This window comes from Bombina bombina, chromosome 2 (genome assembly GCF_027579735.1).
Source record: "Bombina bombina isolate aBomBom1 chromosome 2, aBomBom1.pri, whole genome shotgun sequence".
Lineage (NCBI taxonomy): Eukaryota > Metazoa > Chordata > Amphibia > Anura > Bombinatoridae > Bombina > Bombina bombina.
In genome coordinates, this window is record NC_069500.1 from 652,663,860 (window position 1) to 652,801,359 (window position 137,500).

The 137,500-nt window shown below is 38.3% G+C and overlaps 2 protein-coding genes and 1 long non-coding RNA gene across 3 annotated transcripts in view; all 3 read left to right on the forward strand.

Moving 5' to 3' along the window:
* Positions 1-256, forward strand: part of PLAA (phospholipase A2 activating protein) — a 73,336-nt gene extending 73,080 nt beyond the window's left edge. The window contains 1 exon segment of the mRNA XM_053702595.1: positions 1-256. This exon segment is cut by the window's left edge and continues 474 nt beyond it. Within this exon segment, the coding sequence (XP_053558570.1) occupies positions 1-92 (92 nt within the window). The 3' untranslated portion in view covers positions 93-256.
* A 58,053-nt stretch (positions 257-58,309) lies between these two features.
* CAAP1 (caspase activity and apoptosis inhibitor 1) lies at positions 58,310-115,060 on the forward strand. The gene is made up of 6 exons (XM_053702596.1): positions 58,310-58,655; positions 59,417-59,620; positions 62,950-63,034; positions 69,055-69,133; positions 105,841-105,914; positions 113,851-115,060. Exons 1-6 carry the CDS (start codon positions 58,542-58,544, stop codon positions 114,186-114,188), a joined length of 894 nt encoding a protein of 297 aa, XP_053558571.1. The 5' UTR covers positions 58,310-58,541; the 3' UTR covers positions 114,189-115,060.
* LOC128649367 (uncharacterized) lies at positions 105,926-113,832 on the forward strand. Its single transcript, XR_008400668.1, has 2 exons — positions 105,926-106,389; positions 113,477-113,832. It is a non-coding gene; the product is annotated as an uncharacterized LOC128649367 (long non-coding RNA).
* Positions 115,061-137,500: the final 22,440 nt, after the last annotated feature.

The following is a 137,500-nucleotide window of genomic DNA, read 5'->3' on the forward strand; positions in this document are numbered from 1 at the left end:
TGGGTGTTGATGCTCAGATCAAAAAATACATGTCAATCACAGAACCGGCCAAAGTTAAGGAGTGTTGTAGTCTGCTTTTAAATTTGATATAAAACTTTTTTTTTCTATCACTAAAGAAAAATCCCAGAGACTTGTGGTGTTTTCTTAATACACTATACTACGCTGAAGGTGACATGCTATGGATTGAATGCTGAATTTGGAAAGTATGTCTTGTCGTAAACATTTAATTGGCATCATTAAATTTTTTTGCACTGATTGTATATTGTGTGATTATTCTCACTTTTGCTGTTCTGAAGACTACACTAAATTTAAAAAAAGACATTGCATGTGTTTTCACATACAAAGAGCTGAATAGAAGATTCATTTTTGTTTACTCTATTAAAATGAGTCATTTTCTTTTATCATTGTTTCATGTTAAAATGTTTGCCAAGCATTCATCATCTGACTAAAAGAAATAAATGTGTCCAACATGAATTGCTTCACAAAACACCTCTATTGCATTGTTCCACTTACCTCTATTACATTGTTCCACTTACCTCTATTACATTGTTCCACTTACCTCTATTACATTGTTCCACTTACCTCTATTACATTGTTCCACTTACCTCTATTACATTGTTCCACTTACCTCTATTACATTGTTCCACTTACCTCAATTACATTGTTCCACTTATCTCTATTGCATTGTTCCACTTATCTTTATTGCATTGTTCCACTTATCTCTATTACATTGTTCCACTTATCTCTATTACATTGTTCTACTTACCTCTATTACATTGTTCCACTTACCTCTATTACATTGTTCCACTTATCTCTATTGCATTGTTCTACTTACCTTTATTACATTGTTCCACTTATCTCTATTACATTGTTCCACTTATCTCTATTGCATTGTTCTACTTACCTTTATTACATTGTTCCACTTATCTCTATTACATTGTTCCACTTACCTCTATTACATTGTTCCACTTACCTCTATTGCATTGTTCCACTTACCTCTATTGCATTGTTCCACTTACCTCTATTGCATTGTTCCACTTACCTCTATTGCATTGTTCCACTTACCTCTATTGCATTGTTCCACTTACCTCTATTACATTGTTCCACTTACCTCTATTACATTGTTCCACTTATCTCTATTGCATTGTTCTACTTACCTCTATTACATTGTTCCACTTATCTCTATTACATTGTTCCACTTACCTCTATTACATTGTTCCACTTACCTCTATTACATTGTTCCACTTACCTCTATTGCATTGTTCCACTTACCTCTATTGCATTGTTCCACTTACCTCTATTGCATTGTTCCACTTACCTCTATTGCATTGTTCCACTTACCTCTATTGCATTGTTCCACTTATCTCTATTACATTGTTCCACTTATCTTTATTACATTGTTCCACTTATCTCTATTGCATTGTTCCACTTATCTCTATTGCATTGTTCCACTTATCTTTATTACATTGTTCCACTTATCTCTATTACATTGTTCCACTTATCTCTATTACATTGTTCTACTTACCTCTATTACATTGTTCCACTTACCTCTATTGCATTGTTCCACTTATCTCTATTGCATTGTTCCACTTATCTTTATTGCATTGTTCCACTTATCTCTATTACATTGTTCCACTTACCTCTATTACATTGTTCCACTTACCTCTATTACATTGTTCCACTTTACCTCTATTACATTGTTCCACTTATCTCTATTGCATTGTTCCACTTATCTCTATTACATTGTTCCACTTACCTCTATTACATTGTTCCACTTATCTCTATTACATTGTTTCACTTACCTCTATTACATTGTTCCACTTACCTCTATTACATTGTTCCACTTATCTTTATTACATTGTTCCACTTACCTCTATTACATTGTTCCACTTACCTCTATTACATTGTTCCACTTACCTCTATTACATTGTTCCACTTACCTCTATTACATTGTTCCACTTACCTCTATTACATTGTTCCACTTTACCTCTATTACATTGTTCCACTTACCTCTATTACATTGTTCCACTTACCTCTATTACATTGTTCCACTTATCTTTATTACATTGTTCCACTTATCTCTATTACATTGTTCCACTTATCTCTATTACATTGTTCCACTTTACCTCTATTACATTGTTCCTCTTACCTCTATTACATTGTTCCACTTATCTTTATTACATTGTTCCACTTATCTCTATTACATTGTTCCACTTACCTCTATTACATTGTTCCACTTATCTTTATTACATTGTTCCACTTATCTCTATTACATTGTTCCACTTATCTCTATTACATTGTTCCACTTTACCTCTATTACATTGTTCCTCTTACCTCTATTACGTTGTTTCACTTACCTCTATTACATTGTTCCACTTTCATCAGGTAAAATTGTGCAGCATTTCAATAGAAGAATATACTAAGTGTAGCATTCTAAAAAGGGAATAACAAATATTAAGAAAATAAGAACATGATGAAACGGTACATTCGTTAATACATAAAAAGGGATCCGTTGTCATGGACTTTAAAGACAGCATTTTATATATGCAATGTATATGTAAGTGATGACTTAAAAAAACATTGGAAGCTGCAAGAGACTAGCTTTTATGTCTCCTGGATCAGAAGGAACCCTGCTAAACAATCACAACCCTGTACATGCATATGGTGGGTGAACATGTATTGTTGTTCACGCATGTGCAGTAGGAGAGAGAGGGAATCCCCCTCCTTGTGTTTTCCTATTAAGTGACTTATCACTAGTTAATAAATGATAATGTATTCATCTTAAATCTTGTAAATGAATGTGCAAGCACCTACACCATCTAGTATTTTCAGTGTTATTGCAAATATTTATTTGGCTTGTCATAATCTACAATGATATTGACAATCCACATTAAAAGCATACATGGCTGGGGAGACTGTGGAAAGTAAATGCTAGATGATGAGAAAAAGTATTTAACGTAAAACACCAATTTTTTTTTTCAAGATTCATATAGAGCATACAATTTTTTTTTTAAAAAAAAGGTTTCCACTTCTATTGTCAAATTTGCTTCACTCTCATGATATCCTTTGTTAAAGAGCATACCTAAGTAGGTATTGTGCATGTCTGAAGCACTAGATGCAAGACAACACTGTTGCCATTTAGTACTTTTGCAAATGTATAGCATTGTTAAAAGCATTCTGCTGCCATATAGTGATCAAGACACGTTCACGCTCCTGAGCATAGCTGCCTGTTTTTTAAACAAAGAATACAAAAAGAACAAAGTAAATTTGATAATAGCAATACATTTACAGTTTTACACTCTGTAAATCGTGGAAGAAAAATATTGGGTTTCATCTTTTTAAAGAGACATGAAACCTAAAATATTTATTTCATGATTTAGATAGAGCATACAATTTTAAGCAAGTTTCCAATTTACTTCGGTTTTGTAATTTGCTTTGTTCTCTTGATATCCTTTATTGAAAATAATATCTAGGTAGGCTCAGGAGCAGGAATGCACAACTGGGAGCTAGCTGCTGATTTGTGGCTGCACCATATATGCTTCTTGTCATTGGTTCATGTAATGTCTTCCGCTATCTTCTTGTAGTGCAGTGCTGCTCATTCGACACAGAACACCAAAGGAATGCAGCAAATTTGCGAATTGAAGTAAATTAGAAAGTTGTTTAAAATTGTATGTTCTATCTGAACCAGGATTTTTTGTGTGTGTGTGGGGGGGTCCATTTAAACAACCCCTATATAATATGTATAAGGGTCAGGTAATTTGGAATTATCAGATGTATTCTGCAGCAACAGCTGGCAAGATAAATAATTACATGTATATCACAATATATAAATTAATGTATTGTGGATTACATTTTTTGAACTAGAGGTTAATTTATTGGGGAAAAAGTCTTCATCTTCACACAATCCATATTTTGTATCCATACATATTATATACAGGCAAAGATGATTGGAGTTGACAGTTTTTATTCGAGAGATCATACATTTATTTTACTATTTTGTGCTTATTCCTTTAAGCACAAAAATACTATACTTCTAATCTATTATCAATGAGTGAATGCACCAAAGATTTATTTCATTCTCAAATAAGTTTAAAATCAGCCCTTCATATGGTACGTGTCCTTAATTTCACAAGAATGCCAGAAATTTCAAGAAGGTACCACAAATTTAAGGGCCATTATAGTGGGAAAAAAATCCATGCTCTAATTAATTAGAACTTGTGATTTTAACGCTAGCGGCCTTACAATTCTTTTCTCTGTAAAGGGGTTTAACACACAGTTAAAGTACCACTTGAGAGCCGCAGAAAACTGCTAGTCCTGAGATGAAACTGCTGCTGACCTAGTTGCACAACCCAGCTGCTTATATTCAAGATATTCTGGTTTTGTCTCTCCCTTTTAGGATGCAAGTTTTTGTTTTAATGGAACATGGTTTTTAAGTCTGTTAAACTCATTGGTACTAAACAATATTGTTTGCAAGGATTATAAAATAAGCATTGCCATTAAAGGGACAGTCAAGTCTAAAATAAACTTTCATGATTCAAACAGGGCATGTAATTATGAAAATCTTTCCAATTTACGTTTATCACAAATTTTGCTTTGTTCTCTTGGTATTCTTATTTGAAAGCTAAACCTAGGAGGTTTATATGCTAATTTCTTAGACATTGAAGGCATCCTCTAATCTGACAGTTTTTCACCACTAGAGGACATTAGTTCATGTGTTTCATATAGATAACATTGGGCTCATGCACGCAAAGTTACCTAGGAGTGAGCACTGATTGGCTAAAATGCAAGTCTGTCAAAAGAACTGAAATAAGAGGGCAGTTTGCAGAGGCATAGATGCAAGGTAATTACAGAAGTAAAATGTGTATTATTATAACTGTTGGTTATGCAAAACTGGGGAATGGGTAATAAAGGGATTATCTATATTTTTAAACAACAAAAATTCTGGTGTTAACTGTCCCTTGAAATAAAGTGTGTCCCTACTTGTTCAGGGGGAGAGTCACTTTATCTCATTTGGATTAGATGTGCGTGGCTGAACAGTCATTAACCTTGTGTAATTGAAGCAAAAATTACCCCGTAGAAATGTCATAACAGCATGTTTAACTGCGCATCTAAATGGCCGCTTTAATAAAAAATTTGAGGAGTAATTTAGTCCTCCCTCGATTAGATTTGCTACCTCAATCTGTTCATGCTTCTAATTACGCAATCGCATTCCACAAATTCTTTTCAAACATGTGGAGTGCATTTACGTAATTGTGCACATGGGGACACATCCAGGTAGCAAATCTCGACGAGGGAGCAAAATTCAGCGGAACACTAGGATGGGAGGGCACAGTGTGTAGTTGGCTGTTAGATTCTTTTGTTGCGAGAGGGGGTGGTGGTGTGTGAATTTGGAGAGGGCCATGCATTGGATGAGGAACGGTGTTCTAAGTGCGCATGCTCTGTATGACGTAATTGCACTCCACATAATTAGGAATGTGTGGAATGCAATTATGTCAATCAGCAACATGCACACTCAGAGAGAGCAGATCTGACAAGGAACTTGTGTCAGATCTTTCTGCCGCTTCGAGATGCGCGCATGCGCTGTTGAAATGCAATACTGTAAAAAAATTAAAAGTGTGTGTATATATATATATATATATATATATATAGGACACAGTTCAATGACTTGTCATGGTGATGAAAAATACGACAATGAAAGCACATCGTCGCATTTTTCATTACCGTGAGAAGTGATTGAACTTTTCCATGTGTGTGTGTGTGTGTATATATATATATATATATATATATATACACACACACACACACGCCTCTCAATGCGAATCTGCCCTCTGTGAGTCAACCACCTGAAGGTTCTGTGAAATAGACAATCTTCAGCAAAAACAGGAACCAGACAGGATTTCTTCAAAAACAGGGGTCAAGTTTATTGACGTTTCGGGGAGTAAACCTCCCCTTCCTCAGAACATAAACACTGCACCTTAAATAAGCAAACTAATACACAAACACCTCCCACATCCTGTTCAGAAAAGGCGCCAACATTACATCGTTTCCGGTGTCTCATACGTGACCCGGAAGTACTCAAACCGGTTACTTCCGGTGTGTGCTTACATACTAGTGCAAAAAATACTATTTATTTAGAAACCCACACATTATCTTATTGTGTCAATTCTGAGTGCTAGTACATTGTGTCCCCAACAATTATACTCATTATCCAATTCATACACCAATATGGTATAGCATCGTCATTGTGATGTTAAAACCAAACTCCGGAAGTTATACAACCACTTCCAGTACATTGTAGTGAACATAAAGTGTATCGCCAATACAATTACTATCTTAATACCATTTAGTGCCATATTATAACTTACTGCAAGTGTTATACAATCATACTCCTTATTAATAACCACTCAGTAGATGCCCAATCATAACATCGTGATTTCTTATGCGTGCGTATCCTGAGGCCGGCACCGGAAGTTACATCACTTACGGTTTCGGTTACTATACGTCACACGTGTTTAGCACCGTACATGCTGAATAATGTCGATCTACTTCATCCTAGCCTGAATAGGTATTTGAAACACACCACTCATAAGAACTAATTAGATATTTGTGCTCCTACTACAGCTACAGTGATCAAGGAAATAAAAAATAACAAATAACCAATTAAAAATAGTTGAACTTATATCAGCACATATATATAAAGTAGATATACAAATCTACACTACTTCACATCTTCGTGTGCCTCTATAACACAATGTGTATATTTATCATATTCATCATATTGCACAATAATACTGGTTAGTACATGTTATTACATACATTTTGAGTAATTCGTGGACCATGTGGTTCTTGTAACTGAACACCAATGCAATTCAGGGTTGCTAAATATGAGAATACCAAGGCTGTCCCCGTGTGCCAAGTGAATGACCGACATCCAACCCACAGGTCTCAGGCAGAGATCCAAGGGAATGGCATGAACCAGAATATGATCCAGGTCACCCCCCAAAATCTCCACTAACCACATTAGCACACAGCCCCACCTACCGGTAGGAGTGTGTACATGGTGGTCCCCATCCACAACCTACTGGTGACAGCCACCACCGGCACAAATGGAGAACCACAGCCCTCTCATCTCCTATAACCACTTTGCATTATAACGAGCACCATAGTCCGGTGGTTAGTGGAGATTTTGGGGGGTGACCTGGATCATATTCTGGTTCATGCCATTCCCTTGGATCTCTGCCTGAGACCTGCGGGTTGGATGTCGGTCATTCACTTGGCACACAGGGACAGCCTTGGTATTCTCATCTTTAGCAACCCTGAATTGCATTGGTGTTAAGTTACAAGAACCACAGGGTCCACGAATTACTCAAAATGTATGTAATAACATGTACTAACCAGTATTATTGTGCAATATGATGAATATGATAGATAAATATACACATTGTGTTATAGAGGCACACGAAGATGTGAAGTAGTGTAGATTTGTATATCTACTTTATAGATATGTGCTGATATAAGTTCAAATATTTTTAATTGGTTATTTTTTATTTCCTTGATCACTGTGGCTGTAGTAGGAGCACAAAGTTCTAATTAGTTCTTATGAGTGATGTGTTTCAAATACCTATTCAGGCTAGGATGAAGTAGATCGACATTATTCAGCATGTACGGTGCTAAACACGTGTTACGTATAGTAACCGAAACCGTAAGTGACTTAACTTCCGGTGCCGGCCTCAGGATACGCACGCATAAGAAATCACGATGTTATGATTGGGCATCTTCTGAGTGGTTATTAATAAGGAGTATGATTGTATAACACTTGCAATAAGTAAGTTATAATATGGCACTAAATGGTATTAAGATAGTAATTGTATTGGCGATACACTTTATGTTCACTACAATATACCAGAAGTGGTTGTATAACTTCCGGAGTTTGGTTTTAACATCACAATGACGATGCTATACCATATTGGTGTATGAATTGGATAATGAGTATAATTGTTGGGGACACAATGTAGTAGCACTCAGAATTGACACAATAAGATAATGTGTGGGTTTCTAAATAAATAGTATTGTTTGCACTAGTATGTAAGCACACACCGGAAGTAACCGGTTTGAGTACTTCCGGGTCACGTATGAGACACCGGAAGTGATGTAATGTTGGCGCCTTTTCTGAACAGAATGTGGGAGGTGTTTGTGTATTAGTTTGCTTATTTAACCCTTTAAGGACACAGCTTTCAGTTTGCTCAATTGTTTTATGACGGAAAAATTCTGTCATATGTCCTTAAGAGGTTAAGGTGCAGTGTTTATGTACACTTTATGTTCTGAGGAAGGGGAGGTTTACTCCCCGAAACGTCAACAAACTTGACCCCTGTTTTTGAAGAAATCTTGTCTGGTTCCTGTTTTTGCAGAAGATTTTATATATATATATATATATATATATATATATATATATATATATATATATATATATATATATATATATATATATATATATATATATATATACACAGGGAGTGCAGAATTATTAGGCAAGTTGTATTTTTGAGGATTAATTTTATTATTGAACAACAACCATGTTCTCAATGAACCCAAAAAACTCATTAATATCAAAGCTGAATAGTTTTGGAAGTAGTTTTTAGTTTGTTTTTAGTTATAGCTATTTTAGGGGGATATCTGTGTGTGCAGGTGACTATTACTGTGCATAATTATTAGGCAACTTAACAAAAAACAAATATATACCCATTTCAATTATTTATTTTTACCAGTGAAACCAATATAACATCTCAACATTCACAAATATACATTTCTGACATTCAAAAACAAAACAAAAACAAATCATTGACCAATATAGCCACCTTTCTTTGCAAGGACACTCAAAAGCCTGCCATCCATGGATTCTGTCAGTGTTTTGATCTGTTCACCATCAACATTGCGTGCAGCAGCAACCACAGCCTCCCAGACACTGTTCAGAGAGGTGTACTGTTTTCCCTCCTTGTAAATCTCACATTTGATGATGGACCACAGGTTCTCAATGGGGTTCAGATCAGGTGAACAAGGAGGCCATGTCATTAGATTTTCTTCTTTTATACCCTTTCTTGCCAGCCACGCTGTGGAGTACTTGGACGCGTGTGATGGAGCATTGTCCTGCATGAAAATCATGTTTTTCTTGAAGGATGCAGACTTCTTCCTGTACCACTGCTTGATGAAGGTTTCTTCCAGAAACTGGCAGTAGGACTGGGAGTTGAGCTTGACTCCATCCTCAACCCGAAAAGGCCCCACAAGCTCATCTTTGATGATACCAGCCCAAACCAGTACCCCACCTTGCTGGCGTCTGAGTCGGACTGGAGCTCTCTGCCCTTTACCAATCCAGCCCATCCATATGGCCCATCAAGACTAACTCTCATTTCATCAGTCCATAAAACCTTAGAAAAATCAGTCTTGAGATATTTCTTGGCCCAGTCTTGACGTTTCAGCTTGTGTGTCTTGTTCAGTGGTGGTCGTCTTTCAGCCTTTCTTACCTTGGCCATGTCTCTGAGTATTGAACACCTTGTGCTTTTGGGAACTCCAGTGATGTTGCAGCTCTGAAATATGGCCAAACTGGTGGCAAGTGGCATCTTGGCAGCTGCACGCTTGACTTTTCTCAGTTCATGGGCAGTTATTTTGCGCCTTGGTTTTTCCACACGCTTCTTGCGACCCTGTTTACTATTTTGAATGAAACGCTTGATTGTTCGATGATCACGCTTCAGAAGCTTTTTTAAGAGTGCTGCATCCCTCTGCAAGATATCTCACTATTTTTGACTTTTCTGAGCCTGTCAAGTCCTTCTTTTGACCCATTTTGCCAAAGGAAAGGAAGTTGCCTAATAATTATGCACAACTGATATAGGGTGTTGATGTCATTAGACCACACCCCTTCTCATTACAGAGATGCACATCACTTAATATGCTTAATTGGTAGTAGGCTTTCGAGCCTATACAGCTTGGAGTAAGACAACATGCATAAAGAGGATGATGTGGTCAAAATACTAATTTGCCTAATAATTCTGCACTCCCTGTATATATATATATATATATATATATATATATATATATATATATATATATATATATATATATATATATAGTGTGTGTATATATGTGTATGTATATATATGTATATATATATGTATGTATATATGTATATGTATGTATATATATATATATATATATATATATATATATATATATATATGTGTGTGTGTATGTGTAAGGGATGCACCGAAATTTCGTCCACAGATTCGTTTTGTCCGAAAATAGAATTTTTGGCTATTTTGTTTTTTGGTTTTTTTGCCTGTTATTTTTGGTTAAATTATTGTGTAGCATATTTCAAATTTGATGCTAGCCTAGAGCTGCTGTTTGAGTTCATTTCTTGACTTTTGACTGTTTTGCATATAATAATAATTTTCTAGGACTTAATTTGGATAATTGATAAAAAAGAAACTGTTAAATCTGATTCTGTTACACAGAACTAAATAAAGAATACAGTATATTGATATTTAATATTGTTTTAAGTAGGGATGCACTGAAACTTTGGTCGCGGAAACATTTTGTGCCGAAAATGGCATTATCGTTTTTTGCCTGTTTTTTTTTTCTTCTTGGTAAAATTATTGTGTAGCATATTATTGTTTTAAGATTTTTTTTGTCCAATTTTAGTGTGTTACTTTTAATAAAAGTGTGGTTATTTTATTTTATTAGCTTGCAGGCTTTCAATTCAGATTCATTCATTAAATAGTCTATTTATGCAAAAAAAAAAAAAAAAAAAAATTCGGTTTCGTTTTCCGGCCAAGTGCATCCTGGATTTTCGGTTTCGGTCCAGAATTTCCATGTCGGTGCATCACTAATACAGTGTATGTGTGTGTGTGTGTGTGTGTGTATATATATATATATAATGCACTTTAATTTGTTTGACAGTATTACATTTTAAACAGCACATGCGCACTTCTCGAAGATCCGACACAACTTCTTTGTCAGAATATGCTCCCTCTGAGTGCACATGTTGCTGATTTACATAATCGCATTCCACACATTCCTAATCAACATATGTGTAGTGCAATTATTTCATACAGAGCATGCACACTCAGAGGGAGCAGATTCTGACAAAGGAGCAGAATCTGATAGAACAACGGCACTGCTGTCATATTTTATGTATTAAATCCAGGCCACAGTTGCAGAGCGGTGGGGTCAAAAGCATTGGTAGATTGTGTGGTGATGGTGGTGGTGTCCGAGGAGCAGCACTGCTGTCATATTGTATTAGATCAGGGCTAAAGTTGCAGAGTAATTGTTGATTACAATCTAGTTGTAGGACACACAGGAATGCAGGCAAGACTTACAGGACTATAGACTTTCACATAAAAAATATAAAATGCTGGTGGGCGGAGCCTGGCCGTGCCGGAACATGGCCGTCTTGTGAAAGAGCTCCGAGCTAGGCAACACTTCACCTCCTAATAGTGCTGGATATACACCTCACGGAGTGCTACAAATGGTCACCGGGTGATCAGGGAGATAGCAGGAGTTTGCGGAGAGAGAGATGGCGTGACATCTGGACTTTAATTTAAGATAAGCTTTCTGGCGCACATCAGGGACCGCCGCCATATTGCCATAACATTCAGTCCGGCCAACAAGGAGGCAGCCTATGTCCTGGCAGTTATAACGCTGCAGGGATAGAGGCATTTAGCTGTGCTTACACACTGAATCTGGGCCGGTCCAGATAAAGACATCCCAGCAAGATCCTTGCACACGGAGTGCAGAAAACTACGCAGTAGCAAAACTTTTGTTGTGGAGAGGAATAACCACGCTTGCAGCAGCAGAGGAAGGGTGAGACTTTTATTATTACAAATATGGCAGCTACATGCTTATCTGACCCAACTCCTCCGTGAAGCTAACTTAAACCCCAACATGCTTGACATCAAGCCCCCATATAAACCATAGTGTGCCACATGGCTGTTAAGATGAAAACACATATCTTGTAGTCTCTGAAACCTCAGCTTTTACAGGCATCAACCCCAGCAACTATCAAGGGATCCTCTCCCTTTCTTCCAGATATCCTAAAAGCCTAAAACCCACTCCTTAAAGGGTCATTTACTATTTAATATAACTAGTGGGTCGTTATACAGAGCACATTTAGTGAAGTGGCGTTTTGTGAGCTTAAAATGGCGTCTAAAAAAGGCGCTAAATTGGACAAAAATACTAAACAAGCCGCACTACCTATGTCGGTGTGTAACTTTTTGGGACCCAAGACACCACCACTCAGGAACTAAATGATGGCGGGGGCAACTCACAACACATGCCGGATGCAGTGCAACAACAAACTGCTCCGGTAGAGCTTATGACACAATTAAAAGCAGACATAGCCAACCTCCCATCTAAATCTGACTTTGACTCACTGAAAAACTTAATAAAATCTGAGCTCACAACGATAAGGAAAGAAATCTCAGAAATTGTATATAGAGTCGAGGACTTGGAGGACACACAAGAAACTTTGAACTCAATAACAGACACGATTATAACACAAGCCAACGTACAAGAGACCAAGATATCAGTCCTCCAAGATAAGATTGACAATTTAGACAACAGAAATCGCAGAAACAATCTAAGAATTCGAGGCATTCAAGAAAAAAATCACTAATACTGACCTAGAAGCATATGTCCAGGATTTGTTTTGCCACTTGAAGAAAGACTAACAAGCTACAAAGGGGGAACTCGACAGGGTACACAGGGCCCTTAGGCCTCCGCCTCCAGACAAAGCCCCACCAAGGGATGTAATTCTGAGATTCCTCAGATATAAAGATAAGGAAGAAATTTGGACGCTGGCCCGCCAATTGAGGGACATAAGTTACCTTGACCATCACCTTCAAATCTTCATGGACTTGAGCCCAAACACATTACAAAGAAGAAGGGAGATTGCCTTTATAACAAGAGTGCTCAGGGACAAAAAGATAAGATACAGATGGGGATATCCCTTTAGCCTAGTGGTCACACATAACGGAAGTGTATTCACCTATAAAGAACCTCAAGACCTGGAAGCGCTCTCTAAGGGTTTGAATATTTCTTTTAATATCCCGCCGAGTTTGACTCTCATGGGAATAAGGAAGCGGGAGAAAATTCAGTTTCCAGACCATCGCAGGGAAAACACAGCTGGCAGGTGGTAAACACCAGTAAGCGCAGAAAGGACAAAAATAAACCTTCCTCCTTGGAAGATACAATGGTTTCTATGGCACAAGAGACATGAAGCTGCACATAGATGGGTGAGATTGTACCATGCTTGAACACATTACTGTCTTGCAAAAATTGTTGGGGAAAGTTAAATACAATAACATAATCACTTGTTTGGGAATTGTTTGCATTTTTTCGCACTCGAGTAGAGGTTAAATTCATTTAATTTAGAGGAGGTGATGATGTTGTTTCGCATCCCTCCTAACCTATGGCCTTGAGCCATCTCTTTGTTTTTATTGTTGTTAAATGGTTAAAGTATGTTAATGTTTGTTTTGTAAAACTGCTGCAGCTGAAATGTCATCTTTTCATATACCAGATTATGGGGGAGCACACGACACACCTTAGGGTCTTAGCCACACACAATAGTCCCGAGGGGTTAACCCGCCACCAGCCCTGCAACATATATTACATATGGAATCTATAGATAAAACAAAGGATATTACCCTCCTCACAGTTAATGCAAAAGGCCTTAATAGCCCATATAAAAGGAGCACAGCCATGAGGGATTTCAATGAAAGAAAAGGCGATGTAATTTTTTTACAGGAGACACACTTCTTGCAGAACAGAGAACCGCACACGTTTAGACATAAATTCGGGGCCTCTTTTTATGCCTCTAACACGGCTAAAAAAGGAGGAGTGGGGATATTGTTTAGAAAGGGAATTTAATTCCAGGTCAAAAAGTGTATAAAAGACAAACTGGGTAGATTCCTCATATTAGTGGGCACCTTGTTCCATAAACAAGTGACGCTAGTCAGCGCATATGCTCCAAACATTGGGCAGGATGTTTTCTTCAGCACTCTGACCAACGCAATCCTAGAAGTAGTAAAGGGCTCCCTGATACTGTGCGTTGACCTTAACTGTACTTTAGACCCCACAATGGATAACTCCTCAGGGAAAACATCTACGTCACACACAATCATCCATAAGCTTAAAAAACACTTAAGGGAACTGACACTACATGACGTTTGGAGGATATTAAACAAGAAAGTGAAAGACTACACATTTTACTCTCACCCGCATGTTCGATACTCGAGGATAGATTACATTTTAGCGGACGTCTCTAGCTTGGCCTGGGTAAAGTCCTGCAAGATACTCCCCACAACATGGACAGATCACTCTTTGGTTAGTTGTCATATGCGTTGGGATACGAGAGATGGTACTAATTATGTGTGGAGATTAGAGGACAGACTGTTAGACGACCCCTTATTCACTGAAAAGATAGAGAAGGCTTTGCAAGACTTCTTCCAGTTTAACTCAGACACTGAGGTGGACGCTAGATACCGGTGGGGCGCTCACAAAGCTGTCATTAGGGGGGAATTAATGAGCATGAAAGCACACCAACTGAAGCAACAAAGAGCTCATCTAAATATGGTGTTAAACAAAGTAGAAGAATTAGAGCAAGCCCACAAACAGGACCCTAGACACACACAAACATTAGATTTCTTAACAGAATACAGGGGCAAGCTAAACATGATTTTCGATAAGGAATGTAAAATCACAGCACTTAAAATAAAACAACAGCATTATGAGGGACACAATAAATGTAGCAAACTATTTGCCAGGAAGCTGAAACGCAAAATAAACAAAACTTACATACTAGGAATTAAAGACTCCAATGGTAAGGAGAAAACCTCATCTGCACATATTGCGGAAGCATTTCGCGCATACTATGAAAAACTTTATAACCTCCAAGAATCCCCCCAGAAAATATAGATACATTCTTGAAACGGCTAGAATTACCAGATATAGGGGAGAAAGAAAGAGCTCGTCTCAACAAACTTTTCACCCTTAATGAAATAAAGAGTATAATTAGGGATTTGCCTAATGAAAAAGCCCCCGGCCCAGACGGCTTCACAACCTACTATATTAAACAATATATAGATATCCTTTCTCCCCACCTGCTAGGGCTATTTTAAAATATATCAGAAGGGAGTCCCTTCTTGGTAGATTCCTTGACAGCACATATTGTTGTACTCCCTAAGCCAGGAAAGAATGCAGACAGAGTAGAAAACCTCAGGCCCATATCACTACTTAATAATGACATCAAAATGTACGCCAAACTCCTGGCCAACAGGTTGAATCCCGTCATTCCACAGATAATTGATAAAGACCAAGTGGGTTTCTTAATTGGTAGGGAGGCAAGGGACAACACAGTGAGAGCCATTAACCTGATAGAATATGCAACATCACGGGATGTTCCTTTGGTTCTGATCTCCACGGACGCGGAAAAAGCTTTTGACTGCGTCCGATGGAGATTTTTGAAGATGGTATTGGAAAAATTTGGCATAGGGACCTCATTCATTGCGAAAATTATGTCATTATATAATTCCCCCACGGCACAGGTAAGGGTGAACAACTTGCTATCTCAACCTTTTCAAATCAACAATGGTACGAGGCAGGGGTGCCCCTTGTCCCCTCTGCTGTTCGTCTGCGCGATAGAAGCCCTGGCGGTAACAATTAGGAACGACACAAAAATTAAGGGTGTTAAGATTAGAGATAGGGATCATAAAATTATGTTATATGCAGATGACATCTTGTTTACTCTCACGGACCCACTCACATCCATACCACACGTACTACAACACTTGCAAAGTTTTCAACTCGCATCAAATTTTATGATTAACAAAACAAAATCAGAAATACTAAATATCTCCCTGACACAAGGACTCCTTCCCCAACTAAAAGAGATGTGCCCATTTAAATGGCAGGAACATTTTTTAAAATATTTAGGGGTCTTGCTTACGAGAAACCCGCATGACTTATTTCAGATTAACTACATCCCTCTGCAAAGACGAATAATAGCTGACCTCTCCTCCTGGAGATCCTTACAGACTTCTTGGGTGGGGAGAATAAACATTTTTAAAATGAATTTTCTACCCCGTATACTGTACGTCTTGTAGGCCCTTCCTATCCATCTGCCCCCTAGCTTCCTCCCGTCCTTACAATCTAAAATTTTAGAGTTCATTTGGGAGAAAAAAAAATGCCCGAATAAATAAACATATCATGTGTACACCACTGCTGAGTGGCGGACTTGGCGTGCCTAACTTGATAAAATACAGACATGCAACTCATTTACAAAGAATATAGGATTGGTTCTATAATTTTCAAAACAAAGCTTGGGTACAACTAGAACATGAGATGTCAGATATTAAACATTTAGGTGCCCAATGCTGGAGTAGACTGGGTTATGCTGACAGGGAGGATAATCTCAACAGATTACGCTCTGAAACTCTCAGAGTTTGGAACAATATCCTGATAAAGTTTCCACATATATCCTCCAGACACTCTCCCTTAACTCCTTTATTTGAAAATGCAGACTTTATTGCGGGCTCACGCTACTCACTCTACACTTCCAACACTTTAATAGAACTTTACAAGTATATCAATTGGGAAATTAATATGCCCTTTCGTACACAAGGGGAACTAGTAGAGGAGGGACTCTTAATGTTTAAGGATTGTTTTTTTTTATCATCAATGTGTTTCCTTTATCTTCAAGCACTGTGATAGGAAAAACCTAATTAGACCTTTGACCCAATTTGAGAACATGTGCATCTCCCCAAAACCAATAGGTCACTCATTATCCTTACTATATAAATTTTTTTAGTTACAACCCCCAGGACATGTCCCATACTACATAGAAAGATGGAACGATGAACTAGGAATAGATATCAATCACAGTGAGGCAAAAAAGGTTTTTTACAATATCGCAAAATCATCAGTCTCAGCCAACATGACCGAATTAAATCTCAAAATCCTTCATAGATAGTACATGACGCCAGTTAGGATACATAAACTTTTTCACACACAATCTAATGCTTGCTGGAGGTGCGGCATAGAGAAAGCACAATGTCCCACGTCTGGTGGAACTGTAATAGCATTGTCCCCTTTTGGGATTGTATAGCGGCAGAATCCTCTAAGGTCCTGGGTAGCCCTGTGTCATCTGATCCAAAAATCTGGCTATTTTTAGATTACTCTAGAAAATTCACGACTGTACAAAAAAAAATGCTGTGTATCTTCAGTAATAGTGCGAAAAATCTTTTAGCCCAAAATTGGAAATCAAAAAACATACCAGACGTGACACATTGGATACCATTACAAGTGTAATGATTTACTTAAGATGGAGGAATATCACTACATGAGGGTTAGAGGCACAGACTTATACGCACAGTTGTCGCTGATGTGGGAACTTATATTGCACACAGATTTGTGAACCAGGCCCAAATAGGTGACGACAATCATTAGAAAGACCCAAATAAGAAAAAGAGGTTATATGTGTGTTGAGTCGATATTTCATAGGAGATGTGGGTTAACAGATCATGTTCCTTCCCCAGAGAAAACTCAGTCTGGCTGGCAGCTTGTTATTAAAATGTAGTTATGTTAAATATATTTATTTTTATAAAACGATATCCATTCTATGTAACATCGTAGTCTTCATGAATGTAAACTTTGTACACACACTATGCAGGAGATCTATTTGTGTTGACTGCTGTTTATATATGTGATTTTTGTTTCTCTTATTATGGATGTCTAATAAAAAAATTATTAAAAAAATATATATATATAAAATGCTATTTAATATTTTACATTTATTTTATTGCCTTTTGTACCAGTTTAACATTATTAGCTATATAATGTATGTACACTGGCCCTTGCTAAACAATTTAACTCCTTGGCTACCAGAAAAGACTGCAGTGTATTCCGATGCAGTGTACTTTAGCCCTTTATGGCAGCCATGTGGTTAAATTTTGCTCCACAAATAATGTTCTAGGCATACTGTGGAGGTGAAATAACCAGCGGATTAGTAAACATGGTTATTTTACCTGCTCTCATCCAATTTAATCCTGAAAATCTGGCCTGCTGGGGAGGCCTGAGGACAGGTTTTTAAACCAGTGCAATAGAGCAGTGTTTCTCAACCATGGTCTTCAAGTACCCCCAACAGGCCAGGTTTTCATTATAGCTGAACCAGTGCACACGTAAAGTAATCAGCTGATCAGTAACCATGGTTGCTAACCTGCTCTCACCCATAATGAAAACCTGGCCTTGGGGTACTTGAAGACCACAGTTGAGAAACAATGAGACAGAGCATACCATTTTAAGCAACTTTTCAATTTACTTCTATTATCAAATTGTCTTAGTTTTCTTATCCTTTGTTGAAAAGCAGGAAGACAAGTTCAGGAGTGTGCACATGGCTGCAGATCTATATGGCAGCAGTATTGCAACAATGTTATTTATTAGCAAGAGCACTATTTCCTTTCATGTAGTGCACACAAGTCAAGTCAAGTCAAGAATACTTTATTAGCATGGCATTATTACATGTGTTGCCAAAGTAATATGTTACAATAAAACAGATCAATAACAATTTATAAAGTAGGAGTATAGTGGGTAAATATGATAGTTCATATAATCTGATTAGGGTTCTGGTCATGTGACAGTCTGCTACATATTTTGCTACTATCCTTGTAGCTTTGTTTTTTTCTCCTACGAGTACACATAGTCTTTCTTGTTCAGACATCTGTGGGAAGTCTGTTATTTCTTTAATTATTTTTGGGAAGTATTTATCCCTTAAGAGTTTGTATCTTGTACAGTACAAGAGGAAGTGCGCTTCAGTCTCTATGTCCCCACTGTGCACATTGTCTGGCTGCCCTGGGTCTCCATTTTGTCTGATATCTGCCAGTCTCTATTTCAAGCTGGTGGTCAGAGATTCTGTATTTAGTGAGTATCTGTCTGTGCTTTGGGTTGGTGACACTTGTGAGATACTCAGCTAGTTTGTACTCTCTTTGTAGAGACCTGTAACACTCCAGCTTGTTCTGTTGCCCTATCTGTTCCTCCCAGTGCCCAGTGTACCTTTCCTTCAGAGATGTTTGTAAGGTGTTTGGTGACACTCTCTAATGGGTTGTGCTTTTGCTGATGTGATTTTGCAGGTCTGATGTATATTCTCTAAATGCTTTTGATGCTGAGTCACAGAGTGCTTGGTGGTAAAGTGTACTTGTGTCACTATTTGTGTGGTGACACCAGAATTTGTACACCCGTTTTTGCATTGGTAGCAACAATGGGAATCTTCCCAGCTCTGCTCTGCACCCATTGTTAGGGGCACTTCTGTGTACCCGCAGTGCATATTTACAGAATTGGAGATGTGCAATTTCTGTGAGAGCTTTGTCCCATTCTCTGTAGTTCTGGGTCAGTGTTGGGCCCCAGATCTCACAGCCATACAGCAGGATTGGTACAATGGTTCTTTCAAATACCTTAAAGTGGATGTAAAGTCACTGATAGTAGACAATCCGAACTGCTGTATCACTCAAAATTAGCAAAAGTTTAAGTCATCGTTTTTTTTTTAAAACTCTATAGATGTATATACTTAGTTCGAATCGTCTTGCTCTCTCCCTCCGCCTGCCATTTTGGTCCGCGTTTATTACTTTGATTGACACATCAATAAACTAATGATCAGTCTTACCCCGTGGCGTCCAGCCCCTTTTTCAAAACGTCATCATGACTTTATGCGCATGCGTCTTTTGTATGCGCATGCGTAAACAAACTGCTGTGGTATTTCGAAGCGCTGCGCGCACACGTTGTAAGCATGCGCACAAAAAGCCCGCAGCCATAAACCTGGGAACAGCAAATTCGGAAGTTGATTTGAAACGCATGCGCACAAAAACGGGAGATTGTGAACGCGCTTTGGTAATACGTCATAGAGCGGGTAGGACCGCTCTAGACGTTATACGAAGATGCGAAGGAAAGAAAAGAAGTAATGGATGGGAGGAGCTCCAACTGAAAACGGAGCTAAGTTGAAAAGTAAAATATCATGTTATATTTTGCATATTTTAATATAACAACAATGCGGTATCAATAATATAGTTAATAAGAATCGATATTTATTTGGAATAAGTGTAACATTTACATTCACTTTAAGTAACAGTTCTGTAGGAGGATTTAGATTGGCTAGCAGCTTATTTATTGCATGGAAGGCTCTAAGGGCTTTTTCTTGCAGTGTTTTGATGGCCAGTTTAAAGCTTCCTGATGCACTTAGTGTAAGCCCAAGATAGTTATAATTTAATGAGTGCTCTACCTCTTTAGAGAACAATAGGAATTTGTGTTTTTGCTGGAGATTTTTGGGCTTTTTCTGGAAAATCATGACTTTCGTTTTTTCCATATTTACTTCCATTGCCCATGACTTACAGTATGTCTAGTTTTTCTTGCAAACCCACTGCTGTGGGGGACAGGATGAGCAGGTCATCTGCATATAAGAGACAATTCAGGGATATACCTGGTGCTGTGCATTTCTCTAGTATTGTGGGCAGATCATTAATGTACAGGTTGAATAATGTGGGGCTGAGGCTGCATCCTTGTCTGACGCCTCTCTTTTGTTCAAAACTCTTTGTTTGTAGTTTGTTTATTTTTACTTTACATTTGAGAGGTGAATACATGGTCTTTATTCTGTCGTATGTCTTCCCACCAATTCCACTTTGCAGCAGTTTCATGTATAGGCCAGGGTGCCAGATTGAGTCAAAAGCTTTTTTGAAGTCCACAAAACATGCAAACACCTTCCCTGATGGTGAACTTTTCACATACTTGTTAGTGATAGCTTGTAATGTGAAGATGTGGTCTGTGCACACACTTCCTATCTAGATATCTCTTCAACAAAGAATATAAAGACAACAAAGCAAATTTGATAATAGAAGTAAATTGGAAACTTTTTTTAAAATGATATTCTCTATCTGAATCATGATTCATGAAAGGAGAAAATGTCGTCTTTATGATGATGCTGAAGTTAGCTACTTATTCGGCCAGCTTCTTATTCGAATGCTGAAGTTAGCTACTTATTCGGCCAGCTTCTTATTCGGCCAGCTTCTTATTAGAAGATTCAAGTTAGCTTACTATTCAGCCAGCATCCTATTCTAGTTAGCTTCTTATTAATGAAATAAATTATTTATTAAACAACAATTAGCAAAGTTAATATGATATTAATCATTAAATTTGGCACCAAAGGTGGCACCATAATTTTCATTAATTTCAATAGGGAAATTCTGAATAAGATACCAAGCTTTTAATCTTGACTCACTCACATTTTACTTGTTTTATGCTAATTGGGCATCTCTCTATCTAAAAATAATCAATCTAGCCTGAGCCAAATTATATTGATCATGTAATATGGCACCAAACCTGGTACCCTCATTTCAATGCATTTCAATGTAGATTTTGAATAAGTAACCAAGCTTTTAATCTATGAAAACCATTTTGGCTCACTCACATTTGTCCTGTTTTATACTAATTGGGCATCCCTCTATATAAAAAACATTCAATGTAGCCTGATCTAAATGATATTGATCATATAATATGGCATCAAAGCTGGCACCCTAGCATCCATGTATTTCAATGGGAAATTGTGAATAAGTAACCAAGCATTTGCTCTATTAAAACCATCTTGGCTCACTCACATTTTACTTATTTTATACTAATTGGGCATCCCTCTATCTAAAAATAATCAATCTAGCCTGAGCCAAATTATATCGATCTTATAATATGGCACCAAACCTGGTACCCTAATTTCAATGCATTTCAATGGGAGATTTTGAATAAGTAACTAAGCTTTTAATCTATAATAACCATCTTGGCTCACTCACATTTGGCTTGTTTTATGCTAATTGGGCATCTCTCTATCTCAAAAGAATCAATCTAGCCTGAGCCAAATGATATTGATCATGTAATATGGCACCAAACCTGGTACCCTCAATTTAATGCATTTCAATGGGAGTTTCTGAATAAGTAACTAAGATTTTAATCTATGAAAAACTTCTTGGCTCACTCACATTTGGCTTGTTTTATACTAATTGGGCATCCCTCTATATAAAAAGAATCAATCTAGCCTGAGCCAAATGATATTGATCATGTAATATGGCACCAAACCTGGTACTCTCATTTCAATGCATTTCAATGGGAGATTTTGATTAAGTAACCAAGCATTTCCTCTATTAAAACCATCTTGGCTCACTTACATTTTACTTGTTTTATACTAATTGGGCATACCTCTATATAAAAAAAATCAATCTAGCCTGAGCCAAATGATATTGATCATGTAATATGGCACAAAACCTTGTACCCTTATTCCAATGCATTTCAAAGGGCAATTCTGAATAAGTAACTAAGCTTTTAATCTATGAAAATCATTTTGGCTCACTCACATTTGGCTCGTTTTATACTAATTGTGCATCCTTCTATCTAAAAAGAATCAATCTAGCCTGAGCCATATGATATTGATCATGTAATAAGGCACCAAACCTGGTACCCTCATTTCAATGCATTTCAATGTAGATTTTGAATAAGTAACCAAGCTTTTAATCTATGAAAACCATCTTGGCTCACTCACATTTGGCTTGTTTTATAGTAATTGGGCATCCCTCTATATAAAAAGAATCAATCTAGTCCGAGCCAATTGATATTGATCATGTAATATGGCACCAAACCTGGTACCCTAATTTCAATGCATTTCAATGGGAGATTTTGAATAAGTAACTAAGCATTTACTCTATGAAAACCATCTTGGCTCACTCACATTTGGCTTGTTTTATACTAATTGGGCATCCCTCTATATAAAAAGAATCAATCTAGCCTGAGCCAAATGATATTGACCGTGAAATATGGCACCAAACCTGGTACCCTAATTTCAATTCATTTCAATGGGAGATTTTGAATAAGTAACCAAGGATTAACTCTATTAAAACCATCTTGGATCACTCAAATTTTACTTGTTTTATACTAATTGTGCATCCCTCTATATAAAAAGAATCAATCTAGCCCGAGTCAAATGATATTGATTATGAAATAAGGCACCAAACCTGGTACCCTCATTTCAATGTAGATTTTGAATAAGTAACCAAGCTCTTAATCTTTGAAAATCATATTGGCTCACTTACATTTGGCTTGTTTTATGCTAATTTGGCATCCCTCTATATAAAAAAATTAAATGTAGCCTGATCTAAATGATATTGATCATATAATATGGCATCAAAGCTGGCACCCTAGCATCCATGCATTTCAAAGGGAAATTGTGAATAAGTAACCAAGCATTTACTCTATTAAAACCATCTTGGCTCACTTACATTTGGCCTGTTTTATGCTAATTGGATATCCCTCTATCTAAAAAGAATCAATCTAGCCTGAGCCAAATGATATTGATCATGTAATATGGCACCAAACCTGGTACCCTAATTTCAATGCATTTCAATGGGAGATTTTGAATCAGTAACCAAGCATTTACTCTATGAAAACCACCTTGGCTCACTCACATTTGGCTTGTTTTATACTAATTGGACATCCCTCTATCTAAAAAGAATCAATCTAGCCTGAGCCAAATGATATTGTTCATGTAATATGGCACCAAACCTGGTATCCTAATTTCAATGCATTTCAATTGGAGATTTTGAATAAGTAAACAAGCTTTTAATGTATGAAAACCATCTTGGCTCACACAGATTTGGCTTGTTTTATACTAATTGGGCATTCCTCTATATAAAAAGATTGAATCTAGCCTGAGCCAAATGATATTGATCATGTAATATGGCACTAAACCTGGTACCCTAATTCCAATGCATTTAAATGGGCAATTCTGAATAAGTAACCAAGCTTTTAATCTATGAAAACCATCTTGGCTCACTCACATTTGGCCTGTTTTATAATAATTGGGCATCCCTCTATATCAAAAGAATCAATCTAGCCTAAGCCAAATTATATTGATCAGGTAATATGGCACCAAACCTTGTACCCTAATCTCAATGCATTTCAATGGGAGATTTTGAATCAGTAACCAAGCATTTACTCTATGAAAACCATCTTGGCTCACTCACATTTGGCTTGTTTTATGCTAATTGGACATCCCTCTAACTAAAAAGAATCAATCTAGTCTGAGACAAATAATATTGTTCATGTAATATGGCACCAAACCTGGTATCCTAATTTCAATCCATTTCAATTGGAGATTTTGAATAAGTAACCAAGCTTTTAATCTATAAAACCATCTTGGCTCACTCACATTTGGCTTGTTTTATACTAATTGGGCATTCCTCTATATAAAAAGATTGAATCTAGCCTGAGCCAAATGATATTGATCATGTAATATGGCACCAAACCTGGTAGCCTAATTCCTATGCATTTCAATGGGCAATTCTGAATAAGTAACCAAGCTTTTAATCTATGAAAACCATCTTGGCTCACTTACATTTTACTTGTTTTATACTAATTGGGCATCCCTCTATATAAAAAGAATCAATCAAGACTGAGCCAAATGATATTGATCATGTAATATGGCACCAAACCTGGTACTCTCATTTCAATGGGAGATTTTGATTAAGTAACCAAGCATTTCCTCTATTAAAACCATCTTGGCTCATTTACATTTCACTTGTTTTATACTAATTGGGCATACCTCTATATAAAAATAATCAATCTTGCCTGAGCCAAATGATATTGATCATGTAATATGGCACCAAACCTTGTACCCTTATTCCAATGCATTTCAAAGGGCAATTCTGAATAAGTAACTAAGCTTTTAATCTATGAAAAACATCTTGGCTAACTCAAATTTGGCTTGTTTTATGTTAATTGGACATCCCTCTATCTAAAAAGAATCAATCTAGCCTGAGCCAAATGATATTGACCGTGTAATATGGCACCAAACCTGGTACCCTAATTTCAATGCATTTCAATTGGATATTTTGAATAAGTAACCAAGCTTTTAATCTATGAAAATCATTTTGGCTCACTCACATTTGGCTTGTTTTATACTAATTGTGCATCCCTCTATCTAAAAAGAATCAATCTAGCCTGAGCCAAATGATATTGATCATGTAATAAGGCACCAAACCTGGTACCCTCATTTCAATGCATTTCAATGTAGATTTTGAATAAGTAACCAAGCTTTTAATCTATGAAAACCATCTTGGCTCACTCACATTTTGCTTGTTTTATACTAATTGGGCATCCCTCTATATAAAAAGAATCAATCTAGCCTGAGCCAAATGATATTGACCGTGTAATATGGCACCAAACCTGGTACCCTAATTTCAATGCATTTCAATAAGATATTTTGAATAAGTAACCAAGCTTTTAATCTATGAAAATCATTTTGGCTCACTCACATTTGGCTTGTTTTATACTAATTGTGCATCCCTCTATATGAAAAGAATCAATCTAGCCTGAGCCAAATTATATTGATCATGTAATATGGAACCAAACCTAGTACCCTCATTTCAATGCATTTCAATGGGAGATTTTGAATAAGTAACCAAGCTTTTAATCTATAAAACCATCTTGGCTCACTCACATTTGGCTTGTTTTATACTAATTGGGCATTCCTCTATATAAAAAGATTGAATCTAGCCTGAGCCAAATGATATTGATCATGTAATATGGCACCAAACCTGGTAGCCTAATTCCTATGCATTTCAATGGGCAATTCTGAATAAGTAACCAAGCTTTTAATCTATGAAAACCATCTTGGCTCACTTACATTTTACTTGTTTTATACTAATTGGGCATCCCTCTATATAAAAAGAATCAATCAAGACTGAGCCAAATGATATTGATCATGTAATATGGCACCAAACCTGGTACTCTCATTTCAATGGGAGATTTTGATTAAGTAACCAAGCATTTCCTCTATTAAAACCATCTTGGCTCATTTACATTTCACTTGTTTTATACTAATTGGGCATACCTCTATATAAAAATAATCAATCTTGCCTGAGCCAAATGATATTGATCATGTAATATGGCACCAAACCTTGTACCCTTATTCCAATGCATTTCAAAGGGCAATTCTGAATAAGTAACTAAGCTTTTAATCTATGAAAAACATCTTGGCTAACTCAAATTTGGCTTGTTTTATGTTAATTGGACATCGCTCTATCTAAAAAGAATCAATCTAGCCTGAGCCAAATGATATTGATCAAGTAATAAGGCACCAAACCTGGTACCCTCATTTCAATGCATTTCAAAGTAGATTTTGAATAAGTAACCAAGCTTTTAATCTATGAAAACCATCTTGGCTCACTCACATTTTGCTTGTTTTATACTAATTGGGCATCCCTCTATATAAAAAGAATCAATCTAGTCCGAGCCAATTGATATTGATCATGTAATATGGCACCAAACCTGGTACCCTAATTTCAATGCATTTCAATGGGAGATTTTGAATAAGTAACTAAGCATTTACTCTATGAAAACCATCTTGGCTCACTCACATTTGGCTTGTTTTATACTAATTGGGCATCCCTCTATCTAAAAAGAATCAATCTAGCCTGAGCCAAATGATATTGACCGTGAAATATGGCACCAAACCTGGTACCCTAATTTCAATGCATTTCAATGGGAGATTTTGAATAAGTAACCAAGCATTTACTCTATTAAAACCATCTTGGATCACTCAAATTTTACTTGTTTTATACTAATTGGGCATCCCTCTATATAAAAAGAATCAATCTAGCCTGAGCCAAATGATATTGATCATGTAATATGGCACCAAACCTGGAACCCTCATTTCAATGTAGATTTTGAATAAGTAACCAAGCTTTTAATCTTTGAAAATCATATTGGCTCACTTACATTTGGCTTGTTTTATACTAATTGGGCATCCATCTATATAAAAAGAATCAATCTAGCCTAAGCCAAATGATATTGATCATGTAATATGGCGTCAAAGCTGGCACCCTAGCATCCATGCATTTCAAAGGGAAATTGTGAATAAGTAACCAAGCATTTACTCTATTAATAACATCTTGGCTCACTCACATTTTACTTGTTTTATGCTAATTGGATATCCCTCTATCTAAAAAGAATCAATCTAGCCTGTGCCAAATGATATTGATCCAGTAATATGGCACCAAACCTGGTACTCTTATTTCAATGGGAGATTTTGAATAAGTAGCCAAGCTTTTAATCTATGAAAAACATCTTGGCTCACTCACATTTGTCCTGTTTTATACTAATTGGGCATCCCTCTATATAAAAATAATCAATCTAGCCTGAGCCAAATTATATTGATCATGTAATATGGCTCCAAACCTGGTACCCTAATTCCAATGCATTTCAATGGGAGATTTTGAATAAGTAACCAAGCTTTTAATCTATGAAAAACATCTTGGCTCACTCAAATTTGGTTTGTTTTATACTAATTGGGCATCCCTCTATATAAAAAGAATCAATCTAGCCTGAGCCAAATGATATTGATCATGTAATATGGCACCAAACCTGATACCCTCATTCCAATGCATTTCAATGGGAGATTTTGAATAAGTAACCAAGCTTCTAATCTATGAAAACCATCTTGGCTCACTCACATTTGGCTTGTTTCATACTAATTGGCATCCCTCTATCTAAAAAGAATCAATCTAGCCTGAGCCAAATGATATTGATCGTGAAATATGGCACCAAACCTGGTACCCTAATTTCAATGCATTTCAATGGGAGATTTTGAATAAGTAACCAAGCATTTACTCTATTAAAACCATCTTGGATCACTCAAATTTTACTTGTTTTATACTAATTGGGCATCCCTCTATATAAAAAGAATCAATCAAGACTGAGCCAAATGATATTGATCATGTAATATGGCACCAAACCTGGTACTCTCATTTCAATGGATTTCAATGGGAGATTTTGATTAAGTAACCAAGCATTTCCTCTATTAAAACCATCTTGGCTCATTTACATTTCACTTGTTTTATACTAATTGGGCATACCTCTATATAAAAAGAATCAATCTAGCCTGAGCCAAATGTTATTGACCGTGAAATATGGCACCAAACTTGGTACCCTAATTTCAATGCATTTCAATGGGAGATTTTGAATAAGTAACCAAGCATTTACTCTATTAAAACCATCTTGGATCACTCAAATTTTACTTGTTTTATACTAATTGGGCATCCCTCTATATAAAAAGAATCAATCTAGCCTGAGCCAAATGATATTGATCATGTAATATGGCACCAAACCTGGAACCCTCATTTCAATGTAGATTTTGAATAAGTAACCAAGCTTTTAATCTTTGAAAATCATATTGGCTCACTTACATTTGGCTTGTTTTATACTAATTGGGCATCCATCTATATAAAAAGAATCAATCTAGCCTAAGCCAAATGATATTGATCATGTAATATGGTGTCAAAGCTGGCACCCTAGCATCCATGCATTTCAAAGGGAAATTGTGAATAAGTAACCAAGCATTTACTCTATTAAAAACATCTTGGCTCACTCACATTTTACTTGTTTTATGCTAATTGGATATCCCTCTATCTAAAAAGAATCAATCTAGCCTGTGCCAAATGATATTGATCCAGTAATATGGCACCAAACCTGGTACTCTTATTTCAATGGGAGATTTTGAATAAGTAGCCAAGCTTTTAATCTATGAAAACCATCTTGGCTCACTCACATTTGTCCTGTTTTATACTAATTGGGCATCCCTCTATATAAAAATAATCAATCTAGCCTGAGCCAAATTATATTGATCATGTAATATGGCTCCAAACCTGGTACCCTAACTTCAATGCATTTCAATGGGAGATTTTGAATAAGTAACCAAGCTTCTAATCTATGAAAACCATCTTGGCTCACTCACATTTGGCTTGTTTCATACTAATTGGCATCCCTCTATCTAAAAAGAATCAATCTAGCCTGAGCCAAATTATATTGATCATGTAATATGGCACCAAACCTGGTACCCTAACTTCAATGCATTTCAATGGGAGATTTTGAATCAGTAACCAAGCATTTACTCTATGAAAACCACCTTGGCTCACTCACATTTGGCTTGTTTTATGCTAATTGGGCATCTCTCTATCTTAAAAGAATAAATCTTGCCTGAGCCAAATGATATTGATCATGTAATATGGCACCAAACCTAGTACCCTCATTTCAATGCATTTTAATGGGAGATTTTGAATAAGTAACCAAGCTTTTAATCTATGAAAACCATCTTGGCTCACTCAGATTTGGCTTGTTTTATACTAATTGGGCATCCCTCTATATGAAAAGAATCAATCTAGCCTGAACCAAATTATATTAATCATGTAATATGGCACCAAACCTAGTACCCTCATTTCAATGCATTTCAATGGGAGATTTTGAATAAGTAACCAAGCTTTTAATCTATGAAAACCATCTTGGCTCACTCAGATTTGGCTTGTTTTATACTAATTGGGCATCCCTCTATATGAAAAGAATCAATCTAGCCTGAGCCAAATGATATTATTCATGTAATATGGCACCAAACCTGGTATCCTCATTTCAATGCATTTCAATGGTAGATTTTTTGATAAGTAACCAAGCTTTTAATCTATGAAAACCATCTTGGCTCACTCACATTTGTCCTGTTTTATACTAATTGGGCATCCCTCTATATAAAAATAATCAATCTAGCCTGAGCCAAATTATATTGATCATGTAATATGGCTCCAAACCTGGTACCCTAATTCCAATGCATTTCAATGGGAGATTTTGAATAAGTAACCAAGCTTTTAATCTATGAAAACCATCTTGGCTCACTCACATTTGGCTTGTTTCATACTAATTGGCATCCCTCTATCTAAAAAGAATCAATCTAGCCTGAGCCAAATTATATTGATCATGTAATATGGCACCAAACCTGGTACCCTAACTTCAATGCATTTCAATGGGAGATTTTGAATCAGTAACCAAGCATTTACTCTATGAAAACCACCTTGGCTCACTCACATTTGGCTTGTTTTATGCTAATTGGGCATCTCTCTATCTAAAAAGAATAAATCTTGCCTGAGCCAAATGATATTGATCATGTAATATGGCACCAAACCTAGTACCCTCATTTCAATGCATTTCAATGGGAGATTTTGAATAAGTAACCAAGCTTTTAATCTATGAAAACCATCTTGGCTCACTCAGATTTGGCTTGTTTTATACTAATTGGGCATCCCTCTATATGAAAAGAATCAATCTAGCCTGAGCCAAATTATATTGATAATGTAATATGGCACCAAACCTAGTACCCTCATTTCAATGCATTTCAATGGGAAATTTTGAATAAGTAACCAAGCTTTTAATCTATGAAAACCATCTTGGCTCACTCAGATTTGGCTTGTTTTATACTAATTGGGCATCCCTCTATATGAAAAGAATCAATCTAGCCTGAGCCAAATGATATTATTCATGTAATATGGCACCAAACCTGGTATCCTCATTTCAATGCATTTCAATGGTAGATTTTTGATAAGTAACCAAGCTTTTAATCTATGAAAACCACCTTGGCTCACTCACATTTGACTTGTTTTATACTAATTGGGCATCCCTCTATCTAAAAAGAATCAATCTAGCCTGAGCCAAATGATTTTGATCATGTAATAAGGCACCAAACCTGGTACCCTCATTTCAATGCATTTCAATGTAGATTCTGAATAAGTAACCAAGCTTTTAATCTATGAAAATCATCTTGGCTCACTCACATTTGGCTTGTTTTATACTAATTGGGCATCCCTCTATATAAAAAGAATCAATCTAGCCTGAGCCAAAATATATTGATCAGGTAATATGGCACCAAACCTGGTACCCTAATTCCAATGCATTTCAAGGGGCAATTCTGAATAAGTAACCAAGCTTTTAATCTATGAAAACCATCTTGGCTCACTCACATTTGACTTGTTTTATACTAATTGGGCATCCCTCGATATAAAAAGAACCAATCTAGCCTGAGCCAAATTATATTGATCAGGTAATATGGCACCAAACCTGGTACCCTAATTCCAATGCATTTCAATAGGAGATTTTGAATAAGTAACCAAGCTTTTAGTCTATGAAAACCATCTTGGCTCACTTACATTTGGCCTTCTTTATACTTATTGGGCATCCCTCTATATAAAAAGAATCAATATAGCCTGAGCCAAATTATATTGATCATGTAATATGGCACCAAACCTTGTACCCTAATCTCAATGCATTTCAATGGGAGATTTTGAATCAGTAACCAAGAATTTACTCTATGAAAACCATCTTGGCTCACTCACATTTGGCTTGTTTTATGCTAATTGTATATCCCTCTAACTAAAAAGAATCAATCTAGCCTGAGCCAAATAATATTGTTCATGTAATATGGCACCAAACCTGGTATCCTAATTCCAATGCATTTCAATTGGAGATTTTGAATAAGTAACCAAGCTTTTAATCTATAAAACCATCTTGGCTCACTCACATTTGGCTTGTTTTATACTAATTGGGCATTCCTCTATATAAAAAGATTGAATCTAGCCTGAGCCAAATGATATTGATCATGTAAAATGGCACCAAACCTGGTATCCTAATTCCAATGCATTTCAATGGGAGATTTTGAATAAGTAACCAAGCTTTTAATCTATGAAAACCATCTTGGATCACTCACATTTGGTTTGTTTTATACTAATTGGGCATCCCTCTATATAAAAAGAATCAATCTAGCCTGAGCCAAATGATATTGATCATGTAATATGGCACCACACCTGATACCCTCATTTCAATGGGAGATTTTGAATAAGTAACAAAGCTTTTAATCAATGAAAACCATCTTGGCTCACTCACTTTTGGCTTGTTTCATACTAATTGGCATCCCTCTATCTAAAAAGAATCAATCTAGCCTGAGCCAAATTATATTGATCATGTAATATGGCACCAAACCTGGTACCCTAACTTCAATGCATTTCAATGGGAGATTTTGAATCAGTAACCAAGCATTTACTCTATGAAAACCACCTTGGCTCACTCACATTTGGCTTGTTTTATGCTAATTGGGCATCTCTCTATCTAAAAAGAATAAATCTTGCCTGAGCCAAATGATATTGATCATGTAATATGGCACCAAACCTAGTACCCTCATTTCAATGCATTTCAATGGGAGATTTTGAATAAGTAACCAAGCTTTTAATCTATGAAAACCATCTTGGCTCACTCAGATTTGGCTTGTTTTATACTAATTGGGCATCCCTCTATATGAAAAGAATCAATCTAGCCTGAGCCAAATTATATTGATCATGTAATATGGCACCAAACCTGGTACCCTCATTTCAATGCATTTCAATGTATAAGTAACCAAGCTTTTAATCTATGAAAACCATCTTGGCTCACTCACATTTGGCTTGTTTTATACTAATTGGGCATCCCTCTATATAAAAAGAATCAATCTAGCCTGAGCCAAATGATATTGATCATGTAATATGGCATCATACTTGGTATCCTTTCATCCATGCATTTGAATGGAAACAATTCTGAATAAGGAAGCAAGCATTTCCTTTATTAAAACAATATTGGCTCCCCCCAGATTTAGTTTGTTTTCCAGTAATTGGATATACATCTATACAGAAAAGTATGGCACCCTAGCATCCATGCATTTCAATTGGAAAATCCGAAAAGGGAACCTTCTTGGCCTACTCACATTCGGCTTGTTTTATACTAAACATTCCTCTATATAAAAAAGTTAAATCTAGCCTAATCCAAATTATATTAATCATAAAATATGGCACCATGCTAGGTACCCTAATATATGCATTTTAAAGGAAATTCGGAATAAGGAATGGAGCATAAGATTTGCTTCTATTCTACTAATTGAGCATCCCACTATGGGAAAAAGTTGAATCTAGACTGAGCCAAATGATATTGATCATGAAATTTGAAACCATACGTTGTACTGTAGTATCCATGCATTTCAATGGGAAGTTCTGAAGAAGAAACCAAGCATTTTCTCTATAAAAAACAACTTGGCTTATCCAAATTTGGTTTGTCTTCTATAGAAAAAAGTTGAATCTTGTCTGAGCTAAATCATATTAATTATAAAATAAATGTCACCAAACCTGGCACCCTAACATCCATGCATTTCAAAGGGAAATGCTAAATATGGAACTGAACAATTAAAATGTGACACAAAACATGGAACCACAGCATCCATGCATATCAATATGAAATTATACATAAGGAACTGAGCTTTACATACATAAAAAACATAATTTATGCTTACCAGATAAATTCCTTTCCTTCCGGATAGGGAGAGTCCACTGCTTCATTCCTTACTGTTGGGAAATACCCACCAGGAGGAGGCAAAGACACCCCAGCCACCAGGAGGAGGCAAAGACACCCCAGCCAAAGGCTTAAATATCCCACCCACTTCCTCATTACCCCAGTCATTCTGCCAAGGGAACAAGGAATGTCGGAGAAACATCAGGGTATAAATGGTGCCAGAAGAATAAGATAAATATTAGGGAGACGCCCCTTAGACAAGAAAAAACAGGTGGGGACTGTGGACTCTCCCTATCCGTAAGGAAAGGAATTTATCTGGTAAGCATAAATTATGTTTTCCTTCCTAAAATAGGGAGAGTCCACGGCTTCATTTCTTACTGTTGGGAAAACCCAAGCTCTAGAGGACGCTGAATGATTAACGGGAGGGAACAAAAAAAGAAGAGGCGGACCCTATTCTGAGGGCACCACAGCCTGCAAAACTTTTCTCCCGAAAGCTGCTTCAGCCAAAGCAAAAACTTATAAAATTTAGAAAATGTATGTAAGGAGGACCAGGTTGCCGCCTTTCAAATCTGATCCATAGAAGCCTCGTTCTTAAAGGCCCAGGAGGAATCCACTGCTCTGGTAGAATGAGCTATTATCCTCTCAGGAGGCTGATGTCCCCCTGTCTCGTAAGCTAAGCGGATGACACTCCTCAACCAGAAAGATAGGGAAGTAGTAGTAGCCTACTGCCCCTTACACTTCCCAGAATAGACAACAAATAAAGGGAAAGATTGTTTAAACTCCTTGGTAGCCTGAAGATAAAACTTCATAGCCCAAACCATATCCAAATTGAGAAGCAACCATTCCTTCGAAGAAGAAGGATTAGGACACAAGGAAGGCACAACAATCTCTTGATTGATGATATGGTCTGACACAACCTTAGGTAGAAAACCTAATTTAGTGTGTCAAACTGCCTTATCTGCATGAAAAACCAGATAAGGGGGCTCACATTGCAAAGCAGAAATCTCAGAAACTCTGGGCACAGAGGCTATAGCTAACAAAAAGATAACCTTCCAAGATAACAATTTAATGTCAACAGAATGTATAGGCTCAAACGGAGTCTGTTGCAAAACACGAAGAACAAGATTCAGGCTCCAAGGTGGAGCCCCAGATCTAAACACAGATCTGATCCTAATCAGAGCCCTAACAAAGGACTGCACATCTGGAAGCTTGGCCAGTTTCTTGTGCAGTAAAACCGAAAGGGCCGAAATCTGTCCCCTCTGGGAACTAGCCGACAGACCCTTCTCCAGTTCATCCTGGAGAAAAGATAGTATTCTGGCAACCTTAACCCTGTGCCAGGAAAAACCATGCTCGTCACACCAGTCTAAGTAGGTCCTCCACACTTTATGGTAGAGTATCAATAACACTCTCAGAGAAACCCCTCTTGGCTAAGACTAAGTGTTCAATCTCCACGCAGTCAGCCTCAGAGAATCTAGATTTAGATGAACAAATGGACCCTGTATCAGCAGTTCCATGCAACAAGGTAACTTCCATGGCAGATATGAGGACATCCCCACCAGATTCACAAAACACGTCCCTGGTGGCCACGAAGGAGCAATCAGGATCACTGATGCCTGCTCCTGTTTGATGCGGGCCAAAACACGAGGAAGAAGTGGTAAAGGAGGAAAGAGATATATGAGTTTAAACCTCCAGGGCACTGCTAGTGCATCTATAAGATCTGCTTGAGGATCCCTTGACCTAGACCCGTACCTGGGCAACTTGGCATTGAGATGGGAGGACATGAGATCTATCTCTGGCGTCCCCCACTCTCTGCATATCTGCAAACACTTCTGGATGGAGAGACCATTCCCCTGGGTGAAAGGATTGCCTGTTGACAAAATCCACTTCACAGTTGTCCACACCCGGAATCTGGATTGCATGCAGCGAACAGCAGTGGGCCCCTGCCCACTCCAGTATACAAGATACTTCCTTCATCACCAGGGAACTTCTCGTTCCTCCCTAAAGGTTGATGTAGGCAACCGAGGTTATGTTGTCTGATTAGAATCTGTAAAACTGGGATGAACCCAGAAGGGGCCAAGCCTTCAAGGTGTTGAAGATTGCCCGTAGTTCCAATATATTGATCGGAAGAGAGGACTCTTCCTGAGTCTACAGCCCCTGTGCCTTCTTGGCACCTCAAACAGCTCCCCATCCGGATAGGCTTGCGTCCATAATCACAATCTCCCAGGATGGTCTTAACAATCTGTTCAGACAGTTCTGAATGATCGCTTTTCCACTGTCTCAACATGCATAGCTGTAGAGGTCTGAGATGGATTCTGGTGAGAGGAATGATGTCCATGCAGGACACCATAAGACCAATCGCCTCCATACATTGAGCCACAGAGGGACACAAGGAGCTACAGAGGACAAGACAAGCCGAAGTAAGCTTGCAACATCTCTGGTCTGTTAGAAATATCCTCATGGATATGGAGTCTATGATAGTACCCAGGAATTCCACCCTGGTTTTTGAGATAAGAGAACTATTTTCCAAGTTTATCTTGTATTCATGTTATCAAGAAGAATGAGAATAGACTCTGAATGTTCTTCCGAAAGATGAAAGGATGGTGCCTGCACCAGAATATCATCCAAGTACGGTGCTACTGTGATTCCTTGGGTTCTGGCAATGGCTAGAAGTGCCCCCAGAACCTTTGTAAAGATTCTTGGAGCAGTAGCTAGACCAAACGGAAGTGCAATGAACTGGAAGTGCTGATCCAGGAAAGCAAACTTCAGAAACTGAATGTTCCCTGTGTATTGGAACATGAAGGTATGCATCCTTCAGATCTATGGTGGTCATAAACAGTCCTTCCTGAACTAGAGAAAGAATGGACCGTACCGTCTCCATCTTGAAAGAAGGAACACTGAGAAACGTGTTCAAGCACTTTAGGTACAGAATTTAGCGGAAAGTTCTCTCCTTCTTTGGGACCACAAAAAGGTTTGAATAAAACCCCAAGCCTCTTTCTTTAATAGGCATGGGACAATAACTCGTAAGGAGTATAGATCACAAACTCACCCTAGAAAAGCATACCTCTTTTCTGGTCCGGTAGACAGTTTCAAGAGTTAGGAATCTGCCCTTGGGCGGATGAGATTTGAAACCTATATTGTATCCCAGAGATACGACCTCCAAGACCCAAGGATCCTGCATGACCCTGAATCAAGCATCTGAAAAAAGAGACAGTCTGCCCGGTCACGATCCGATCCCGGATCGAGGGCCGCCATTCATGCCTATTTGTTTTCGGCGGGCTTCTTATTCTGCTTGGATTTATTCCAGGACTGAGCCAGCTTCCAAGTACTCCTGGGTTGCTCGGCTTGGAGGAGGATTGTTGTCGCTGGGATTTGTCAGAACAAAAGGAACAAAATTAGAATATTGTTGTCCCTTAGACTTGTTCTTCTTATCTTGCGATAGGAAGGCACCCTTGCCTCCGGAAACAGTAGAAATAATGGAGTCCAGGCCTGGACCAAAAAAATATTACCCTTGAAGGGAAGAGAAAGGAGTCTTGACTTAGATGTCATATCTGCAGACCAAGACTTCAACCAGAGAGTCCGGCAAGCTAGGACCGCAAAGACAGAGGCCTTTGCATTTAGGCGAATAATTTGCATTTTCGCATTACAGATAAAGGAATTAGCAATTCTCAGAGTTATAATTGTGTCTTGAATATCCTCGAGGGGAGACTCCACCTCAATGAGTTCTGACGAGGAGTTGCACCAGTAGGTAGCCGCTATGGTAACTGCAGCCGCCGGTTGAGACAAATAAACCTGTATGTTGAAACATCTTTCTCAGAAAGGTTTCCATTTTCTATCCATTGGCTCTCTGAATAAAAAACTATCCTCGATATATCCTCGGTTATAGTAGTACGTTTAGCAAGCATAGAGATAGCACCATCCACCTTAGGAATGGAGCCCCACAAATCCAGTTGGGACCGGGAACAACTTTTTAAAAGTAGACAAGGGGGAAAAGTAAGAACCAATTCTTTCTCATTCACGCCATTTTAACCGGCACAGGAAAAGTAAAAGGAACTTTCCTGTCTTTGTAAACTCTGTCTAATTTATGTAACATAGGTTCTACAGGCAGCACGGCCTCTGGAACCTCTAACGTAGAGAGAACCTTCTTTAATAAAAAAATGCAAGTGCTCAATTTTAAATCTAAAGGACGGTTCCTCCGCAGAAGGAGGCTTAGACGCTAAGGACTCAGACCCAGAAAGTTCACCCTCTGAAGCTACAGAGGTTAACTCATCATCGGATAACTGGGACATAATAGCAGAATCCGATAAATATTTCGATGACTCTGGGATAGGAGAGCTATGTTTAACATTTCTCTTGCGTTTGTTAGAGCGAGGTAATGCACTTAGGGCAGCAGACACCGCCATTAGTAACTGCGCGACAAAGTCAGCAGGAAGAAGCCCCCCTCTGGATGGAGGATTAGATGTGCTACAGGGAACTGTATGTGTAGTGGATAATGTAGCAAGGGTAGAAATCTCACGGGATGCCGAGTCCTGAGAGGAAGATGGCTCAGAGGGACTAAGAGCCTTAGCAGGCTTGTCTCCGTCCTTAAACTTTATAATGGTGTTAAGGCATGTGGAACATAATTGAGTGGGTGGAAAAACCATGGCCTCCTCACAATATAAACAGGTATGATTTAGTATAGGAGGAGTACCTTCTAACATGTCAGAGTCCTCCATAGCTCACGTTATACCCACAGAAGGACACAAATAATAATGTTTTTTTTTAAGTTCCTCATGGCTGGGGCACTCACCACCTCCTAGACCCAGACAGTTAACAGAGGAACTCTCTCCTCAGGTTCAAGTCTCAGCTGGAATGGAGGGAATAAACATAGATGTTATTACAAGTAAAGCAATTAATAGGAGCTGTGCAACACTTTCAAAAACGAAAGTAAAACTTAAAAGCCAAGATAATTTTAATAGAGGAAAAGCTTGGTTCCTTATTCAGAACTTCCCATTGAAACCCATGGAAGTTCAGGTGACAGGATTTGTGCCATATTTACTGAACAATATAATTTAGGCTACATTTAACTTTTTCCTATAGATGGATGCTCAATTAGTATAAAAGAAGCCAAATCTTGGTGAGCCAAGATGGTTTTCATACAGGAAATGCTCAGTTCCTTATTCAGAATTTTCCTTTGAAATGCATTGAAGTTAGGGTGCTAGATTTGGTGTCATATTTTATCATCAATAGCATTTGTCTCAAGCTAGATTCAACTTTTTTTTTTTTTTTTAAATAATTTTTATTGAGGTTTACAAATACAAGTAACATCAAGTTTGCACAGTACAAAGGGTATGTCAAAAGACAACAGTAACGCCCAAATCATTTACATATATGTTCATCACAATGCAAATCAAAACCTTAAAATTATGTAAAATTATCTATAAGTCACAGATTGGTCCAAACTATAAGTCACATACTAACCAGTGACCCATGTTTATATCCACATGCCCAAAGGCTCTCCAGGACCTTCAAGTAAATATCTCACAATACAATGTCATTTGTGACTCAGTACAGGAAGCAGAAAATTAAGGTGCAAACTACAAACAAAACCTCTTTTTTATTATAATATTATGTCAAAGAACCCCTCATAATAATACACAAACAAGCATAGATGAGGCATACCCCAACTTAAGGATTTGTGACCACTTATGGGCCACGGATGTAGAGTAAAAACAGGGGGTAAAAATTAGGGGAAGTATTAGTAGGTCCCATCCTGGATCTCCTCTACACAAAAGAATATATTGAGGTTTACAAATGCAAGTAGCATCAAGTTTGCACGAGGCAGAAGACATGTCAAATGCCCTTTATGACCTAGTAACAGAAAGCAGAAATTTAAGGTGCAAACTGCAAACTAAACCTCTTTTTCAGTATACCATTATAGCAAGCATATCCAATCTTGGACCTATTTTAGATAAATTAATATAGTAAGAGACATATAGGCCACGAGTAGGAATGGAATATACCTCAATTAACTAACAGCAGCCTATTTTAGACCCTGAGTGTTGAAAAGGAATTAGAGATACCTGTAGGGGAATACAGCTTCAGGAGCCCTCTAAGGCCCTATTAAAATATAAAGAAATACTCTCTTGTACTATATGTAAGGCATTGGAGTACTATGTTCTTAGAGACATGCTATGTCTAACACGTATGATATATCCCACTCCTATACTAAGAATATATTAGCAGGATATTCTATAGGATTTTGCATATAGTATTGAACAGCATACGTAAAAAAGTAGAAATATGAAACCTTATTCATTATATATACACATGTATAAACCTGCATACATACATATACATCATCACAATTAAATGACCCAGCATTAAGAACAACCAGTAGAAGGTAAAAGATATTTATATAGCTAAAGTCATGTGCAAACTAAACATATGTGCAGTGTAATAAACTCTAAAACGTCACATTTTATGTCACCTAACTAGGTTAGCAATCCTAATATAACTAGTACTATTTGTGGAGCTGTATATAGGTTAGCATAACATCAAAATACCCATTATGAAGAAACAGCACACACTTACTACATTTAAGTTTTTTATCCTAATCACTGACCGGTCATCCACCTTGTGTAAAGGACACCTATATGTGCATGCTCATCTAAGCATACATTTATATATATAATTATACGGTTACACAAAGCATTTCCACAAACATATAAAATTGCAGCCAAACCGGTATAGAGTGTGGGAGTCCAACTAAGGAGCTAATAGCGTCCAGGGCCTAAACTTCAGACCTCACGGTCTTCATCAAAGTGCCCAAGTCTGAAGTAAAGTCAGGATATGATATCAAGCCCTCCGGACTAAGGTTTCCACTGTGCTCAGAATGTCACCCGATACCAACTTTTGCAGGGGTATTAAGATACCAGTAGCCTTCTGAGGAATCGGCAAATCCCTGCAAGGACACGTCAATAGCTGAGGCTGTGTGAACAATAATGTCGTGACCATCTATCTGCAGCTCCTGTCTCACAGCAGGGCTCTGCATCAGGGAGCCGGCCGCTCTCCCCACAGAGCCCTCACAAGTGACGCCATTCTGGTGATCCTCTCTGCACTCGGTATCAGCCGATTCTGCCACGTCCGTTAGAGGACCTTCCGCTGTACACTCTTCTAGGTCTGGGTTAGGGTGGGCTTCTTGAGACAGGCTCTGCAGCGCCTCTGTGCTCTCCTCCTCAGTCTCGGGCTTCTCCCGATCTGAGCGCCATATGCCCAATGTGTAATTGGCAGTCTCCCAATTATCACCATGCTGCGGTGTAGACATAGTTGCAATGCGGTCAATCCTCTCGCATACCTGCCTTTCTCGCTCTTTCAATAGAGCCTGTATTAGGGTAAGTATCTCCTCCATATCGTAGCAAAAAAAAAAATGAAGAGAGCTTCATATATTCTCTCTATACCTGGTGTCCCAGGGGGGGTGTTGAGTACCTTCTCTAAAAGAGCCGCCAAGGTTCCCAATGGTCCAGTCTGAAAGACATGCAGCCTAAAAGTGCAAATATAAGTCCCATTCGATCCAGTAATCTCTCCTCTATAAAGAGGTATGTAATTCAGTGGTGGATGGCTTACACAAATCTTGAGTACACGACGGAATGTAATGCCTTAAGCAGAGTCCTCAGTTTTGCGACCATCTTGGGCCAGAGCCCGGACACGCCCCCTAGATTCAACTTTTTTATATAGAGGGACGCCCAATTAATATAAAACAAGCCAAATCTTGGTGAGCTAAGATGGGTTTCATAGAGGAAATGCTCAGTTAGTATAAAACAAGCCAAATGAGAGTGAGCCAATATTGTTTTAATAGAGTTAAAGCTTGGTTACTTATTCAGAATATCCTACTGAAATGTATTGATGCTAGGTCCCCAAGTTTAGTGCCATATCTTATGATCAATATCATTTGGCTCAAGCTAGATTGAACTATGCCCAATGAAGGCTGAAACGATCGTCTGGAGTTGCTGTGTTCCTTGTTCTGAGAGAAATGGCCTCGTATTTCGGCACTGGACTGACCGTAATAGGCGGAATCAGACTGATATACTACAGTTCTACTCTGTGAAAAGCATTACTGGGCTAAAAAGGAGCTGCACCCAGGTGGTAAATCGCCATAGAATAAGCTAACAATGGTATTGAGCCAGGTTGTTCGTTCCTGTGAGTGTGCTTCTCTCTGTGTGTATTTAGTATAAAACATGCCAAATATAAGTGAGCCTATATGGTTTTAAGAGAGTAAAAGCTTTCTTGCTTATTCAGAATCTTCCATTGAAATGCAGGAAAGCTAGGGTTCCAAGTTTGATGCCCTATTTTATGATCAGTATCATTTGGCTTGGGCTAGATTTAAATTGTTTATATAGAGGAATGCCCAATTAGTATAAAACAAGCCGAAAGTTAGTAGGCCAAGAAGGTTCCCTTTTCAGAATTTACAATTGAAATGCATGGATGATAGGGTGCAATACTTTTCCAATTATTGGAAAACAAACTAAATATGGGGGAGCCAAGATTGTTTTAATAAAGGAAATGCTTGGTTCCTTATTCAGAAATTCCCATTGAAATGCATGGAACTTAGGGTACCAGGTTTGGTGCCATATTATATGGTCAATATCATTTGGCTCAGGCTAGAATTATTTTTTTTATATAGAGTGATGCCCAATTATCATAAAACAAGCCAAATGTGAGTGAGCCAAGATTGTTTAAATATAATAAAAGTTTGGTTACTTATTCAGAATCTCCCATTGAAATGCATGGGAATTATGGTACCAGGTTTGGTGGCATATTATCTGATCATATCACTTGGTTTAGGCTAGATTGAATTTTAGAGGGATTCCAAATTAGTATAAAACAAACCAAAAGTGAGTGAGCCAAGATGGTTTTAATAGAGAAAAAGTTTGGTCACTTATTCAGAATTGCCCATTGAAATGGATTGATGCTAGGGTGCCAGGTTTGATGCCATATTATAAAATCAATATAATTTGGCTCAGGCTAGATTGATTCTTTTTATATAGAGGGATGCCCAATTAGTATAAAACAAGTAAAATGTAAGTGAGCCAAGATCGTTTTCATAGAGTAAATGCTTGGTTACTTATTCAAAATCTCCCATTGAAATGCATTGAAATTAGGGTACCAGGTTTGGTGCCATATTATATGATCAACATCATTTGGCTCAGGCTAGATTGATTCTTTTTAGATAGAGGGATGCCCAATTAGTATAAAACAAGCCAAATGTGAGTGAGCCAAGATGTTTTTTCATAGATTAAAATCTTAGTTACTTATTCAGAATCTCCCATTGAAATGCATTAAAATGAGGGTACCAGGTTTGGTGCCATATTACATGATCAATATCATTTGGCTCAGGCTAGATTGATTCTTTTTATATAGAGGGATGCCCAATTAGTATAAAACAAGTAAAATGTGAGTGAGCCAAGATGGTTTTAATAGAGGAAATGCTTGGTTACTTATTCACAATTTCCCATTGAAATACATGGATACTAGGGTGCCAGCTTTGATGCCATATTATATGATCAATATCATTTGGCTCAGGCTACATTGAATTTTTTATATAGAGGGATGCCAAATTAGCATAAAACAAGCCAAATGTAAGTGAGCCAAGAAGGTTTTCATAGATTAAAAGTAGGGATGCACCGAAATTTCGGCCGCAGAAAGTTTCGGCCGAAAATAGCATTTTTTGTTATTTTGGTTTTCGTTTTTTTTGCCTTTTATTTTCGGCAAAATTATTGTGTAGCATATTTTCAATTTGATGCCAGCCTAGAGCTGCTGTTTGAGTTCATTACTTGACTTACTGTTTTGCATATAATAATAGTTTTCTAGGACTATACTTTATTTTAAAAATTGGTAACAAAACAAAAACGGTTAAATCTGATTTTGTTACACAGAACTAAATAAAGAAGAATACTAGTGATGCACCAAAACTTGGTCCGCCGCAAATGTGCATTTCCAATTTTGGCCCAAAGAGGACCAAAATGGCTAAAAATGTACAGCCCTCCCCTGTTCTATTGAGTTACATGTCTATCCTTAGCATAAGGTGAGCAGCACAGAACTGGCATGGTACACAGTGCACACACATAAGTACCATGACATGATGATATTTGAAACCAGGAGAGAAGGAAACCAAAGTTCTGAATAGTGAATACAAATATCAAAGGAGGATAAGTAACATGTTTATAAACACTTGATATTATCAGACACAGCCCTAAGCACACACAGTGAATATCTTTAAGCCTTATATACAGTGCTCATACATCAACCTCTTGTGCGTAGACATTCTATTCGCCAGAGGCAAATATGCATGCACACTTTATAGCATAAGCCCCAAGCTCGCACACAGTTGGTACAAATTAGCACCCTCCAGACAGTGTATACAAAAAAGCACAGTAACTTTCTATAACCACCTTGCACGTAAGGTTTTAGCTAAGTCCAGTGGTCCTGGTGATAGGTGACAGACAGACTCCATTTGGGGCTCTGGACATATAATCTGACGGGTCAGTGTGAGACCCGAAACAGGAACTAGGCGGAGATACGATGAGAGACAATCAGGTGCAGCCACGCTCATCGCACAGATAACTACACCCAAAAACAAAACACATGTCCACCTCGTATTGTTGTCTGGCTATAACCACGCTCTCGCTTATAGAGCTCCAGTTTCACTGCAGATCACGCCCTACTGTACAAGTGACCATGTCCATTTGTTGGAGCTTTCCCGCCTACAAGCTCTCTCAGCTACACACACACACTGTAGTTAAAAAAGAAAAAAACAATTTCGGTTTTGGTTTTCGGCCAGGGTCATCCTTAATTTTCGGTATCGGTTTCGGTCCAGAATTTTCATTTCGGTGCATCCCTAATTAAAAGCTTGGTTACTTATTCAAAATCTCCCATTGAAATGCATTGAAATGAGGGTACCAGGTTTGGTGCCATATTACATGATCAATATAATTTGGCTCATGCTAGATTGATTCTTTTTCTATAGAGGGATGCCCAATTAGTATAAAACAAGTAAAAAGTGAGTGAGCCAAGATGTTTTTCATAGAGTAAATGCTTGGTTACTTATTCAAAATATCCTATTGAAATGCATTGAAATGAGGGTACCAGGTTTGGGGCCATATTACATGATCAATATCATTTGGCTCAGGCTAGATTGATTCTTTTTATATAGAGGGATGCCCAATTAGTATAAAACAAGCCAAATGTGAGTGAGATAAGATGTTTTTCATAGATTAAAAGCTTGGTTACTTATTCAGAATTGCCTATTGAAATGTATTGGAATTAGGGTACCAGGTTTGGTGCCATATTACATGATCAATATAATTTGGCTCAGGCTAGATTCAATCTTTTTATATAGAGGGATGTCCAATTAGCATAAAACAAGCCAAATGTGAGTGAGCCAAGATGGTTTTCATAGAGTAAATGCTTGGTTACTGATTCAAAATCTCCCATTGAAATACATTGAAATGAGGGTACCAGGTTTGGTGCCATATTACATGATCAATATCATTTGGCTCAGGCTAGACTGATTCTTTTTAGATAGAGGGATATCCAATTAGCATAAAACAAGTGAAATATGAGTGAGCCAAGATGTGTTTCATAGATTAAAAGCTTGGTTACTTATTCAAAATCTCCCATTGAAATGCATTGAAATGAGGGTACCAGGTTTAGTGCCATATTACATGATCAATATAATTTGGCTCAGGCTAGATTGATTCTTTTTACATAGAGGGATGCCCAATTAGTATAAAACCAGTAAAATGTGAGTGAGCCAAGATGGTTTTCATAGATGAAAAGCTTGGTTACTTATTCAAAATCTCCCATTGAAATGCATTGAAATGAGGGTACCAGGTTTGGTGCCATATTACATGATCAATATCATTTGGCTCAGGCTAGATTGATTCTTTTTAGATAGAGGGATATCCAATTAGCATAAAACAAGCGAAATGTGAGTGAGCGAAGATGTTTTTCATAGATTAAAAGCTTGGTTACTTATTCAAAATCTCCCATTGAAATGCATTAAAATGAGGGTACCAGGTTTAGTGCCATATTACATGATCAATATAATTTGGCTCAGGCTAGATTGATTCATTTTACATAGAGGGATGCCCAATTAGTATAAAACCAGTAAAATGTGAGTGAGCCAAGATGGTTTTCATAGATTAAAAGCTTGGTTACTTATTCAGAATTGCCCTTTGAAATGCATTGGAATTAGGGTACCAGGTTTGGTGCCATATTACATGATCAATATCATTTGGCTCAGGCTAGATTGATTGTTTTTATATAGAGGGATGCCCAATTAGTATAAAACAAGTAAAATGTAAGTGAGCCAAGATGGTTTTCATAGAGTAAATGCTTGGTTACTTATTCAAAATCTCCCATTGAAATGCATTGAAATTAGGGTACCAGGTTTGGTGCCATATTACATGATCAATATCATTTGGCTCAGGCTAGATTGATTCTTTTTAGATAGAGGGATATCCAATTAACATAAAACAAGCCAAATGTGAGTGAGCCAAGATGTTTTTCATAGATTAAAAGCTTAGTTACTTATTCAGAATTGCCCTTTCAAATGCATTTGAATTAGGGTACCGTGTTTGGTACCATATTACATGATCAATATCATTTGGCTCAGGCTAGATTGATTCTTTTTAGATAGAGAGATGTCCAATTAGCATAACAAAGCCAAATGTGAGTGAGCCAAGCTGGTTTTCATAGATTAAAAGTTTAGTTACTTATTCAGAATTGCCTATTGAAATGCATTGGAATTAGGGTACCAGGTTTGGTGCCATATTACATGATCAATATCATTTGGCTCAGGCTAGATTGATTATTTTTATATAGAGGGATGCCCAATTAGTATTAAACAAGCCAAATGTAAGTGAGCCAAGATGGTTTTCATAGAGTAAATGCTTGGTTACTTATTCAAAATCTCCCATTGAAATGCATTGAAATGAGGGTACCAGGTTTGGTGCCATATTACATGATCAATATAATTTGGCTCATGCTAGATTGATTCTTTTTCTATAGAGGGATGCCCAATTAGTATAAAACAAGTAAAAAGTGAGTGAGCCAAGATGTTTTTCATAGAGTAAATGCTTGGTTACTTATTCAAAATATCCCATTGAAATGCATTGAAATGAGGGTACCAGGTTTGGTGCCATATTACATGATCAATATAATTTGGCTCATGCTAGATTGATTCTTTTTCTATAGAGGGATGCCCAATTAGTATAAAACAAGTAAAAAGTGAGTGAGCCAAGATGTTTTTCATAGAGTAAATGCTTGGTTACTTATTCAAAATATCCTATTGAAATGAGGGTACCAGGTTTGGGGCCATGTTACATGATCAATATCATTTGTCTCAGGCTAGATTGATTCTTTTTATATAGAGGGATGCCCAATTAGTATAAAACAAGCCAAATGTGAGTGAGATAAGATGTTTTTCATAGATTAAAAGCTTGGTTACTTATTCAGAATTGCCTATTGAAATGTATTGGAATTAGGGTACCAGGTTTGGTGCCATATTACATGATCAATATAATTTGGCTCAGGCTAGATTCAATCTTTTTATATAGAGGGATGTCCAATTAGCATAAAACAAGCCAAATGTGAGTGAGCCAAGATGGTTTTCATAGAGTAAATGCTTGGTTACTGATTCAAAATCTCTAATTGAAATACATTGAAATGAGGGTACCAGGTTTGGTGCCATATTACATGATCAATATCATTTGGCTCAGGCTAGACTGATTCTTTTTAGATAGAGGGATATCCAATTAGCATAAAACAAGTGAAATGTGAGTGAGCCAAGATGTGTTTCATAGATTAAAAGCTTGGTTACTTATTCAAAATCTCCCATTGAAATGCATTGAAATGAGGGTACCAGGTTTAGTGCCATATTACATGATCAATATAATTTGGCTCAGGCTAGATTGATTCTTTTTACATAGAGGGATGCCCAATTAGTATAAAACCAGTAAAATGTGAGTGAGCCAAGATGGTTTTCATAGATGAAAAGCTTGGTTACTTATTCAAAATCTCCCATTGAAATGAGGGTACCAGGTTTGGTGCCATATTACATGATCAATATCATTTGGCTCAGGCTAGATTGATTCTTTTTAGATAGAGGGATGTCCAATTAGCATAAAACAAGCCAAATGTGAGTGAGCCAAGATGTTTTTCATAGATTAAAAGCTTGGTTACTTATTCAGAATTGCCCTTTGAAATGCATTGGAATTAGGGTACCAGGTTTGGTGCCATATTACATGATCAATATCATTTGGCTCAGGCTAGATTGATTCTTTTTCTATAGAGGGATGCCCAATTAGTATAAAACAAGTAAAATGTAAGTGAGCCAATATGGTTTTCATAGAGTAAATGCTTGGTTGCTTATTCAAAATCTCCCATTGAAATGCATTGAAATTAGGGTACCAGGTTTGGTGCCATATTACATGATCAATATCATTTGGCTCAGGCTAGATTGATTATTTTTAGATAGAGGGATGCCCAATTAGTATTAAACAAGTCAAATGTGAGTGAGCCAAGATGGTTTTAATAGAGCAAATGCTTGATTACTTATTCACAATTTCCCATTGAAATACATGGATGTTAGGGTGCCAGCTTTGATGCAATATTATATGATCAATATCATTTGGCTCAGGCTACATTGAATTTTTTTATATAGAGGGATGCCCAATTAGTATAAAACAAGCCAAATGTGAGTGAGACAAGATGGTTTTCATAGATTAAAAGCTTGGTTACTTATTCAGAATTGCCTATTGAAATGTATTGGAATTAGGGTACCAGGTTTGGTGCCATATTACATGATCAATATAATTTGGCTCAGGCTAGATTCAATCTTTTTATATAGAGGGATGTCCAATTAGCATAAAACAAGCCAAATGTGAGTGAGCCAAGATGGTTTTCATAGAGTAAATGCTTGGTTACTGATTCAAAATCTGCCATTGAAATACATTGAAATGAGGGTACCAGGTTTGGTGCCATATTACATGATCAATATCATTTGGCTCAGGCTAGATTGATTCTTTTAAGATAGAGGGATATCCAATTAGTATAAAACAAGTAAAATGTGAGTGAGCCAAGATGTTTTTAATAGAGTAAATGCTTGGTTACTTATTCACAATTTCCCATTGAAATACATGGATGCTAGGGTGCCAGCTTTGATGCAATATTATATGATCAATATCATTTGGCTCAGGCTACATTGAATTTTTTTTATATAGATGGATGCCAAATTAGTATAAAACAAGCCAAATGTGAGTGAGTCAAGATGGTTTTCATAGATTAAAAGCTTGGTTACGTATTCAAAATCTCCCATTGAAATGCATTGAAATGAGGGTACCAGGTTTGGTGCCATATTACATGATCAATATAATTTGGCTCGGGCTAGATTGATTCTTTTTATATAGAGGGATGCCCAATTAGTATAAAACAAGTAAAAAGTGAGTGAGCCAAGATGGTTTTCATAGATTAAAAGCTTGGTTACTTATTCAGAATTGCCTATTGAAATGTATTGGAATTAGGGTACCAGGTTTGGTGCCATATTACATGATCAATATCATTTGGCTCAGGCTAGATTCAATCTTTTTATATAGAGGGATGTCCAATTAACATAAAACAAGCCAAATGTGAGTGAGCCAAGATGTTTTTCATAGATTAAAAGCTTAGTTACTTATTCAGAATTGCCCTTTCAAATGCATTTGAATTAGGGTACCATGTTTGGTGCCATATTACATGATCAATATCATTTGGCTCAGGCTAGATTGATTCTTTTTAGATAGAGAGATGTCCAATTAGCATAACAAAGCCAAATGTGAGTGAGCCAAGCTGGTTTTCATAGATTAAAAGTTTAGTTACTTATTCAGAATTGCCTATTGAAATGCATTGGAATTAGGGTACCAGGTTTGGTGCCATATTACATGATCAATATCATTTGGCTCAGGCTAGATTGATTATTTTTATATAGAGGGATGCCCAATTAGTATTAAACAAGCCAAATGTGAGTGAGCCAAGATGGTTTTCATAGAGTAAATGCTTGGTTACTTATTCAAAATATCCTATTGAAATGCATTGAAATGAGGGTACCAGGTTTGGGGCCATATTACATGATCAATATCATTTGTCTCAGGCTAGATTGATTCTTTTTATATAGAGGGATGCCCAATTAGTATAAAACAAGCCAAATGTGAGTGAGACAAGGTGGTTTTCATAGATTAAAAACTTGGTTACTTATTCAGAATTGCCTATTGAAATGTATTGGAATTAGGGTACCAGGTTTGGTGCCATATTACATGATCAATATCATTTGGCTCAGGCTAGATTCAATCTTTTTATATAGAGGGATGTCCAATTAGCATAAAACAAGCCAAATGTGAGTGAGCCAAGATGGTTTTCATAGAGTAAATGCTTGGTTACTGATTCAAAATCTGCCATTGAAATACATTGAAATGAGGGTACCAGGTTTGGTGCCATATTACATGATCAATATCATTTGGCTCAGGCTAGATTGATTCTTTTTAGATAGAGGGATATCCAATTAGCATAAAACAAGCGAAATGTGAGTGAGCGAAGATGTTTTTCATAGATTAAAAGCTTGGTTACTTATTCAAAATCTCCCATTGAAATGCATTAAAATGAGGGTACCAGGTTTAGTGCCATATTACATGATCAATATAATTTGGCTCAGGCTAGATTGATTCATTTTACATAGAGGGATGCCCAATTAGTATAAAACCAGTAAAATGTGAGTGAGCCAAGATGGTTTTCATAGATTAAAAGCTTGGTTACTTATTCAGAATTGCCCTTTGAAATGCATTGGAATTAGGGTACCAGGTTTGGTGCCATATTACATGATCAATATCATTTGGCTCAGGCTAGATTGATTGTTTTTATATAGAGGGATGCCCAATTAGTATAAAACAAGTAAAATGTAAGTGAGCCAAGATGGTTTTCATAGAGTAAATGCTTGGTTACTTATTCAAAATCTCCCATTGAAATGCATTGAAATTAGGGTACCAGGTTTGGTGCCATATTACATGATCAATATCATTTGGCTCAGGCTAGATTGATTCTTTTTAGATAGAGGGATGTCCAATTAACATAAAACAAGCCAAATGTGAGTGAGCCAAGATGTTTTTCATAGATTAAAAGCTTAGTTACTTATTCAGAATTGCCCTTTCAAATGCATTTGAATTAGGGTACCGTGTTTGGTACCATATTACATGATCAATATCATTTGGCTCAGGCTAGATTGATTCTTTTTAGATAGAGAGATGTCCAATTAGCATAACAAAGCCAAATGTGAGTGAGCCAAGCTGGTTTTCATAGATTAAAAGTTTAGTTACTTATTCAGAATTGCCTATTGAAATGCATTGGAATTAGGGTACCAGGTTTGGTGCCATATTACATGATCAATATAATTTGGCTCATGCTAGATTGATTCTTTTTCTATAGAGGGATGCCCAATTAGTATAAAACAAGTAAAAAGTGAGTGAGCCAAGATGTTTTTCATAGAGTAAATGCTTGGTTACTTATTCAAAATCTCCCATTGAAATGCATTGAAATTAGGGTACCAGGTTTGGTGCCATATTACATGATCAATATCATTTGGCTCAGGCTAGATTGATTCTTTTTAGATAGAGGGATGTCCAATTAACATAAAACAAGCCAAATGTGAGTGAGCCAAGATGTTTTTCATAGATTAAAAGCTTAGTTACTTATTCAGAATTGCCCTTTCAAATGCATTTGAATTAGGGTACCGTGTTTGGTACCATATTACATGATCAATATCATTTGGCTCAGGCTAGATTGATTCTTTTTAGATAGAGAGATGTCCAATTAGCATAACAAAGCCAAATGTGAGTGAGCCAAGCTGGTTTTCATAGATTAAAAGTTTAGTTACTTATTCAGAATTGCCTATTGAAATGCATTGGAATTAGGGTACCAGGTTTGGTGCCATATTACATGATCAATATAATTTGGCTCATGCTAGATTGATTCTTTTTCTATAGAGGGATGCCCAATTAGTATAAAACAAGTAAAAAGTGAGTGAGCCAAGATGTTTTTCATAGAGTAAATGCTTGGTTACTTATTCAAAATATCCTATTGAAATGCATTGAAATGAGGGTACCAGGTTTGGGGCCATGTTACATGATCAATATCATTTGTCTCAGGCTAGATTGATTCTTTTTATATAGAGGGATGCCCAATTAGTATAAAACAAGCCAAATGTGAGTGAGATAAGATGTTTTTCATAGATTAAAAACTTGGTTACTTATTCAGAATTGCCTTTTGAAATGTATTGGAATTAGGGTACCAGGTTTGGTGCCATATTACGTGATCAATATAATTTGGCTCAGGCTAGATTCAATCTTTTTATATAGAGGGATGTCCAATTAGCATAAAACAAGCCAAATGTGAGTGAGCCAAGATGGTTTTCATAGAGTAAATGCTTGGTTACTGATTCAAAATCTCCCATTGAAATACATTGAAATGAGGGTACCAGGTTTGGTGCCATATTACATGATCAATATCATTTGGCTCAGGCTAGACTGATTCTTTTTAGATAGAGGGATATCCAATTAGCATAAAACAAGTGAAATGTGAGTGAGCCAAGATGTGTTTCATAGATTAAAAGCTTGGTTACTTATTCAAAATCTCCCATTGAAATGCATTGAAATGAGAGTACCAGGTTTAGTGCCATATTACATGATCAATATCATTTGGCTCAGGCTAGATTGATTCTTTTTACATAGAGGGATGCCCAATTAGTATAAAACCAGTAAAATGTGAGTGAGCCAAGATGGTTTTCATAGATGAAAAGCTTGGTTACTTATTCAAAATCTCCCATTGAAATGCATTGAAATGAGGGTACCAGGTTTTGTGCCATATTACATGATCAATATCATTTGGCTCAGGCTAGATTGATTCTTTTTAGATAGAGGGATGTCCAATTAGCATAAAACAAGCCAAATGTGAGTGAGCCAAGATGTTTTTCATAGATTAAAAGCTTGGTTACTTATTCAGAATTGCCCTTTGAAATGCATTGGAATTAGGGTACCAGGTTTGGTGCCATATTACATGATCAATATCATTTGGCTCAGGCTAGATTGATTCTTTTTCTATAGAGGGATGCCCAATTAGTATAAAACAAGTAAAATGTAAGTGAGCCAATATGGTTTTCATAGAGTAAATGCTTGGTTACTTATTCAAAATCTCCCATTGAAATGCATTGAAATTAGGGTACCAGGTTTGGTGCCATATTACATGATCAATATCATTTGGCTCAGGCTAGATTGATTATTTTTAGATAGAGGGATGTCCAGTTAGTATTAAACAAGTCAAATGTGAGTGAGCCAAGATGGTTTTAATAGAGCAAATGCTTGGTTACTTATTCACAATTTCCCATTGAAATACATGGATGTTAGGGTGCCAGCTTTGATGCAATATTATATGATCAATATCATTTGGCTCAGGCTACATTGAATTTTTTTATATAGAGGGATGCCCAATTAGTATAAAACAAGCCAAATGTGAGTGAGACAAGATGGTTTTCATAGATTAAAAGCTTGGTTACTTATTCAGAATTGCCTATTGAAATGTATTGGAATTAGGGTACCAGGTTTGGTGCCATATTACATGATCAATATAATTTGGCTCAGGCTAGATTCAATCTTTTTATATAGAGGGATGTCCAATTAGCATAAAACAAGCCAAATGTGAATGAGCCAAGATGGTTTTCATAGAGTAAATGCTTGGTTACTGATTCAAAATCTGCCCTTGAAATACATTGAAATGAGGGTACCAGGTTTGGTGCCATATTACATGATCAATATCATTTGGCTCAGGCTAGATTGATTCTTTTAAGATAGAGGGATATCCAATTAGTATAAAACAAGTAAAATGTAAGTGAGCCAAGATGGTTTTCATAGAGTAAATGCTTGGTTACTTATTCAAAATCTCCCATTGAAATGCATTGAAATTAGGGTACCAGGTTTGGTGCCATATTACGTGATCAATATCATTTGGCTCAGGCTAGATTGATTCTTTTTAGATAGAGGGATGTCCAATTAACATAAAACAAGCCAAATGTGAGTGAACCAAGATGGTTTTCATAGAGTAAAAGCTTGGTTACTTATTCAAAATCTCCCATTGAAATGCATTAAAATGAGGGTACCAGGTTTAGTGCCATATTACATGATCAATATAATTTGGCTCAGGCTAGATTGATTCTTTTTACATAGAGGGATGCCCAATTAGTATAAAACCAGTAAAATGTGAGTGAACCAAGATGGTTTTCATAGATTAAAAGCTTGGTTACTTATTCAAAATCTCCCATTGAAATGAGGGTACCAGGTTTGGTGCAATATTACATGATCAATATCATTTGGCTCAGGCTAGATTGATTCTTTTTAGATAGAGGGATTTCCAATTAGCATAAAACAAGCCAAATGTGAGTGAGCCAAGATGTTTTTCATAGATTAAAAGCTTAGTTACTTATTTAGAATTGCCCTTTCAAATGGATTTGAATTAGGGTACCATGTTTGGTGCCATATTACATGATCAATATCATTTGGCTCAGGCTAGATTGATTCTTTTTAGATAGAGAGATGTCCAATTAGCATAACAAAGCCAAATGTGAGTGAGCCAAGCTGGTTTTCATAGATTAAAAGCTTAGTTACTTATTCAGAATTGCCCATTGAAATGCATTGGAATTAGGGTACCAGGTTTGGTGCTATATTACATGATCAATATCATTTGGCTCAGGCTAGATTGATTATTTTTATATAGAGGGATGCCCAATTAGCATAAAACAAGCCAAATGTGAGTGAGCTAAGATGGTTTTCATAGAGTAAATGCTTGGTTACTTATTCAAAATCTCCCATTGAAATGCATTGAAATTAGGGTACCAGGTTTGGTGCCATATTACATGATCAATATAATTTGGCTCAGGCTAGATTGATTATTTTTAGATAGAGGGATGCCCAATTAGTATTAAACAAGCCAAATGTGAGTGAGCCAAGATGGTTTTATTAGAGCAAATGCTTGGTTACTTATTCACAATTTCCCATTGAAATACATGGATGCTAGGGTGCCAGCTTTGATGCAATATTATATGATCAATATAATTTGGCTCAGGCTAGATTGATTCTTTTTATATAGAGGGATGCCCAATTAGCATAAAACAAGCCAAATGTGAGTGAGCCAAGATGGTTTTCATAGATTAAAAGCTTGGTTACTTATTCAGAATTGCCTATTGAAATGTATTGGAATTAGGGTACCAGGTTTGGTGCCATATTACATGATCAATATCATTTGGCTCAGGCTAGATTCAATCTTTTTATATAGAGGAATGCCCAATTAGTATAAAACAAGCCAAATCTGAGTGAGCCAAGATGGTTTTCATAGATTAAAAGCTTGGTTACTTATTCAAAATCTCCAATTGAAATGCATTGAAATTAGGGTACCACGTTTGGTGCCATATTACATGATCAATATCATTTGGCTCAGGCTAGATTGATTCTTTTTATATAGAGGGATGTCCAATTAGCATAAAACAAGCCAAATGTGAGTGAGCCAAGGTGGTTTTCATAGATTAAAAGCTTGGTTACTTATTCAAAATCTCCCATTGAAATGAGGGCACTAGGTTTGGTGCCATATTACATGATCAATATCATTTGGCTCAGGCTAGATTGATTCTTTTTAGATAGAGAGATGCCCAATTAGCATAAAACAAGCCAAATGTGAGTGAGCCAAGGTGGTTTCCATAGAGTAAATGCTTGGTTACTGATTCAAAATCTCCCATTGAAATGCATTGAAATTAGGGTACCAGGTTTGGTGTGATATAACATGATCAGTATAATTTGGCTCAGGCTAGATTGATTCTTTTTAGATAGAGGGATGCCCAATTAGTATGAAACAAGCCAAATGTGAGTGAGCCAAGATGGTTTTCATAGATTAAAATCTTGGTTACTTATTCAAAATTTCCCATTGAAATGCATTGAAATGAGGGTATCAGGTTTGGTGCCATATTACATGATCAATATCATTTGGCTCAGGCTAGATTGATTATTTTTAGATAGAGGGATGCCCAATTAGTATTAAACAAGCCAAATGTGAGTGAGCCAATGTGGTTTTATTAGAGCAAATGCTTGGTTACTTATTCACAATTTCCCATTAAAATACATGGATGCTAGGGTGCCAGCTTTGATGCAATATTATATGATCAATATAATTTGGCTCAGGCTAGATTGATTCTTTTTATATAGAGGGATGCCCAATTAGCATAAAACAAGCCAAATGTGAGTGAGCCAAGATGGTTTTCATAGATTAAAAGCTTGGTTACTTATTCAGAATTGCCTATTGAAATGTATTAGGAATTAGGGTACCAGGTTTGGTGCCATATTACATGATCAATATCATTTGGCTCAGGCTAGATTCAATCTTTTTATATAGAGGAATGCCCAATTAGTATAAAACAAGCCAAATCTGAGTGAGCCAAGATGGTTTTCATAGATTAAAAGCTTGGTTACTTATTCAAAATCTCCAATTGAAATGCATTGAAATTAGGGTACCACGTTTGGTGCCATATTACATGATCAATATCATTTGGCTCAGGCTAGATTGATTCTTTTTATATAGAGGGATGTCCAATTAGCATAAAACAAGCCAAATGTGAGTGAGCCAAGGTGGTTTTCATAGATTAAAAGCTTGGTTACTTATTCAAAATCTCCCATTGAAATGAGGGCACTAGGTTTGGTGCCATATTACATGATCAATATCATTTGGCTCAGGCTAGATTGATTCTTTTTAGATAGAGAGATGCCCAATTAGCATAAAACAAGCCAAATGTGAGTGAGCCAAGGTGGTTTCCATAGAGTAAATGCTTGGTTACTGATTCAAAATCTCCCATTGAAATGCATTGAAATTAGGGTACCAGGTTTGGTGCGATATAACATGATCAGTATAATTTGGCTCAGGCTAGATTGATTCTTTTTAGATAGAGGGATGCCCAATTAGTATGAAACAAGCCAAATGTGAGTGAGCCAAGATGGTTTTCATAGATTAAAATCTTGGTTACTTATTCAAAATTTCCCATTGAAATGCATTGAAATGAGGGTATCAGGTTTGGTGCCATATTACATGATCAATATCATTTGGCTCAGGCTAGATTGATTCTTTTTATAGAGAGGGATGCCCAATTAGTATAAAACAAACCAAATGTGAGTGAGCCAAGATGGTTTTCATAGATTAAAAGCTTGGTTACTTATTCAAAATCTCCCATTGAAATGCATTGGAATTAGGGTAAAAGGTTTGGCGCCATATTACATGATCAATATAATTTGGCTCAGGCTAGATTGATTCTTTTTATATAGAGGGATGCCCATTAGCATAAAACAGGCCAATTTTGAGTGAGCCAAGATGGTTTTCATAGATTAAAAGCTTGGTTACTTATTCAGAATTGCCTATTGAAATGCATTGAAATTAGGGTAGCAGGTTTGGTGCCATATTACATGATCAATATCATTTGGCTCAGGCTAGATTCAATCTTTTTATATAGAGGAATGTCCAATTAGTATAAAACAAGTAAAATGTGAGTGAGCCAATATGTTTTTCATAGATTAAAAGCTTGGTTACTTATTCAAAATCTCCCATTGAAATGAGGGTACCAGGTTTGGTGCCATATTACATGATCAATATCATTTGGCTCAGGCTAGATTGATTCTTTTTCTATAGAGGAATGTCCAATTAGTATAAAACAAGTAAAATGTGAGCGATCCAAGATGGTTTTAATAAAGTAAATACTTGGTTACTTATTCACAATATCCCATTGAAATGCATGGATACTAGGGTGCCAGCTTTGGTGCCATATTATATGATCAATATCATTTGGCTCAGGCTACATTGATTTTTTTTAGATAGAGGGATGCCAAATTAGCATAAAACAATCCAAATGTGAATGAGCCAAGATGGTTTTCATAGATTAAAAGCTTGGTTACTTATACATTGAAATGCATTGAAATGAGGGTACCAGGTTTGATGCCATATTACATGATCAATATAATTTGGCTCGGGCTAGATTGATTCTTTTTATATAGAGGGATGCCCAATTAGTATAAAACAAGTAAAATGTGAGTGAGCCAAGCTTAAAAGCTTGTTATCTTATTCAGAATTTCCCTATTGAAATTAATGAAAAATATGGTGCCACCTTTGGTGCCAAATTTAATGATTAATATCATATTAACTTTGCTAATTGTTGTTTAATAAATCATTTATTTCATTAATAAGAAGCTAACTAGAATAGGATGCTGGGTGAATAGTAAGCTAACTTGAATCTTCGAATAAGAAGCTGGCCGAATAAGTAGCTAACTTCAGCATTCGAATAAGAAGCTGGCCGAATAAGTAGCTAACTTCAGCATTCGAATAAGAAGCTGGCCGAATAAGTAGCTAACTTCAGCATTCGAATAAGAAGCTGGCCGAATAGGGAGCTAACTTCAGCATCATGTCTTTATGTCCCTTCTTCTTCTGCAGTTATTGATGTTCTGTTACTGGTTTTAAATGGAGGGCTATTAAATTATAAGTATTATTTTGCTCTGAAGTGTGTATATATACATTTATTTTACTTTTAAGGGCCAACAAATGTGTTTTTTAAAACACCCATTAAATAGTTTAACAAGTAATGCAGAGGCTTCTCATTTAAAAAAGAAAGGGGAAAAAAAAAGATATATATATAACTTTTATTTTTTTAAATTGACGTTTGGTTGGAAAAAAAGAAATTATGCAATGTCTCAAAACTGTAAGATTTAATACACGAATGTGATAAAACCACGCAGCAGTGGATCCCCCACCCCATTTGGTATTATCTAACTGTAGTACGTATACCGTGTGCTGTGACACTAAGAACCCGACGCACAGCAACAGTAACGTGCCCTAATTGTTAAACATTCTCACAACAACGAGATATGCATATGCCCTCACTGCCTATGGCTTCAACTTTATTACGTATACAAATCGCGACGCCCGGATAGCTATTTGATAGGCTGCAAGATCTGTAATTGCATGGGCTTTCATTGGTTAGCGCCCTACTACCTGTTGTGTTGATAACATGGGCAAATTGGGTTTATTTTGATCTAGTGATCCCCCGAAGAACAGCCGCAGGTGTGAGTGAAATCTCCTGGGGACATGTTGAGTATCTGAAGCGTATAGAGTCTATAGACGTCTGTTTGTTTTTAGCTAACATACCGTTTTGTTCAGCTGCAATGACTGGAGGTAAGAAAAGCTCTAAAGAGAAAAAGAAGAAGAGGAGATCTGAGCCTTCCGAAACTGAATTACAGGGGGACAGGAAGAAAAGAAACACAGAACAGAGAGATCCGGTCAGTTATCTTAGTGGCATTCTGTAAAAACCTTTCTACATGACTATTTTATACAGTGGAGCCTAATTATAAATATGTATAACATCACTTGACTCGTAAATGAATAATGAAACTAAATTCTAGAGATTTTTTGGTTCAAGGATTAGAATTTTTCAAGAGTAGGTGTTAAAATGTAAAGGAACACAAATGGTTAATTTATGATGGTGCTTTGAAGCATCTTATTGGTTGACAGTTGCTGCTAATCAGCACTGAAAAATATTTTTGGCTTCCATATTCTAAAATATTAAATTAATTTACGTGGTACATCGTTTTCCTTTACATATTTGATGCGTTTCACCCTGCATTCAGTGCATTCCGTTGTGTGGTATTTAACTGCCTAGTAAAACTAATGTAATACCTGAACACTAAACTAAGTGGTTCTAGACATACAAAATATGCATATAACTGACAGTGCTGCAGACAACAGATTTAATCTGAGGTCCCATATGGGCATATAACTGATTGGGGCTAGAGGGAAAACAGCCTGATCTGGGGTCCTAGACTGACTTATAACTCACAGGGACCGTAAATTATGGGGTCTGGTCTGAGATCCCATATGGGGTTAGGGTTGACAGGAGCTGCAGACCCATTGGCATTGCATTTCTCTTAGTTATAATAACATGTGACATGTTAATTGTGATTAATTCTGCATAAATAATGTTAGACTTTGTTTTCTGTTTCGTAATTGATATATGAACTAGAGATGCGTTTTTTATTTTTAGGAAGCCTTGTCTCCTCCTCCACCTGTTGTGAATAAGGATGATGAAGCTGAAGAGCCTAGTGATATCGAGGAGGGGGGACTTGATCTTAATGTCCCTCTTAAACCCATAAGCTTTTATATTTCTTCCAAAGAGGAAATGCTTCAGCAATGCTTTAGGGTTGTAGGAGAGAAGAAGCTTCAGAAAATGCTACCAGACCTACTAAAGGTAGTAGTATTTCCCTGATGAAAATGATGTATGTGTGTCAATCAATGTTCCCTCTATATTTTTTTTTTTTTTTTTTTTTGTGTGTGTGTGCGCAATTATTTTCTTCTGTGTGCGGGCTTCATACCGCTTGTGTGTGTAGAGTATAGAGTACAACGTATCTAAACATTTTTTAACTCTGTGTGTGTAAATAATAATAATATATAAAAAATCTAAAAAGTCTACACATCCCTGTTAAAATGGCCGGTTTCTGTGATGTAAAAAAATGAGACAAAGAAATCATTTCAGAACTTTTTCCACCTTTACTGTGACCTATAAACTATGCAACTCAATTGAAAAACAAACTGAAATATTTTAGGTGAAGGGAAAAAAAAATATATATATATGGTTGCATAAGTGTGCACACCCTTAAACTAATACTTTGTTGGAGCACCTTTTGATTTTATTACAGCACTCAGTCTTTTTGGGTATGAGTTTATCAGCATGGCACATGTTGACTTGGCAAGAATTGCCCACTCTTCTTTGCAAAAACACTCTAAATCTGTCAGAATGCGAGGGCATCTCCTGTGCACAGTTCTCTTCAGATCACCCCACAGATTTTCAATTAGATTCAGGTCTGGGCTCTGGCTGGGCCATTCCAAAACTTTAATCTTCTGGTGAAGCCATTCCTTTGTTGATTGGGGTGTATGCTTTGCGTCGTCATGCTGAAAGATGAAGTTCCTCTTCATGTTCAGCTTTCTAGCAGAAGCCTGAAGGTTTTGTGCCAATATTGACTGGTATTTGGAACTGTTCATAATTCCCTCTACCTTGAATAAGGCCCCAGTTCCAGCTAAAAAAAAACAGACCCAAAGCATGATGCTACCACCACCATGCTTCACTGTGGGTATGGTGTTCTTTTGGTGATATGCAGTGTTTTTGCGCCAAACATATCTTTTGGAATTATTGCCAAAAAGTTCAACCTTGGTTTCATCAGACCATAACACCTTTTCTCACATGCTTTTGGGAGACTTCAGGTGTGTTTTTGCTAAATTTAGCTGGGCTTGGATGTTTTTCTTAAGAAAAGGCTTCCGTCGTGTCGTCTACCCCAAAGCCCAAACATAAAAAGAATACGGGAGATTGTTGTCACATGTACTACACAGCCAGTATTTGCCAGATATTCCTGCAGCTCCTTTAATGTTGCTGTAGGTCTCTTGGTAGCCTCCCAGACCAGTTTTCTTCTCGTCTTTTCATCAGTTTTGGAGGGACATCCAGGTCTAGGTAATGTCATTGTTGTGCCATATGTTCTCCACTTGATAATGACTGTCTTAACTGTGTCCCATGGTATATCTAATGCCTTGGAAATTATTTTGTACCCTTCTCCTGACTGATACCTTTTAACAATGAGATCCCTCTGATGCTTTGGAAGCTCTCTGCGGACCATGGCTTTTGTGTAGGGCGCGACTAAGAAAATATCAGGAAAGACCTACTAGAACAGCTGAACTTTATTCAGGGTTAATCAGAGGCACTTTAAATGATGACAGGTGTGTGATGACTCTCATTTAACATGGTTTTGAATGTGATTGCTTAATTCTGAACACAGCTACATCCCCAGTTATTGCAACCACATTATTTTAGTTTTTTTTTTGTTTACTTCCCTCCACCTTAAAGATTTCAGTTTGTTTTTCAATTGAGTTGAGTAGTTTATAGGTCACATTAAAGGTAGAGAAAGTTCTGAAATGATTTATCTTTGACTCATTTTGTTTACATCACAGAAACTTGCCATTTTAACAGGGGTGTGTAGACTTTATATCCACTGTATGTATATGCATGTATATATAACAAATAAACTTTCACATCCCTCTTGTGTTGCACGGCTTGATGTGCTGCCTGTGCAAGACAGAGAGGGAACACTGATGTCAATAAATAAATATAAATTATTATGCATATTTTTTTATATATGTATTGGAAATTTTAAATCAGTTAAATATAGTGTCATAAAACAATATGGACATAAAATATTACTAAGGTGTTTATAATAAAGTAATATAAAGGTATATAAGAAAATATGTAATACCATGTAAGTGTATAATATGTTCACTGTATGTCAACAAATAGTGGAATTTTTCCTGTCAATTTTTTTTAATAAAACTGCCAATACCTTCATCGTTAAGTGAAATAATCGTCATTTGCGTGAAGATGTAGGAAAGTAACCGTACAAAACAAAATGCTCTGACGTGTTAGTCAAACAGTAGTGCAATTATATATCACTCTATGTATTAACTTCTGTAAAGGGGTACAACGCATACCCAAAGGGATATGAAACCCAAAATACAATTTGAAACAACTTTTTAATTTACTTCTATTATCAAATTTTCTTCATTCTCTTGGTATCTTTTGTTGAAAAGCAGGGACGTAGGCTTAGGAGCCTGCCTATTTCCGGAGCATTATATGGCATCGGTTTTGCAAGAATGTTATCCATTTGCAACAGCACTAGATAGCAGCACTATTTCCTGTCATGTAGTGCTCTAGATGCCTACCTATGGTATCTTTTCAACATAGAATATCGTGAGAATGAAGCATATTTGATAATAGAAGTATATGGTGAAACTTTTTTTTTTTTTTTTAAATGATGTGTTCTGTCTGAATCCCATTCCTTTGAAGTCCATGCACTGCTGCAGCAGTTGGCAGGTATGATAGAGAGCTCAGAAGTAGTTAGGAAGCTGTTGTATGTTCTTTTTATCTACAAAATATAGGTTTAAAGGGACATGAGACCCACATTTTTTTCTTTCATGATTTAGAAAGATAATGCAATTTTAAACATCTTTCTAATTTACTTCTATTATCTAATTTGTTTTATTCTCTTGATATTCTTAGCTGAAAAGCATATCTAGATATGCTCAGTAGCTGCTGATTGGTTGCTGCACATAGAAGCCTCGTGTGATTGGCTCACCATGTGCATTGCTTTTTCTTCAACTAAGGATATCTAAAAAATGAAGCAAAATAAATAATAGAAGTAAATTGTAATGTTGCTTAAATTTCTATTCTCTATCTGAATCATGAAAGAAAGATTTTGGGTTTAGTGGCCCTTTAAGCAAAAAAATACATCCTTTATTTGACTTAAGAGATAACCATGATTGCTGTTATTATTATTATTATTATTATTATTATTATTATTATTTTTTTTTTAATTTTTTTTTTTAACCTCTTAAGGACATATGACAGAATTTTTCCGTCATAAAACAATTGAGCAAACTGAAAGCTGTGTCCTTAAAGGGTTAAATAAGACTTCTACTTTTTAACCTATCACTTTTTAGCAACAACATAAATTGTTTTTAATGCTGTTCGCACTTTAGGGCTACTCTAGTGATGACATCAAGAAGCTTTGTTTGGAGCAACTGGAGCAAATGTCAGAGAAGAAGCTGTTGAACATTCTCGAGGGTAACAATGTTAATCACCTGGCTCCCACTGTTTATTCATCTCAATAATATTTTCTATAACATTTTGTATAGGTTGCAGTAGCAGTTTACTTTCATGACAAACATCTTGTTAAACTGTGTGTTTTTGTGTTTAGTGCATTTAGAGAAGCCCCTTTTTCTGTTTGTGAATTGAGTTTCTGCCATATTATTATTATTATTATTATTATTATTATTACTGTATTCCCAATAATACTTTAACAAAAACTTAAAGCAGAGATAAAAACGCTTGCATAGAAGATAATTAACAATCCTATATATAGCTGAAATACAAGCGGGTATCTGCAGACTATTTTTGGAAACCTTAAGAGTAGTGTTTCTGTGTAAGAAAATAATAATAAAAAAGGTGTTTATTGTTATGTACAGGTAGATATGCACACTTTTGTTTTCACAATATAACATTTTTAGCATTGCATTCAGTACAAAATGTGATGATCCTATATATATTTGCATGATCTTAAACAAGTCTGATTTAAACATTTTTTTTTCTCTTAAAGGGACATGAAACTCAAAATTTGTTCTTTTACGGTTCAGATAGAGCATACTATTTTAAACAACTTTCCAATTTACTTCTATTATCTAATTGGCTTCATTCTCTTTGTATCCTTTGTTGAAACGCATATCTAGATAGGCTCAGGAGCTTGGAGCTAGCTGCTGATTGGTGGATGAACTTGTATGCCCAATTGAATTGGCTTACAAATGTGTGCAGCTAGCTCCCTGAAGTGCTTTGCTGCTTCTTCAATAAAATATACCAAGAGAATGAAGCAAACGTGATAACTGAAGTAGATTGGAAAGTTGTTTAAAAATGTATAATCTATCTGAATCATGAAAGAAAAATGTTGGGTTTAATGTCCCTTTAAGCTTAATACCCTAAATTATGCATTAGCTATGAAAGATGGTACAATATACGCCCACAACTCTTTGCAAGTAAACTACATCTGGGTGATTCTCTTTCGCATGTGCCATAAAGAGCAGACTCTCTAGTGGAGTTACCTCTATTATTGCATCCCTTTCTGATACTTAAAGGGACACTCAAGTCAAATTAAACTTTCATGATTGAGGCAGAGCACACAATTTTAAGAATCTTTCCAACTCACTTCCATTATCACATTTTGCACAATCCTTTTTATATTCACACTTTTTTTTTTTTTGAAGCACCAGCTCCAACTGAGCATGTGCAAAAGCTCACAGGGTATACGTATACTAGTCTGTGATTGGCTGATGTCTGTCACATAATACAGGGGACTGACAAATCTGAGAAGAAATACATTTACAACAAAAAAAATCTACTGCTTTTGTGAAATTTAGAGTGTCATTGAATTGTCTTTTTATTATGCTTTTGTTAATTATGGGGGGGGGGGAGAGAGGGGGGGGAGAGAGGGAGGGGGAGAGGGGGGGAGAGAGGGGGGGGGGAGAGAGGGGGGGGGGGGAGAGAGAGAGGGGGGGGGGGAGAGAGACGGCAAAAGAGAGAGGGGGAGAGAGAGACGGCAAAAGAGAGAGGGGGAGAGAGAGACGGCAAAAGAGAGAGGGGGAGAGAGAGACGGCAAAAGAGAGAGGGGGAGAGAGAGACGGCAAAAGAGAGAGGGGGAGAGAGAGACGGCAAAAGAGAGAGGGGGAGAGAGAGACGGCAAAAGAGAGAGGGGGAGAGAGAGACGGCAAAAGAGAGAGAGGGAGAGAGAGACGGCAAAAGAAAGAGGGGGAGAGAGAGACGGCAAAAGAGAGAGGGGGAGAGAGAAAGAGGGAGAGAGAGAGGGGGGGGGGGGGGGGAGGGAGAGAGAGGGGGGGGGAGAGAGAGAGAGGAGAGGGGGAGAGAGGGGGAGAGAGGGGGGGGGAGAGAGAGAGAGGGGGGGGGGAGAGGGAGAGGGGGGGGGAGAGGGGGGGGGGGGGAGAGAGAGGGGGGGTGGGAGGGAGAGAGGGGGGGGGGAGAGAGAGGGGGGGGAGAGAGGGGGGGGGGGGAGGGAGAGAGAGGGGGGGGGGAGGGAGAGAGAGGGGGGGGGGAGGAGAGGGGAGAGAGGGGAGAGGGAGAGAGAGGGGGGGGGAGAGAGAGAGGGGGGGGGGAGAGAGACGGCAAAAGAGAGGGGGGGAGAGAGACGGCAAAAGAGAGAGGGGGAGAGGAGAGAGACGGCAAAAGAGAGGGGGGGAGAGAGAGACGGCAAAAGAGAGAGGGGGAGAGAGAGACGGCAAAGAGAGGGGGAGAGAGAGAGAGAGACGGCAAGAGAGAGGGGGAGAGAGAGACGGCAAAAGAGAGAGAGGGAGAGAGAGACGGCAAAAAGAGGGGGGGAGAGAGAGACGGCAAAAGAGAGAGGGGGAGAGGGAGAGGGGGGGAGAGAGAGAGAGGGGGGGGGGAGGGAGAGGAGGGGGGGGAGAGAGAGAGGAGAGGGGGAGAGAGGGGGAGAGGGGGGGGGAGAGAGAGAGAGGGGGGGGGAGAGAGAGGGGGGGGGGAGAGAGGGGGGAGAGAGGGAGGGGGGGGGAGAGAGGGGGGGAGAGGGGGGGGGGGGAGAGAGAGGGGGGGGAGAGAGGGGGGGGGGAGGGAGAGAGAGAGGGGGGGGGAGGGGGAGAGAGGGGGGGGGGGAGGGAGAGAGAGGGGGGGGGAGGGAGAGAGAGGGGGGGGGGGAGAGAGAGGGGGAGAGAGAGAGGGGGGGGGGGGAGAGAGAGGGGGGGGGAGAGAGACGGCAAAAGAGAGGGGGAGAGAGAGAGAGACGGCAAAAGAGAGAGGGGGAGAGAGAGACGGCAAAAGAGAGAGGGGGAGAGAGAGAGACGGCAAAAGAGAGGGGGAGAGAGAGAGACGGCAAAAGAGAGGGGGAGAGAGAGAGAGACGGCAAAAGAGAGAGAGGGAGAGAGAGACGGCAAAAGAGAGAGAGGGAGAGAGAGACGGCAAAAGAAAGAGGGGGAGAGAGAGACGGCAAAAGAGAGAGGGGAGAGAGAGACGGCAAAAGAGAGAGGGGAGAGAGAGACGGCAAAAGAGAGAGGGGAGAGAGAGACGGCAAAAGAGAGAGGGGAGAGAGAGACGGCAAAAGAGAGAGGGGAGAGAGAGACGGCAAAAGAGAGAGGGGAGAGAGAGACGGCAAAAGAGAGAGGGGAGAGAGAGACGGCAAAAGAGAGAGGGGAGAGAGAGACGGCAAAAGAGAGAGGGGAGAGAGAGACGGCAAAAGAGAGAGGGGGAGAGAGACGGCAAAAGAGAGAGGGGGGGGAGAGACGGCAAAAGAGAGAGAGAGAGGGGAGAGAGACGGCAAAAGAGAGGGGGGAGAGAGAGACGGCAAAAGAGAGGGGGGAGAGAGAGACGGCAAAAGAGAGAGGGGAGAGAGAGACGGCAAAAGAGAGAGGGGGGGGAGAGACGGCAAAAGAGAGAGAGGGGGGGGGAGACGGCAAAAGAGAGAGAGGGGGGGAGAGAGACGGCAAAAGAGAGAGAGGGGGGGAGAGAGACGGCAAAAGAGAGAGAGGGGGGAGAGAGACGGCAAAAGAGAGAGAGGGGGGAGAGAGACGGCAAAAGAGAGAGGGGGGAGAGAGACGGCAAAAGAGAGAGGGGGGAGAGAGACGGCAAAAGAGAGAGACGGCAAAAGAGAGGGGGGATAGAGGGAGAGCAAGGGTTGGGACCGCTGTACTGCAAAAAATGGCCCGTGTACACAGGCTTTAGGACTAGTAGATAATAAACAGTCAGTCATGTAATCGGGGGCTGGAAGAAGGTTCTTAGATACAAGGTAATCACAGAGGTAAAAAGTATATTAATATAACTGTGTTGGTTATGCAAAACTGGGGAATGGGTAATAAAGGGATTATCTATATTTTAAAACAATAACAATTATATTGTAGACTGTCCCTTTTAAATTCTGGTTACAAATATATCCATGTAAACAAGAAGGATTGGATAAAAAATAATGCTCCCAGTTGGTGTCTGTGACAGGTACTAAATGTTAATTTTCAATGTTCTCTCTTAGTATTGGCATTTGAGTAAACAGTAATAAAAGAAATAGAGGGGGCTTGTGTAAATAATTATATAGATAAGATAATGCAGTCTGCTTTCCCAGCTAGCTCAAACCATTTTATTTGGTTGTGGTTTCAATAAGCAGAAACGGCTACTGTATTTAATATATACCAGATTATATGTAACGGTTCGGTTTCCAATACAATTTAATCTCTGCAGCTGGTATAACAAGTCATTGGAAAAACAAATTTTACATTACTGTCCCTTTTTTAAATGCAAAGTATAATAGTCAAGTGCTATAGTGTAGAAGGCAGCACTCCCCTATGGCAGAGCTTGTTTATAATGTATTAGTCAGCTCTAACATTAACAAATGGGGGGGGGGGTTATAATAATGGTGCACAACAAAGCCAGCCATACAAGTTAAATCCATGGCTTGCAAGGCCAGTCTAAACAGTTCTCATTTGGCACCAAGAATCTAACAGAGCCAAATTAACGAAGCACATTCCAGAAATGTGTCCCATCCAAAAGGAACATAACTCAGAATCACAAATTTGTTACAAAAATGTCATCCCCCCCACCCCCCTTTCAGATGAAAAATCCCTCTCCATTTTAAACAATAAACACGTAGAAAACCCTTTATCCAAACTGCTTGGGACGGGAAAAAGTTTGGATTTGGAATATTTGCATCTATAAAATGGGACAGTTTAGAGAGGGAAATAGCACAAGTATAAACAAAAATATCATGTTGCTTAGGCAGTATTTACATGTCGTCATACAGCTTATACATGCAACCTAAAGGTAGTTTTATATAATGTTTAATACTGTTTCATACATGGTACCCTCAGAAAGATAGTATAGTACTGTAATCAGAAAGGTAATTCTTGTCTTAAATAAATATAGACTATTATTTGCATTTTAGAACAGGAAAAAAACAAACCAGACACATTCAGAGAAGATAATGCCTTTCAGGCAGGGAAAATAGTAATTTTTTTGATAAATTTTATGTTACTATTTCATAAAAAATTGTGATATATTTTTCCGTATTGCACATCCCTAAAATTAAATATATATTCTCTCTTATGCTTTGATAACTCTCTTCTCAAATAGACTCTTCCTAGTATCTACTACTATCTATAAAATGCTGCTTTTGTAAATTCGGAATCTGTTATTTGAACAATCCAATTTTTAAATGCTGGTTTTTTTTTTTTTTTTTTTTTTTTTAGAAACTTAATTTTTAACCAAATGCTATTTATATTAATGTCAAAATTAGGACTATACTCTAATGTATAAATATTCTTTTAGCCTCACTCATAAGTTCTGACTAGTGACTTATGAAGCCCTAATTTATACTTCTATTTCTCTGCCACTAAAACCTCTTCTTTGATAACACAACATCCTGTTTCCTACTTTAAAGGGACAGTATACACTCATTTTCATATAACTGCATGTAATAGACACTACTATAAAGAATAAGATGCACAGATACTGATATAAAAATCTAGTATAGAACTGTTTAAAAACTTACTTAGAAGCTCCCAGTTTAGCTCTGTTGAAAATGTAGCTGGAAAGCCCACTGCAAGTGGGAAATAAGATCCTCCCCCTCCCCCTTCTTTTGCATATGAAAAGGCCCTTTACACAAACAGAAGCAAGCAGGAGAAGGTAGCTGACGGTATTCAAATAAAACTTTGGGGCTTCGTTAGGAGTCTGAAAATCAGAGTAATGTTATTTAAAAATAAGCAAAACTATACATTTTTTAAAAATAAAACTTCATGGGCTATATAAATAGATCATCTACAAAACATTTATGCAAAGAAAAAAATGAGTGTATAATGTCCCTTTAATCTTTAAAAAGTGAAAACTATATAAAATCACTCCATTACTTCTGCACTTGCAATCATTAAGGTACAGTCAACTTCTCTCTCTTTTTCTCACTCTCCCACCTAAAAATATTCACCCTTTTAAACATCATATTTACTCAACTCATTACCTTTTTTTTTTTTTTTTTTCTTTTTATGCCTGACGTGGTTCGTTCATTTACATATTTCAAATGTGTTGAATCATAGGTGAGCACGGTCTGGATTCTGCTACTGATGAAGAAACTGATGGACCAATTTCAAAATCTGGAGCAGATCTAATGAGTCAGTAAGTGTAAAATGAGTAAATAATAAGATGATTGCTTTTTTTTTTTTTTTTTTTTCCTGGTATATGAATGACTTATTCCCTCTTACTACTCCAACAATATATACAAAAAGAAACATGTACATTTTACCAACATTCTGTAAATGTAATACTTTTTTGCATAGTATTTCCTTTCTAAGATATGGTGAGTCCACGGCTTGAGTAATTACTGTTGGGAATATCACTCCTGGCCAGCAGGAGGAGGCAAAGAGCACCACAGTTAGAACTGTTAAGTATCACTCCCTTACCCACAACCCCCAGTCATTCTCTTTGCCTTTGGTGCATGGAGGAGGTGAAGTTTTGGTGTCTGAAGAAAAATTTTGATTTCATCTACAAGCAAGTTTTGGGGTATAGCCGTATTCCACGTCATTCCTTGCAGTTGGGTAGTGGTGGCTTTAAAGCAGTTAGGAACTTCTAAAGAGGTACTTACTGCATTTTCTTAACAATTGCTGCCCTAGTTTAAAAAGACACTGCTTTTTTTATTGGGACATAGATAATCCTGTTGTATGGGTTACACTGGGGCATGAAGCAGGCACTGTAGTATGTGTGAGACATTTAAACTCTTTTAAAAAGAAAGGGTAATCTGTTTTTGTTTTAGATATTTGCAGTTAATAAATTTTTACTTTTGTATATAACATCATGTATTCCTTATCTTTGTTTTTGGTGTGATTTGGATACCTCCTGACATATGGAATATCTAGTTAGATATTATAGTCTGATATGGATAGTGCTGGCTAAGGAATCCTGTTTTTTTTTTTTTTTTTTTCTAGCATGAGATTTATCTTTCTGAATGATTCCTCCGATGCACCCTGTGACACACTACTTTTTGAGGTCTCAAGTTTTTCATACATAATAATTCGGGTTGCTCTATGAGCTGGCTTGGTTAATAACCTTTTGGATAGAGATATTTACAAAAATGTATATGTGTGTGTGTGTGTGTGTGTGTATATATGTATGTGTGTGTGTATATATATATATATATATATATATATATATATAAAAATTTCTCTCACAAAAGTGAGTACACCCCTCACATTTTTGTAAATATTTTATATCTTTTCATGTGATAACACTGAAGAAATTACACTTTGCTACAATGTAAAGTAGTGTGTGCACAGCCTGTATAACAGTGTAAATTTGCTGTCCCCTCAAAATAACTCTTGCTCTTGGGCATGGAGTTCACCAGAGCTTCACAGATTGCCACTGGAGTCCTCTTCCACTCCTCCATGACGACATCACGGAGCTGGTGGATGTTACAGACCTTGCGCTCCCCCACATTATGTTTGAGGATGCCCCACAGATGCTCAATAGGGTTTAGGTCTACAGACATGCTTGGCCAGTCCATCACCTTTACCCTCAGCTTCTTTAGCAAGGCAGTGGTCGTCTTGGAGGTGTGTTTGGGGTTGTTATCATGTTGGAATACTGCCCTGCGGCCCAGTCTCCGAAGAGAGGGGATCATGCTCTGCTTCGGTATGTCACAGTACATGTTGGCATTCATGGTTCCCTCAATGATCTGTAGCTCCCCAGTGCCAACAGCACTCATGCAGGCCCAGACCATGTCACTCCCACCACCATACTTGACTGTAGGCAAGACACACTTGTCTTTTCCTCACCTGGTTGCCGCCACACACGCTTGACACCATCTGAACCAAATAAGTTTATCTTGGTCTCATCGGACCACAGGACATGGTTCCAGTAATCCATGTCCTTAGTCTGCGGGCTTTCTTGTGCATCATCTTTAGAAGAGGCTTCCTTCTCGGACGACAGCCATGCAGATCAATTTGATGCAGTGTGGGGCATATGGTCTGAGCACTGACAGACTGACCCACCACCCCTTCAACCTCTGCAGCAATGCTGGCAGCACTCGTACATCTATTTCCCAAAGACAACCTCTGGATATGACGCTGAGCACGTGCACTCAACCTATTTGGTCGACCATGGCGAGGACTGTTCTGAGTGGAACCTGTCCTGTGAAACCGCTGTATGGTCTTGCCCACCGTGCTGCAGCTCAGTTTCAGGATCTTGGCAATCTTCTTATAGCCTAGGCCATCTTTATGTAAAGCAACAATTCTTTTTTTCAGATTCTCAGAGTTCTTTGCCTTGAGGTGCCATGTTTAACTTCCAGTGACCAGTATGAGAGAGTGTGAGAGTGATAACGCCAAATTTAACACACCGGCTCCCCATTTAAACCTGAGACCTTGTAACACTAACGAGTCACATGACACTGGGGAGGGAAAATGGCTTATTTGGACATTTCCACTTAGGGGTGTACTCAATTTTGTTGCCAACGGTTTAGACATTAATGGCTGTGTGTTATTTTGAGGGGACAGCAAATTTACACTGTCATACAGGCTGTACACTCACTACTTTACATTGTAGCAAAGTGTAATTTCTTCAGTGTTGTCGCATGAAAAGATATAATAAAATATTAAAAAAAAAATGTGAGGGGTGTACTCGCCTTTGTGAGATACTGTGTGTATGTATGTATTTATTATATTAAAATGGCAAAGAAAGTCCCATATAGTGAGTAGGGTTAATTCCAAAGGCCACCGAATCAAATCAAACTGTCCAGACCCAGACTGCTATCTGTAAGGGGATTGAGATCAGTATCCCAAAGTCAGTGATCTGTAAAAGTTGAGAGAAGACAGAAGCACCACATGGCCTTGTATGTATATACTGTTTTAAACAGAGGTGCACAAAGAGTAATATCCAGGCGTCTAGGGAATCATTAAACGTAATGGTGGATGGATAAATAAAAGTTTGGCAGCAAGTGGTAAGATCAAAGCTTATTTTAATAACAATAAAAAAACGGCTTATTAAAGTAAGCTTTGATCTTACCACTTGCTGCCAAACTTTTATTCATCTATCCACCATTACGTTTAATGGTTCACTAGACGCTTGGATATCACTTACTTGATTTTATCTTACTGCTGTTGGAGTTTTGCGGGAGGCCAGTCTGTTGGGTGACTGTTTGATTCCAGCCTGTGACACTTGCACCAAGAGGGGTGCTCTCGCACATGTTAGTTGATTACTTTGTGCACCTCTGTTTACAACACTATATACATACTAGGCCATGTGGTGCTTCTGTCTTCTCTCAACTTTTACAAACTTAATAGTTTCCTTCCACTTTGCAGGTTTTTCCTGTGCCGGACCGTGCTAGGGAGATTATTCCCACAGGAATGGGAGAAACCAGGGGTGTCCTTCCTTTTTTTTTTTTTTTTTTTTTTTCCCCCGTCTGCCATTTTTAAGAAAATTGTTTCCTGTTGAGGACTCCATTAAAGACCCTTTCCACTCTGGTTAAGGGAACCACTATTCCTATTGATAGCTGCTCTTTTAAGGATCCAATGGACAAAAAGCTGGAGGCTTATTTGAAAAAGATTTATGTTCATCAAGGTCTCCAATGGCAACCTGCGGTGTATATTACCACCGTGGCTAGTGTGGCATCTTATTGGTTTGACGCCTTGTCTGATTCTCTTCAAGTAGAGACTTCCTTGATTGAAATTCAAGATGGGATTAAAGCTCTGCAGTGTTATTTTCCCCTTATCTTATTTTTCATGGCGATAAGGCGGTTCTTCGTACTAAGTTTGGTATTCTTCCTAAGGTTCTTTCTAATAGAAATATCAATCGGGAAATTGTTCCCTCTCTGTGTCCTAATCCTCCTTTTTCCAAAGAACATTTGTTACACAATTTGGATGTTGAAAATGCTCTTAAATTCTACTTACAGGCGACTCTGGCTTTTCGCCAGTCCTCTGCACTCTTTGTCTGTTTCTCTGGGAAACGTAAAGGTCAGAAAGCTACTGCTACTACTCTTTCTTTTTGGTGTTGAAGTATAATTTGTTTGGCTTATGAGACTGCTGGACAGCAGCCTCCTGAGAGAATTACGGCTCATTCCACAAGAGCGGTTTCCTCTTCCTGAGCTTTCAAAAATGAAGCTTCTGTGGAATAAATTTGTAAGGCTGCAACTTGGTCTTCTCTACATACTTTTTCAAAATTTTACAAATTTGATACTTTTTACTTTTGCTTTGGCTGAGGCTTCTTTTGGGAGAAAGGTTCTTCAAGCGGTGGTGCCGTCTGTTTAGGATTACCTGTCTTGGCCCTCCCTATTTATTTGTGTCCTCTAGCTTTGGTATTGGTTCCCAACAGTAATTACTCAAGCCGTGGACTCACCATATCTTAAGAAAGACAAAACAAAATGTATGCTTGCCTGATATATTTCTTTCCGTATATGGTGAGTCCACCGCCCACCCTTTATTTTAAGACGGTTGTTCTTTTGACTATAACCTCAGGTACCTTTACACCTTGTGTTACTCCTTTTTCTCCATTTCCTTTCGGTCGAATGATTGGGGGTTGTGGGTAAGGGAGTGACAGTCGACCATCCTCTCCTCCTAAAAATACTACATTCGTTTTGGCATCCGAGACACAGTCCTCTCCTGGTTTGCCTCATATCTCTTAAACCGCTCATTTTCAGTTTCCTTTAACAACATATCTTGTGATCCTATGCCTCTCTCAGTTGGAGTACCTCAAGGCTCTGTCTTGGACCCCTTGCTTTTTTCTCTCTATACATCCTCCTTTGGGAAACTTATAGCCTCCTTTGGTTTCCAGTACCACTTATATGCTGATGATACCCAAATCGATCTCTTTCCTCTCCTGATATCTCTCCCCCTTTACTTAACCAGATTTCCAACTGCCTCTCTGCAATTTACTCTTGGATGTCTTCACACTTCCTCCAACTCAATCTGTCCAAAACTGAGCTGCTTCTTATTTCCTCCCACTTCGAGACATCCAACACCTGACATTTCTCTGATGGTTGTAGACTCTCTATTCTCAACACCTCACCCCAGGTCCGTTGTCTTGGGGTCACACTAGACTCAGAACTCACATTCAACCCACATATACAAGCACTTATCAAATCCTGGCGTTCACACCTACGCAACATTTCCAGAATTTGTCCCTTCCTTACTCAAAAAAACTACAAAAATACTTATTCATTCCCTCATTTTGTCACAAATTGATTATTGCAATCTACTCCTAAATGGCCTTCCAAAACTTCCTCTCCTCCCTCCAATCTGTTATGAATGTTTCTGCTAGACTCATCCACCTAAGTCGCCGATCTACATCAGCTGCTCCGCTCTGCCAGTCTCTACTCTGGCTCCCCATACACTCCAGAATACATATTAAAGTATTAACCCTAACTTACAAAGCACTCAACAGTCTTACTCCCAACTATATTTCCTCTCTCATCGTGAAATATTCCCCATCCCGTCCTCTTCCATCAACCTGTGACCTACGTCTCTACACTCTTGTTATCTCTACGTCCCACTCCTGCCTCCAAGACTTCGCACGTGCTGCTCCTGTCCTCTGTAACTCTCTACCCCGCTTCATAAGACTGTCTCCAACCTTGTATAGCTTCAGAGGTTTCTTGAAAACCCACCTATTCAGAGAGGCTTACCATCTCTCCACCATTTCTCATCCTAACCAAACTAATACATGAACTGCCTGACTCACTGCTGCAACTACAACCAATGTGACAAGCTACCCCAACCTTATATCTCTGCACCCTTAACCTGTAGACTATGAACTCTCTGGAGCAGGACCCTCTTCCTCCTGTACTAGATTTGTTTAGTTTTGTATTTTATCACAAATCCTTGTCATTGTATACCCCTATCATTGTACCCAGCGCTACGGAATTTGGTGGCGCTATACAAATTGATGATGATGATACTTGGTGCTCTTTGCCTCCTCCTGCTGGCCAGGAGTGATATTCCCAACAGTATTTACTCAAGCTGTGGACCATATCCGGAAATAAATTTATCTGGTAAGCATAATTTTTTTTTTTTTTAAATACATAGATCCAGAAATCCCTTTCTTAGCCCTCTTCTTTTAGTTTAGGAACCAAAAGTCCTGGTGGCTATCAGGTTACCCCAGTGGCTGTCACTTCACAGAAATTTAAAACTTAGTGATGGCACTGTCATTTTAACTAAAAAATATTACATCAAGGGAGACTACAAAATATGACTTATTCCACTGGTGCTACCATTCAAGATATTGGTTAAATTGTATAGACATAAAAGAAAGAGCCTTTAATAAATTAGTGCTCTCATCTGTTTATAAAAAAAATAGCTTTGAATTCCTTTTCTTAAACTAGGTTATAGTCCCAACATTCTATAAAAAATGATCTGAGGGCAGAGCAGTGAGTTCTAAATGTTGCAGTAACTTCTTGGTCTGCACTGAGACAGCAGGCCCTGCCCCCAGAGACCAGGATCCCCAGCTGCTTAAAATACTGGGGAAAATGTTACAGAAGCAGAGGCGCAACACAGCAACTGAAGACCGACTCTGGGCATATGATTGACTATATGCAGTACTATTTAGAGAGTCCTGTGTGTCATTGTGAGCTTTGCACAGGATTGCATTCTGTGTCTCTGCATCACCCATCATCCCACCATGGGGAAACTCCCTCCCCCCCCTTCAGCCCAGTCTGCCCTCACTTTATTCTGCTTCCTCTAATTTTGTTTTCTTACTTGAAATCATTCTTCCTTGCAACTGCAGATGATGTGCAGCAGAGTAGGACAGAAGTTAGGTCTTCTGTCTTCAGGGAGGGGGTCACCCCTGCTTATTGTCTGCCCCTCCACTTGCAAGTTCCACTACTTCAAAGGAAAATTATGTGGCCTAGGTGGTGGTCGGAGTTGGTGTGGTGCAACAGCCATGTTAGCTCCTGTGTCAGTGTAGGTGGGCTTGCGCTGTAAAGATGCAGGCAGATTGTAAAGTAAGATGATCATATAGTAGTACCAATTAGTTATGACTACATCTATAGAGGAACACCTATCAATACATATTTATACTCAGTGCACTTCAAATGGTTTCAGGATTTCAGCATCTGAGAGCAATTCAATAAATTGCAATATGGACATAGGCCCTGCATGAAAATAGTAATAACCCAAGAATATACCGTTTGTTTTAAGGAATTAGCTAGACAATTGTATCTGAAAAGTTTGCAACTGACTAGCATGTCATGCAGAAACAGAGGCAGTAAATAAAGTGTATAACCATTCCAGTGCATCATACCTTGTAATATACTCACCATCCTAACAGCAGCACTACACTTGAAAAATCCGAAATCTAGTATCACAATGGAGCCGTAACAATATAATAGTTCATCTACAGACATATTCATCCAAATTTACACAGACTTGCACTCTAGCATGGCTTCTAGTTGTGTTAATTTACCTGAGTTTCCTCATTGCCTACATGTGTTTCACCCTCATGTCTGTATACTGGGGATTCTGAGACTCTCAATACTTCCAGGTGTGTGCATAAGTGACAAGACTCATTACATTTATATGTACATTTATACATTAAGTGTGTTAACCTTGTGAGAGTCTGCTGGATTTTTCTGGGTGCTGCCTTCTGTTCTGTGGATATTTTGTTCTTTAGCGTTGATGGAGCGCTATGTGTAGGGCGAGCACCGGTGATGTCCTCTTCCTGAGGCTGTTTTTTTTTTTTTTTTTCTCTCCTGGCATGCAGCTGTAATAGCGTGAAGACAGCTGTGTTTTCAGTGTGGGGCGGGCTGTGTACCGCTGCAGAGATTTTTCTTTGAGTGCTGCTCAGTGTTCTTTGGAAATATATAGGTGTGTAGGCAAAGAGTGATGAGTAAGTTTTTATTCACTCAAAGTAATAAACAACTTTTGTATAAATACATTTATTAATGGCAATCTTATTTATTGAAAACAAATTTGATGTCTGGGCAACATTTATTGCACATGAGCAATGTCTCTATGAATACAATACAATGCATATGAGTTTCATTTTAATTAATAGTCAAGCTATTCATGAAAAAAACAATTAAGACAGTAGTTAAAGGGACATTATACACTCATTGTTTTTCTTTGCATACATGTTTTGTAGATGATCTATTTATATAGCCCATAAAGTTTTGTGTGTGTTTTTTTTTTTTTTTTTTTTTTTTTTTTTTTTAAAAATGTATAGTTTTGCTTATTTTTAAATAACATTGCTCTGATTTTCAAAATCCTAACCAAGCCCCAAAGTTTTTGGAGAATAGCGACGTATACCTACTCCAGCTTGCTCCTGTTTGTGTAAAGCGTCTTTTCATATGCAAAACAAGGGGGAGGGGGGAATGTCTTATTTTCCACTTGGGCTTTCCAGCTACCTTTTCAACAGAGCTAAACTGAGAGCTTCCAAGTATGTTTTTAAACAGTTTTATACTGGATTTTTATATCATTATCTGTATCTTATTCTTTATAGTAGTGTCTGTTACATGCAGTTTTATATGAAAATTGGTGTATACTGTCCCTTTAACTGTGGTCTGTCATAGAAACCAGATATTGCCAGATCAATACTTGATTTTCACAAACTTGTATACTATTGAATACATATTGTTGGTGGTGAGGTGTTGTGTTTTTTTTTTTTTTCTCACACAAACTCATCTGATAGATTGAAGGCTGTTGCACGGTAAACCTAGATCCTGCCGTGCCTAATTTTTTAAACCGAAAAATAAGTGGATCCTGCCAGATTCAGATTTAAGTTACAGAAACTCCTCCAAATCAATGGCACCGTTTTTCAAACAAAACTCATTCATAACCTGCTGAATGAACATCTGGATTTAGCCTGCTGTATTGCAGACACATGAATTCTTTTGGATCCACACCACACCCCAATTTTAGTCTTTCCTACACAAACGCATTTATACCCTTCTGAATGCAATGTTCTATTAGGCAATAGCCTCTGGATGCTGCCATACACATAATGTATTTCTTTTCTCAGAAACAAAAATTATTTGACTTCTAAAGACTAATTTGATGTTTGTTTTACATTCAGATGAAACGCACTTGATCCTCATCACCACCAGGTTATTGAAATGTTTTAAACTGCATGTAGTTAAAACAAATATTACTTATCATTCTGTCCCAGAAAACACTGGATTCAACTACTGCAGTAGTTTTCCAAAAAATGAACATATTGGCTATATTTGTGTTTTATGATTATTACTAATTATTTGTATCAGTAATTATATGATTATGCAACATGTTTGCAGATATCTTATACTAAAAAAAAATATTATTTTGTGATTCAGACAGAGGATTAAAACAAAAATAAAGTTTCCTATATAATTCTATTCTGAACGTTGCTTTTCCCCATTGTATTCTATGTTTAAGAGATACCTACTGTAGGTAGCTTCTGAAGCACTACATGAAAGCAAATAGCTTTCATCGAGTGCTCTTGCAAATGGATAAAACTGCTGCCGGCTCCTAAGCATACATCCCTGCTTTTCAACAAATACCAAGAGAATGAAGAAAATTGTTAGTAGAAGTAAATAAATCTATCTCTGTCTTAAACAATCTAAAGCGGGCTACATCAGGCGTTCTAGTAAGATCAAGACGGATGTGGGAAAATGGTAATATAGTTAGAGACACCTACAAGATAGCCAGTCTCTGTTTCCATATGAAGACTTCATTTACCTACATACCCATAATGTAAATTTAAACCACTAAATATATAATTCTATGTAAAAACCCACTAAGCCATTACAATTAAGTTAAGTGAAATAAACACTGTAAAAGGGTCTCTATTGTTTCCAAATAATTTATTAGGAATTAATATGTTAATAAGAGGAATATAGTTACAGATACAGGTGGCCCTCGGTTTACGACGGTTCAATTTGCTCCATTTCAGAATAACGCCCTTTTTTTGCTATTGAGAACCATTGACTGCTATTAAAAGCAATAGCACATGCATACATTAAAATAGCCAGTAGGTGGAGCTGTCCGCTTGTGTTGCAGCAAACACATGCAAAGAAAAGCAAGCCAGACATGATCAATGGATCAGCTTTCAAAGGAACAAGATCTAGCAGCCATTTCCCTTAGCTGCAGACTCAATGCAGAGAACTGTTTACAGAAAAAGGCAAGTAAAAAACGTTTTTGTTCATTAAACTTTTTGATGATGATACAGTCTGTTGTGTGATTAAACACAGGCAGGCTAATCAGTGTATAACCAGACTTGAGCAATGGAGCCGTTTTTAAAGGAACAAGATCTAGCAGCCACACTTCCCTTAGCTGCAGAAAAATGCAAGTAAAAAAAAGTTTTTCTACATTAAACTTAGTTTGTTGATGATACAGTCTGTTGTGTGATTATACCTACAGTATATTTTTAGGTTTATAATGCTGTTTACCATTTAAAGTCTTCATTTCAAAGCTTTAAAAATAATGTATTAGGTGTTACTTATGACAATTTTGAGAGGGGCCTGGAACCTAACTCCCTCACTTCCCATTGACTTACATTATAAACTAGGTTTCAATTTACAACAGTTTCAATTTACAACCATTCCTTCTGGAACCTAACCCCGGCGTAAACTGAGGGCTACCTGTATATATGTATGTGTGTGTGTGTGTATATATATATATATATATATATATATATATATATATGTGTATGTGTGTATATATATATATATATATATTTTATTCTACAGCAAAACTGTCTAAATAATTATTACAGGGCAACAACCTTAATTTGTGCATCACTGCTAATTAAATAAAATAATCACATAATTTATATCCCAGGAATACTTAGCCAAATTCTCTGTGTCCAACATCATTCATCTTTTCAGCAGGAGCAGGATAAAAGAGAGAGAGCGAGAAAGTGTTTCCCAATTTTATTCTCAATTCAAATGGGTTTGGCCTATCACATGCCAGTCAAGGCTAATGGGAGTGTATTTAATTAAACACCTAGGTCAGACAGAGAAAGTTGTATCTGGGGGGGAAGGGATTTTAAAACCAGCTATGTGAATATGCCAGGGATAAAATCTGTGAGCTATGTCACCAGAGAGCCTACCTAGGTTTAGCTTTCAACTAAACATTTATTCTGCTAGGAGCCTGCCTTTTGTTCACTATTACAAAACTAGAAGAAGACTCTTGTAAAAACTCCATGCTTTATGGCTGTACCACAAACAAATCTTTAATATAATTCTATAGAAATTGAAGAATAAAACGCAGCATAAGAACTGCAGGTGGGCAGAAACGTGTTTTTAGCTTGCTTAGCCTTAGACTCTTACCTGGCTGGATTAACATCAGTCTTGTAAAATGAACATGCTGAGTACTATATATATATATATATATATATATATATATATATATATATATATATATATATTTTATTATTATAAATATTATTATTATATTTTTTTATTTTTTGTGTGTGTTTGGAATTGGGGAGAAAGGGATAGACAGGTTAGGATGGGGAAAGGTAGGGGTAGACAGGGACAATAAGATGGGGATCTGTGCTTATTTCATATAAGCAGACCTGCATCCTACTAAACCAAGTCTGTTTACGCTAGCACATTGTGTAAATTAGACATGAATCCAGAATAATATCAAACATTCCTTAATCAAAGTGCTTTCGTACAAATAAATGCAAACTCTGTAAAATATTTTTATTTATTGTTGCAGTTTATTATCTCTACCGGATGCAACTCATATAAAGACATCACAATCCTGCTGCATCGGTGTCCAAGTAGAAAGAGACACATAGATCCATGTTTTTTTCAGACAGACATATTTAGGCCCTTCTGGATCTAAGTTACTTTTACAGGCTATGAGTATGGCGGTAAGCCGAAACGCGTAAGCCAGTTGTGCAGCGTTGGACACCACCAGTTTGGCTGTTTTTTGCTTTTCCATTTTTAATCTGCATTTGCTAATAAATGTTATATTTTACTATATATTTTTGAGCTGAGTATATCTTTTTTTTTTCTTTTGTCTACTTTTACAAAAAGACATGGCTCCTACGTTATTCAGTTTCAGAATCCTGCCATACCCAGTTCCCATTTTACACAAAAACGTGGAGTAAAGTTAGTTATTTTCACAAAAATATTCCTAGGCCTACATATAGTGTATGTAAATATATGATGACATCACCTGGAAAAAACAATTATAATAGTTTACCACTGGAGATTAAAGAAAAACTACTAGTACAGTAATATTTATTTAGTATTAGGGTTTTACCAATACCATTTTCTTTAAGACAGAGTACAAGTACCAATACTTTTTTTTTTTTTTCTTAAAATACTCGCTGATACCAATTACCAACAGTGACAGTTTCCCAAGCGCAATACAGACTAATGATTTAAAATAGCTTCTTTATAATTATGAAGAACTGTAACTCAAATGACATTATGAAATCAGTTTCATTTGCTTGTTGTCACAAAGTTGTAAGCTTGAAGACATTTGCCAAAACATGTTTATAAATAAAAAATATTACAATAAAATATATTAATAAAACAATAAATAACAAATATAAAATCACAACCAACCAAAATTGCAATACAGTAAGAAAAAATATAACAGTGCACTGTTAAATCATGGGGAACAGCTCTTTGGTCTATGGGTCTTTGGAGATGAAAATGTGAACAGAGCATTGGTAAAGCTTACCAATCAAATGCAATCTAAATCTAGTCCTATAATTGTAGGATGATTGTTCATAGGAATTAACTTAATTTGTCCTATGAACACTCTTCCTGTAATTGTATAAGCTAAGGATGTTCCTCAGAGAACTAGCAGTATTACAGGCAATCTAGCAATTAGAGTCATTTTTTAAAAGTTAGTGGCAAGTTTCTTTTTTTAGAAACGGAACCATGTTCCGCTATAAGTCTGGTTTTGCTATCAGTAAGGACGTTTGACGCTAAGCTGAACTATCTTTTACTTTCCACATTACTGCATGGGGCAGAAATAGATATTTTTATTAACTGCCTAGTACTTCAGGGGTTTGTCTGAACAAGGTACAGTGATATCTCCCAGGTAAGCTTCCAGCTGTATAGTAGCAGCTTTTGGAGCACTGCTCTCAGACGTACAATAATACAAATAGCAGCAATTTGTATTGGCATAAGAGAAGTAAACAATTTTTAGTTAAGTCTCCGCTTCAGCTTAAAATTAAATGGAAACATGCCGTTTGGAAAAATGCTACAAGATGGTGTATGGGTAAGATCTGGAGGTATTGGTTTAAAGGACCAGTCAACACTGTAGATTTGCATAATCAACAAATGCAAGATAACAAGACAATGCAATAGCACAGATGAGTAGTAGATTTTTTTTTTTTTTGACAATTTTAAGTTATGTCTTTTTCCACTCCCCCTGTACCATGTGACAGCCATCAGCCAATCACAAATGCATACACACTTATTCTTGCACATGCTCAGTAGGAGCTGGTGACTCAAAAAGTTTAAATATAAAAACACTGCACATTTTGTTAATGGAAGTAAATTAGAAAGTTGTTTAAAATTGCATACTCTATCTGAATAATGAAAGTTTAATTTTGATTGAGTGTCCCTTTTAAGTATCGGAGCATTTGCACAAGTACAAGTACTTGTGCAAATTCTCTGTATCGCCATCGATACTAGTATCGATATCGGTGCAACCCTAAATAGTATCCATATTAAATGACGTAAAAAGCAGAATTTTCTAACTACCATTATGCGAACGGTAAATTTGTCATTTATCTCTGGGGTACAATGTAAATGAGAAATTCCTTAGTGGTGAGTCTAGAAACATAGTCTCTCTGTCTTCCTCCATAAGGTGGTCAAGATATTTTCAGCAAGGGAATGACTTAAAGTGTTATGAAACCCAAAAATTGTCTTTCATGATTCAGATACAGCATGCAATTTTAAACGACTTTGCAATTTACTTCTATTATCAATTTTGCTTCATTTTCTTGCTATCTTTTATTGAAGGAGCAGCAATGCACTACTTGTAGCTAGCTGAAAACATCTGTAAGCCAATGACAACAGACATAAATGAGCAACCACTAATCAGCAGCTATCTCCCAGCTCCTGAGCCTACCTAGGTATGTTTTTAAACAAAGTATATTGAGAATGAAGCCAATTAGATAATGGAAGTAAAATGGAAAGTTGATAAAAATAGTATGTTCTATCTGAATCATGAAATAAAAATGATTTTCATGTCCCTATAATCTATTTGTAAAAATGGCATCTGATACCACTTGTAAAATTGGACTTGACCAGGAAAAACAACCATTCCGTTAGCCACATCAGTTGCTATTTAAGGTACAAAAATATTTGTATTATGCAAATCTTGAATACAATCAAGAGGCAAAAGGACAAGATGTTTCATTATAGTTATACTCTATTAATAACATGGGGCCAGCTCGGATTTATTGTCTTGAAACCGTGTCATCCTGCCGTGGAATATTGCAGTACTGAAATCCATCAGTCAAAGTTGCTGTTTAAAAGTCCATCCTGTGGGAGGTTTTCCTTCGGATGAACCTTCTTAGCAAGATACCAGCTAGATGGGGAAACCTTCCCAATTTAAAGTCCCATACAGTATCATGGCCAAATCTTTTAAATGCGTGTGTGCACGTCCGCATACGCTTCTGCATGAGAGCTGTGAAAGCTTTTAACCTCTATGATCAAGTGAGAGATTCATTTTGTTCTGTATAATGTATTATTTTTGTTCCAGTCTGTTCTATTTTGCATTCTGCTTTTGTTTTCATCAAGCAGCATTTAAAAATAAATTATTTTTTCAGGACACCTGAGGGAGTTATAAAATGCTTAAAGGGACAGTATACTATAAACTTGTTTTTCCCTAATGTGTTTCCAATTACTTTTTTTTACCAGCTGTAGAGTATAAAATGTATGAGATTTTCTTTTTTTAAGGTTTATTTGTGTATATGAATTAGCTGATTTTGTGTTTTGAAGCCACAACCTAATAAAATGGGTTGAACTTGTAGGTATAATCAGATCTCATTACTTTATCACATTGTGTACATATACCTGCTTCTTTATCTTATATCTGTCCATAAACCAATCACCAATACTTAAAGGGACACTAAACCCAAATTTTTTCTTTCATGATTCAGATAGAGAATACAATTTTAAACAACATTCAAATGTACTTCTATTATGTAATTTGTTTCAGTCTTTATATATCCTTTGTTGAAGAAATAACAATGTACATGTGTGAGCCAATCACATGAGGCATCTATGTGCAGCCACCAATCAGCAGCTACTGAGCCTATCTAGATATGATTTTCAGCAAAGGATATCACGTGAATGCAGCACATTAGGTAATAAAAGTAAATTAGAAAGTTGTTTAGAATCGCATGCTCTTTCTAAATCAGGAAAGACAAAATGTGTGCTTTATGTTCCTTTAAAGAGAACAATGGAAAATTAAAATTTTATTACCTTATCTATTCTATAACCCACTGGGAGTGTAATTTCTTCCACTGGCTGTGTTAATACAGCTTGGCCTCGTGGCCAAAAACTTTCAGGATGGGTGGGGATACCACAGGCTAAATAAACTAATTCAAATGCCAATATAAGGTTAATGGAAATACCTGTAAACAATGTAATACACTCCAGCAGGTAAGGTGGATCACTGGGAAAAAATAATAAAGGGGAGACATTTTTTGAGTAAACTGTCCCTTTAAGGTATGGACCACATTTGATTCTTTGACAGCTAATTAATGGTATAATTTTTTAAACTTTTTTTTCCTACTTTCTTTTGAGCTAAACTAAATATTTGCAGTGTTAACAGCCATCTTATATTATGCTCAGTTTTTGTTTTATTTAAAGTTAATGTTTTAATAATTCCACTATTTGTAATTGGCAAATATGCCACTAGGTGGCAGACAAAACATTTTGTTATGTTGCAGTTTTATTTCTAAATGTAGATATGTCTGCTGCAAGCTTTAACTGATGAAATGGTGTACTGAAAACAACACCCCAGGGATCAGAAAAGCAGATTGTCTTGTTTTCTCTATTCCATCTCAGTTTGTGTGCAAGTAATGTCATCTTTTGCAAGTTCTTGTAGTAGAAAATATAATACTTTTAAAGAGACATAAAACCCAAATTTGTTCTTCCATGATTCAGATAGAGCAGGGTTCTTCAAACCACGACTTCTGTGTGTGCGTTGTATTAGAGTGTGTGTGTGTGTGTGTGTTTTATTACCTTTTATAACACTTTATCAAGTTTGACTACAATCAGGAATAAAGGAATAAAATACACACACATTTTAGTCACTTTACCAAAAATTGCAGCTATCCTGTTGTACACTACTTCAGAAATTTTCAGACTAAGCATAAAAATAGGGTTGCGAAGGTATGTGGTATCATTGCACTGGGTTTGGGAATGAGTTTGTAGAACCATGAAAGGGCGCATACATTTTTCATCCACTGTCCATTGTACTTCTCTTATCAATGTTGCGTCATTCTCTTTGTATCCTTTATTGAAGGAGCATTAGTGCTCTACTAGGAGCTAACTGAAACCATTGGTTAGCCAATAAGAGGTATATCGATGCAGTCACTAATCAACAGCTAGCTCCTGAGCCTACCTAGGTATACTTATCAACAAAGGATACCAAGAAAGAGAAGAAAATTAGATAATAGAAGTAAAGTGGAAAGTTGTTTAAAATTGTATGCTATCTGAATCCTGAAAAAAATAGGGGTTTATGTCTCTTTAATGCTGATGGTACTGTATTGCATTGTAAACAAATATATCAGAAGAGTACATGCACATCAGCATAAAGCAGCTTTTCTTTCCTAAGATATGGTGAGTCCACAACGTCATCAATTACTAATGGGAATACCACTCCTGGCCAGCAGGAGGAGGCAAAGAGCACCACAGCAAAGCTGTTAAGTATCACTCCTCTACCCATAATCCCCAGTCATTCTCTTTGCCTCTGTCAATGGAGGAGGTGAAGTTTGGTGTCTGAAGAAATGAATTTCCTTTTTTGGATATTTTTCCCTGCAAGCAAGGATTTGGGGTTTAGCTGTGTCCATGTCAATCTCTGTAGCAGAGTAGTGGTGGCTTTTAAGCAGTTAGGAAGTTGTAAGGTTGTGCTTACTTTGTTTCCTAACATATTGCTTCCCTAGGTATAGAAAGCCAGAGTTGGTTACTCTGTTCTTTCTTTTTTTCTACAGGTTTCTGTAAGGAGTATGTGTCCTTTCACGCATTGTGAGTTGTCTTCCTGCCGAACAGCTAGACTGCAGGTAAGTGCTTTTTGTCTTCTAGGTATTGGAGACTTTGCACTTTAAAGGATGCATTTATTTTTATTCTGCAGTTTTAAATAAAGGGGTATAGTAATCCTTTAAATAGGATTCATTAGGCAGTGTGCAGGCTGTCAGTATATGGCCGGGTTATAATACAATATATTTAATAATTATTCTTTAAACAAACCCCCAATAAAATGCATATACAAAACAATTAAAATTGATGTAAATTCCTAAATTCTTTATATTAGTTAAATTTATAAACAAATTGAATTATATTTCTAGAAAACCAGATATGAATCAAACTATACAAGTTTAAACTGTTACAATATTCTTAACAAAGCAAACCAAATGTACCTTTAGAATTAACCTTATTCAGAATTGAATTGCATTACATCACCAGAATGAAATACCAGAATCTTCTGTTATTAACCAATAACTCTAGTTCAATGCTCAATATGGATTACAAACTTACTATGCTTAATTAATAACTACCAGGGATATAATCACAATAACCAGTTTATGTACAGTTCTGAAAGAGTTCACTATAATAACTGACTTATAAATCTGGAGTATAAAACCCTGTCTAGTAAATAAATTATTTATCAATAATGACTAGTTAAGACTACACAGGACTATGAAACACAAACTTAAATTTAAACAAGTACAATTAGTATTTTTTCAGCTTCAATTAGACTGCAGCAACAATGAATGTATTTCTTGATACTTTACCAGGTCACCAGTTTGAGAATTCAGTTAATATCCAAATATGTCTATCGTTATATTCTTAGAGGAATTATGCACTTTGTAAGAGAATTAATCTTGATAGTCTCTTATCCACAAAGGGTGTCCCAACGTATTTGTCTTACAGAAAATTGTGTTTGCACACTAATCCTTCTATAAGCAAAGATCGCAGCAAGCAGGATTGCAAAAGTAGTTAATAACCAAAAATATTTCCACCAAGGTCCCCTCTCTCTCTGTGCAGGGAGTTTTTGTCTGAGACAAGACTCCTTATTACTTAATCATTCAATAGATTTGGGTATGCTCTTTTCTCTGATTGGCTACTGGGAAATTTCATTTTCAACAGCCAAATGCCTTTTGGCTGTAATATTGGATTTAGGCCTTCGGGGGCAGCAGACAACCGCAAATACAGTCTCACCATTAATTATTGCTACAATCCAAATATCTCCCTTTATTGTTTACATTAAACACATTATAATTCCTAGTATTAATAAACTTCTCTGGTTAGTCCATACATCCCATTTAGCACAATTGAAAATGTACAATTTAAAATCAAACACATGAGTATTATAGTCATATCACATCAAAGTAATTCCTATACATTCATCTTATTATATTTTAAGAGATGTATTTAAAGTTTCATAACCATATGGTATGACTTAGGTTACCCCATGCAGGGAATCCTGTATCAGCATCTATTAGCCCCATCTGGAAGATAGAAAAACAAAACTATGTTATATATTTCAAAATGGGATTATTACAATTGTTATTTAATCTATTACAATCTGAATTGCATTTCCACAGATCCATATATAGACCTTTAATAAAGTCTGAGGCATATATTTAATGTTTGAGAATTATACATTTTTATACAGTATTTAAAATTATCCCAGTTGTATTTCAAAAATGAATTTAAACAGCTACAATGTAACGTGTTTGTTTAGCTTTTTTTTTTTTTTTCTTTCATCTAGACGTAAGGTCTAGAATTTGTGGATTCAACACGGCAATGGGCAATTTAACACCTAGGTGACACTTAGGGCTAGATTTATCAAAGCTGAGGCGTACAGGGGCACGTATACGCGCCCCTGTACACCTCAGCTCGCCTGTGGCGGGGTAAATTACCTGCAGATAATCTACATTGCACACAAGCCCAATTTTGCGCTCACGTGCAATCCCGCCCCCTGCCCGCGCACAGCCAGTCACACGCGGGCAGGAGCTGTCAATCTCCTCGGTCGGACTCGACCACGGAGATTGAATTTCGCCACCTTAGAGGTGGCGAAGAGGTTAAGGAAGCGGCGTAGATATAAATATATATATATGTGTGTGTGTGTGTGTGTGTATGTGTGTGTGTATATTATATATTATTTAATAACATTCACAGATACCCTGACAAGGCACTATGTGGGGCCCAGGGGTTAATTTTCCCTTAAATGGGGAATATTTCTCTGTGGCTGTTTTTATTTTTCACTTGGTGTTAAATGTTTTATTAGGAGCAGTCCTATTTACGACGGCAATGGTTTGCACTGTTTGTGTTAGTAATGGCTGTTGCTATGTATCTTTTTTCGGATTGCACGCTTTTTTCTCTTTTCTGCGCATTTCCGGATAGGCCGATCATGTGACTCCTGTGTTTTCGATATACGGAGCAGATTGGCGTCTCTGTACTCATCAGCAGTCTGTTTTCGGCTTGTGCAGTCGCATGTTATTGGCTCCTCGAGTCTCCTGGAATTGCGGTAGGCATCTCAGCTCTTCTGAGGTGTAGAGGTCCCAAGTTTTTTAGTTTTCTTTTTTATTTAGGCTGTATTTCATTATAACGCTTTTTTAGGACTCTCTTAAAGTGATAGTACTTTCTTCAAATGTATTTTTACTTTATTTTTGGGGTCTAATTTTTCTAGCTATGGATAATGATAATATTGCTTTTAATAAATGCTTATTATGTCTAGAGGCACATATTTGTTTCTCCTTTGCAATTTTGTACTTCTTGTTTAGCTAGAACACTTCAATGTAAAGAAAAATTGCTTTATAATAATAATGCCTAATGTCTCTCAGGATGATACTGTTCAGGCAATGCAGCAGCTTTCTCCTCCAACGCCCCAAGCCTCTATGGTGTCACATGCAGTGCCCTGTGGTTCCTCTCAACTTCCTGGTGGAGTTTATTTGCCTGCAGATTTTGCTGCACAGTTATCTTCGGTGGTATCTGCAGCATTATCTGCTTTTCCTGTATTGGGAAAACGAAAGAGAGGAAAACTAAATATTTAAGAGATAGTAAGGTGCATGTTTCAGCTGCTGCTATGCAGGTTGAACTTCCTCATAACATTGAGGAGGACGTTACCTGGGTAGTTTCTGAGGGTGAGATTTTAGATTATGACAGTGTAAATCCTTTATCTGAAGCTGAAGAGGTACATTTCATGTTTAAGCTTGAACACCTTTGTGTTTTGTTAAAGGAGGAATTGGCTACTTTGGACGACTCTGACTCTCTAGTCGGGGTTAACCCTAAGAAATCTAGTAAGCTTATTAGATTCTATGATTTTCCTTCCTCAGTGGAAGTGTTTCCTGTTCCAGACCGTGTGACAGAGATTATTGCACAGGAATGGGAGAAGCCAGGGATTCCTTTTTTTCCCCCCCCATCTTCAGTCTTTAAAAGGATGTTTCCTGTTGCAGATTCCATTAAAGATTCATGGCGCACAGTGCCTAAAGTAGAAGGGGCTATTTCTTCTCTGGCTAAGAGGACTATGATTCCTATAGAAGATAGTTGATCTTTTAAGGATCCAATGGACAAAAAAAAAAAGCTGGAGGCTTATTTGAAGATGATGTATGTTCATCAGGGTTTACAATGGCAACCTGCTGTTTGTATTGCCACAGTAACTAGTGCAGCATCTTATTGGTGTGATACCTTGTCTGAGTCTATTTTAGAGGAGATTCAGGATAGGATTAAGGCTCTTAAGATAGCCAATTCCTTTATTTCTGATGCTAACATGCAAGTTATTAGATTGGGGGCCAAGATGGCTGGCTTGGCCCGCAGGGCTTTGTGGCTAAAATCTTGGTCAGCTGATGTTTCCTCCAAATCTAAGCTTTTGGCGCTTCCTTACAAGGGTAAGACTTTGTTTGGACCTGGATTGGCTGAAATAATATCTGATATTACGTGTGGAAAATGATCTTTTCTACCGCAAGACAAGAAGATTAGATTTAAAGGACGTCAAAGTAATTTTCGTTCCTTTCGTAATTTCAAAGGTCAGAAGTCTGCCTCTTCCGCTTCCAAACAGGAGCAATCCAGGCCTTCTTGGAGACCCAGTCAGTCTTGGAACAAGGGGAAACAATCTAAGAAACCCACAGCTGACTCTTAAGTCAGCATGAAGGGTTGGCTCTCTGTCTGGGATCGAATCAAGTGGGGGGCAGACTTTCCCTGTTTTGTCAGGCGTGGTTTGAGATGTCCCAGACCCTTGGGCTGTGGGCATAGTTACCCAGGGTTACAAGATAGAGTTCAGATCTCTCCCTCCCAGGGGCAGATTTCACCTCTCAAGATTATCTGCAGATCAGGTAAAAAGAGAGGCATTCTTGAACTGCCTTCAGGATCGGAACAGGGTCTAGGATTTTATTCAAATCTTTTTGTGGTTCCCAAAAAAGAGGGAACTTTTTGGCCCATTTTAGATCCAAAGTGTCTCAACAAGTTTCTCAGGGTACCTTCCTTCAAAATGGAGACCTTTTCGGTCCATTCTTCCTTTGGTCCAAGAGAGGGTTCATGACGACCGTAGACCTGAAGGACGTATATCTTCATGTTCCTATTCACAGGGATCATTACAAATTCCTGAGATTCGCTTTTCTAGACAAACCTTTCCAGTTTGTGGCTCTTCCATTTGGCCTTGCCACAGCTCCCAGAATTTTTTCTGGGAGCTCTCTTGGTAGTGATCAGGTCTCGGGGAAATTACAGTGGCACCTTACTTAGACGACATTTTGGTTCAGGTGCCATCTTTTCAATAAGCAATCTCTCATACAGAGATCTTGTTATCTTCTCTACGTTCCCATGGATGGAAAGTGAATCTGGGAAAGAGTTCCCTTGTTTTAGCTACAAGGGTGGTGTTCTTAGGGACTATATTAGATTCCCTATCTATGAAAGTTTTTCTGACGGAGGTCAGGAAATCCAAAATTCTCTCTGCTTGCCTCTCTCTTCAGTCTACTGTTCGGCCATCAGTAGCTCAATGTATGGAGGTGATTGATCTGATGGTCGCTTCCATGGACATCATTCCCTTTGCTCATTTCCATTTGAGAGCTCTGCAGTTATGCATGCTCAGACAATGGAACAGTAACCCTTCGGATCTGTCTCAAAGGATAGATCTAGACGTGTCAGCGAGAGACTCTCTTCCATGGTGGTTTTCTCAGGAACATCTGTCTCAGGGCGCATGCTTCTGGAGACCTTCTTGGGTGATTGTGACCACAGATGCCAACCTGCTAGGCTAGGGATCAGTCTGGGACTTGTTAAGGGCGCAGGGATTATGGATTTGGGAGGAGTCTGCTCTCCCCATAAACCTCTTGGAGTCGAGAACGATTTATAATTCTTTGATAACGGCCTCAGTTGGCTTTAGCCCGCTTTATCAGATTTCAGTTGGACAATATCACCTCAGTGGCTTACATCAGCCAGCAGGGAGGAACTCTGAGTTCCTTAGCCATGAGGCAGGTGGCTCAGATTATTCAGTGGGCGGAAGGTCACGATTGTCGTCTATCTGCCATCCACATTCCAGGAGTGGACAACTGGGAAGCGGATTTCCTGAGCAGACAGACATTTCATCCCAGCGAATGGGCTCTCCATTCGGAGGTGTTCTCCAGGTTAACCCTCAAATGGGGGGTACCCCCGGAGTTGGATCTGATGGCGTATCGGGAAAATGCCAAGCTTCCAAGGTACGGTTCAAGGTCAAGAGATTCACAGGCAGTTCTGATAGATGCTCTGGCGGTTCCTTGGGGGTTCGGTCTAGTTTATTTGTTCCCTCCGTTTGCACTCCTTCTACGAGTCATCAAACAGGAGAGAGCATTGGTAATTCTAATAGCTCCTGCATGGCCTTGCAGGATCTGGTATGCAGACCTAGTAAAAATGTCATCTCTGCCTCCTTGGAGGTTGCCTCTGAGGAAGAATCTTCTAACTCAGGGTCCATTCTTCCATCCATATCTCGTTTCTCTGAAACTGACTGCTTGGAGATTGAACGCTTAGTTTTGTCTAAGCGTGGTTTTTCTAAATGGTCATTGAGACCATGATCCAGACTCGCAAGCCTGTTACTCGAAAAATTTACCATAAGGTATGGCTTAAATACCTTTTATTGGTGTGAATCTAAGGGCTACTCTTGGAGTAGGGTTAGGATTCTTAGAATTTTGTCTTTTCTCCAGGAAGGTCTTGAGAAGGGGTTGTCAGTTAGTACTCTGAAAGGTCAGATTTCTGCTTTATCTATTCTGTTACATAAGCGTTTGGCGGTTGTGCCAGATGTTCAATCCTTTTGTCAGACCTTGGTCAGAATCAGGCCTGTGTTTAAATCGGTTACTCCTCCTTGGTGTCTTAACCTTGTTCTTAAAGTTGTGCAGCAGCCTCCGTTTGAGCCAATGCATTCCATATATATTAATTTGTTATCTTGTAAGGTTTTGTTTATTGTTGCTATTTCTTCTGCGAGGAGAGTTTCGGAACTCGCGGCTTTGCAGTATGATTCTCCTTACCTTATCTTTCATGTGGATAAGGTGGTCTTGCGTACTAGGTTGGGTTTTCTTCCTAAGGTGGTTTCAGTAAGAAATGTCAATCAGAAAATTGTTGTTCCTTCTCTCTGTCCCAATTCTTCTTCTCATAAGGAGTGTGTTGCACAACTTGGATGTAGCGCTTACTTTAAAATTCTATTTACAGGCGACTAAGGATTTTCACCAGTCATCTGCCCTTTTGTTTGTTTCTTGGGAAAGTGTAAGGGTCAGAAGGCTACTGCTACTTCTCTTTTTGGTTGAGAAGTATGATTCGTTTTGCTTATGGACAGCAGCCTCCTGAGAGAGTTACGGCTCATTCCACGAAGGCTGTCTTGTCTTCTTGACTTTCAAAAATGAAGCTTCTATGGAACAGATTTGCAAGGTGCAACTTGGTCCTCTCTGCACACTTTTTCAAAATTTTATAAATTTTATACTTTTGCCTCGGCTGAGGTTTCTTTTAGAAGAAAGGTTCTTCAAGCAGTGGTGCCTTCTGTTAGGTCTGCCTGTCTTGTTCTCCCTCCCTAGTCATCTGTGTCCTCTAGTTTGGGTATTGGTTCCCACTAGTAATTGATGACGTTGTGGACTCACCATATCTTAAAAAAGAAAACAAAATTTATGCTTACCTGATAAATTTATTTCCGAATATGGTGAGTCCACAACCCCACCCGTAAATTTAAGACAGTTATTTTTTACTAAACCTCAGGCACCTCTACCCCTTTGTGTTATTCCTTTTTTCCATTTCCCTTTGGTCAAATGACTGGGGATTATGGGTAGGGGAGTGATACTTAACAGCTTTGCTGTGGTGGTCTTTGCCGCCTCCTGCTGGCCAGGAGTGATATTCCCACTAGTAATTGATGACGTTGTGGACTCGCCATATCTGGAAATAAATTTATCAGGTAAGCATAAATTTTTTTATACATTTTTGTGTGTTTGTTTTTTTTTCATACCTGAATTCTGTTATATTCTTTGGTTATTATGTATAAATGATTGTGAAAATGATTTTTAGTACTAAATAACACTAAATGATTGTATTATGCAGTTTCATTAAAATTACATTTGATAACTGTAATGATGTTTCATAAAATGGAAAAGGATTGTAAAATATGTGACAATTTTTCTTTTTTTTTTCTTTTCAAGAATGGATATTTTTATTTTCACTCAAGTCTACAGCCCATTTTAGAAAATCTAATAATTTGGTAAAAACAATGCTCATTGTATTTTTAATAGTTGCCTTGAACACACATGCACACAGTCTCTGTAACAAACAGATACAGAGAATACAAAAGTGTGATTTGAGAAGACAAGGTGCAAGTTTTTCTCTCATTTCATGTGTAAAATGCATGTACGAGTCACAACTATATAAGGATTCTTTGCAGGGATGAAACTACACGGGGTGCAGAGGACGCAATTGCGACTGGGCCCCCAAGGATGGGGGCCCAGCTTAAAAAAATAAATAAAACATTGACCTGCCACTGCCTGCACTGATATCATGTGTGTGTGATGTGATGCTTCACTAGTCTCTTTGTCTCTGACTACAGGGGTTAGTGCTTCTGTTTCACCCATTGGTGTTTATGTATGTGACTCTGTGTGTATTTATGCATGTATGTATGTGTGTGTGTTTGTGGAACCCTTGTTACTACAGCATGGTAGGGGCGGGGGGTAAACAGTACCACTATATACAGTACGGGGGGGCTGGACCATGTCACAGACTACTGTGGTCACTTTATAAAGTACTGGGGCGGATAGGGTCAGGCCAGCCATCTCACCAGCAGATTACAGACTGTCACTAACTCACTATATACAGTACTGGTGGATTAAACAGTGACACTATATACAGTAATAGGGGGTCAGACCATCTCACAGACTGTGGGCACAGGGTACCTCCTTTTGCAGACATGTAATCCATTTTTTTTTTTAAATATATTTTTATTAATTTTCAAAAATAGGCACACAGATCAAAAATATGGAGGAACATTCTTCCTTCGTGGATCATAATAAACAAAAAAAGGAAAAGAAACATATGCTGGTGTACATGCATTGTTAACTAATAATCACATAAGGGAGAGAAAAAAAATTAAAAAATTCTATTATCCCTCTTCTCCCTCCTCCCGCCCGCCACCCCCTAAACCTCTACCCAACATTCTAGAAATTGGCCTGTGTAAACATTTTGCTGTACATATTTAGTGGTATTAAATGGCTTAACTAATTGAGTTTGTGAATTTTCTGGAAGGACTTGACCTTTTGTCCATTTAAAAAAAACAAAAAAAACTTTTTATTTGAATATTAGTGAGATATTGTTCAATAGTACATTGAGTTATCAGTGCCTTTTTACATTATACAAACTTAGGCGCTGTTGAGGACTTCCATCTTTTTAGTATAAGATTCCGTACTAATAGTATTATTGTATTAAGTAAGTCAATATCCTTATGATGTTCTGAATATTTGATTAAAAAAAAACAAATGTTGTCTTAGGATCTCATCTCCTATTACCAAATTCCTTTTGAGCCAATAATTGATTTGTGACCACAGCTGATGGATCTTGGGGCATGCCCAAAAGTAGCGTAGAATATCTGCTGCTTGTGCGTTACATTTTGGATTTGTCTTATACCACTTCTTAAGATTATATGCTGTTCTATACGTCTTGTTAATTAATTTCAAGTGTGATTCACGCCATGCAGTTGGTACCCACGTTTTATTTATTATTTTAAGACTATCTTGTATATCTAAGCTATTTATGCTAAAGAAGTCCTGACGCCATTTATCACAAATTCCCTGTATCTGGCTTAAATTAGAATTGGAATTAATCAAATTATATAATTGAGATATTGAATATATTCCACCTTGATATAGTTTAATTCTACTTCCTAGTGTACCCAGTGTCGGTTCAATAGATTGAATTGACTTGCTATATTTTGGAAGGAGTTAATAGTTAAATTTGGTAGTAAAAGTTGTTTAATATATATTAAACCCTTGATTTTCCATTGTGAAAAAACCCTGTGGGAGAGACCTGGTATAAATTCAGGGTTCCCAGTGATTGTTAAATATTCTGAGCAATGGGGATTAATCTTATTTTCTGAGCAATATTTTTGCCATGCCAATATTATGTGTTTGAAGGTAAGCATTCTAGTTACTATAGTTGGTAATTTGGATTTATGACAGTGCAGAAGAGCTTTTAAGTTGTACGGGGCAATCATATTATTTTCACATAGAGTGAATGTAATGTAATCTTGTTCAGTTACCCAATCTAAGGCGAATTTGAGCAATGTTAATAAATTATTAAATTTCACATTTGGGAAGGCCAGTCCAGCAAACTCTTTAGTTCTCATCCGTTTATTTATGGCAATTTGAGGTCTTTACCCACCCCAAATGAATTTTGTACATACTTGGTTAATTTTTTTTATATCCGATTTATTTAGAAATAGAGGGATATTTTGGAGCAGGTACAATGGTTTAGGAAATAAAATTGTTTTAACCAACATTGTTCATGCTGTAATAGAAATTGGAAGATTTATCCAAACTGTATTTTTCTTTTTACATTCTATAAAGAACTGAGCGAAATTCCGTTCATACCATTCTTGTGGATCTAAAGTTAGAATTACTCCTAAGTATTTTATTTGTTATACTTCTTTAAATAGGTGCTTGTAAAGTAGTTTAGCCGGTTTATTTAGCCATAGCAATTCTGATTTCTTTCATGTAATTAGCAAGAGTCCATGAGCTAGTGACGTATGGGATATACATTCCTACCAGGAGGGGCAAAGTTTCCCAAACCTTAAAATGCCTATAAATACACCCCTCACCACACCCACAAATCAGTTTTACAAACTTTGCCTCCTATGGAGGTGGTGAAGTAAGTTTGTGCTAGATTCTACGTTGATATGCGCTCCGCAGCAGGTTGGAGCCCGGTTTTCCTCTCAGCGTGCAGTGAATGTCAGAGGGATGTGAGGAGAGTATTGCCTATTTGAATGCAATGATCTCCTTCTACGGGGTCTATTTCATAGGTTCTCTGTTATCGGTCGTAGAGATTCATCTCTTACCTCCCTTTTCAGATCGACGATATACTCTTATATATATATATACCATTACCTCTGCTGATTTTCGTTTCAGTACTGGTTTGGCTTTCTACAAACATGTAGATGAGTGTCCTGGGGTAAGTAAGTCTTATTTTCTGTGACACTCTAAGCTATGGTTGGGCACTTTTTTATAAAGTTCTAAATATATGTATTCAAACATTTATTTGTCTTGACTCAGGATGTTCAACATTCCTTATTTTCAGACAGTCAGTTTCATATTTGGGATAATGCATTTGAATCAATCATTTTTTTCTTACCTTAAAAAATTTGACTTTTTCCCTGTGGGCTATTAGGCTCGCGGGGGCTGAAAATGCTTCATTTTATTGCGTCATTCTTGGCGCTGACTTTTTTGGCGCCAAAAAAAAAAAAAAATCTTTTCCGTTTCCGGCGTCATACGTGTCGCCGGAAGTTGCGTCATTTTTTGACAATCTTTTGCGCCAAAAATGTCGGCGTTCCGGATGTGGTGTCATTTTTGGCGCCAAAAGCATTTAGGCGCCAAATAATGTGGGCGTCTTATTTGTCGCTAAAAAAAATATGGGCTTCACTTTTGTCTCCACATTATTTAAGTCTCATTATTTATTGCTTCTGGTTGCTAGAAGCTTGTTCACTGGCATTTTTTTCCCATTCCTGAAACTGTCATTTAAGGAATTTGATAAATTTTGCTTTATATGTTGTTTTTTCTATTACATATCGCAAGATGTTCCACGTTGCAACTGAGTCAGAAGATACTTCAGGAAAATCGCTGCCCGGTGCTGGAGCTACCAAAGCTAAGTGTATCACTTTTGGTATCTGTTCCTTCAGCTGTTGTTTGTATTAAATGTTATGACAAACTTGTTAATGCAGATAAAATTTCCTTTAGTACTGTTACATTACCTGTTGCTGTTCCGTCAACATCTAATACTCAGAGTGTTCCTGATAACATAAGAGATTTTGTTTCTAAGAAGGCTATGTCTGTTATTTCTCCTTCTAGTATACATAAAAGTCTTTTAAAACTTCTCTTTTTTCAGATGAATTTTTAAATGAACATCATCATTCTGATACTGACAATGGCTCTTCTGGTTCAGAGGTTTCTGTCTCAGAGATTGATGCTGATAAATCTTTGTATTTGTTCAAGATGGAATTTATTCGTTCTTTATTTAAAGAAGTATTAATTGCATTAGAAATAGAGGATTCTGATCCTCTTGATACTAAAACTAAACGTTTAAATAAGGTTTTTAAATATCCTGTAGTTATCCAGAAGTGTTTCCTGTCCCTGATGCTATTTCTGAAGTAATTTCCAGGGAATGGAATAATTTGGGTAATTCATTTACTCCTTTTAAACGTTTCAAGCAATTATATCCTGTGCCATTTGACAGATTAGAGTTTGGGACAAAATCCCTAAGGTTAATGGGGCTGTCTCTACTCCTGCTATATTTTTAGCGGATGTTGCTGCAGCTTCAACTTTTTGGTTAGAAGCTTTAGCGCAACAAGTAAAAGATCATAATTCTCATAGCATTATTATTCTATAACATGCTAATTATTTTATTTGTGATGCCATCTTTGATATCATTAGAATTGATGTCAGGTATATGTCTCTAACTATTTTAGCTAGAAGAGCTTTATGGCTTAAAACTTGGAATGCTGATATGTCTTCTAAGTCAACTTTGCTATCCCTTTCTTTCCAGGGTAATAAATTATTCGGTTCTCAGTTGGATTCTTTTATCTCAACTGTTACTGGAAGGAAGGGAACTTTTTTACCACAGGATAAAAAATCTGAGGTAAATTTAGGTCTAATAATTGTTTTCGTTCCTTTCATCACAACAAGGAACAAAAGCCTGATCCTTCATCCTCAGGAGCGGTATCAGTTTGGAAACCTTCTTCACTTTGGAATATATCCAAGCCTTATAGAAACCCAAAGCCAGCTCCTAAGTCCCCATGAAGGTGCGGCCCTCATTCCAGCTCAGCTGGTATGGGGCAGTTTACGTTTTTTTCAAAGAAATTTGGATCAATTCCGTTCACAATCTCTGGTTTCAGAACATTGTTTCAGAAGGGTACAGAATTGGCTTCAAGTTAAGGCCTCCTGCAAAGAGATTTTTTTCTTTCCCGTGTCCCAGTAAACCCAGCAAAGGCTCAAGCATTTCTGAAATGTGTTTCAGATCTAGAGTTGGCTGGAGTAATTATGCCAGTTCCAGTTCTGGAACAGGGGCTGGGGTTTTATTCTATCTCTTCATTGTACCAAAGAAGGTCAATTCCTTCAGACCAGTTCCGGATCTATCAATATTGAATCGTTATGTAAGGATACCAACATTCAAGATGGTAGCTGTAAGGACTATCCTGCCTTTTGTTCAGCAAGGGCATTATATGTCTACAATAGATTTACAGGATGCATATCTGCATATTCCGATTCATCCAGATCACTTTTAGTTTCTGAGATTCTCTTTTTTAGACAAGCATTACCAGTTTTGTGGCTCTACCGTTTGGCTTAGCATCAGCTCCAAGAATTTTTACTAAGGTTCTCGGTGCCTTTCTGTCTGTATTCAGAGAACAGGGTATTGGTATTTCCTTATTTGGACGATATCTTGGTACTTGCTCAGTCTTCACATTTAACAGAATCTCATACGAATCGACTTGTGTTGTTTCTTCAAGATCATGGTTGGAGGATCAATTTACCAAAAAGTTCATTGATTCCTCGGACAAGGGTAACCTTTTTAGGTTTCCAGGTAGATTCAGTGTCTATGACTCTGTCTTTGTCAGACAAGAGAAGTCTAACATTGTCAAAACCTTCAGTCACAATCATTCCCTTTGGTAGCCTTATGCATGGAAATTTTAGGTCTTATGACTGCTGCATCGGACGCGATCTCCTTTGCTCATTTTCACATGCGACCTCTTCAGCTCTGTATGCTGAACCAATGGTGCAGGGATTACACAAAGATATCTCAATTAATATCTTTAAAACCGATTGTACGACACTCTCTGACGTGGTGGACAGATCACCATCGTTTAGTTCAGGGGGCTTCTTTTGTTCTTCCGACCTGGACTGTAATTTCAACAGATGCAAGTCTTACAGGTTGGGGAGCTGTGTGGGGGTCTCTGACAGCACAAGGGGTTTGGGAATCTCAGGAGGTGAGATTACCGATCAATATTTTGGAACTCCGTGCAATTTTCAGAGCTCTTCAGTCTTGGCCTCTTCTGAAGAGAGAATCGTTCATTTGTTTTCAGACAGACAATGTCACAACTGTGGCATACTTCAATCATCAAGGAGGGACTCACTCCTCTGGTTATGAAAGAAGTATCTCGAATTCTGGTTTGGGCGGAATCCAGCTCCTGTCTAATCTCTGCGGTTCATATTCCAGGAATAGACAATTGGGAAGCGGATTATCTCAGTCGCCAAACGTTGCATCCGGGCGAATAGTCTCTTCACCCAGAGGTATTTCTTCAGATTGTTCAAATGTGGGAACTTCCAGAAATAGATCTGATGGCTTCTCATCTAAACAAGAAACTTCCCAGGTATCTGTCCAGATCCAGGGATCCTCAGGCGGAGGCAGTGGATGCATTGTCACTTCCTTGGAAGTATCATCCTGCCTATATCTTTCCGCCTCTAGTTCTTCTTCCAAGAGTAATCTCCAAGATTCTGAAGGAATGCTCGTTTGTTCTGCTGGTAGCTCCAGCATGGACGGATTCTTTTTCGGATGGCCTCTTGCCAACCGTGGGCTCTTCCGTTAAGACCAGACCTTCTGTCGCAAGGTCCTTTTTTCCATCAGGATCTCAAATCTTTAAATTTAAGGGTATGGAGATTGAACGCTTGATTCTTGGTCAAAGAGGTTTCTCTGACTCTGTGATTAATACTATGTTACAGGCTCGTAAATCTGTATCTAGAGAGATATATTATAGAGTCTGGAAGACATATTTCTTAGTGTCTTCTCATCATTTTTCCTGGCATTCTTTTAGAATTCCGAGAATTTTTTATAGTTTCTTCAGGATGGTTTAGATAAAGGTTTGTCCGCAAGTTCCTTGACAGGACAAATCTCTGCCCTTTCTGTTCTTTTTCACAGAAAGATTGCTAATCTTCCTGATATTCATTGTTTTGTACAAGACTTGGTTCGTATAAAACCTGTCATTAAGTCAATTTCTCCTCCTTGGAGTTTGAATTTGGTTCTGGGGGCTCTTCTAGCTCCTCCTTTTGAACCCATGCATTCATTTGGACATTAAACTTCTTTCTTGGAAAGTTTTGTTTCTTTTGGCCATCTCTTCTGCCAGAAGAGTCTCTGAATTATCTGCTCTTTTCTTGTGAGTCTCCTTTTCTGATTTTTCATCAGGATAAGGCGGTGTTGCGAACTTCTTTTGAATTTTTTCCTAAGGTTGTGTATTCTAACAACATTAGTAGAGAAATTGTGGTTCCTTCATTATGTCCTAATCCTAAGAATTCTAAGGAGAAATCATTGCATTCTTTGGATGTTGTTAGAGCTTTGTAATATTATGTTGAAGCTTCTAAGTCTTTCCGAAAGACTTCTAGTCTATTTTTCATCTTTTCTGGTTCTAGAAAAAGCCAGAAAGCTTCTGCCATTTCTTTGGCATCTTGGTTGAAATCTTTAATTCATCATGCCTATGTCGAGTCGGGTAAAACTCCGCCTCAAAGGATTACAGCTCATTCTACTAGGTCAGTTTCTACTTCCTGGGCGTTTAGGAATGAAGCTTCGGTTGATCAGATTTGCAGAGCAGCAACTTGGTCCTCTTTGCATACTTTTACTAAATTCTACCATTTTGATGTGTTTTCTTCTTCTGAAGCAGTTTTTGGTAGAAAAGTACTTCAGGCAGCGGTTTCAGTTTGAATCTTCTGCTTATGTTTTCATTAAACTTTATTTTGGGTGTGGATTATTTTCAGCAGGAATTGGCTGTCTTTATTTTATCCCTCCCTCTCTAGTGACTCTTGCGGGGAAAGATCCACATTTTGGGTAGTCATTATCCCATACGTCACTAGCTCATGGACTCTTGCTAATTACATGAAAGAAAACATAATTTATGTAAGAACTTACCTGATAAATTCATTTCTTTCATATTAGCAAGAGTCCATGAGGCCCACCCTTTTTGTGGTGGTTATGATTTTTTTGTATAAAGCACAATTATTCCAATTCCTTATTTTATATGCTTTCGCACTTTTTTCTTATCACCCCACTTCTTGGCTATTCGTTAAACTGATTTGTGGGTGTGGTGAGGGGTGTATTTATAGGCATTTTAAGGTTTGGGAAACTTTGCCCCTCCTGGTAGGAATGTATATCCCATACGTCACTAGCTCATGGACTCTTGCTAATATGAAAGAAATGAATTTATCAGGTAAGTTCTTACATAAATTATGTTTTTTCAATATTGATCTTATAAACAGATATAGAGCCAAATTGCTGAGTGGCCTTGATCAATAGTGGCAGAGTTATTTCTAAATTACTTAGATATAATATTAGGTTGTCTGCATAAAGGGAGAGAATGAACTGTTGTCCGCCTATTTTAATACCTTGTAATTGTTGTCTAAGTAGTATTGCTAGCGGTTCCAGGGAGATATTAAAAAGGAGGGGGGAGAGAGGGCAGCCCTGTCTGGTACCGCGGTGGAGATTGAATCGTTCGTAGACTATGCCATTAATTATAATAGCTGATGTTGGTTTAATGTAAATTAATTTAATAAGATTAACATAAATATTGCCTGTGAAACCAAATCCCTCTAGCGTGTGGAATAAGTGATCCCAGTTTATGTAGTCAAAAGCCTTCTCGGCATCTACTGTCAGAATTGCAGCATTTTCTTTCTTAGGCAGATTTTAATGTCTAAGCTCATTCCATTAAAAATCTAGTAACAACATAGTCTTATGTATATTCCTGACTGGGTTCCTATTAGGCATGAACCCTGTTTGATTTTTGTGGATTATTTTATGCAGATGTGGTTTTAACCGATTGGCAATTATTGATGTTAAGAGCTTATAGTCCACATTGAGAAGAGCTATCGGTCTATAGGATGCTCGGTTTTCTGAGTCTTTGCCTTTTTTTAGGTATTAATGTTATGTTAGATGTAGTGAAATTGGCTGCAAGTGCGATGTCTTTATTAAAGTAGGCATTATACAACTTGTGTAAACATGTAATCTGATTCACATTTTTTTTCTGTGTTAAATGTTAAAAATAAATAATAATAAAAAATATGTATCAAATTCACCTTTTTTGTGTGTGCGGGGGTGCCTTCTTAGATTCTTGCACCTGGGCCCTGTGGTTTCTAGTTACGCCTCTGATTCTTTGTGTTGCATATGGTGAGAGATAGAGAAGTAGGGTTGTGACACAGCCTTATGCTATATTTTGTAATGGGACAACATGCTGCTGATAAGCAGCTAGTGGTAGTTTTCAGTTTAAGGAGAAATGTTTGTTGTTAAATACATTTGCAGTTCACAAATAAAACCTTTAGCTGTGACAGGTCCATTTCGTGCTCCCCAAGCCTTAGGTTTGAAAAGCCCAGATTGGGATTATCTAGGCACTTAAAATTATCACTGGGGAGTTATTGCCATTGCTATAAAAGGGGGCTGGACACGCAACAACTCATTTGACAAATATCTGATTCAGGGATCAGAAAGGGATATCTCAAATCACCATGACTGTTATGTAGGTTAACAAAGTTCTGTCACATTGGTTGTCACTTATATTGTTTTCATAAGTGTATGAGGCAAAAATGGTTCACATGTCGTTTTTTTTTTTTTTTTTGTGTATAGGTGTGGGTGAGCTATTTGTTTTGCATTCATCTACTTCAGGACTTTTAACATTTAAATGGAATTTACGTGTTAATCCAGGCAAATTTAAAATACTTGAGATATATATATATATATATTTTTATATATATATATATATATATATTAGAAGAATGCAGAAGTAAAACTTTAGAAGGTGGATAAAGGACCCCTCACTTACAACAAATTAGCTCCATTTTTTTTTTATATTATAAACACCTCATAAACTCTAACAGAAGAGAGAGTGAAGGTAAGAACAATACCACAACTAAAACTGACAACAGCCTATTTCTCTACCTTTTATTTTACAAATAACACAAATAGCAAAACCATTACACTTGAAACAGTGGTCAGATGGGCATGGGAAATTCAAGAGCCGTGCCTAAACAGATATAGCTGCTTTAAAATGCAGAGGAAAAATAATCTCAGCCAGGTATGAAGTCATAAAAGAGTTACAGATAAGGATATACTACAGATCACTGGAGAGCTCACTAAGAAATTCAAAATCCACTATAATCTACCGGCTATGAAATACAGACATAGATTATTGAGCATGAAAAAAACCACACCCATCTAAACTCCCCAGAAAAGTAACCTCATCACCACCATAACCAGGATGAATTCTATACCTTAAAAAAAGGTGCTGCTCAGCATCTCTCAGATTATAATTTTACCATTGCACTATTTGTGTACAACTTTGCAAATGTTTCTATAAAACCAGTGTAGTAGGTGGCTACTTTGTACCCTGGCTCTAATGTTTAGTATAAGTATATCAACTTTCATTTTCCACTGCGAATGTGAGTAAATTACTAAGCTCTTGCTCCAAACATCAGGTGGAAAGTAACATACTTTTTGTAGTAGGAGTCATATGATAGGTAATAAACATGTAATGGCAAATCTGAGAGGTCAACAAAAATATGCCCACTTAAAGCAGATGTGCTTTATTTCACTCTACTCCAATAGTAGGTTTGTATACAGTTACCTTTTTCATCTTTTGCAAGACAAGACACTAGTGTGACAAATTACAGTAAAAGATATACTACCACATTTCAGAAGAATTGATTAAACATACTAGGATTATTCATTGTTCACCTTCAAATACTGTCTCTAAATTCTACAAGATGTTGCTCATCCCTTTTGCAGAAATTCACCTCAGAAGCCGGTATTCCATTTTGCACTGTCTTCATGATTCTTTCTACCAGCAGACAAGAGTTGCAAAGAATACAGACTTGCTTTTCTTTCTTAAGCAGAGGATTTTGCTTAGCTTACACACTACAATATATATGTATTACATAAAAGTATAAAAATGCCATGATATTGTTTTAGCTTAGAAAGGTGTCAACGCTCCAAGATAAGATATTGTGAAGTACATACTGAAAAGTAAGGACTATTAAACCGGCATCCTAGACTTCTGTCATAAGGCACAATACAGACTGTAACATCCATGCAGTATTCTTAAATGGTCTAACGTTTCTTAAATATGTTCTTTTTCAAGGCCAGACTTTAATACAACATATTCTATTTCAAAGCCAAAAGCATCCCTAATGCATTTTCATTAAAGGGACAGTCTAGGCCAAAATAAACTTTCATGATTCAGATAGAGCATGTAATTTTAAACAATTTTCCAATTTACTTTTATCACCAATTTTGCTTTGTTCTCTTGGTATTCTTAGTTGAAAGCTTAACCTAGGAGGTTCATATGCTAATTTCTTAGACCTTGAAGCCCACCTCTTTCAGATTGCATTTTAACAGTTTTTCACCACTAGAGGGTGTTAATTCACATATTTCATATAGATAACACTGTGCTTGTGCACGTGAAGTAATCTGGGAGCAGGCACTGATTGGCTAGACTGCAAGTCTGTCAAAAGAACTGAAAAAAGGGGCAGTTTGCAGAGGCTTAGATACAAGATAATCACAGAGGTTAAAAGTATATTATTATAACTGTGTTGGTTATGCAAAACTGGGAAATGGGCAATAAAGGGATTATCTATCTTTTAAAACAATAAAAATTCTGGTGTAGACTGTCCCTTTAAATAAAAAAAAATGTTTACTTCCCTCCACACAATCATCAGCACACCACAAACTCGAGCTAGATAGAAATGGAAGAAGAGTTGTTTAAGGAACGTAGCTGTAACTTGTCCCTCTGTGTTGTGCATATACCTAGGATAACCGTGGCTATAGGGAGTTGCACACAACAAGGCTCTTCTATCGGACTTTTTTCTGTTTCTTCTTATTCAAACTTTAAAAGTCCCTGACCTATTTTTACACTATAAATATATACAGAAAAAAGTGAAGGAATTATAAATGTATTTTTTTTTGCATGCAGAGTCTGATCTTCATCTCCTTTTAGTCTTTATATAGAATATAAAAAGTACTGTATTGTAGTTTTTATGTGTATAATGTGTTCTCTTTGCAGGCAAGACAATAATGTAGATTCCACATCGTCATTGAGAGATAATACACGGTTTGAAGATGCTGATTCAAAAATAGGTACTTGTAACCTACTTTATGCATACACCTTCCCCCGATATTAGTGCGTAGCTGATAAATGTTCTAATATTACTCTTACTACTTGAGCAAGCCTTTTACTAAATACGCTTTTTTCTCTCTCTAAGAGGCTTCTTATTTTCAAGATCACTTTTCACTCTGGTGCTTTGACATTCTTCTTTGCTTTAGGAGGAGATTGCTCTGTTTTTCGAGATGAGAAGGGACTATAATTAGTTAACTAAAACATCCTTTTGTACCAATAAATATGGTGTGTCTAAATATTTTGGCTTTCGGTAATATTTTAACAGAAATAGGAAATAGATATTTTTTTTTTCTTTTCATTTTAATTGTTTTTTTTTTAAATATTTCTGCAGTGGTATTGTCTATTCACAGCTGTGTACAGGAGACCAGGTGATCCCCTATGTGGTGATGTCACAAGCCAGAGGCGGACATTGGAATGAACTACTCGCACTCAAGTGTAACTCTGGATGTTTTTTAAAATTCTTAAAGGGATATAAACCCCAAAATGTATTTTCTGATTCAGACATTGGGGCTGATTTATCATGTGTCTGGCGGACATGATCCGCTGTAGCGATCATGTCCGCCAGACATCGATAAATGCAGACAGCATACCGATGTCTGCATTTATCATTGCACAAGCAGTTCTGGTGAACTGCTTGTGCAATGTCGCCCCCTGCAAGGCCGCTAGCAGGGGTTGTCAATCAACCTGATAGTATGAGATCGGGCGGATTGCTGTCCGCCGCCTGTAAGTTAAGGAGCAGCGGTCTTAAGACCGGCAAGCCTGTAGGCTCGCGTGTAAACAGATGTATTTGGCCCCATTCGTGACATGATAAATCGGCCTACAGAGCATGCAATTTTTAAAAAAAGGTTATATTGCAAATCAATAACATTCTTGCAAAACTGCTGCCATATAGTGCTCCAAACATACTCATCCTCCTGAGCTTAAAGGACCAGTAAATACAGTAGCATAATCAACAACAAAAGCTAATGCTTAGTCTGCACTTCAAATGAGTAGTAGATTTTTTTTTTTCTGACAAATTTCAAAGTTTTAGGTCTATTACCACTCCCACTGCACATGTGACAGCCATCAGCTAATCACAAATGCTTATACATATATTCTTTGAATTATTTAATATTCTCAGTAAGAGCTGGTGACTCAGTGTAAATATAAAAAGACTGCACATTTTGTTAATGAAAGTAAATTGGGAAGTTGTTTAAAATTGCATGCTCTATCTGAATCATGAAAGTTTTTTTTGGACTTGTGTCCTTTTTAAGTCCCTACTTTTCTACAAAATATACCAAAATACAACGAAAAATTGATCATAGAAGTCAATTAGAAAATTGTTTAAAATCACATGCTCTATCTGAACCGACAAACAATTTGGCTTTTATATCCCTTTTACTAAACCCATTTTCTCCTACATTGGTGTGTCCGGTCCACGGCTTCATCCTTACTTGTGGGATATTCTCATTCCCTACAGGAAATGGCAAAGAGAGCACACAGCAAAGCTGTCCATATAGACCCCCTCTGGCTCCGCCCCCCCAGTCATTCTCTTTGCCGCTCTGTACAAGTAGCATCTCCACGGGGATGGTAAAGAGTATGTGGTGTTAGTTGTAGTTTTATTTCTTCTATCAAGAGTTTGTTATTTTAAAATAGTGCCGGTTTGTACTATTTACTCTACAACAGAAAGTGATGAAGATTTCTGTTAAAAGAGGAGTATGATTTTAGCACCAGTAACTAAAATCCATTGCTGTTCCCACGCAGGACTGTTGAAACCAGAGAACTTCAGTTGGGGGGAACAGTTTGCAGGCTTATCTGCTTCAGGTATGATCAGTCACTTTTCTAACAAGACCTAGTAATGCTAGAAGACTGTCAGCTTTCCCTTCTGGGATAGGTAAGCCATTTTCTTAGACTCAGTAACAGAATTAAGGCTTATAACTTGGGCTCTATGCTGGTTGACACTATTGTGGGCTAAGTCGTTTGGTTTTTATCATGTTTATGTGACATTTGGAGTGTTTTGCAAACTTTGAAACACTTTTGGGGAACTTTATTTGCGCCTGGCAGCCGTTTAGACACCTAATCTTGTCAGAAAGGCCCCTTCACTCTGGAATGCAGAGGGAGGAGGCCTCATTTTCGCGCCTCAGTTGCGCAGTTACTTTTCACTAGGCAGTTCATGCAGCTTCACGTGGAAGGTCCAGAGGCTTAGAAAAGGACTTCAGAGAGGCTTATTACTGTTGTGAATAACCCCTAAGGAAGGTAAACGCCGCAGCAAAGACTGTGGCAGGGACTGTAGTGTGTTTAAACCGGTTAATTGTTATTTTAGCTCCGGTTTGGACATTTAGGGGTTAAGTGGCTTGAAAATTGGTGTGCAATACTTTCAAAGCATTAAGACACTGGTCTATAAATTTCATAAAGATTGGATATTTCTTTGATGTTTTTCTATCATTCAGAAATAAAGTGTGCCCTTTTTATTTTTTAAAGAGACAGTAACGGTTTTGTTTAAAATTGTTTTTATTGCATTAAAAGTCTGCCTAAGTCTGTTTAACATGTCTGTACCTTCAGATAGCCTATGTTCTGTGTGTATGGAGGCCAAGGTGGTTCCCCCATTAAATGTATGTGCGATTTGTGCCATGGCGTCCAAACAGATTAAGGACAGTACTGTCACATTTAATAATGTTGCCCAAGATGATTCTTTAAATGAAGGTAGTGGGGATAGTTCATCATCCTCTCCTTCTGTGTCAATACCAGCTTTGCCCGCGCAGGCGATACCTAGTACATCTAGCGCACCAATGCTTGTTACTATGCAGCAATTAACAGCAGTAATGGATAATTCTCTAGCAGCTCTTTTATCCAAACTGCCAGCATTTCCTAGAAAGCATGATTGCTCAGTTTTAAATACAGAGGATGAGCAAGTAGGCGCAGAAGATAATTTATCTGTTATGCCCTCACATCAATCTGAGTTGGCAGTGAGGGAGGGTCTGTCCGAGGGAGAAATTTCTGACTCAGGAAAAATTTCTCAGCAGGCAGAACCTGATATCGTGGCATTTAAATTTAAGCTAGATCATCTCCGCGCTCTGCTTAAGGAGGTGCTAGCTACACTTGATGATTGTGATACTTTGGTGATTCCAGAGAAGTTATGCAAAATGGACAAATTCTTAGAGGTCCCAGTGCACGCTGATGCGTTTCCGATACCCAAGAGGGTGGCGGACATAGTGACTAAGGAGTGGGAGAAGCCAGGTGTACCTTTTGTTCCCCCTCCTATATTTAAGAAAATGTTCCCCATTGTCGACCCCAGAAGGGATGCATGGCAAACGGTCCCTAAGGTAGAGGGGGCAGTTTCAACGTTAGCTAAGCGCACAACTATTCCTATAGAGGACAGTTGCGCTTTCAAAGATCCTATGGATAAAAAATTGGAAGGATTGCTTAAGAAGATTTTTGTTCAGCAAGGTTTCCTTCTTCAACCAATTTCGTGCATTATTCCTGTCACCACGGCGGCGTCTTTTTGGTTCGATGAACTAGAAAATTCACGCCCTAAAGTTGGCTAATTCCTTTATTTTGGATGCCGCTTTTCAATTGGCTAAATTAGCGGCGAAAAATTCAGGTTTTGCAATAGTGGCGCGCAGGGCACTTTGGCTAAAATCTTGGTCGGCGGATGTGTCGTCCAAAACAAAATTGCTTAATATTCCTTTCAAGGGTAAGACCCTTTTCGGGCCAGAATTGAAGGAGATTATTTCAGACATCACTGGGGGAAAGGGCCATGCCCTTCCACAGGATAGGCCTTTCAAAGCAAAAAATAAGTCTAATTTTCGTTCCTTTCGCAATTTCAGGAACGGACCGGCTGCTAACTCTGCAGCCTCTAGACAAGAGGGTAACACTTCCCAGCCTAAACCAGCATGGAAACCATTGCAAGGCTGGAACAAGGGAAAACAGGCCAAAAAGCCTGCTGCTGCTACCAAGACAGCATGAAGGGGTAGCCCCCGATCCGGGACCGGATCTAGTAGGGGGCAGACTTTCTCTCTTTGCTCAGGCTTGGGCAAGAGATGTTCCGGACCCCTGGGCACTAGAAATTGTTTCTCAGGGGTATCTTCTAGAGTTCAAGAAACTTCCTCCAAGGGGAAGGTTCCACATGTCTCGCTTATCTTTAGACCAGATAAAGAGACAGGCATTCTTACGTTGCGTAGAAGACCTATTAAAGATGGGAGTGATACACCCAGTTCCAACAGCGGAACAAGGACTGGGTTTTTCCTCAAACCTGTTTGTAGTTCCCAAAAAAGAAGGAACTTTCAGGCCAATTCTGGACTTAAAAATTCTAAACAAATTCCTCAGAGTTCCATCATTCAAAATGGAAACCATTCGGACAATTTTACCAACGATCCAGGAGGGTCAATACATGACTACCGTGGACTTAAAGGATGCGTACCTGCATATTCCTATCCACAAAGATCACCATCAGTTCCTGAGGTTCGCCTTTCTGGACAAACATTACCAGTTCGTGGCTCTTCCGTTCGGTTTAGCCACTGCTCCCAGAATTTTCACAAAGGTGCTAGGGTCCCTTCTAGCGGTACTAAGGCCGAGGGGCATTGCAGTAGCACCTTACCTAGACGACATTCTAATACAAGCGTCGTCCCTTCCCAAAGCAAGGGCTCATACAGACATTGTTTTAGCCTTTCTCAGATCTCACGGGTGGAAGGTGAACATAGAAAAAAGTTCCCTGTCCCCGTCCACAAGGGTTCCCTTTCTGGGAACAATAATAGACTCCGTAGAAATGAAGATCTTTCTGACAGAGGTCAGGAAGTTAAAGCTTCTGAACGCTTGTCGAGTTCTTCAATCTATTCCTCAGCCCTCCATAGCTCAGTGCATGGAGGTAATAGGATTAATGGTTGCGGCAATGGATGTGGTTCCTTTTGCTCGAATTCATTTAAGACCATTGCAACTGTGCATGCTCAAACAGTGGAATGGGAATTATCCAGATTCAAATGGACCAGAAGACCAGAGACTCACTCCTCTGGTGGTTGTCTCAGGATCACCTGTCTCAGGGAATGAGTTTCCGCAGGCCAGAGTGGATCATTGTCACGACCGACGCCAGTCTCTTAGACTGGGGCGCAGTCTGGGACTCCCTGAAAGCTCAGGGTCTATGGTCTCGGGAAGAGTCTCTCCTCTCGATAAACATTTTGGAACTGAGAGCGATATTCAATGCGCTCCTGGCTTGGCCTCATCTAGCGAAGGCCAAATTCATAAGATTTCAGTCGGACAACATGACGACTGTAGCGTACATCAATCATCAGGGAGGGACAAAGAGGTATCCAAGATCATCAAATGGGCGGAGGATCACTCCTGCCATCTATCTGCAATTCACATCCCAGGAGTAGACAACTGGGAGGCGGATTATTTGAGTCGTCAGACTTTCCATCCGGGGGAGTGGGAACTTCACCCGGAGGTCTTTGCCCAGTTAACTCAACTATGGGGCATTCCAGATATGGATCTGATGGCGTCTCGTCAGAACTCCAAGGTTCCACGCTACGGGTCCAGATCCAGGGATCCCAAGGCGACACTAGTAGATGCATTAGTGGCGCCTTGGTCGTTCAATCTAGCTTATGTGTTTCCACCGTTTCCTCTCCTTCCCAGGCTAGTAGACAGGATCAAACAGGAGAAGGCTTCGGTGATTCTAATAGCTCCTGCATGGCCACGCAGGACTTGGTATGCAGACCTGGTGAATATGTCATCGGCTCCACCATGGAAGCTACCTTTGAGACAGGACCTTCTAGTACAAGGTCCATTCGAAAATCCAAATCTAGTTTCTCTGCAACTGACTGCTTGGAAATTGAACGCTTGATTCTATCTAAGCTTGGGTTTTCGGAATCTGTTATAGATACTCTGGTTCAGGCCAGAAAACCTGTGACCAGGAAAATTTACCATAAGATATGGCAAAAATATATCTGTTGTTGCGAATCCAAGGGTTACTCATGGAGTAAAATTAGGATTCCAAGGATACTTTCCTTTCTCCAAGAGGGTTTGGAGAAAGGTCTGTCAGCTAGTTCTCTAAAAGGACAGATATCTGCTCTGTCTGTCTTGTTGCACAAACGTCTGGCAGCCGTGCCAGATGTACAAGCGTTTGTACAGGCGTTAGTCAGAATCAAGCCTGTCTACAGACCTATGACTCCTCCATGGAGTCTAAACTTAGTTCTTTCAGTTCTTCAAGGGGTTCCGTTTGAACCTTTACATTCCATAGATATTAAGTTACTATCTTGGAAAGTTCTGTTTTTGGTTGCTATTTCTTCTGCTAGAAGAGTTTCTGAATTGTCTGCTTTGCAGTGTACTTAACCCTATCTGGTTTTCCATACAGATAAGGTAGTTTTACGTACCAAGCCTGGTTTTCTTCCAAAGGTGGTTTCCAACAGGAATATTAACCAGGAAATAGTTGTTCCTTCTCTGTGTCCGAATCCAGTTTCGAAGAAGGAACGTTTGTTACATAACCTAGATGTTGTTCGTGCTTTAAAATTCTATTTAGAAGCAACAAAGGATTTCAGACAGACATCATCCTTGTTTGTCGTCTATTCTGGTAAGAGGAGAGGTCAGAAAGCTACTGCTACCTCTCTTTCCTTTTGGCTAAAAAGCATCATCCGATTAGCTTATGAGACTGCCGGACGGCAGCCTCCTGAACGAATTACAGCTCACTCTACTAGAGCTGTGGCTTCCACATGGGCCTTCAAGAATGAGGCTTCTGTTGAACAGATCTGTAAGGCAGCGACTTGGTCTTCTCTGCATACATTTGCCAAATTTTACAAATTCGATACTTATGCTTCTTCGGAGGCTATTTTTGGGAGAAAGGTTTTGCAAGCAGTGGTGCCTTCCGTTTAGGTTACCTGACTTGTTCCCTCCCTTCATCCGTGTCCTAAAGCTTTGGTTCCCACAAGTAAGGATGAAGCCGTGGACCGGACACACCAATGTAGGAGAAAACAGAATTTATGTTTACCTGATAAATTTCTTTCTCCTACGGTGTGTCCGGTCCACGGCCCGCCCTGGCTTTTAGTCAGGTTTAAAATTTTAGTTTTTTGTACACTACAGTCACCACGGCACCTTATGGTTTCTCCTTTTTCTCTTAACCGTCGGTCGAATGACTGGGGGGCGGAGCCAGAGGGGGGGGGGGGCTATATGGACAGCTTTGCTGTGTGCTCTCTTTGCCATTTCCTGTAGGGAAGGAGAATATCCCACAAGTAAGGATGAAGTCGTGGACCGGACACACCGTAGGAGAAAGAAATTTATCAGGTAAACATAAATTCTGTTTTTTTTTTCTTTCATGATTCACAAAAAAATGGGCCGGCTTCTAAACTTTCATTCTTGATATTTAAATAAAAATAGCAAGAGAATGAAGAAAAAATTGGTAATAGGAGTAAATTTAGAAAGTTGCTTTAAATTGCATGCTCTGAATTACGAAAGAAAAAAAATTGGGTTCAGTGTTCCTTTAAGTAAACATTTATGTAAGGGTATTGTGGCCCGAAGCACCATTTAGTGATGCCATTGCAATAAGTTTTATCTGTTGCAGAGGTTCTTGGTGAAGATACTCCTTTCTCTGAAAATAGGACCTTGGCTGCTGTACATGAAGTGAAGCTGAAAATACAGGGAGAGGTTACATAAGGGAAGAGAATGTCTGAAGATTTCTGGGATGTTTTTACCTACTCCAATATCCTGACAACTGTGTTCTCAATAAATATGAATCTCATTGTCAACAAAACGTTTGAGAAACATAGCTGTATCTGAACTTAATTGTGACACCATAGCTAGTGTTACCATAAAACCTAGTATTACAGTTTTTTTATCTATATTTTATAAATAAATTGTGTATTGTTAATCTTTAAATAGTGTTATCAAAAATAAACTTTTGGTGTTGCCTAAAGAAAACCATTTTATTTCTTGTAGCCAGGGGAGAAGACTGTGACGCTCTTAGTATAAATGCTGACACTTCGGATAGTGACATTGAAGGCGTTAGCTGTGAGGAACGAAGTCATGAAGTACCTGTTGTGGTTGCCCCTAAAATAGCTGGACAGTCTGATGACCTTGTAATGGACATTGAAAAAAGTGTAAATGAAATCCTTGGCCTTGCTGAGCCAGTAGCAGAAGAGGAGCAGTCAGCCACTATACCAATACTCCCAGAAGAAGTTCAGCCCTCGGCCCAGCAACTTGAACTGTTGGAACTGGAGATGAGGGCTCGGGCTATTAAAGCTCTCATGAAGGCTGGAGAGGTTAAAAAGTCATGATGTTTAATGTTTTAACCAACTTCTAGATCACTGCATAGTAATCTAGCTGAAGCAAAGATGAGTGTTTTTCAAGGTTTTATGTTCTATAGGTATTGAAGTGGAAAAATAATGTTCTAGTTACAAGAATATGCGTTGAGGTAATATACTCCTAAAGTAGTAAAACCCCATGAGCTGTTTTACAGTAAGAAATGCTTTTTTTATTTTGTTTTTTATAAATAGATCATCACTGGCATGTGCATAAAACCATATGTTATACATACTGTATATAGCACTGCCAAAAGAAAGAGGAAAAGCCGAGTGTAGTGCAATGTTATCTATAGAGAACGTAAATAACTTTGTCAGGTTCTGCGCATTTCAGGAGTTGAAATTTTCTGTTTTTATTCAATTTAGTAATTTTTTTTATTTGTTTAAAAGAAGAAACATTTATGTTTTGAAAGCTTTATAACTTTGTTGTCTTTATTTAAAATAATTCAAAACTTTATACAACAAAAGGGGGAATTTAAAGAGTTGACAAGTTAGTGTTCAAAAGCAACAACAATTACACGTGATAAAAGCCTCCTTGGCAGCATTTGAAAGAACAGAAGACATTTCTGTCTCTGATGCTTTTTCCACTGCCTATAGAAATCTCTGGATTAGCTGCAAGCAATCTGTAGTCTTTACAGCTGTATCCACGGGGGTCACACTGTTTGTGCAGTATACAACTGTGCCTTTGGTGATTTCATATGCTTCTAACTGGGCTTTTTGACAGTTAAGTACACGCCAACTGCTTACGCATCCCCTTAGTTGTAGGGTCTTCTATATAATTTTATACTGCACTGTGTCTTATGAAGAGGTCTTGCAGACTTTCTAAATAAAAGGCATCGCCAGACTTATCTGAGGGGCTTTACTGCATGTTGCCTTGTAAAGTATTTTATTTTTATTTATTTTTTATAGAAGTTAAATTAGCAGCAATTTACCATTATCATTGCATTATCTTTAAAACACCTTTCTGTTTATTTTATTTCTATTTCATACAGCTGTGGTGTCTTTTATTTAAAGGGACATGAAACCCAAAATATTTATTTCATGATTTGCACAGAGAATATAATTTTAAACAACTTTCTAATTTACTTCTATTATTGCACTACTGGTTTCTAACTGAACACATGGGTGAGCCAATAACAATCTGTATGTATGTATGTATATATATATATATATATATATATATATATATATATGTATATATATATATATATATATGCAGTCACCAATCAGCAGCTAGAACCTAGGTTCTTTGCTGCTCCCGATGTTGCCTAGATAAACCTTTGAGCAAAGGATAACAAGAGAAGGAAGAAAATTAAATAATAGAATTATATTGGAAAGTTGTTTAAAATTGTATTCTCTATCTGAATCATGAAAGAAACATTTTGTGTTTCATGTCCCTTTAAGTACAGTAGAAGTGCATAATCAACAAGTACAAATGCAATAGCACTCCCTGTATCATGTGACAGCCATCAACCAATGACAGACTCATATATATAGTATACACGGAATAGGCTGGAAAGTCTTTTAAAACTGCATGCTTTATCTGAATCATGATTTAATTTTGACTTTATTGTCCAACAAAGCAAAAACAGTTTGGAGGTAATGTTATTACAGTGATCTCTTTGTTGAGTAAACCAAGGGATTTCATTTTAATTTTATTCTAGTCTTCAATTTAGAGGCTATTAAAGTAACACATTTTATTAGCTGGTAGTAAACTCCTGTTATCTCATTTGCTTCATTATTGTGGTATCCTTTGTTGAAGAAGAAGAAGCAATACACATGGATGAGCCAATAACATGAGGCATATATGTGCAGCTACCAATCAGCAACTCCTGAGCCTACCTAGGTATGTGACAAATTAGATAATAGAAGTACATTGGAAAGTTTGTTAAAATTGAGTGTTCTCTCCGAATCATGAAAGAAAAATGGGGCGTTTTTATGTCCCTTTAAAGTACATATAGAGATTTCTTGTGACCAAGTAGTAGACCATATGCTGCACATTACCCTTAGCCGCTTCCCCTGTACTAACTGCACAAACAAAGGATTTCATATTTGAACTCAGGTGAGTCAATTACTGTATTGTTCTGGGGTGCAACAAAAAAATTCAGCCCAAAGGGATTATGGAATTACACTATATATATATATATATATATATATATATATATATATATATATAATCAGTACAATTGGTGGCAATGAGTAGAAAGAATATAAAAATTATATTCTTAAAATATATATATATATACAGTATATATATATATATATATATGTGTGTGTATATAAAAATCACAGTGAGGGACACAAGATAGAGAGAAGCCTGCACATACAGCAAACCGCTCAAGTGATTGCAAACAGAAATGACTTCTGGTTCTATGTTCAACTCTGGTCTTTTATCCACTCCATTCTCTTTGACCCCTCAATTGCAGAAACTGTCAGATCTTAAAGGGACAGTCTATTCCAAAATTAACTTTCATGATTCAGATAGGACATGTAATTTTAAATAATTTTCCAATTTACTTTTATCACCAATTTTGCTTTTTTCTCTTGGCATTCTTAGTTGAAAGCTAAACCTAGGAAGTTCATATGCTAATTTCTAAGCCCTTGAAGGCCGTCTCTTCTCTCAGGGCATTTTGACAGTTTTTCACCACTAGAGGGTGTTAATTCATGTGTGTCATATAGATAACACTGTGCTCATGCGCGTGGAGTTCCTATGAGCCAGCACTAATTGGCTAAAATGCATGTCTGTCAAAAGAACTGAAATAAGTGGGCAGTTTGCAGAGGCTTAGATACAAGATACTCAGAGGTAAAAAGTATATTAATACAGTTTTGGTTATGCAGAACTAGGGAATGGGTAATAAAGGAATTATCTTTCTTTTAAAACAATAAAAATTCTGGTGAAGACTGTCCCTTTAACATCTTTAGAAACTCCACTAAACTACTAACTTTAACAGAGAACAGGATACCAGAAAGCTACATGACATTAACAGAAAAAAACACAACTTACAAGCAGTTTGTTGTCTGATCTTTAAACTCATTACTGAGAATTTTAACCCTTTCTTTACAATTACCAATTTATTTCCTTGTCAGCCCAAACAGTTACATTTTTAAAAAATTATCTCATAGTGGTACTTGACGGGTGTTAATAAAAAGGGTTCAATTTTGACTCTCTGTTGCCTTCACAACTTAACATATCATGTTAATTTAGTTACAACCACAACATTTACAGTTTAGGGTATAGTAATACTGACTATTTGACTTTGTCCCAACCTGAAGTCTTTTTGTATGCAATTTAAGGAAAGCTATGGGGACTAATTCTCTTGCAGTGGTCTGACTACTACCTAAACTCTTTGAGGGTTATCTGCAGCTTTTTGGGCCCTTAAATGCAGGGACCCAAACACATTGGACTGTGACCTTTGTTTCAGTAGATTATTGTCACTCACAGACAAGTGGAAACTCTTTATACACCCCAGCTTTTCTTAACAATTACTTAATAATTGGGTTGGGTGCTCAAAGTCATTATGTTCTCTTTTTGTACCCTATTTTTTTCATACAGATGGTTAGAGTCCATCATCAATTACTCCTGGGAATTAGTCTTCCCTACCACTAGGAGGAGGTAAAGATACCCAAACCCCAGAAGCTCTATAAACCCCCCACCTCACTGGTAACTCGGTCTCTGTTTTTCTTCTGTTATGTGTGATCAGTCCACGGGTCATCATTACTTCTGGGATATAACTCCTCCCCAACAGGAAATGCAAGAGGATTCACCCAGCAGAGCTGCATATAGCTCCTCCCCTCTACGTCAGTCCCAGTCATTCTCTTGCACCCAACGACTAGATAGGATGTGTGAGAGGACTATGGTGATTATACTTAGTTTTTATGACTTCAATCAAAAGTTTGTTATTTTACAATAGCACCGGAGCGTGTTATTACTTCTCTGGCAGAGTTTGAGGAAGAATCTACCAGAGTTTTTTACTATGATTTTAACCGGAGTAGTTAAGATCATATTGCTGTTCTCGGCCATCTGAGGGAGGTAAAAGCTTCAGATCAGGGGACAGCGGGCAGATGAATCTGCATTGAGGTATGTAGCAGTTTTTATTTTCTGAATGGAATTGATGAGAAAATCCTGCCATACCGTTATAATGACATGTATGTATACACTTCAGTATTCTGGGGATGGTATTTCACCGGAACTACTCGGTTAAAAGTCACTAATCCTTTTAATAAGTATTTATCATGTTAAACGTTTTTGCTGGAATGTAGAATCGTTTACATTTCTGAGGTACTGAGTGAATAAATATTTGGGCATTATTTTCCACTTGGCAGTTGTTTGGTTTTAATTGTGACAGTTTCGTTTCTCTTCACTGCTGTGTGTGAGGAGGAGGGGCCGTTTTTGGCGCTCTTTGCTACGCATCAAAAAATTCCAGTCAGTTACTCTTATATTTCCTGCATGATCCGGTTCATCTCTGACAGATCTCAGGGGTCTTCAAACTTCTTTGGAGGGAGGTAGATTCTCTCAGCAGAGCTGTGAGAATTTTATATTGACTGTGAATAAAAACGTTGCTCTGTAATTTTTATGTCAAATTTAATTATTGTTATTTTTCTAATGGGAACAAACCTTTGCTAAAAGTTGTGTTGTTTTAAAGTTTGATGCTATAACTGTTTTTCAGTTCATTATTTCAACTGTCATTTAATCGTTTAGTACCTCTTTGAGGCACAGTACGTTTTTTGCTAAAAAAGATTATAACCAAGTTGCAAGTTTATTGCTAGTGTGTTAAACATGTCTGACTCAGAGGAAGATATCTGTGTCATTTGTTCCAATGCCAAGGTGGAGCCCAATAGAAATTTATGTACTAACTGTATTGATGCTACTTTAAATAAAAGTCAATCTGTACAATTTGAACAAATTTCACCAAACAGCGAGGGGAGAGTTATGCCGACTAACTCGCCTCACGCGGCAGTACCTGCATCTCCCGCCCGGGAGGTGCGTGATATTATGGCGCCTAGTACATCTGGGCGGCCATTACAGATAACATTACAAGATATGGCTACTGTTATGACTGAAGTTTTGTCTAAATTACCAGAACTAAGAGGCAAGCGTGATCACTCTGGGGTGAGAACAGAGTGCGCTGACAATACTAGGGCCATGTCTGATACTGCGTCACAGCTTGCAGAGCATGAGGACGGAGAGCTTCATTCTGTAGGTGACGGTTCTGATCCAAACAGATTGGATTCAGATATTTCAAATTTTAAATTTAAATTGGAGAACCTCCGTGTATTACTAGGGGAGGTCTTAGCAGCTCTCAATGATTGTAACACCGTTGCAATACCAGAGAAACTGTGTAGGTTGGATAAATACTTTGCGGTACCGGCGAGTACTGACGTTTTTCCTATACCTAAGAGACTAACTGAAATTGTTACTAAGGAGTGGGATAGACCCGGTGTGCCGTTCTCACCCCCTCCAATATTTAGAAAGATGTTTCCAATAGACACCACCACTCGGGACTTATGGCAAACGGTCCCTAAGGTGGAGGGAGCAGTTTCTACTTTAGCTAAGCGTACCACTATCCCGGTGGAGGATAGCTGTGCTTTTTCAGATCCAATGGATAAAAAATTAGAGGGTTACCTTAAGAAAATGTTTGTTCAACAAGGTTTTATATTGCAACCCCTTGCATGTATCGCGCCGATTACGGCTGCGGCAGCATTTTGGATTGAGTCTCTGGAAGAGAACCTTAGTTCATCTACGCTAGACGACATTACGGACAGGCTTAGAGTCCTTAAACTAGCTAATTCATTCATTTCGGAGGCCGTAGTACATTTAACCAAACTTACGGCTAAGAACTCAGGATTCGCCATACAGGCACGTAGGGCGCTGTGGCTAAAATCCTGGTCAGCTGATGTTACTTCTAAGTCCAAATTACTTAATATACCTTTCAAGGGGCAGTCTTTATTTGGGCCCGGTTTGAAAGAAATTATCGCTGACATTACAGGAGGTAAGGGCCACGCCCTACCTCAAGACAAAGCCAAAGCTAAGGCTAGACAGTCTAATTTTCGTCCCTTTCGGAATTTCAAAACAGGAGCAGCATCAACCTCCACTGCACCAAAACAGGAGGGAGCTGTTGCTCGTTACAGGCAAGGCTGGAAGCCTAACCAGTCCTGGAACAAGAGCAAGCAGGCCAGGAAACCTGCTGCTGCCCCAAAGACAGCATGAACCGAGAGCCCCCGATCCGGGACCGGATCTAGTGGGGGGCAGACTTTCTCTCTTCGCCCAGGCCTGGGCAAGAGATGTTCAGGATCCCTGGGCGCTAGAGATCATATCTCAGGGATACCTTCTAGACTTCAAATTATCTCCCCCAAGAGGGAGATTTCATCTGTCAAGGTTGTCAACAAACCAGATAAAGAAAGAAGCGTTTCTACGCTGTGTACAAGATCTGTTATTAATGGGAGTGATCCATCCGGTTCCGCGGTCGGAACAAGGACAAGGGTTCTACTCAAACCTGTTTGTGGTTCCCAAAAAAGAGGGAACTTTCAGGCCAATCTTAGATTTAAAGATTCTAAACAAATTCCTAAGAGTTCCATCGTTCAAAATGGAAACTATTCGGACAATCTTACCCATGATCCAAAAGGGTCAGTACATGACCACAGTGGTGGATTTAAAAGATGCTTACCTTCACATACCGATTCACAAAGATCATCACCGGTATCTAAGGTTTGCCTTCTTAGACAGGCACTACCAGTTTGTAGCTCTTCCATTCGGATTGGCTACGGCTCCAAGAATCTTCACAAAGGTTCTGGGTGCCCTTCTGGCGGTACTAAGACCGCGAGGGATTTCGGTAGCTCCGTACCTAGACGACATTCTAATACAAGCTTCAAGCTTTCAAACTGCCAAGTCTCATACAGAGTTAGTTCTGGCATTTCTAAGGTCGCATGGATGGAAAGTGAACGAAAAGAAGAGTTCTCTTTTTCCTCTCACAAGAGTTCCATTCTTGGGGACTCTTATAGATTCTGTAGAAATGAAGATTTACCTGACAGAAGACAGGTTAACAAAGCTTCAAAATGCATGCCGTGTCCTTCATTCCATTCAACACCCGTCAGTAGCTCAATGCATGGAGGTGATCGGCTTAATGGTAGCGGCAATGGACATAGTACCTTTTGCACGCCTACACCTCAGACCGCTGCAATTGTGCATGCTAAGTCAGTGGAATGGGGATTACTCAGATTTGTCCCCTACTCTGAATCTGAATCAAGAGACCAGAAATTCTCTTCTATGGTGGCTTTATCGGCCACACCTGTCCAGGGGGATGCCATTCAGCAGGCCAGACTGGACAATTGTAACAACAGACGCCAGCCTACTAGGTTGGGGCGCTGTCTGGAATTCTCTGAAGGCTCAGGGACTATGGAATCAGGAGGAGAGTCTCCTTCCAATAAACATCCTGGAATTGAGAGCAGTTCTCAATGCCCTTCTGGCTTGGCCCCAATTAACAACTCGGGGGTTCATCAGGTTTCAGTCGGACAACATCACGACTGTAGCTTACATCAACCATCAGGGAGGGACAAGAAGCTCCCTAGCAATGATGGAAGTATCAAAGATAATTCGCTGGGCAGAGTCTCACTCTTGCCACCTGTCAGCAATCCACATCCCGGGAGTGGAGAACTGGGAGGCGGATTTCTTGAGTCGCCAGACTTTTCATCCGGGGGAGTGGGAACTTCATCCGGAGGTCTTTGCCCAAATACTTCGACGTTGGGGCAAACCAGAGATAGATCTCATGGCGTCTCGCCAGAACGCCAACTTCCTCTCTACGGGTCCAGATCCAGGGATCCGGGAGCGGTTCTGATAGATGCTTTGACAGCACCTTGGAACTTCGGGATGGCTTATGTGTTTCCACCCTTCCCGCTGCTTCCTCGATTGATTGCCAAAATCAAACAGGAGAGAGCATCAGTGATTCTAATAGCGCCTGCATGGCCACGCAGGACTTGGTATGCAGATCTAGTGGACATGTCATCCTGTCCGCCTTGGTCTCTACCTCTAAGACAGGACCTTCTGATACAGGGTCCATTCAAACATCAAAATCTAACTTCTCTGAAGCTGACTGCTTGGAAATTGAACGCTTGATTTTATCAAAACGTGGTTTTTCTGAGTCGGTTATTGATACCCTGATACAGGCTAGGAAGCCTGTTACCAGAAGGATTTACCATAAAATATGGCGTAAATACCTATACTGGTGCGAATCCAAAGGTTACTCCTGGAGTAAGGTTAGGATCGCTAGGATATTGTCCTTTCTACAAGAAGGTTTAGAAAAGGGTTTATCAGCTAGTTCATTAAAGGGACAGATTTCAGCTCTGTCCATCTTGTTACACAGGCGTCTGTCAGAAAATCCAGACGTCCAGGCCTTTTGTCAGGCTTTAGCTAGGATCAAGCCTGTGTTTAAAGCTGTTGCTCCGCCATGGAGTTTAAACTTAGTTCTTAACGTTTTACAGGGTGTTCCGTTTGAACCCCTTCATTCCATTGATATAAAATTGTTATCTTGGAAAGTTCTGTTTTTAATGGCTATTTCCTCGGCTCGAAGAGTCTCTGAGTTATCAGCCTTACATTGTGATTCTCCTTATCTGATTTTTCACTCAGACAAGGTAGTTCTGCGTACTAAACCTGGGTTCTTACCTAAGGTAGTCACTAACAGGAATATCAATCAAGAGATTGTTGTTCCATCCTTGTGTCCAAATCCTTCTTCAAAGAAGGAACGTCTTCTACACAATCTGGATGTAGTTCGTGCCCTCAAGTTCTACTTGCAGGCAACTAAAGATTTTCGCCAAACTTCTTCCCTGTTTGTCGTTTATTCTGGACAGAGGAGAGGTCAAAAAGCTTCTGCTACCTCTCTCTCTTTTTGGCTTCGTAGCATAATACGTTTAGCCTATGAGACTGCTGGACAGCAGCCTCCTGAAAGAATTACAGCTCACTCCACTAGAGCTGTGGCTTCCACTTGGGCCTTTAAGAATGAGGCCTCTGTTGAACAGATTTGCAAGGCTGCAACTTGGTCTTCGCTTCATACTTTTTCCAAATTTTACAAATTTGACACTTTTGCTTCTTCGGAGGCTATTTTTGGGAGAAAGGTTCTTCAGGCAGTGGTTCCTTCTGTATAATGAGCCTGCCTATCCCTCCCGTCATCCGTGTACTTTTGCTTTGGTATTGGTATCCCAGAAGTAATGATGACCCGTGGACTGATCACACATAACAGAAGAAAACATAATTTATGCTTACCTGATAAATTCCTTTCTTCTGTTGTGTGATCAGTCCACGGCCCGCCCTGTTTTAAGGCAGGTAAATATCTTTTAAATTATACTCCAGTCACCACTTCACCCTTGGTTACTCCTTTCTCGTTGATTCTTGGTCGAATGACTGGGACTGACGTAGAGGGGAGGAGCTATATGCAGCTCTGCTGGGTGAATCCTCTTGCATTTCCTGTTGGGGAGGAGTTATATCCCAGAAGTAATGATGACCCGTGGACTGATCACACAACAGAAGAAAGGAATTTATCAGGTAAGCATAAATTATGTTTTTCCTCTGCTGGAGGAAGTTGAAAATGGGGTGCATTTGATTCAGTGAGTGGGGTTCTCAGATTGAGTTGGGGTCCATTTCCCCCGAGCGCAGTTCTTGTTGGAGAGATGTATTGGGTTGTGGCATATTTTTCACATGTTGGGAATTAGTCATAAGCCTTCTACACGCGTAGCAGTGATACGTCCTTTTCCTGTTGGATTGTCAATGTATTTCTATTCCAGATACTCTGGTTTTGTATTCCTACTGGTTTCCTCCAGTAGTAGGGTACCAATTGGCATGTACTATGTTATTATTTGGCACTCTATAAGCATCTTAGGTTATTTTATTATATATATATATATATATATATATATAAAATAAAGTGTATCACAATGATAAATGAAAAACAAATCTAACAAAGGGAAATAAAATGTCTTATCAAAATAAATACAAATGCTTTCAAATACCGACCATAAACAATTCAAATATCAAAAGCCAGAGAGTCCTCTGATGTGAGATAAACGCAGTCTTTATTCTTAAAGGGACAGTCTAGTCCAAAAAAAACTTTCATGATTCAGATAGGGCATGTAATTTTAAACAATTTTCCTATTTAATGTTATCACCAAGTTTTCTTTGTTCTCTTGGTATTCTTAGTTGAAAGCTTAACCTGGGAGGTTCATATGCTAATTTCTTAGACCTTGAAGGCCGCCTCTTAAGAATGCATTTTGACAGGTTTTTCACCACTAGAGGGTGTTAGTTCATGGTTTTCATATAGATAACACTGTGCTCATGCAAGTGAAGTTACCTGGGAGCCATCACTGATTGGCTAAACTGCAAGTCTGTCAAAAGAACTGAAATAAAGGGGCAGTTTGCAGAGGCTTAGATACAAGATGATCACAGAGGTAAAAAATATATAAATATAACTGTGTTGGTTATGCAAAACTGGGGAATGGGTAAAAAAGGGATTATCTTTTAAAACAATAACAATTCTGGTGTAGACTGTCCCTTTAACAATCCTCAGAAGAAATGCTCAAAGGAAAGAAATAACAACCATAATGTAACACTGTACATACATATTGCACCAGTCCCACACGAGTCAATCCTAATCACGTGTTATAGAGCTATGACCAGCTCTAGTGTAAGCACTTTAAATATAAAAACCTCCCAGTTCACAGCATACAAAATTTATTAAAAACAAATATAGACCTTGGCCACTAAGGGTGTACAGCATATGCAATTTATGACACACTTTATGTGTATATGTCTTTACAAAACAGGATCACATTAAAACAGCGAGTTCAAAGTAGCTGCCGATTCACAGTTTTCACCCTTCCTTGTGACTAGTCCGTTAAGCAATTTACTCTGACGTACATTGCACTGGAGGATTACAGCTTTCTCAAAAACGAGCATGGTTTTTGACGCACGTCAGCTTTCTTTTTGACGCGTGTTTGTCTTTCTATAACATCAGGGTGGCACACGCTCCGTATCTTCTTTTGTACGCTATTTGGATGTCGGGTGTCCTGAGACCTACTGTCTCTAGCTTTTGTTTTTTTGTTTTGTTTTTTAAATCAAAGCTTTTTATTAAGGTATTTAGCAATACAATAATCAAAACATTACCACCTGAATATCATCTACACATCATGTTAATAGATATCTGTAAAAATTAAAAGAAGATAAGATAAAACATACAAGTGTAGCTTCAAAATTACCATAGCACATTACAGGAATATGACTCTTAATAACCAAGTAGTTAAGCATATACAAAAAGATCGTAATGTGTGTGAACAATTATGAAAAACTACTTTTCTCCAACATAGGTGTGTCCGGTCCACGGCGTCATCCTTACTTGTGGGATATTCTCTTCCCCAACAGGAAATGGCAAAGAGCCCAGCAAAGCTGGTCACATGATCCCTCCTAGGCTCCGCCTTCCCCAGTCATTCTCTTTGCCGTTGTACAGGCAACATCTCCACGGAGATGGCTTAGAGTTTTTTGGTGTTTAAATGTAGTTTTTATTCTTCAATCAAGAGTTTGTTATTTTAAAATAGTGCTGGTATGTACTATTTACTCTGAAACAGAAAAGAGATGAAGATTTCTGTTTGTAAGAGGAAAATGATTTTAGCAACCGTTACTAAAATCGATGGCTGTTTCCACACAGGACTGTTGAGAGGAATTAACTTCAGTTGGGGGAAACAGTGAGCAGACTTTTGCTGCTTGAGGTATGACACATTTCTAACAAGACTTGGTAATGCTGGAAGCTGTCATTTTCCCTATGGGATCCGGTAAGCCATTTTTATTAAATAAGAATAAAGGGCTTCACAAGGGCTTTAAAGACTGGTAGACATTTTTCTGGGCTAAAACGATTGATATATAAGCATTTTTAATACTTCATAGTTTTGAGGAGTTATTTTATTCTTGGGAATTATGTAAAATAACCGGCAGGCACTGTATTGAACACCTTTTTCACTGGGGGCCTTCTCTAATCATAGGCAGAGCCTCATTTTCGCGCCTCTATTGCGCAGTTGTTTTTGGGAAGCAAGACATGCAGATGCATGTGTGAGGAGCTCAGATACATAGAAAAAGCTTACTGAAGGCGTCATTTGGTATCGTATTCCCCTTTGGGCTTGGTTGGGTCTCAGCAAAGCAGATACCAGGGACTGTATAGGGGTTAAATATAAAAACGGCTCCGGTTCCGTTATTTTAAGAGTTAAAGCTTTCAAAAACTGGGAAGCGGATTTTCTGAGTCGTCAGACATTTCATCCGGGGGAGTGGGAACTCCATCCGGAAATCTTTGCCCAAATTACTCAATTGTGGGGCATTCCAGACATGGATCTGATGGCCTCTCGTCAGAACTTCAAGGTTCCTTGCTACGGGTCCAGATCCAGGGATCCCAAGGCGACTCTAGTAGATGCACTAGTAGCACCTTGGACCTTCAACCTAGCTTATGTATTCCCACCGTTTCCTCTCATCCCCAGGCTGGTAGCCAGGATCAATCAGGAGAGGGCATCGGTGATCTTGATAGCTCCTGCGTGGCCACGCAATACTTGGTATGCAGACCTGGTGAATATGTCATCGGCTCCACCATGGAAGCTACCTTTGAGACAGGACCTTCTTGTTCAAGGTCCGTTCGAACATCCGAATCTGGCCTCACTCCAACTGACTGCTTGGAGATTGAACGCTTGATTTTATCAAAGCGAGGGTTCTCAGATTCTGTCATTGATACTCTTGTTCAGGCCAGAAAGCCTGTAACTAGAAAAATCTACCATAAAATATGGAAAAAATATATCTGTTGGTGTGAATCTAAAGGATTCCCATGGAACAAGATAAAAATTCCTAAGATTCTATCCTTTCTTCAAGAAGGTTTGGAGAAAGGATTATCTGCAAGTTCTTTGAAGGGACAGATTTCTGCTTTATCTGTTTTACTTCACAAAAAGCTGGTGGCTGTGCCAGATGTTCAAGCTTTTGTTCAGGCTCTGGTTAGAATCAAGCCTGTTTACAAACCTTTGACTCCTCCTTGGAGTCTCAATTTAGTTCTTTCAGTTCTTCAGGGGGTTCCGTTTGAACCCTTACATTCCGTAGATATTAAGCTATTATCTTGGAAAGTTTTGTTTTTGGTTGCAATTTCTTCTGCTAGAAGAGTTTCAGAGTTATCTGCTCTGCAGTGTTCTCCTCCTTATCTGGTGTTCCATGCAGATAAGGTGGTTTTGCGTACTAAACCTGGTTTTCTTCCGAAAGTTGTTTCTAACAAAAACATTAACCAGGCGATAGTCGTGCCTTCTTTGTGTCCGAATCCAGTTAGAAAGAAGGAACGTTTGTTACACAATTTGGACGTAGTCCGTGCTCTAAAATTCTATTTAGATGCTACAAAGGATTTCAGACAAACATCTTCCTTGTTTGTTGTTTATTCTGGTAAAAGGAGAGGTCAAAAAGCAACTTCTACCTCTCTCTCTTTTTGGCTTAAAAGCATCATCAGATTGGCTTATGAGACTGCCGGACGGCAGCCTCCTGAAAGAATCACAGCTCATTCCACTAGGGCCGTGGCTTCCACATGGGCCTTCAAGAACGAGGCTTCTGTTGATCAGATATGTAAGGCAGCGACTTGGTCTTCACTGCACACTTTTACTAAATTTTACAAATTTGATACTTTTGCTTCTTCTGAGGCTATTTTTGGGAGAAAGGTTTTGCAAGCCGTGGTGCCTTCCATCTAGGTGACCTGATTTGCTCCCTCCCATCATCCGTGTCCTAAAGCTTTGGTATTGGTTTCCACAAGTAAGGATGACGCCGTGGACCGGACACACCTATGTTGGAGAAAACAGAATTTATGTTTACCTGATAAATTACTTTCTCCAACGGTGTGTCCGGTCCACGGCCCGCCCTGGTTTTTTAATCAGGTCTGATAATTTATTTTCTTTAACTACAGTCACCACGGTATCATATGATTTCTCCTATGCAAATATTCCTCCTTTACGTCGGTCGAATGACTGGGGAAGGCGGAGCCTAGGAGGGATCATGTGACCAGCTTTGCTGGGCTCTTTGCCATTTCCTGTTGGGGAAGAGAATATCCCACAAGTAAGGATGACGCCGTGGACCGGACACACCATTGGAGAAAGTAATTTATCAGGTAAACATAAATTCTGTTTTTAGGTCAGGCCTGACCTACTATAATTCTGGTACATCACACACATGCGCTATTCAGGACATATAATGATACCTTGTTTTTTTGTTGTTTTTTTTTTATCATTACCGTAGTACCTCTTTACCAGGGTAGACTGTCTAGTAGGATGATACTGAAGAATTTAGAATAATTACCAATAGTGTGAGAGGTACGGTTCTCAATTATATGACAATTAGCCTCACTTGCTAAAAGGGCTGCTCTTGAACCTGATTCTCCTATTGACCTAGAAGAGAGGAGTGAAAATGAGGAAGCTAAGTATGGTGTCCTTATGCACACGTCTCAGGAAGCCTATAATGCTTGCTAGAAGACTCCAGAAAATTAAAATGAATGGTTTGAAGGTAAGACAAGTAATGTGTCTAATAGTAACTGTCTAATATTTGTCGTAGTATACACTCAGCGTATCTATGTCATCCAGGACCCAACTTTAAAAATTTACAGGAACAGACCACTCCTGACTGAGAATATATTGTCCCAGAAGGATAAACATTGGTATAATCCCCTTTCTCCCTCTAGTACACAGAGCTGAAGTGATATATATATATATATACGACTTATATAGTTTCTCCAACCATACCCATCTCAGGTTATGAATGCCAAGTTAAAAGAATTTTGCATTTTAAGGGAGAGATGAGCTGTCTGAACCCGTAGGGAGGTAAATGTTTTTGAACCAAGTTCTCAAATATGGAAATGCGTATATATTAGGACACTACTTAATATTCCTCTAGGGCTCTATACTAAATGATTCTAGGCTATTACTCTACAGTCCCACTGCTCCGGCAGCCAGCAGAAGAACCAAGTCTCGTATAAACAGTCCCCATAGTCTCCACTTACTTACTGATTTCGCTCTGATTTGGGGAAAAGCCCTCTAACTAGCTGATGCAATGTATATTCTATTAGTTAGTCCTAATGAGCAATCTATTCCCGGAGGCTGTTATCTTTAAAGAAAAAAGTGATCTGAATCATCTAGGGAAAAGCAGCCCTCCAAGTTAAGTGTTATATGCAAACTCACAATAACTTACTTTGTCTGGGTGTAGGGTTGTCTGGGAGCCATATACAGAGCTTATCAGTATGAGTACACTCCACAATGCTCAGTACAAAGTTTAGCTATAGAGGTCTAAGTAAAATAGAGATCTAAGTAACACAGTTCCTTATATATTAACATGTAATATAGTTACTTAGCAAACTTTTAATGTACCATTCTGTTTACATAACACAGTGTAAAAAATGTACAATACGTCTGAACACAACCATACAGAGAATATATCTTCCTGTATATAAGAGCATTGAGTTATCATACTTAATTGCGGAACAAAACTGTTCCAAGTCCGTTATTGTAACACGCTGGGGTTTTACAGTATGTTCAAACCCAATTGATGTATCTGTAGTAAGTCCGGGCCACTGTGCTGAGAAAAATGGGGATACAGATCAAAAAGAGAAGCAGTAATAAAACAAAAGTCATTAACCAACTCGTATGCTATGACAGTTCCCTTAAATCTGCCGTATTTTCTTCACCAAACCCGATTTAGTGAAACCAGGATGGCCTCCACCTCGATCCCATGATAGAGCTCCTGCAAGCAGTAAAATTTGAGACCACTGATAGTGGTAAACAGCCCACTTCGCCACTGCAGGAATGCGCCTACTGTGCTGCTTCATGTAGTCGGCAATTTTGCATGTCCAAGCAGGAAAGGACCAGATGGGTTCGTCTTGTACGAGCAAACTTGCTGTTTACTTAGATGGCAAGTGAGTAATCACCACCGCAGCCTGCAGAACTGCTGGTTTAGCACCAATTTGCTGCTCTGAAGTGCATGAAGCCTGTAGCAACTTCGGTGAAGTCTTACCCGTTTCCTGTACAGATGTATGAACCCCTCTTATATTCTCTGGTAAATCTAATTTCTCCCTGCACCTCTGGGGTATTAGTAAGAGTTCCTTTGCATTATCGATGAGAGCAGCGCATCTGATCTCTGATGCAAGGAGCGCCGTGGGGGATTCCACCCGTCCCATAAGCTCGACAATTAAATCTCTTAAAACCGTTGTCATGTCGTTTATAGGGAGGTCATCTGGGTCACCTAACTTATCCTTGAGCGCTGATGTTATCAGTTAAAAGTTAAATGCTGAGAGTAATGGCAGATTAATACTGCTTCATTCGATTACATAGGTAACCGAGGGTGGTTTGAAGTATGTGAAATGAGGTTGCAGCCTTCACCTTCAACTAACTAATTTAGAAATCAGCTAGTATAATCATAGTAGTGAAGGTATCTTTCAGCTCTGTGGTATCTCCTCTGTCGGTGTCATTTGTTATATGGCAAGATGCTTGGTTAGGGAGAAGATATACGATGAGTTATTATAGACATTTGAGGAGCTTCTCCATTATGCTGCTGATCCTGGCCGCGGTCAAGACATGCCCCCCCTAGCTTTTGTTTTAAGAGCTACTTTATTAAGAACTTAAGAGTTATTTTAATGGGGATATTACCATTTATCTATATTATTGGGTTTTTTTTTAAATTTAATTATTTTTAAGTTTTCTGCAGTTATGAAGCCTTCTGATTCTGTCCCTTAATCTACCTTAGAAGCTGTGTCATCTGAACACTTTCCTACCAGTGTTAAATGTTTGTTTCTTTCATATAGGTGGCGAGAGTCCATAATCTGTTACATATGGGATATACATTCCTACCAGGAGGAGGCAAAGTTTCCCAAACTCCAGAAGCCTATAAATAACCCTCCCACCTCACACATACCTCAGTTTTAAACTTTGCCTTCTAAGAAGGTAGTTGAAGCATGATGTGCTTGATTTCTTCATTGAAATGTGCTTTAGAGCATATTGAAGCTTGGTCCAGCTCAGAGTATAGAGCTTGTCAGAGGGAAGTGAAGGGAGAACTGCCTCATGTAACCATGTTTTCGCCTAATGGGACATCTTTTCCTGGGCTCTCTGTAAATTCGGTCGCAGGGATTCATCTTCTGCCTCCCTTTACAGATCGACATTATACTCCCATTATCTCTGCTGATATGTTTCAGTACTGGTTCGGCTGTCTGCTATTAGTCAACGAGTGTCTAAAACGTAAGTATAACATTTTTATTTTCCTTTACGTGGACACTCACAGTTATGGATTGAATATATCAGGTAAGTACTTACATAAATTATGTTTTCACTAAAACAATTATACTTGTATTGAAATTGCACATACAAGAAACAATTTAAGGAGTACAGTAGAAATTTTAATAAAACTACATTAAACATGCAAAGACCACTAGGAAAGTCATATTTATACAACACAAAATGCAATAGTATTGTTTTTTTTATTGTACAATGAGTTTCTCCGCCTAGCTAATGGTCTGAACAGGGGTGTTCCATGGGGTAGCAGTCTGCTGTATTCTCTAAACATTTTTCTCCTGCATATCTCGCTGTTTTTTCTCTCAAACTAAATGGGGATGTCAAAATATGCAGGACATTTATTAGCCTAATTTAAAACATTTGAATACTAAATACTGTAGAGGTGATTGTAAAATACTATATGCTGCAAACTGAGTAATCTGATTTGTATTAGCAGCAGGATTTAATTTTTAAAGTGTGCCCCATGCTCCCTGCCAACTTCACTCTCCCTATCAAACTTTCCCTTTCCAGCAATCTACATTACTTTATATGGGAGACCTCCCATGACACACAGGGACAGACTTTCTTTTAAAGAATTCCCTGACAGCAGACCCTGTGAGTGTTGTTGTGGTTCTTCACGTATGAACTGGCAAAGATTTGATAATCGTGTTAATTTACTGCAAGGCTGCAGAAAAAGCTTGTAATACCAATGTGTTTACTGTCCCTATAAACCAACAGTTAATCAGTCAAAGACAGCTTTTCCCATCAATTTATTTTTCCCTGTAACAGACAGTTTTATTCAGTACTATCTAGTTTTATGCCCTGACACTATTGTTTCATACACCATTAAGGTAGTTGTGGTCTGTGATGTCACAATTGACCAGGATTATAAATATCAGAAATTGTACCAAAAGCTTTAAGTCTTACACAGAGATGATGATGCAGGAGGAAATCAGAATTTGAATCTCAATGCAGGTAATAGGTGACAGCTTCCACTTTCTTTACTCTCTTCTCACTCCTCCCACGGACACCTCCCCCTGATTCCTTCCTTTCAGTCCTTCCCCTCATTCCTTCCTCTCCCTCACCCCTTCCCTCTCTCTTGGTCACTTTCTCCTCTTGTTAGTGGAATGTTGTCTCTACTCTCTTTCTCCCCTTCACTCCTCCCTGTCACTCCTTCCCCTTCCACCTCCTCATCTCCCACACTCCTCTGACTTTCTCCACCCCCTCACCCTTCTCTATGTGTATGTGTTAGAATGTTAGGGTGTGTGTTGAACTCAGAATGCAGGAACAGATGCACAGAACAATGAAAGTCTTTTTGAAAGATTTAATAATAGATAAGCAAAAGAACAGTTGGTAGCTCAGATTGAAGATCACAGAAACAGTAAGTATTGAAAAATGAGTTTCCCTACCTCGCTAATGGACTGAACAGGGATGTTGCATATGGTAGCTGTAATTTCTCAACCAAGTCTGCCGTATTCTCTAAACACTTTTTCCCCTGCAGTACTCAGTTTTTTCGATCAAACTAAATTGTGGTGTCAAAATATGCAGAACATTTATTAGCCTAATTTAAAACATATGCATACTAAATAGAGGTGATTGTAAGATATTATACACTGAAAACGGAGTAATCTGATTTGTATTAGTTGCAGGATTTAGTTTTTAAAGTGTGCCCCATGCACCTTGCCAACTTCACTCTCCCCATCTAACTTTCCTTTTCCAGCGAGCTCCATTACTTTCTGTGGAAGACATCCCATGACACACAGGGACAGACTTTCTTTTAGAGAATACCCTGAGAGCAGACCCTGCGAGTGTCAGTGTGGTTCTTCACGTATGAACTGGCAAAGGGTTGATAATCAGGCCTCTAATGTGTTAATTTACTGCAAGGCTGCAGAAAAAGCTTGTAATACCAATGTGTTTACTGTCCCTTTTAGCCACCAATAAATCAGTCAAAGACAGCTTTTTCCAGTCCCACTTTTTTGTTTTCCCTGTAACAGACGGTTTTATTCAGTACTATCTAGTTTTATGCCCTGACACACTATTGTTTCATTGACCATTAAGGTAGTTGTGGTCTGTGATGTCACAATTGACCAGAATTATAAATATCAGGAATTCTACCAAATGTTACAGACACAGGGCTTAAAAGCTTTAAGTCTTACACAGAAAAGATGATGCATGAGGCAATCAGAATTTGAACCACAATGCAGGTGACGGCTTCAATTTTTTTTACTCTCTTGTCAATCCTCACCCTCATTGCCTTTCAGTGCTTTCCCTCATTCCTCCCTCTCCCACCCTCCCCCTTTTTCCCCCCTCTCCATTTCCCTCTCACCCCTTCCCTCTCTCTTAGTCACTTTATCCTCTTCTTAGTGGAATGTTGTCTCTACTCTCTTTCTTCCCTTCACTCCTCACTGTCACTACATCACCTTCCCCTACACCTCCCCATCTCTCATCTCCCACAGTCCTCTCACTTTCTCCACCCCTCACCCCTCTGTCTTTGTGTGTGTATGTGTATGTGGGAGAATGTTAGGTGTGTGTGGAACTCAGAATGCAGGGAAAGATACACAGAACAATGAAAGCCTTTTTGAAAGCTTTAATAATACATAAGCAAAAGAACAGTTGGTAGCTCAGATTAAAGATCACATAAACAGTAAGTTTGAACAAAGGCCCAATGCAGAACACGAGTTCTTTCTATACAGGGTTCAGAATACTCAAGTAGTTTGCGGTACAAAGTCTAATTGGAACTAGTCCTTTAATTGAACTGTTAGGAGTGAGGTTGACACAGAATACCTGGTAGGTACAGCAGGCACAGCTGGCTTGAGGAAGGCTGTCACTGTTATGGTAGACATTGGTTTCCCAGCAGGCACAGGATACCCAGTGTGTACTGTTGGTGAGACTGTCACGGAATACAAGATAGGTACAGCAGGCACAGCTGGTTTGAGGAAGGCTGTCACTGGTATGGTAGACATTGATTTCTCAGCAGGCACAGGATACCCAGCAGGTACTGTTTTTGAGATTGTCTCAGGATACCAGATAGGTACAGCAGGAACAGCTGGTTTGAGGAAGGCTGTCACTGGTATGGTAGACACAGGTTTCTCAGCAGGCACAGTATACCCAGCGGGTACAGTTGATGAGACGGGATACTAGATAGGTACTGCTTCGGGAATAAGATGAGCATACACAGGCATCAGGTGAGCATATGCAGGTGCAAGTAAGTATGCTTGGTCTCTAAAAAAAAAAAAGTGCGGGGTGGAGCTAACCGCTATACTGAGCAGACTCATGTTAGTGGAGCTCTGCTAGGTGAGCTTTAAAGTTAATACTTTCAGAGTTAATTATCGTGCCAAAGTAATTGTTTGAGTGAAAGACAATCACAGAACTACCTAGAAAGAGACTGGACCTGCTTGAGTGGGGATCCTCTCCATAGCAGCTAAAACCCGGCCCTATCACTGCCACAGTCCCGCATGGCTGCCGGCCTAGAGAGGATAGCAAGTGTGACTGCAGGGGCTCCTGCACTCCGGAGGTCAATCTACCCGTGATCAGGTTTCTACAGAGAGAACTTTCTGGACACCCTGCATAGCCCTTTCTCTGGACCCAGGATCAGTATCACATTTCCAGAAGCAGTTTTGGCACCTGGAAGTACAACAAATACACTGCCGTCGCCCTTTGCCGCCTGCCCCTGGCTAGTACCAGCACCCCGGTGGGTCGGGGCTCTTCTCTGGGGTTGCAGAGGTCTTTCCTACAAGAACTTAAACCAGGATGGGTGAAAGGCTGAGGGCTAGATTGGCTCCATCTTTCTGAGACCTTGTGGCCTTCTGGAGCAGCCGCTACTTACAGTTTGTGGAAGCCTGAAGAATAGGACACCGGAGGCCACTCGACAGGATAACCTTCTTGGCGATTAATCCTGAGTAATCCTGAGGATTCCGGTTAACGTCACATCTGAGAGAACCGGTGGTGCAGGTGATGTTCGGAGTGGCGTGAATGGCCACCATCTTGTTTCTTCTGCCTACAAAGCAGATCCGGGGATACCGGACACCAAGCCACGCCAATTATCTGCCCCAGGAGGGAATAGGAGCCTTAGACGTCCACCACTCCAGCTCCTGGGAACAACCCTTGTTACCTCCCTGTGATTGCAGACGCCCATACTACTGAGACCTTTGGAGCATCAGCATCCACATGAGCACCGAGTGAGACTTCTACCTTACATTCCTGCAACACACTACTCACACACTAATTGCCCCTACATCTTTTTACTGGGCACTTCCCACCAGCATCAAAGATATTCCTCAGGCTGTACATCATGGTCACTGGTAGTGGGACCACACTCAGCAGTGCATTGCCCCTCTAACGCCTACAGGCAATTTAAATACCCCCTAAGCCCTAAGCTGGGACTTCCTACCTGCCTTACTAGGTTACAAAGTGCATATCATCGCAAGAGACTTGAGGGGGATTACACTGACTCTTAGACTAAACAGTATAAGCCTTATATGCAGAGTTAACCCCTTAACCAGCCAGGATTTCTCCTGACCAGGAGAGGACTGCCCTATTACACCACAGCCAGTGTGGTTGCAGACCCCAATTTCATCCTAACCTGGCCCTGCTTCATCATTATCAGAGCCATAAGTATTGGCCCTATGTTTGACCATCCCAGCTTCTTTATTTTCTGAGATAAGAGGTTGCACCTCACAGTGAGGGCACCTGTACCTTCATAATCTCATGTTGGGCCTGCTCCTAAGTCACCAGGACTAATACTGCAACTTTGGACTGCCAATTACTGTATCAAGGGTACTGCTGTAACTTTGTTTGAAGATTGCATGCTTGCTGTGTGAAGTAACTTACGCTGGTTTGCCCTCTCTCCTCTTCCTTTCCCGCCTAGCTTGTTTAGGTGGGTCACCTCCACTCTCCTTTTCCCCCCTCTGGTGAGGAAGTATCCCATTTTCCCAGAGGGGAGGGAGCATATCGGCGACCTGTCTTAGCACCTTAGTTGTTTTGTAGGTGGCCTTTAGGGGTATTGTCAATTATTGTGTAAAGGGTGCTGTTGTAACATTACCTGATGATTTTATATTTGTCTGTGGAGTATTCTGTGCTGGTTTGCCCCCTGTCAGTATATGGCTGGGTTATAACACAATATATTTAATAATTATCCTTTAAACTAAACCCCAATAAAATATGCATATACCAAAAACCATAAAATTAATATAAATTCCTGATTTTTTTTTTTATTAGTTAATTTTTATAAACACATTGAAATATATTTGTAGAAACCAGAATATAAGTCAAACTATACAGTGTTTACATTATTATAATATGCTATATTCTTTACCAAGCAAACCAAATTGTAACTATAACTAACCTTATTCACAATTGAATTGCATTAAAATATCACACTGAGACCACAAGATATTAGCTACTAACATTCAAGCAATACAATCAGCTATTTAGCCACAATTTATCCTATATAATTCCAATTTAAAACATCAGAAATTGTATATATTATTTGTGCCAACAGCCAAACTCTATGCCAATTTATCTAAGCTGAATTAAATTCTTAGTTACCTACAGTTAAGACAAATTCGAAGATATATATCTATATTTGCAAAGATAAATTACTTAGCACTAAGGATTAGTTTAAAATACACAGGCTATGAAATACAAGGTTAAAATACAATGTATTCCTTTAAGTCTGTTACCTACAGCAATAATGGATGTTTGTTTTAAATATTTAGCATACAAAAGGCAAGCTTTAAACTATTCAGGACTATGAATATAATTCTAAAATATAAATATGCTCTTTAAATCTATCTGTTGTAATTTAACTGCAGCGACTATGCATATATTTTATTTTAGATATTTACCTATATTTAACAACCTTTTTATACTTTACCAAATACTTTTGATTTAAATATCAAAGTTAGAATAATCATACATCACCAGTTTGAGCCAATTTGTAGTTCAATCCTTTCCAAATATTTTCAGATCACCTCATTTGAAGAAAAGTTATTTTGCAT

Bases quoted from the DNA above. Each gene is read 5' to 3' on its own strand.
- CAAP1 (XM_053702596.1), top strand. From the start codon at position 58,542: ATGACTGGAGGTAAGAAAAGCTCTAAAGAGAAAAAGAAGAAGAGGAGA. The intron at 58,656-59,416 runs GTCAGTTATCTT...TTTTATTTTTAG, and splicing joins ACACAGAACAGAGAGATCCG to GAAGCCTTGTCTCCTCCTCC. The intron at 69,134-105,840 runs GTAAGTGTAAAA...TTCTCTTTGCAG, and splicing joins GGAGCAGATCTAATGAGTCA to GCAAGACAATAATGTAGATT.